General features: G+C 42.0%; 3 protein-coding genes across 4 annotated transcripts in view; all 3 read left to right on the top strand.

The window, feature by feature from the left end:
• LOC109997490 (adhesion G protein-coupled receptor A3) overlaps window positions 1–38,457 on the top strand; it is a 197,850-nt gene extending 159,393 nt beyond the window's left edge. The window contains exons 15-19 of the mRNA XM_065959473.1: window positions 1,362–1,489; window positions 10,934–11,057; window positions 20,394–20,539; window positions 32,165–32,260; window positions 32,460–38,457. Of these exons, the coding sequence (XP_065815545.1) occupies window positions 1,362–1,489; window positions 10,934–11,057; window positions 20,394–20,539; window positions 32,165–32,260; window positions 32,460–33,885 (1,920 nt within the window). The 3' untranslated portion in view covers window positions 33,886–38,457. The remainder of the gene's footprint in view (window positions 1–1,361; window positions 1,490–10,933; window positions 11,058–20,393; window positions 20,540–32,164; window positions 32,261–32,459) is intronic.
• Window positions 38,458–61,005: 22,548 nt separating this feature from the next.
• Window positions 61,006–110,453, top strand: LOC109997487 (kinase non-catalytic C-lobe domain-containing protein 1). 2 transcript variants are annotated; one of them, XM_020651983.3, is made up of 31 exons: window positions 61,006–61,408; window positions 69,923–70,121; window positions 73,050–73,108; window positions 76,048–76,194; window positions 77,976–78,093; window positions 78,187–78,326; window positions 79,861–80,493; window positions 81,536–81,650; window positions 82,718–82,789; window positions 82,947–83,008; window positions 83,118–83,276; window positions 83,976–84,053; window positions 84,228–84,315; window positions 84,591–84,786; window positions 86,308–87,002; window positions 89,390–89,528; window positions 93,437–93,690; window positions 95,659–96,014; window positions 97,838–97,931; window positions 98,019–98,116; window positions 98,211–98,392; window positions 101,191–101,301; window positions 101,444–101,591; window positions 102,016–102,171; window positions 102,559–102,765; window positions 103,531–103,613; window positions 104,146–104,299; window positions 106,162–106,284; window positions 106,643–106,702; window positions 107,113–107,270; window positions 109,578–110,453. In XM_020651983.3, exons 1-31 carry the CDS (start codon window positions 61,304–61,306, stop codon window positions 109,804–109,806), a joined length of 5,418 nt encoding a protein of 1,805 aa, XP_020507639.2. In that variant the 5' UTR covers window positions 61,006–61,303; the 3' UTR covers window positions 109,807–110,453. The 2 variants fall into 2 exon arrangements, with proteins under 2 accessions (XP_020507639.2, XP_020507638.2); XM_020651982.3 differs by having other exon boundaries at window positions 82,935–83,008.
• Window positions 110,454–113,684: 3,231 nt separating this feature from the next.
• On the top strand, window positions 113,685–117,823 carry LOC109997488 (homeobox protein pv.1-like). The gene is made up of 3 exons (XM_029280790.2): window positions 113,685–116,961; window positions 117,072–117,304; window positions 117,422–117,823. The coding sequence occupies exons 1-3, from the start codon at window positions 116,697–116,699 to the stop codon at window positions 117,674–117,676; spliced, it is 753 nt and encodes a 250-aa protein (XP_029136623.1). The 5' UTR covers window positions 113,685–116,696; the 3' UTR covers window positions 117,677–117,823.
• The last annotated feature ends 26,356 nt before the right edge of the window (window positions 117,824–144,179 follow it).

The following is a 144,179-nucleotide window of genomic DNA, read 5'->3' as shown; positions in this document are numbered from 1 at the left end:
TTAAGTGATATAAATGCAAAGTTTAAGGATACATCTCGAGACTCAACAGTCCAAAGACTGAGCCAGTGATCTCCTGAGAGTGGCACGATAACATTACAATGATGACATTTAACAACTCCAAAAAAAAAAAAAAAGCCACAGAACATTTGCACCTTTAAAGGTTACATTAAGAAAATGTCTCTGTCTGACCTGAATAGAAAATCCTGACTCCGACTCCTCCACAACCACACAGGGAAAGCTTCATTAGCCTCGGTGATGAGGGTTGGACTGGTGTGCTCTACATCTCCCCAGTGTCACGTCCCGCAAACCTCCCACCACCCCCCCTCCCCCCCCCCCCCCCCCCCACTATCTCTAGCCCATACTTTACAGCTATATGCTTATAAGTGCCCAGCTGAAGGTCACGACCCCTCACAGACACCCTCTGGATACACACACTCACAGAGAATATCGCATATTGGCTACTCAGGGAGACGATGATGGAGTCAGACAGCGTGTATGTGGATCACTCTCGCAGACGAAACTCACAGTGAGCTTTGGGGGGGGGGGGGGGGGGGGGGGGGGCACTATGGAGATAAGGTGCGCTTTATTTAGCAACGTCACAGAGCCTAAGACGGTGACGTCAATCTCAGCTCCACTCAGAGAGCCGCAAGTGCGAGTGAATAGAGCATTCTGATTTTTTTAACAGCTCGTTTTTTTGTCTCTCCACGCAGCAGATCTAAAGCGCACAGATAGCACAATAAATCGAAGTATTAAGCAGCCGTGTTGTACTTTGAGAGTTTTAATCTGACGCTGTCACAATATGAGCTGGAGAAGTTCCTCTTGTAGAATAAATTACCAAGCAAATCGACTGTGATGTTGATAAGGGCTTAATGAGCGTCTGTTAACAATGAGCGTCTTTTGGAGGCACAAAAAGGGACTTAACTTTTTTCATTTTCATGCCTGGCTGCCATCCATTTTTGTTTTGCTTTTATGTCGGCAGACGAGGAAGCTTATGCTATTGTTGCAGTCAGTCGCTCCGGCTAAGAGTGTCAGCTAAAAGCCTGAAATGCAAAAATGTAAATGCGGAGGGAATAATATTCTCTCGACAGGGCTGTTACTCTTTTATGCTGATTCGAGCGGCCTTCTCACTCCAAGACATTTTTCCTTGACATTCATTTGTATGTTGTTTGCATATCTCGTCAGTGCAGTGTACTGGTGCCTATGCATATGGAGAGCTCCTCATCCTCGTCCTTGGGTGGATCTTTTTGAAAGGCTGTCACAGTGCTTGGCCCGGCTCTTGCTCTCTGATTATTTGTTTGATACTGTATTTATGACATCTGATGTGCGTCTCTCTCTCTCTCTCTCTGTCTCTGCCTCCTCAGGATCTGAAGAAGGTGCTGTCTTTCCCCCCGTACCCTGGGGAGTTTTTGCACCCGGTCGTGTATGCCTGCACGGCGGTCATGTTGCTCTGCCTCTTCGCCTCCATCATCACGTACATAGTGCACCACAGGTAAGCATGCAGCTCCACCATGTTGACTCTTGAAGTATACATTTTAACCTTAAGCCATTGTAACTTGTCACACCTTTGCAGGACTTCTGGTACTTTTGAATCTGAGCCTAAGTTACATATTTAAATGAGGAAAAGTACCAATGGCTCTGAAATTGCTTCATTTAGAGCCTATACAAAAAGCTGTAATAGCTGCAAGATAATCCTAAGTATCTAATACTCCTGATCTGATTGTGGTTTTTAAGTGTTTGCCAAAATGAAGGACATAAAGGGAACTTTATACTGAAGAGTAAGATGTTTCTTTAACTAATAAAAGTCACATTGCTCGATTTAAAGCGTCCAGACTCCATCCACAAATACAGTCTTTTGACCATGAAGAGTAGAGGAGTTGTTTCTAGTCTACTGCCAGGTCTTAGTTTGTTTTAAGCTATTTAGTTCCACATTTACATTGTACATTAGTAGATTGACCCAGCGTATAACTTGCATGATAAACAGGTCACATAAACTAGCTTGTTGAAGCAGCGGTAAACAAGCAACTTCTGTGTCTGCAGGGTAAAATGTCTAATTTTGTCAATGGAAACTGTTACCTTTTGAAAAGAGCAATGCAACAGCTGGTTCTTGTTAAAATAAAAAACATTTTTGTTGTTAAAAACAGGTATCTGTAAGGATCCTTTCTAGTGTTTTTTCGGGCCTTTAGACCATGGCTATTCAACTATATTGCTCAGGGGGCCAAGTTTACTGAAAGCTAAGGAACCAGGGGCCAGACAAGCAAGCCCACCACAGCAGTACACTGCATCGAAGCTGTTTTTTTCCATCAACAACACAAGCTTGTGATAGGCTGCCAGCACAGGACCAAAGATGTTCTATTAAACGGGAGCGCTCTGCTGTTTTTAACACTTTACTGTGGCAACAATGACAGTCATTCACAAGTTCCCCCCCCCCCCTGTTTGTTACTGATTTATTATTTTAACTGTAAATAGAACTGATCTGCAGGCCAGTCTAATGTCATCAACGGTCGCCATTTGAGTAGGCCTGCTTTAGCCTAATGAACTGAGCCTGCAGGTGCATTAAAATGACAATTTCTAGTGGATGTAGTGTGATCACAACTGCTTCACAAAAACGATTTATTTCTGAAGTTAATAGATGCTGATTGGGGTCTTCAGTCTGTAACTCTACAGTTGTGTCATTGGTCAGAAGACGGTGCCCTGTGGGCTGAATGAATCAAACCCAAATTATCAGCAAGCCAAGGGGGCCATGACTCCATTTTACACTATGGAAGTGATTGGAAGAGGATGCTGCAGTGCCTATATAGAGATATCACATATTTCTATTGGGTTTGGTTGCTACTCAATGGTCCAACAAAATTTAAAGCAACTTCTTGAAGAATGATTCTCTCATCTGTATTGTATAATATAGAGGGCGCTTAGCCCATTTATACCGGCCGTCCTTGCTAGTTCCTTCCATCATGTGTAGAAACAATCAACTGGAGCGATTTCAAAACCGACCAATTTGTCATTTTGATCCCCAAAAATATAAAAAAAATGTTCATGATTTGAAAATACTGAGATTCAACACATCTATTTACTTCTTCTCTCCATGTGGACACTGGGAAAGACGCGTATGCAATCTTTCCTTCGTGGTTAAGTTTGTTTTCAAGACCTCTGTCACAGATCCAACACTGACTGAGCTGTGAGTCAGAAGCTTTGGGCCACCGTAAAGCACTGCAGCCTGTGTGACTAAGAGGATGTAAAACACACACACACACACACACATGCACGTACACAGGTGTGTATGTAGACGTGTGCTTCAAGCAGTCTGAGCAGAAATATATGCTTCTAATGGATTTCTAAGGGCTTCTCAGGCCACCTTTGTTCCTTTTATTACATACTGAGATGAGGACAGAGGAGGTTCCGTGCGGCTCTTTGACACTGTGGCATCTGTCTCCTCCATTCAGCTTCAAACACACTGGATGCTGTTATTACAGCAAGAGGGAGCCTGACTGGCAGATTATTTCAGCACGCCAATTCATCATCTGTTGTTCCTGTAGATCATCAGTCACTTTATCATGTCGCTGACGTTAATGCGCCATTATTGTAATAGCTCTCCATCCATTTTAACAGAAAAGAAAAACGTCTCACATGTCCCATTTTCAGAATCAATTGTTCTACTGTAAGAATGAAACTGATGTTTGTCTGAGAGAAATCTTGGGTTGTATTAATGGTTTCCTGTCCTGACTGGGACTCAAATGTAAAACGTGTGAGCCTGTGTGAACGTGCTGCAGCCTCCACTGTTTGCATCCATCTGTGTCACCTGGGCAGAGACAGGGCGCGTCCTTCTGCAGTCAGACACTGATGACAGCATCTGAGCCTCCAAACAGCAGCATCACTTATGTCGTCTGGCACTGCAGTATCGACCGCAGAAAAAACTGAAAACTGCAATTTACACAGGAGCAATTCCACAACTGCAGAGGACTTTTAATAATAATAATAAGTTTTATTTATAAGCGCCTTTCAAGACACACAAGGACACTGTACAACAATCAACATTTTAAAAACAGCAATGGATAAAAAACAGCATACAATAAATAAATGAAATGTAGGACAGTGTAATTGCAGTTAATATGTTAGAGTGAGTAGGAGATCTTGAACAGATGGGTTTTGAGTCTGGATTTGAAGATGGGGAGAGAGTCAATGTTGCGAATGTCAGGTGGTAGAGAGTTCGGTTCAGCGCGGAGACGGTTGCTGTTTCGTAAGTGGAAGTATGCAGACCGGGTAATGTTATTGATATGGGATTTGAATGATAGTGTGCTGTCGAGGATGACACCCAGACTCTTAAACTGAGGGTAAAGGGAAACTGATGAGCTGTCAATAGTGAGGGAGAAACTGCCAACTTTGGATAATGTGGATTTAGTGCCGACGAGAAGGATCTCGGTTTTATCACTGTTTAATTTAAAGAAGTTTGAGGAGAACCAGGATAAGTGAGGGAGGAGGGTGGAAGGGTGTACTTTTGATTCATGTGCTGTAAAAACAAACACAGCTGGATGCTCTGCTTCTTTTGTGCAGAATAGTTGGCCTAAAATCTAGAAGTAGGTCATTTTTTTCTTTCTAACATTATTAAAACAAGACAATGAAAAAAAGAGAACATCTATGATTAACTGGTTTGGAAATGACAGTCATACAAATGGTGTGAATAATTGTGAGAAAAATAAAGGAGAAGTCATGCAAAAAACAAAAATGATAACAAATGCAAAATAACTAGACAAAGTATAAAACTCCTACAGTCTGTATAAAACATGGACATAGTCCCAGTGATGTCACTCTGGTTACTGAAGAGGACTTTTGAAGCCCAACGATGGCGGTCGCCATTAAAATTTATCGCATCCTTACTTTCTGTCAACCTAGAAACAAGCAAAGAGGTGGAGCTGAGGCGGGATTTAAGCCTCCAAGAGAAAATCGACAATGTACCTGCTTGCAGTGGAATCAGTCACATCCCTAATTATGCATAACACTTAATGAAATCAAAACAGATTAGTTTGAAAAAAATTCAACTCTGTTATATTGGGTGCCTATATAGACTTCAGCTATTCAGAATAAAATAAGTATTTGTTGCAGGCTATACACGTATTTATTCCATCTGTTGATATTTTAATATGGAGTGTGTATGGGACTTCTGGGGCTTTTGTGCCGGCCTCAAGTGGACACTTGAGGAACTGCAGTTTTTCGCAGGAGGTTGCCACTTGGTGCAGAGCTTTGCCAGGAATCTAGTATTGATACATTAGCAACTTCAAGTTAAACTCTCAAATAAGTCAAGTTAGTGATAATAAATAGGCTACCTTTCAATATTAAATATATTTTGGACTTTCAACAATGAGAACCTTAGGATCGATGTTGCAAATAGTTTGTCTTTGTGTAGATACCTAAGTGGATAGTTTAAGAAAAGTATCATGTTTTGTGTTTAAATTAGTATTAACCTCATTATAAAGGTTACGTAACCTATGTACACAATCAACACAACTAACTTCCAGAAATAAAAAACCTACATTACACTTGTGCATAAGACCTGACCTTTCTGGTTAAATGGCTACAGCATAACTGGGATACTCTAAAAACCCTGATCTAACCTGGCTACTTGTTCACATAGGAACGCACTCATTCATCATGGAGTGCTCTTCAGAACAAAAAGACATTAATTCCAGCCCAGATTAGAGTGAGAACAAGCTCATATTTAAGATATGAAGCCAGAGCTTTTGTGCTGCATGTGTCAGACTCAGGGGAGGGTTTTAGGCTTTTTTACTTTCACCGCCGCTCACATTAACAAACTCCAACACCCCCTCGCCCTCCACAAAGACACTCCCCAGCACTAAAACACATCTGTGTTTAGTAACACTCGAGTTGTGTAGTATCACTCCAGTGGACTGACAGTATCCGAGCTGTGAAGCCGTGGGACTGCGTGTTAAACGGGCAGGATGTGAGGGAGGCTGTTTGAGGATTGCAACAGTAGATTGTTTGAATCTGTCACTTGTTCACGCTAGTTCACTAACACACACATGCACACACACACACACACACACACACACACATGCACAGATATATCTGCATGCAGTGCGTGCTGTTGGTTCTTTTCAAGCCAAGATAGCATCTGTTAGTCTGACAGAATCAGGCAGACGGAATCGGACAGATCTGGTTACACTCAGTCAGTCTGATGGAGTTGGTGGATTCAAAGGTCTGGACCCAAACAGAGAATCTGTGTTTGTGGGTGAAATGGTGTTGCATGATGTATGAGCCTTGAAAAGTAAAGTAGTGGTGGGTTTCATGTCTTTGAAACTGAAATCCTTTGAACCCAATTGGTGCCTTTTTATTCTTAAAATATTCCCATGTTAAAACTCAAATACACTGATGTTCTCTACATATTGTTGGAATAAAAGGAATTCTTCACTGGTCATGGGAGGGGGAAGAAGACAGAAAGTCTACTTAAAATTCATATTAAAAATGTTTCTGTTTTTTCTGTTTAAGTTACTAATTTAAAGGAGGGAATTCTGCGGTATCATATTGGTGCATTAATATAAATGGGCTTGCTGGCCGCAACAAAGCTGTGTCTCAGTTGGTAGAGTCGGTCGTCTATCAACTAGAAGGTCGGGGGTTTGATCCACAGCTCACACTTAACTCTGAATTGCTCCCGCATTTTGTCTCTGGCGTATAAATGTGTATGAATTGGATTAGTAACTTCTGATGCTCTCTTTACACAGCAGCCTCTACCATCAGTGTGTGAACCGAATACTTTGAGTAGTCAGAAGACTGGAAAAGCACTATACAAGCACAAGTCCATTTACAACATTAACGGGGCCTTAAAAGGCTTTTAAAATACTAGTGATAGTTGTCATATTGAAATACTTCGTTTTTCTGTGTAGTGAAATGAACTTTCTATGGGACCATAACAGTCAAGGAACATAATAGCAAGAAATACAGGACAACTTTTCTTGTTACTTATTAAACTCTTAGGGCATACTGTATCGGCTTATAATTACAGGATTAGAGTTAGCCCACTGCTGACTGACTGGCTTCTGTTTACACCAAGGCATGCTGGGAATCTTGTAAATTCACAATTGTCTTCTCATTGATCCCATACAAATGGGGGAAACTATCCCCACATGTCGTGCATAAACCTGTACAAAGAGGGAAGGAAACAGAACCTAGTCTATGTGTTGCATTATCAGCATGTATGTATCATTTAGGTGAAAAATTTTGGAGATAAGCCCCCCCCCCCTTGAAAAACAAGACAGTGATAACTTGTAGAGCTGAGCATTAATCTCAGTTTTAATTGAATCACAACAATACTATGCTGCTGCCTCATGTTGTTTTACAAAATCATATATTTCAGCAATAAAACAAGATACTTAAAGGGGCTCTGAAGGCACTCGTAGGGAAAATATAAGAGACGATTATCACCACACTGAGTTTGCCTCAGCTGAGCTCTAGCTCAGTATCTTACATCTTACTACTTTTCTGTTTTGGATCAGACTCACAGCTCAGTGTCACTATCAGCTGGAGCAGACACAAAGCAAACAAGTAAACATTACCCTCTGTTTACCACTTCACACCATAGACTGTAAGAAATATGGACGTAGCTGCAGTGACGTCACCCTTTGGTTTCTGAACAGCCGGTATAAGACCAATGACAGTCACCATGTTGGAAATGCTTTCTCCACATATCTTCCAATCAGTCTGGAAACAGGCTAACAGGTGGAGCTTGGGCGGGCATTGAGCCTCCTGGAAAACAGCTGCGAAGCAGTCAAATTCACAATGACCTCAATTATCCATATTTACATTTAACTCTAAACAAAATCAAACCAGAGGAGTTATGAAAAAAATAACCCCATACAGAGTGAACTGATAAAGACATGTTTGTTTCTACTTTAAAAATTGACATTACAGATATTTCCAAATAGACATTCAAGGAACTGTAGTTTTTTATGCACATTGGCATTGGCTTCATTTTCAACACCTGAGGTTGCTGCTTGCGTCAGACTGAAAAAATTCTTTTTTTTTGCTAGCTTGCGAAAATGGCGCAGAAACTAGCAGCTTAAGCGACAGATATGTCCCTTTAGAGTGGAGACCTTTATAATCTAGTATGTAAATTCCCCTATGGTTAAAGGGTTGCTAGGTGTTATTGAACACAAGTTATATGTCTGTCTATGTCAAATGTGCAGTATACAGGTTTATTTGAACATTATTACAAAACTCCAGCCATGATCATGCCAGAGATAGCAGTGATGCTACATTTAAAGTCAAAAACAGACAGATTAGAATAATGTTCTCATCTTTATGCATTAGAAAGAGAGGGCTTAGTCCAACTAGCCCATTTATACCAGATCTGTACATTTGTATTCAAATGTGCAAAACACAAACAAACAAATCAAACATTATTTCACACATCAATATATGACTTTGGCTTATTTTTTGGATATTTAATAATACAGCATAGTATTGTTGCTTCATTTCCTCCGTCATAATAAGCATGAAACCTCTTCTATATTTCTCTGTAACAGCTCTGCTTCCTGTGGTTTATGAGACCCACTGAGGTGTTTGGAATGTGTCCTCCACCTATGAAACTAGCCATTGTATAATGTGTCATATTATACTGTCCATGGCTTTATTGTCCCATAGGCTCAGAGGTGGGTGCAGTGTGGAGAGAGCAGATGAGGGGACAGTTGTTTCCCCCTCCCACCCTCAGGGAGGTGGGGATGTGGGGGGGTGGTTGCCAGGTTAATGTACTTGACCCAATGAAAGCCCAAAGCTGAGCCTATGAAAACCCCCTTCCAGGGAGGCCAGGAGCCGGCCTGATTTATGGCCTCTTTGCTGGATGGAGTTCAGCACTCAGGCTGCAATGGAGGTATCCACAGCAGCAGCTTTAACTCCCCCCTCACACACACACACACACACACACACACACACACACACACACACACACACACACACACACACACACACACACACACACACACACACACACACACACACACACACACACACACACACACACACACACACACACACACACACACACACACACACACAGAGCGGTGGAGCCCGGCCCCAGACACGCCTCACAGCTCACTGCTGAGCCACCGCTTCATCTACAGTTGGCTCACGTGCAGCTGGGGCTCCGCTCCTCCATTTTGGGGAGTGGAGATTTCCAGCTCTGGGTTATATAATTCCAAATGGTGACAGTGACTGTATCGATGAAAAGCAGCAAGCTGACGCTGGAAAGCAGTTGAACAAGGTCTGTTAATATGTTAGTATTGTCTGACCTATTTAGCCGAGATTCTAACAGCTGGATGAAGACAGTGATGTGGGTTAAGTGCCCTGCCCACGGCTGTGAACTCCCCCCCCCCTCCCCGCTCATCATATACACTCCATAATGGAGATGAGTGCATAGTTTTTACATTGTGAGAACTTCAATTGGTGCAGCCAACTGAAAACAATCTCTTTTTATTTCATCATCAAACCAGCAGAGCGATCCCTATTTTGGTTCATATAGCCCTGCATGTACTGTACGGGTGAGTGAGAGTGTGTGAAAGAGTGTGTGTAGGGATGTGTAGGACACACTGAGTGCTCTCCAAGAATCAGTAGTAACTCTGAGCCTGCAGGTCCATCAATCTAAATTACATTTTTACAGTTTGTTGGAAGTGTTACACTTCAGTCGACTGAGGGTTTCAATTATTCTTAGCCTCTTTAGCAAAAATATTTTTCCCTGTTAACAGTCTTTGACCTTTTCCGTGTCTTTAAACCCTATACTTAAGAATGAATTCTATCACTTTCTCTAATTTCTGAAGATTTTAAAGATAATATCTGTAAACAATATCTTCTGAAAGTTCAATGTAGTTAATTAAGCCAGGTAACCAAAAGACACCCAGGGTATGTTGAACTCTCTTCATAGTACAGGCGTTCATTGTAACGGGACGTGTCTTGTCGAGGCGGCCGCCATGATAGTCCGCCATTCAAGACAAAATGTTTATTGTTGTCGTGGAAACATAGTATGTTGCATCAATTTCCACTACATAAGGAAGCATGAGCTGCTTCTGAAAGCTGCCATACTGTTGATGTATGTGCTGCTGTTTAAGAATGTCAAGTAAATTATACTCGGATACATCGTCTGTAAACATATTTCTCTTCCCCAGGTCGGTTTCACCTGTTCGTCTTGACTGCGGTCAACACAGTTGACGGGGGGGGGAGGGGGAGTAGCTGAGAAAACTCCCATGATTCCTTGCTAGCCTCTACTTCATCTTTTATTCTTCTAGTATTGATGGAGAGACCTCCTGGTAGTGTCTGTGTAGCTTTCCTAAGCTATAAAGAGGTACTATTGTTCTAATATAGTAAGTTAGTTAAAGTGAGTAATGTTTGGTGTTTGCGGACGCTGTACGTTTTTTTTTGGCTGTTTCTCTTGTAATGATCAAGTTTCTGTCAGACAAAGACAAAAGAACAAACGTTCTCTTTAACAAAGCTTGGTGAAACTGGTTTTATACAATTCAATGTATTTACAACACAAACACATTTATGGTATTTCACAGGATTGAAATGTAGCTTTAAAAATATGCCCTAAATATTATTTTTTTAATCTTTTTTTATTTGATTGATAGGATCATGTTGACTCAGCTTTCAAACATTTAAAAGAGTGGGCCATGGGTAAAATGTTTTGTGGACTTTAAAATGTTCCGTTCAGCACATGTTAAGGCTTGTTGGCTCTACTCAAACTCTACGAGCCGCAGTCCCCTGGTTGTTAATCTATATGGCACAAAAGGGCAATCCCTACAGGCCGTGTAAAAGTCCTGTTTATATAAAAAATTATGTGAGTGATGGGCGATGTACCTTGATCTTGACATTTTCATACATCACTGTTTGGTTTGTCCCTGCTAATTCTTTAAATCTTGTTGTTGTTTTTTTTCCGCAGTGCGATCCGGATCAGTCGGAAAGGATGGCATATGCTCCTCAACTTCTGCTTCCACACGGCTCTGACCTTTGCTGTGTTTGCCGGCGGCATCAATCGAATCAAATACCCCATCATCTGTCAGGCAGTAAGTGCATTCCCTTCTCATTCATCCCTACTCTCCAAGCTTTTCACAAAATTGATTATGAATGTCCACTCAGGTGTTGGAGACGAGGCTCCCTGAGTGCAGTATATGGTTGTAAAGTAATGTAGCTTTTAGTATTTTTCATGCTTCAGCTGCATGTATGACCTTCTCGCTCTGTTAGTTATAGGGTTTGCTCTATGAGAAACAATGATTCAGGCTCCTGGCATGCACTTTCCGTGTGTGTGTCTAATATGTTCTTTACTTTAAGAAGGGTTAGATCTTGTGATCCAAGAAGAATGAAGCAGTCATTGTATGGTCTCTAAATGCTATAAATTGGGTGCCTTGATCAGCCGAAATGGGCCGAACACAGATTTATCGTACCACTATTTGCACCAACATGGAACCTTTTTTCTTCTTAACATGCTGTATAATGCAGAGGCTGCATGTAGGTTCAGTGGTCAGTGCTGTCGCCTCAAAGCAAAGAGGTTACTGGTTCGAATCCCCCCATTGGACGAGGTCTTTCTGTGTGGAGTTTGCATGTTGTCCCTGTTCATGCGCAGGTTCCCTTAGGGTACTCCAGCCTTTTCCCACAGTCCAAAGACTTACTCATTAGGTAAACAAGTTGTAAGGAGCGGATGTGAGTATGAATGATTGTTTGTGTCTGTACATCGTCACTGTGTTTGACTGGAGACCAGTCCAGAGTGACAGCTAGTTTCATGTGTAGCAGAATCTGTCAGCTGGACTGAGCTGAACAGCTGGTGGACTGATCAAGAATTCAACTTGACAATGGTTAACCTTCTTGAATATTTATTTGTTAGAGTCATATCAGTGCAAAATCCACATATTTCAGACACAGGTTTGCCACAAAATGAGAAATACTCGACCTTTAGTCTGCAAAATATAAATAGACAAAGATTAAAACATGGCAGTTGAAAATCTCTGTGGATCGTCTCAGAATTTCATTACACAAAAAAAACTGTCTACTTCTGTGCACGGTGATGGATGAAGGAGAGCCAGTCTCCATTTTGTGATGCGGCAGTGTGTCCCTGCAGTTGGACTTTCCGACCCCTCTGCAATCAGTGTGTGGTCACATGGGTGGTGCCTCCATCTCTGCAGCCCACAGTAACGAATGACTTAGTGAGACTTGAGGAGGGACGTGGAGATTTGGGATGTCAGAGCAGATTTAGAAACGGGTCAGAGAAAGGCTTTCTTGCCCGCTGGTACCTCACTATTTTTAGGCTGCTGAACAGCGAGAATGGAGTTGAAACAAGGAGGGCTTTGCATTTTAACCTATAAAACTAGAAATCCCGAAGGCTCAAATCATTATTTTAGATCTATGACAACATTTCAGGATCTGAGGTTGACTATTTCTGACAAGCAAGATGCGTCCTTTACATGCATGGCTTTCTTTAAGCCACCAAACTCCACTGAAAAAGATCTTGCAGGACACAGGATCTGCTAGACTAAACATGTCTTAATCAGTTTGTTTGTTTGCCTGTTTGTGTTTCCCAAAGGTGTTGTGATGGATCTGATGTTACCATTCACAATGTTACACAATAAAACAAACTAACTGACCAACCAAGGCAGCAGCAGACCAACAAATCGAGGATTATGCTAGTAAAATGACTATTTTTTTATCAAAGGAGCCTTGTGGCTTTAAAAGGGTAATGTAATGGCTGTTTTAAATCAAAGGTCCATCTCTGCAGAAAACATTTCTGTAATGTTGCCAGACACTAAGAATAACAATCCAAGCCGGTCAGTGTCAAAAACAAGAACGTTTCATGGACATATACTCTGATCTGATCAGGCTCATTTGCTGACAAGGGCTTGCAGTCATTGTGAGCTGTTTTACCAGCTGCAGGCTGAAGCAATCCACCGGAGCAGTTCAGAAAAGGTGTTTAGGCAAACTAGTCATTTACACAACAACACTGTAAAAATAGGATCTAGGTTAAAAATACCCAGTTTCCCCTTTTACTGGAGTGTTCTGTTTGTGGAAAGTGACAGATGAGCAATCTTAAAAATGTTTTAGGTCAGAGGTTGTCAATCGAGGCGCGACTCCCCTCGGGGGTGCTGGCGGACTTCAAGGGAGGTGAAGCATGAGAAAATATAAAAACCAAAAAGAGAACAAGATGAATAATCTGGTTAGCTAACTTCTTAGATGTGTGAGGGTTGATTTAGAGAGAGAGAGAGAGAGAGAGAGAGAGAGAGGAGACAGATACTGGAGACAGCACAAAGGAAGGACAGTACGACCATGACTATTTAAAGTTTGTAACAATGGAGCAACATCAGTACCAATACATCAGAATCCAGTGGGTCCTTTGCAAAGAGGGGCTTGCTAATGACAGTATGAGATGATGTAAACTCTGGTGTCTGGAGGCCAAGCAACCACATTTGGTTTCAAAGTTACAAAAGTTTTGTTGCTAGAAAGCTGAAGACATTGCGGTCACAGATCTGTAGTTGTAGAGGTGTAATACGGACTTGAATGGAAAGATGTGATCAACTGTCTCTTGGGTACTTTTACCTTTTGTTGAGTCTGAACTCACATCTCTTTAAAAAGGCTATAAAAGTGTTCATCCCTTTCACCTCATCTTACCTGTGTGAGTGTGTTTTTCTAGGTCAAAAGCAAGTTCTAGTCAAGGCTGCAGGGGGAGGATGATCTGCGTAATCTATGTCTACAGTCCATTGCCCCTTTTATGACATACAGTATGCTCATGAAAGACACCGACTCATTGTTTCCACTAAATTGGAGTTGAGCATAAGGCGATATTGGCAATAATGTTTTTGCCTAAAGAATAAATGAAAGTGATTCATGTTTTAGTGAGACAGTGATATGTGAAGCAGCGGTGTGCATCATGCCCATCATTTCCTGTCTATCTTCAGATGTCCTATCCAATAAAGGAAAACATGCCCCCAAAAAGTAACTTTAATGATGAACTTAAGCTTATATAACGCTGTTCAAGTCCACTCAAAATGCTTATTACGCTGCATGTCACATTCATCCATTCACACCACATTCTCACACTGATAGCAGAGGTTGCTTTGTAAAGTATCCATCAGAATAACTCATCCTATTCATACACATTCACATGCTGCTGACGATTCGGGTTTAAGTGTCTTGCCCAAGGACACTTTGGCAAGTGACTGCAGGAGCTGGAAATCTAACCCCTACTTAGTCAACGGACTCTACCACTCAGTCACAGTGGACTTTTAAAAAATCAAGATAAAGAGATTGGGCAGGACATTTTATGTTGTTTCAGGAGAGGCTAGCTTTCGCACAATATTCAAACCCCTGTTTTAGGTCGTCGACAGGAAGGTCTGTGCCAGAAAGACAGAAAGTAAATATTTAAGATTGAAAAGTTGTATTTTTTTCCACACAGTTGTTAAGGCAGATGTTCCTGTTGGACTCCATCTCTAGTTGATTGATAGCTGAACTTGTTCATGGTGCGAGCATGAAACATCAGCTTGAGGAGAGCATCCTGTCCTGTCAGCTCAGCTCAGCTCAGCTCAGCTCAGCGTGGACTTTGTATGCAGCCAAAAAGAGATTGATGTACACTCCAGTTCTCCAGTTCACTCCGAGTATAACCTGCCGTCACTCCCTCCCTCGTCTCCATCATTGCACCCTTTAAAGTGAACTGCGACACGTGTGGGACTCTGCTGCCTCTTCTGCTGTCACCAGCACTTTGGGAGGCTCCTTATCCAGAAAGACTCCACCCCGATATGCTCAAATTCAGAGCGCCATGTTTCATACCAGACGTCTTTGCATGAGCTGCCTTGAGGAAGCCTCTGTGACAGGAAGGCCTGTAAGAAGTCAACGCTCGAGTCACATCCGTCGAGTCTTCCTCCACTACTGCAAGTGACAGAGAAAGAGTTGATGCTTGACGTAAGATGCAGCTTCCCTCAGTCATCTGCTCCCTGCCTTAAACATCATATTAATAACTTGACCATAAATATTTGACTCTTCACTCAGCTAATCTCATGTTTGGGATCCAGAGCTGTAATACCCTGCTGCATCCCAACTTCAAGGTATACCAGAGTCTTGTAAGACAGCAAAACAACTCTATTGTTTGTGTATATTTTGTCTCCATCACTGATTTGACATTGTTTGTACATTTTGTAGTTTTAGATTTGATCTGATTTTGAAAAACGGTGCCTTCATAAGTTTGTCTCCTTATTGTGATGTCAGTTCTTGAGGCATCTCTAAACTTCTGTCTTTCTGTTCCGGCTCTGTTTAGTGGTGGCGAGCATTTACAAGTTACTGTGGCGGGGCTCATTTGAGCTGAGCTTTCTCTGCCATCCTGTGGTAGACGTGGAATAACCTCCCGAAGCGGTGAAGCGCTTTGAATGCGAGCAAGAGTAGAATACACACAGCGAGGTATTTGATAGCTACTTTTCATCCGGACCACATTGCAGTGTTAGGTCAGTTTTGACAGGATCACAGCAGTTAGAGATGACGGCTCCTTTTCTGTCTTTTTTTTCCAGAGATGATTTATTGACTGATGTCTTGGTGTAAAGATCATTTTAATGAACATTAGAAATAGTGTATGCTGGATGACATTACCAACCCTACCCTGAGATGTGAGTAAGTGTGCTCTGTTTGTAGAGTTTGTTCTTAGCTTTTAACAAACCGCAGATAAGAAAAAACTTTGGCGAATGTCAGAATTTTCTTTTCAAACAACAATTCAAATTCAATGTCCCTCAGGGCGGCTGTGGCTCAATTTGTAGTTGAGCAAGGAGTCAGCATATGAATGTGTATGCATGGGATTAGCTAATGCTAATGGTCACTTTACATACTCTTGCAGCCTCTACCATCAGTGTGAGAATGTGTAGGTGTGACTTGTGGTGTAAAAGCACTTTGAGTAGTCTAAAGGTTAGAAAAGTGTTTTACAAGCTCAAGTACATTTACCATTCACCTTAAATAGCCAGTGTTAGTTTTCCAGCTGTTAACTCTAGCAGTTAAAAGCACTAATATTTATTTTTGAACAATCTCTGTGTTGTCATTATGTTGATAATACAACTGGAGTTTTTAGTTGATCATAAAGCAAGGAGGTAAGGGATTCAAATGATCATTAAAATTCTGATGAATTTCAAATGTAGTTAAAAGGACAGTCCAGATGGACATGGCACCCAAAATATTGTCCTTTGTAGTTTCTTAAAAGTCTGATGTATAAAGCATTAAAAACACAGCATAAATAAACCTTGTTGTTGCACCATAAGTTGAGAAAGTGGTCCTTTAAAAACCCCATGAAGGCTTTGTGTCCTGCAGTGTCAGTTTCGGGTGCTGCAGGCTTGTATTGCTCTCCTCTCGCTCTTTAACTTATTTAGCATTTATTAATTTATCTAATTTTATCCCTGCGGCCAATGAATGTTTCTTGCTGCTCCTCCTTTAACCGATCACTGCTAACAGGGCGACTCTCTGCAGATTTGGGCCGGAGCCCAGATGGTGCCGCGCTGCTCCTGTGGGATGGAGTCCAGCCCCAACACACACCATTTGGGATAATTACAGCGCTGCTCGAGGAGCTGCACACACACGTTCAAATGTACACACACACTGTGCCTGCTAAGCTCTGCTGTACTCCCCCCAATCATCCCACCTCCGCTCTATACACACACACACACACACACACACACACACACACACACACACACACACACACACACACACACACACACACACACACACTCCTCCCAGGGGGACACATAAGTACATGCTCTCCCTCCGACAGAAGGAACTTCAAGGAGCTTTGAAACTAGCTCTGGCAGCTCTCGCAACACTTCAAGCACACAGTCCCCACCCCCTCCTCCTTTACCATCCCCACCTGCGTCCTATACTCATCTTCCTCCTTTCTATCTGTGTGTGCCACTCTTCAGTCTTACACCGACACCACCACCACCACCACCACCACCACCACCACCCACTGTGGCTCTGCCTCTTCCGATGTCTTTACGGCCTCAAAGTCAGCTCTGATCTCTATTTCTATCTCTCTCCAACAACGTCGTTTTGTCATTGATTTGAGCAACCCCTCAGCTGTCACTCTCTGCTCGCACATATTGCAGCACAACGTACAGCGTGTCCTCATTTCACCTCGTCTCACCTCAGTCCACCCAAATCTGGCTTAGACATCTCAGCTGATTGTTCAGTGAGTGTGACCGGCATTAAATAACCTATTAATTTAGCACAGAACTTTGTTAAATGTGACCTAGATCTGAGGTCACATCCACCTGTCAGCTTATAGATGCTTCACAGAGGCTTTTCTCATTAGTGGGCCACTGTGAAATTAGTGGTGATGGCAAAGGCTGGCTCGAGACGTTACAGTATCTGCAGTGATTTGCTTTGTGCTTCCACTGGATCCAATTTGAGTGTTCCTGAGCTCTTCTTTTTTTTCCCTCCCACATGTAAAAAGCTTCCGGTAGACTGGTTACTTATGCATCAAAAACAGTAGGGAGCCAATATAATGAATATGCGTACAGAAGTGAGCTCTGAGGGACTTTTGATTTTAGAATTGTTAGTATATGCTAAAATTGTTTAACAATTCTTCTGACGGGGAAAGTGCTATACTTCGCTCAAGCTGCATTGAACCTTTGTGAAAAGTCTTCTTGCTTTTTAAATGAAGTCACGTGCACACATTCTTCTCATTACCAAAAGAAGTTTGATTGCTTCTAAATTTCTCATGAACGAGTGAAGTGCTCACTGTAAAAATAGCAACACATAAATAAGAGCACAGACAAACACTCAGGGACAGTTCTTTCCTCCACATCTTCACAAACTTTAATCTTCTGTTTTCTCCCTTTAAAGTGGCAGGTACTGTTGAGCTGTTTTGGTGCTATATGATATGATTGTTGGTGTTTTTTTGCACTGGGGAACACCGTCACTCACAGCTTATGCATTGCTGCAGTGACACATCAAAAGAATCTCCTCTTTTTTTCTGCATGCTAAACACTGTTGTCTGCAAATAGACTCTGAAAATGATCTGTGGTTAGTCATAATGACATCGTTAGGTTTCAATTTCTATATTACTGGGAAATGTGTCACATGCATGAAAAAGTGTCCATTTATTTGTGCTTTCCCACGTGTATAAAAACTCCTGAAAACATGTGTAAACGCAAAGAGCCAAGTTGTTCACTCTGATGTTACCTGGAGTTATTCCTGTCAGCCCCGCAGTCACTTTTCCGCATGAAGTCGGGGTGAGCTAATGTGAGAACACATCAAAAAAACAGAAGGACAGACGGATAAATTGGCCAAGATGATTTCTTCTGCACGGCTGCGTTGCTCACCCATAGAGGAAGAGTAAGGAGATCAGACATCTGGATGGAGCTGGGAGCAGCGGCCTGGCTCCTTCACATCTAAAGGAGCCGGTCGAGGTGGTTTGGCCGTCTGATTGGGATGCCTCCTGGCCATGTCCCTGTGGAGCTTTTCTGGTAATTCCGACTGGGAGGAGACACCAGGCTAGATGCAGAGCATGCTGCAGGGATTATATATCTCATCTAACCTGGGAACACCTTGGGATCCCCCAAGTTGATGGAGCGATGGACATCTGGGCTTACCTGCTGTCATGCACGGATAAATGGGAGAAAATTGATTGAATGGATGGATCGGTGAATATTGCTTGCTGCAACTTTGTCCTGGATTACTAGTCTCCATGGTTTGTCAGTCACAGGGTAGTCATGCATTATATTCCCAGATTGATTGTATCATACACAGCTGTCTTACTCTAAATAGAACCACAATTTACACAACAACATCATGCTATGTGAAAGACGACATGTAACAAGCAATAAAGCCCATCAACTCATGACGAGAATGTTTCCCTCTGTACTAAATCTCATCTCCTCCAGGGCTTTCAAGGGCTTGACACCTGCGCAGGTGTGGAGCCATTATGAACAACAAGGATGCAAGTGTTGTTTTTTCTGTTCAGTTCTTTCTTTCTCCATTCAGGGAGGAAGCTTTGTTATAAACTATGAAACTCACTTCACATTTTTCTCAGCTGGTCTCACAATAAACACAATAAAAGTTTCCCCTCCTAGCTCATCATCTTAATGCTAACCAAATTAAGCTCCGTCAACATGAGAGTGAAGCTCTGCGCAGAGTAAAGGTGCGAAAAGCTTCTCTTCAAATTCAGACATGAAACAAGCAGATGGAGCCGATAGTCGGAGCAAATGTTGCACAAACTTTGGGGCTCATAGCGATCCCAGTCTATTCTTAGTGAGTCAGGCTGTTGGGCATTTATGTAACCAGTGTAATTTATGTAACCCCCCCCCCCTGCTGGCCGTTATAAATAATGCAGGTATAAGGACCTTCTGAATGAGCTTCACTGTCGATATCCATAAATTGTTTGTGGTTGAAACGGAAAAATTGTGTTTAATGGATTTTAATCAGCCAGCTGTTATCACTGCCCCCCTCTTACACAAATACACACAAACCTACACATTTAAAAGCCAAGCCCCTCACTTATTTACATATTACAAACACACTTCCTTCCTGTCACTTTTTTCACACTAATGAAGCCCTGAAGTGTGTTCTCTCTGCAGCGTGATTGACTTAGCGCCCGCTCTCCGCTCCCTATAACCAGCTCAAGGACACTTCCAATTAGCATCTGGACTGTGGTGTGCTAACTTCACGTCCCTGGGCCTCTCAGACTGGAGAGAAGCCGGTTGATTGGATGTGTCCGGTTGTGAGTTCATCCTGAAGAGACTGACCTGGTGGAGGAAAGTCTCTGAGTCCATTTTGATCATCCAAACTACTTAACCTTCTCTTTTCAGCCCTCTCATCTCGACACGAGTTAGCAGACAGCCTTGAAACAAAGTTAGCTGAGTTCCCCTATCCTAAGATAATTCATGAATATTAAAATGAGGCAGAGCGGAGACATGTATACAGTGTGTTTTGGAAAAACAATCACGCTCTCATAGTTGTCAACGTGACAGTCATTTATATTCAAATTTGTTATTCACCGTGCACACCTCATGTCCTCTACCTCAACTGATAAGGAGCTGCTCGCTATCCGCCAGTCTAACGCGTCATAATGCTCTTATCCCAAACAACCTTGATGATTCAATAGCACTTTTTGAACCTGTCATCTTATTCCTGTATTATTGTCTTTTAGCGAAGGATCAGACGAAGCAGCCCTTCAAGGGGAAACGTGTGTGGAGACACCCTTGGAGTGTCATTGATGATGTTTTTGAGAGAGGAGTGGCAGCTCTTCCTTGAACGTCTATTCTCTGACTTACAGGAATATAATCAAGTGTGACATTTTCCCGAGCAGACACCCTGTACACACTGTATAGAGCAAAAGTTCAGCAAAGTCAAACAAATAACTCAATGTTCCCTCTTTCCCCTCGCACCAGGTCGGGGTCGTGCTGCACTACTCGTCCCTGTCGACCATGCTGTGGCTCGGGGTGACGGCCAGGAACATTTATAAGCAGGTGACCAAGAAGCCACCGCAGAGCCAAGATGGTGACCCACCTCCGACACCAACGCAGCCCCTGTTGAGGTAAGCACAAATGTCACTGCATCCCGGAACCTGCATCCCCCTCCTTTATTTCATCCAGCACATAAATAGCTGTGTGTGTGTGTGTGTGTGTGTGTGTGTGTGTGTGTGTGTGTGTGTGTGTGTGTGTGTGTGTGTGTGTGTGTGTGTGTGTGTGTGTGTGTGTGTGTGTGTGTGTGTGTGTGTGTGTGTGTGTGTGTGTGTGTTATTGTGCGTTTGTGAACCAGAATTATTTAACACAGCTGCCTGCTTGCTGTGTGTATCTTTAGCGGCCAAGGACTGGTTCACTGCACTTTTATTTACTTCCTTATTTCATTTCTGTGTCGATACCTGACCCGACCCAGACTCTGAGATGTAACCGGAAATCTTTTTCATTTACAGTCTACCCAGTTTGTATTTGTTATCATCAGGTTAAAATAATAATAAGTATTCTTTTCTTAAAGCAAAAGCTTGATTTATACTGTAGGCGCTTTTTGTCTGTAAATGTGGCTCAGTGGTAGAGTCGGTCGTCTCTCAACTGGAAGGTCAGGGGTTTGATCCCCAGCTCCTGCAGCAACATGTCCTATGTGTCCTTGGGCAAGGACCTTAACCTTGGGGCGCTGGTGGCGCAGTGGTTAGTGCGCGCGCCCCATGTATGGAGGCCCAGGTTCGAATCACACTTGTGGCTCCCTTCCCTCATGTCATTCCCCACTCTCTCTCTCTCCCTGATTTCTGACTCTATCCACTGTCCTATCTCTACATTAAAGGCACAAAAAGCCCAAAAATATATCTTAAAAAAAAAAAAGAACCTTAAGTTACTCACGGTGGTGTATGAATGTGTATGAATGGGATTAGTTACTTCTGATTGTCACTTTACTCAGCATCCTCTACCATCAGGGTGTGAATGTGTAGGTGTGACCTGCAGTGTAAAAACACTTTGAGTTGTCAGAAAACAAGAAAAGTGAAGTACATTTACCTTTTTTTTTTTTATGAGCATTGAACTCCGGTGTCGCCGTGTAGAGAGCTTTAGGTGGTGGACAATGGTGATGGATAGGTCTTACTTTAGGTACATATTTTACTTACATGATATCTACATGTGAACTTGAGTACTTAAACTCAAACCATATTTATCATAATAAATCTTTGTTTGTGACTTTTGACTAATTGCCTGTTACGTATTTGAAAACTTGACCTCAGCAGTCATCGTCTATCATGGTGTGATAGACAGTATCTGCAGACTCATGGAACTGATACTTTTCTTTCAGCAATTCCGGTGAAGCCAGCATTAGCATTAAACAACGTCCGGTCAAGGCTTTCTTACTGTACGTGCAGCGTTTAAGTCTGCACCATCATTTCTTAGGTCCGTTCTTTGCACTCAAGGGGTTGAGTCTCATAAATCTAGTTTGCAAATCAGAATAAATGAGGGAGTTTTTGGAGAGTTTTTTAGGGTTGCACACAGGTTTTCATATCCGGTAACCTAGACAAATGATAAAGACTCTATTTTACAAGATTCTAGCTGACATAGAAATATATTTGATTTGCATGAACAGGCATTAACTCGGCTAGTGAAGTACAAGAAACTCAAAACGAAACCGAAGATCAGTCCTTGAAGGAATGTACTGTGTGCACATGAGATACTGTACTTGTGTCTCTGTTGATTCGTGCTGGATTGTGTATTTTCTCAGGTGTTTGCTGGCTCATGTTTCCTTTTGAGGGCAACAAAAGCTTCTCACAGATGAGTTATTGCACCGTCTATCTGCAGAGACATGCAGAGCTCGTTTGCATTCTTCCGAGCCTCTGGCTTTGTTCACTCTGCGGTGTCATTGCTGTCAGCTCTTTAAACTTGTGGATTTCTCATCTTTTACAAATTACATTTTTAATCTGAGTCTGTCTGCAGCGCAGGGAGACGTTTTGGTAATAAAAAGTCGTATTTTCCTTGGTGTGGAAATAAGGCTGATAGCTCCCAGAGATCAGATGAGCGAGTGGATTCCTTTTAATCAGAAGAATCTCATCAGCTCAGACTCGCCTTTTAGAGGTGACGTTACATGTGCACACTGCTGCTGGTGACAACATCTGGCACAGGAGTAGTTAAAGCATCTGTTTGGGTCTCTATATAGATGTAATTTGAATAATAACTATAGTATTAATATGTTCATTACTGGCACTAATTTAGCTTTTCCTGTATTTCTAGCAGCGGTCAGTTTGAGGACCAACAGTGAACTGACCAGCTGCTGTTCAACCTCATTATCACCTGACATCAGCATTACCCGTCGTTTTTATTGTTCCCTGTAAATCTCAACCAGGTGTACTCAAATTACGTTATTTATAATAAAAGAAGGGAGCAGGGAGACAGGGAGGCTGTGATTGGTTCATCAGATTGTTTCCTCGTGGCAGACATTGGTCAAAGTTTTTACAGGCTGATACAGATGACAGATTTTAAGGTGAATTTATAGTTACTTTAATTGAACTGCCACCTGTGGTGCTCGGCTACTCACTTACAAAGGTCAGCTGTAACTCCTAAAAAGGTTAGAACAGAAAACACATTCTGGAGAGGTGCCAGTTCACTTCCTGAGCACTGCTTAGGTGTCCTTGAGCAAGGCTCCGAACCCCCACCTGCTCAGGACTATTGCTGTGAGCCGCCCCCTCACTCTGACATCTCTCCATTAGTCCATAGGATTGTGTGTGTGTGTGTGTGTGTGTGTGTGTGTGTGTGTGTGTGTGTGTGTGTGTGTGTGTGTGTGTGTGTGTGTGTGTGTGTGTGTGTGTGTGTGTGTGTGTGTGTGTGTGTGTGTGTGTGTGTGTGTGTGTGTGTGATTGTATTTCAGCCTATGTGTGTGTACTGTAATATGTACTGTCTTCTTTAAAACATTTAAGGTGCAAACGTTATATAATGTTGCTTTAATATATAAACATAAGGTAAAAAGCTAATTGGTAAAAGAAGCTACCCCCGATGCAAGTGACATACATAGAAAAAAACAGTCAGTTGCAATGTGTTAAATAACAAAGCACAATATCCTCTTAAAGGCTACATTCATTCGTAAATTGATCTGTGGATTTCATGAAGAAAAACTCATTAGATTAAAATGTTGGAGGATATCAAACAGAAAAGGTTTGGAACCACACTGCTGTGGCCTGAAAATGATTTTTTGTAGTTTTAAAATACAGTTGAAAGCTCAGACTCGGAGGTTTTCCCACAGGTACACACACACACACACACACACACACACACACACACACACACACACACACACACACACACACACACACACACACACACACACACACACACACACACACACACACACACACACACACACACACACAATCATCATCTTGTTGGCTTTTGTTGGAGGAAAGTGTTTGGAATAGCTGAACTGGGTGTGTAGTTAATATTTGGCTCAGTTATTCTGTTTGAGGATTCCCACTACCCTGTAAGGTAAAAGGAGGAGGAGGAAGAGGGAGAGGGAGAGGAGGAGGAGGAGGAGGAGGAGGAGGAAGGAATGACTTAAAACAACATGTCAGTGTGGTTTCACCTCAATGTTGTTCCTATTTATGTCAGTTTCCCAGGAGGCTGCTGAAGCAGAAGCATAATCACAAATCTAGATGTGTTTGACCTTTTGACCCTTTGAATTCTTATTTCACTTTGATGCACACATCAGATTGAATTTCTGCTTTTTTGATGTGATTTAATATCCCCCCACACTCACACACTCACACACACACACACACACACACACACACACACACACACACACACACACACACACACACACACACACACACACACACACACACACACACACACACACACACACACACACACATTCCATACATTGTCTGCTCACTACCAACATTCAGCACCTTTAAGAAGATCAGCTTTTGGACACTAGCGGTGCTCCTCCTCCTCTGTGAGTGCTTCTGCACACTGACACCAAACCGCTGCAGAGCTGAACTCTTCAGAAGCTGCAGAGGAAGAGTTCCTCTACAGGGAACGGTTTGAGAGCAGAGACACAGAGGGCGCAGCTTAACAAATGTCTTTCACTTCATCGTGTATTCGGTTTTAGAAAGCCAGTTTAAAACATCATTTCAGTTTCAGTTTAAAGAACATTTTGAAGAAGATGTTGGGGATGACCCCTGACAAGTTTCTGTAAATGTTCAGCTGTATATTCACTCTACTGGAAAATGTGATTTCTCTGGGGTGTTGCAGAGGATTATTATTTCACATGAAGCATTCACATTGACATTTATCATCCACACACCTGAAACTAATATCTATAAACTTCCATAAATGAGCAGAATCATGCGTCTGACATTATAAAAAAAACTGCTCAATAATGTGTCCCTGTGGAGCAACAGAGGATAAGGACGCCACCTGATAAGGATCCCCTCCACCTATAAGCAGCTCTGTCCTTGCAAAGGAAATCCTCAGACACATGCGTGACTGGCTGGTTTTAATATTGAACATTCTCAAGGTTCTCCCATCATGCATCACTTGTGAATGAGACAATTTGTCTGGGGGCAGGCAAGGGGATCGTGTGGCGCGGCAGTCGAGTTGATCCACAGTGATTGACTGTAATGCTCCCTGTCAGACAGCCTCATGCAATGAGACTTAGCAGCTGGAGACAAATCAATTTCTCCCCCCCCACTCCCAGCAGCCTCCCCATTGCTCCTCATCTACCTCTCTGCCTGTCCCTCCTCTCCTGACAGCCTCCTGATCACACATCCAGCAGACCATCACACTGACCTTTGTCAGGAATCTGCTACGCTGTGTTGCACCACACACCTTAAACGCCTCGGTTCATATTTTGTCCCTGACAGTCATCTGGTGTGATGGGTGCAGGGCTGTAATCACATATTTAACATGAATCCTCCTCGGGAGAAGTTTTTGGAGCAGAAAAGTGAGACATGCACAAGACTTAATGCAAAGGAAACTTTTGGTATATCAAGAATACATACAAAGGCATTGCAAAGATGTGCACAGACGTTAATCCATTTCTTCACCCAAATTAAACTTTCTAACTCCGGCACTAAATGAATGACACCTTGTGTAGGTAATGTCTATCAGCACTGAGGTTCTCCTGACATCCTAATCAGGATTTTCAATCGGAACTCCATGGAAATACACATTTCCAAAGATGTTTGCACGACTTGTCCTGCAGACAAAGAAAAGCATGATGTTGGACTTTAAACACTGATTTGTGATTAATCACTGCAATGAATAGATAAATATTTAAAATACAAATCAGCTTGAAGCTGGGGCATGTCCAGGGATGCTATGGCCCCCTCTTGAAATACAATTGTCCAACCACAAAATCCTGAAATCTGCCTTCCCAGAGGCATTCAAATTGTTCAAAATGTTCAACATGTTCAAAGTATTTGAGTTATGCTGTAACAGGCTGGTAGAAGGTCTCTCTACATGTCATTGTTTTCATTTGTTAGTAGTTTACATAATAATTGAATGCCTTGTATATTTGTTTCATAAGACGGGGGTGTAGGAAAAGAATGAGTCCTTGAAAGAAAATGCTTTCAAATTCTAGCACAATATCAAACCTGCGATAGACTAGCTAGAAATGTTTCAGTACTAAAACATCTCTGATAAATGTATGTTTCTCTTCGACAGGAGTTTGGATGTTTCAAAGTACTTGCATATGTGATTTAGACTTCAGTCTTGTTTTTGAGTCCTCAAAGAAAAAAGTAAGAAGTAAGATATGCTGTTATTGGTTTGTGTTACTCAAGACATGGTCAGTGAAAAAGAAAGAGTAAAAAATGAATTCTCAAGTAAAGAAAGCATTTCAAGGTTTGTAAAGAAGATGGTGAATCTCAGTAATCTCATTTGAGATAGTATTAATAGTAAATAAATAGTACATACTCCAGAGTTAAAGGAAAATGTTCAGATGTTCTTCCATATTAATGTCAGGGCATGGGGCCTGAAAAAATCCTATGAGATGCGGAGAGTGATTACAAAAATAAAATGATCAAGTGAAGTAGATCATCTCCCTGAAATCACAAAGTCACACATTTAATGAATTTAAATCTGATAAACCAAACTGTTCAATGTTGCAGATTACATTTTCCAAAATATTCTATTTCACTTCCTTACCAAATCAGACGTTAACATGACACTCTCAGAGTTAGCTAGCAGTGGGTTTACTTTGCTTTGCTCAATGACTGGGTGAAACAGCTAGCCTAGCTTTGACCATAGGAGAAAGATCTGCCAGGCTGAGAATTGCACTCAGCCCCTCTTTCACAACCTGACTTACCCACAGACTCTAAATATGAATGGATGAAGCCTGAGTGACGTCAGCCATCTGTTCCTGCAGGGGGCTCTGGAGGCTCATCAGCAGCAGCCGCCATGCTGGAAATCCTGTCTCAGCCTAACTTTCAGTCAACCTAACGACAGGCTGAGAGCTGGAGCTGAGGCGGGTTTTAAGCCTCTTGATGAACCGTTACATCGTGCCCACCTGTCCATCACTATGGATAACACGTATCATTCTCAAAAATCAAAACTGAGCCGTTAAAAAAATTCACCCCCCTGTACAGTGTGTGCCAGTGATGAAAATAACTAATCAGACCGATTTCGTTTTTTGTACCAGGCTGTAAACATGTTTATTTATGCTGTAAAAATGGCATTTTTGCCTGTGGTGTGTATGTGACTTCCTGTGTTCCTGGAGCCAGCCTCTAGTGGACACTCGACAAACTGCAGGATTTTGCACTTCTGCATTTGCTTAATTTTTCAAGTCCGGTGGTTGCCGCTTGGACATACTTTCATTTATATATATTTAACAGGACATAATGAGTCATTCAGTACATGTAGAAGTGCTGGTACTTTAAGACAGAGCCCCTCTTTTGGTTTCCTCTGTTTTTCAGTTCTTCTGCTCAGCCTAAGTAACCCGATGATAGCGGTAGCTTCATATAGCGATGGTATTCATCTACTGATTTCACTATCAGTTTGCCAATTTCCAAAATGTTATAAATAAGATGTCTTTGTTCACTAAAGGTCATTCGGACGCAAAGGATTTTTGCACACATAGCTGCTATATAGTCTAGCTTTACCCATAAACCTCTGCACTGTGCTGGATCTATACGACCATCAGCTGTCCCATGCTGTACGTGTTTATACATCCTGGAGTGGGTCCAGACAGAGGACACATTATAGTCACAAAATAGAGGACAGAAGAGGAACATGGAGGGGACGAGGGAGGGAGGGGTCACTGCTGCTGGCTAAAAGGCACTTCAGGGTCTATTTATATCAGATGATTGCTGTTCCTAAACTCACTCAAAAGAACAACTCTGCATGCACAGCCATTTTGTTACAGTTTGAAGGCTTTCTTTAATAGAATGGCCCCAAAAAAACTTAGTGTGTGTGTGTGTTGTCAAAGTGTGTAAAACTGTGTGTGTATTCACACAGGGACGAGTGCATTGAATCTTAATATGAGCGTGCATGTTTTTGCATAAAGAACAGGGCAGCATGCAGACAGTGATTTGTTCACACATGCTCTACATTTTTTTGCATGGACACGACATGTGTTTTTGAAGCACAGGCCAGCAGGAAACACATGCTGGCTTTCCTAGAGGGGACAAAGGGTACAAGGGTTATAAAGCACAGGGTGCTTTAACATCCACTAGTTCTTCTCATTTAATGCTTATCTGGCTGACGGGTGTGTAAATGGCTTTCTGTTGAAGGAGAGTCCCCCAGGGGAACCGTTCCACTCAGAGACAGTGACAGGCCGGTAATGCCCCCACCCCATTCCCTCTCTCTCTGCCCACCCTCCCCTCCTCGCCGACCAGCCCAGACAAACATCTTGATTGTAATTGAATTTTTGGGACGGGCGCTGTGTGACGGGGGGGGGACAGATTGGGAGACGGAGAATGGATTGAAGGAAAGAAACGGAGGATAGAGATGGAGTGGTGTAAAGGTTAGAGCAGTGACAGAGGTTGAGATTGAACAGGAAGGAAGAGGAAATAGCACAGTGTTATAGAGGAAACAGTATGACAGTGCATAGACAGAGGACAAGGACAGTGCAGAGGGGAGGACGGGGCTGCGGGTTAGCTCTGTTTCTGCAGTGAATTTACAACTCTCATGATACAAATTCTGTACTAAAATGCATCATTTAGATATTGGCCTTGCCAGAAACAATGTACACGCTGACAGAAAATGGCTGACTCATCCCAAGCTGAAATGACTGTTCAGTTTTGGACTATGTCAGAATAACTTAACATGTCGACACCCGGGCTGGTTACAGCATTGTTCATGTTGAAGAAGCAGCGTAAGTCTTCTGCCTTTGTTATTGCCATTTGCTCAGAAACAGCTGATGACATTCCTCCACATGCTGATGCCCTGACTGGTCATCTGTTTAATTGCATCTTGAAGATGTGCATGGTGACATTCTGAGGACAATCATAGTTATAGTTCTGAAGAAACATATAACGTGATGAGTAGTGATGGCTAAACTACACAAACATTCAACTCAAAAGGAAAGAGGCCGGTAACCCACTGGGTCTGCATTTCATATCTTCTAGATGTCAGAACAGATAATACAACTTTAATCAAATCGAAAAAATACAGAAAAATGTGCAAGAAATGTAATATGACACTTATGTGAGTTTAGTGTCTGAATCAGATTAAAGCTGCGAGTGTTATTTTACTTTGTAATATTTCAGTGGAAGCAAGGCTCATATGAAAATAGGCATGTTTTAAACAATATAATCATCACTACTTATATCGTCCCAAACGTCCTTTACGTTGGCACAGACAGTAAAATATGCATCCTCTAGAAAAGATGTTGCAGTCTATCCCAGACCTCCACTACTCCTTTGTTTCTGTCCAGCTGACACTCAGTTCCCTTCCAGTCTCTGCCCATCTTTTCTGCTGTAGTTGTCTGCCCCTATGGCAGGGCGAGTACACATCACGTGCACAATCTTCCTCACAGAGTTCCGCCATTTTCCAAAGTCTTCTTGTCCTCTTGTCTTCTTGTTGTGTTTCTACTGGTCTAGTATGATGTGTGGGCAACACTGCTTGATACTGCCCCCAAGATTGTTTGGGTAGAGTTACAACGTTTGGTCCGTATCCATAAGTTTCCACAAGATGTGCAAAAATATGGACGGCTCCGTCTGTATCTGTAGCCATGTCCATATCTGTATCTGTATCAGACAACATTGCCTCACTCTTTGGTCTTGTTTGGATTGTCTGTATCAAGTGGGGAGATTTTCCAAATTACCTTAACGGTACACCCTGCGATTGAGGGTTTCTTCTACAATGGGTTTTATCATAATGACATGCCTATTAGAAATGATTATTCATGGAAAGCTCAGCTGAATTTTTTCTTGCAGTGTCACCTCTCCTCAGAGGCAGGTTTCTCTTCTCGTCTGTGGAGCTATTATAAACAACAGATGCTGTAAATTGCAGCGATTAGCGCTGACAAGTTCATCGTGCTTAAATCGACAGGAAACAGATTTGTTTTCCAAGTAAAATTTACACTTTGGTTTGTAGCAGAGAAAACAAACTGTAGGTGTGATCGCACCCGCAGAGTGTGATCCCAAACACATTGACAAGCTTCGACGCTACACATCAGTCTTCGGATGTTTTTGGTTGGAAATATTTGAGGAAAGAGGCGAAGAGCTAACTGACAGATATGTTCTCATGCCTGTCCCCTCGTGTCTGCTTGTTTGTCTGTCAACTTGGTCTGTTTGGATCTTTTGGTTGTAATTCTCCTCTTGTATAGGTTTCATATTTTGACAGGTTTTGGTTGCAGCCTGTCTTCACTACCTTGTTTTCAAAAACAGACACTTGGTCGGTAGCATGAATCTTTAAAATACAGTCAGACACAACAGATTCCTTTTTTAGCATGGTTTCTGGACCCTGTACTCCAGCTGATTGTTTGTTTGTGCTGTTGAAGGCAGGTGATTTCTTTTATAGACCATTTAAGTGTCATCTTTGGGCAGCAATGGATAGTTCCACAAACCAGGCACTTTAGTGACGATAACCAGGTCTTTAATCCTAAATGATTGATTATTCAATCAATTGAAATTTTACAATCAGAGCCCATTTAGGCCGTGCTTTTTTTTTTTTTTTTCTAAATCTTTTTATTACATTTTTGCAGACGGAACAACATGATGTCACATGTAGTAAGAAGTAAGGGCGCGGTCACACTGGCGAGTCCGCGATCGCACATCAGAGAACAACACAGAGAACATGACAGCTACTTTGTGGCTTATATTGTGTCATGTTAGTCAGATACAGCCATGAAACTCTGGATTTCTCCTTAATGAAGGCTGTCAGCGTTGTTTACCCGCATGCTCGTGCATGAAGTGTACCGTGCCGAAGCATACCTGTCCGAAGTGTGCCAAAGCCAAGGAAGTGTACTCAGCGGTCACACTGGCCAAACAAACTGGACTTTTGGGTTGAAGCATGCTTGGGCACGGTACGGATGGTGGCCGCGCCCTTAATCAGAGCATCTGCATAGGCCGGGCTGTTTCTAAACAAATATGTTGATTTATTTTAAGTCCTCTTTTTATGTTGCATAAAGCAGAATACAATACATTTTTAGTTAAATTAGTAACATCTTAGTAAATAATGTTTATAACATAGCATAGATTGGTTACATATCTAATATATGGATATGATTCATACAGCTGAGGCTCAGCGGTAGAGTCGTTTGTCTCTCAATAGGAAGGTCGGGGGGTTTGGTTCCCCAGCTCTTGCAGTCATTCATCGTAGTGTTCTTGGACAATACACTGAATCCTGAATTGATCCAGAGTGGGATAGCCAGTGGTGTGTGAAAGCACATGGGATGAGATCATACTGGTGGGCACTTCCTGTGGCAGCCTCTGCCACCGATGTGTGAATGTGGTGTGAATGGGTGAATGTGACGTATACAGTAAGAGCAGCTTTGAGTGGTTCCCAAAGTGCTGGTCGGGACCCCTTGGGGGTTCACGAGATGCTTTTCAAAAACAAATACAAATTTGAAAAGACTTAAAATTGCATATTTTACCCATTATTGTGAAGTAGTCCTTACGTAAGATTTGTGCTGAAATGAAAGTTTAAAAAAAGTGGACTGTAACAATACAGGTATCTGTTCTGCTCTTTTTAATTTGTTGAATGATTTGAAGGCTCTGCTGTGTTATTTAGTGTTATTTTAATGTCAGTGTTTGGATAGTCCTATTAGCACGTGCTGCTGTGCACAGCGTTAAATGCATTAAGGGACAGAAATGGCCCCCTTTCAACATTACTTAGAAATGTTCAGGACATGAATCAGTAAGGAGATCAGAGGCCCTTCTTGTTCACAGGGGGTGTCACACATTGACGAAACACAAATGTTACTCACAGGAGCTTTAACAAAATGCTAATTATTGTTGTACATCACTACACTCGTAAATTTGAAAAGTTGTCAGCAAGCTTCATTTTCAAAGCTTGACCAGATGTTGCATATTCATCATTGCTATTTGCAGGTGAAATGTGACGATATTGTGTTCCCTATAGTAAAAGGCCACTGACCAAGCTGTCAAATTTGATGAGTTGGAAGTGTGAATATGTTAAATACTGTGATCCAGATGTCATATAGAGGATTTATACATTGTTTTTGTCCTGCCAAACATTCTTATGCTTTCTTCTTTTTCTCTGCCTCTCTTTGTCCTTGGATCACCTCTCAGATTTTATTTAGTCAGTGGTGGAGTGCCCCTCATCATCTGCGGGGTCACAGCAGCCGTCAATATAGACAACTATGGCAGCAAGGAGCAAGCACCATAGTAAGTCTATTATTTTTCCTGCTCACAAGGTTAAATTCCAACCTCTGCTGATGTTTCTTGCCATCTCATACACCTAAAAAAAATGCTTTCTGAAGCTGTAAAAGTGCTGTCCATTGCTTTTTTTAATGCTTTTTTCTTTTTTTTAAGAAAAAAAGTATCACACCTTTAACGTGGTGGTGTCCATGTGTGTGTCTTGCAGCTGCTGGATGGCCTGGGAGCCGAGCCTGGGGGCCTTCTTTGGCCCTGTCGCATTCATCTTCCTGGTTACCTGCATCTACTTCTTCTGCACCTTCCTCCAGCTGCGGAAACACCCAGAGAAGAAGTACGAGCTGAAGCAGCTGACCGAGGAGCAGCAGAGGCTGGCTGCCATCGATGTGCCGACCCACTGCCACCAGAGCGCGGAGCCGGGGGCTCTGGCGGCCCCGTCTACGGGGAGTCACTGTCCCGCTGGCTGCCCAGGTGTACCCATCAACCCCGCACTGCTGGCTAATGAGCACTCCTTCAAGGCTCAGCTACGGACGGCAGCCTTCACCCTCTTCCTGTTCCTGGCCACCTGGGCGTTCGGGGCGCTTGCTGTGTCTCAGGGCCACTTCCTGGATATGATCTTCAGCTGCCTTTATGGTGCCTTCTCTGTCACCCTTGGCCTCTTTGTTCTCATTCATCACTGTGCCAAGCGTGATGATGTCTGGCATTGTTGGTGTTCCTGTTGCCCTGGACGACAGGACAATGCCTGCTCGGGAGCCCATGGTCCTGCTCAGGCGCGGCCTAAGGTCAATGTGAATGGAGATACCCCCGGGCACGGCCACAGTCACAGCCACTGCCACCATGACTCCCCGTGTCCGGGTAAAGCCCTGATCAGCTGCAGTCATGGCAGTGTAGGTCACTGCAAACATGCACTACCATCTTCTCAAAACCATGTGACGTGTCTCGCACCTGTGACGCCCTGCTGTGCCGCCCTGCACAGCCAGCAGCTGATGGAGGAGGAGCCTGCAGCCACACATGTGCTGCTACATCCTGACCCAGAGGGTTACCGGCCCGGGATCCAGCTGCACCCCTGCCTAAAGAGCAGCACCAGGACTAAGAGCCGGAGTTTGGGTCGCCGGGCCGGAGCCGCTGCTTGCGGGGCTGGGAGCGAGAGGGAGTATGCCTATCACATCCCATCCAGTGGGGATGGAGGCAGCGTGCACAGCTCACACACTGACAGCCCACACAGCACACATGAGCGCCATGCCCATATCTGTCCACATGTGGCCCATGAAGGCCACCATGACGGTCATCACACATGCCATGCTGCTACAGCCACCACACATGAGGCCCTGGCATGCCATCACCCCTGCCATCGGCACATCTGCTGTTCCAAGGCAGACCTTTTCCCCTCCCTGTGCCCAGCAGAGGCAGGTGACACGGGCGTCTTCCTGTGCGGCTGCGGCAAAGTGGCCGAGCCGGACCCGGTGGCGACACATTGCCATTTGGAGATGCACGCACCGCGCAGACAATCCTACCCTCAGAACCCCCCCAATCAGAACGGGATTCTAAAAGGGGGCATACACGAAGGACTCCTGTACGCCTCGGACAGCACGGGGAATATACGCACTGGACCCTGGAAGAATGAAACTACTGTGTAGTGTGGAATGGAAGCCCTCCCCTCTCGTCCTTGTCCCGCCAAAAATAAACCCTGTCCTCCCTTTCTAGAAGTAAAAAAAATGAATTGAACTACATTTTAACTATCACAATCAGCGTGGGATATTTTTATTTCAATGTCCTCATGTTTTTATGTGTGCTGTTTCACTGTACAGAAATCTGATATCATGTAAATCCATACACAGAACAAAATCTCTTTGACCAAGAAGAATATGTGAAACGTTTGTTACATCATACCGTCAGACGTTATTGAAGGTATTTCCACTGTTCCATATAACTACAGATCTCTCTCTCTCTCTCTCTCTCTATATATATATATATACAAGAAAATGAATGGTTGTATGTTTGAATCTGTGTGTTAGTGCTCAAAGGCAACGCGCTGCAAGATATTTTTACACTTTAAATCCTTCCATCAAATAGTCTCAGATGACAGAGACCTCCTCTACTATCAAGAACTCTTGGCATCCATGTTTTTAGATGACTAAACCAGCAATTTTAGACTTCATGGGTATTTTTGCCATTCAGTCTCAGTAAAGAAACTGTGAATATCTACTAGAGATTTTCTGAATTATATACAAAGAAACGGTTGCCGGCCAGGGATGTATGGATGCCAGTTAACTTTTGGGAATTCATAGAAAACAGAAAAGAAAAGGGAAATCAACATCCTCCTCTAAGTGGATATTGACCTTGTTGTCTGTATGATACTTTCACTGTTGTGTTCTTTGTTTTGTTTTTTTCTGGAGAAAAGTAAAGTAAAAAAAAAAGAAAAAACAGCACCATCAACAGAAACAAAGTGACCATTGTAAGTGCAGAATTGGTGTCATTGAACCATTGGACCCAGTGCGGTATTTATTGAAGATTAATTCCAGTATTTTTCAACCTTTGGCCCTATTTTCTTTTATTTCTGGGTCTACATGAAAATGTTTTCAGAATTGCTCAGTAGATCAGTTGAGCCGGAAGCTGTGACACACTCTCTAGTGGCTGCAAATCATCTTTGGGAGTTAACATGGCCAATCAAAGAACTCCTACTAAAAAGTTCTTGTGTTTGTCACCGACAGGCTCAAATTTCTATTCTCATTGTCTGAATACACAATAGAATGGATCATTGCAAAAATGGACCTTATTGATGAGGTTAAGGGAGAGAAAAAGCATTTTCTTGCTCTCTGTTTAAAGCCACCAGACTCCATTGGAAAAACACAAATTTTAAGGAGTTTCTTGTCGGTCACACAACTACATACACACAAAATAAATATCAAACGAGGCTGTGTTGGACTAGAAACTCCTGTTTTCTGTGAGCCACATAAGTGTTTTTGTCATTGGAGTCTGGTGGCTTTAAACAGTCAACGTAACAGCTGTTTCTGGTTTCAAAATGATGTATCTTATTCTTTAACAGATGTATCACTGTCCTTTGAGTAATGTCAAAAACTAAGATAGAACATCGGAGCCCAGCAGAAACCATACAATGGAAACATGGACGTCGTCTCAGTCAGAACGTTAACATGCACAGCTAAGTTGAGCTACAGTTAAAGCTTAATTAGGCCAGTATACAAGCACCAGGAGAGAATCAATTAATTGTCACAAATATGACCGACTCCACTACTGTAGGTGGTGATATGCCCCCTTTTAACAAGGTACTAGTATTTCTTCTTCCTGTTGACCTTGTTTACAAGTTAGCAAGCGCCAAATGATTGTCAAATGATGGAAACATGGACAACCTGACAGCTCTGTACCTTTTGTACCTTTTGTACCTTTTGTACCGAGAATGTGGCAATATCCAAAGGCAGGCAACAACACAAGCCCAGTGAGGGAACTGTGGACTTTTTCTAACTGCACGTAAAAGTACTGAGTAATGTCAGCCCAACGATGGCGGTCGCCATTTTGGAATTGCTGACTCTTGGTAGCTTTTGAACAGTAGACACAGGCAAAGAGTTGATGCTGAGGTGGGCCATAAGCCTCCAGACTAACAGCTACAACCTGTCTGTCTGTCAGTCAACACAACCTCTCCCCTAATTATGCAAATGTATGCATAACTCTTAGCCTTGATTAAATCAAAACAGAGGGGCGCAAGAGGTCAGTTTGTGTGCCCCATGTACAGAGGCTGCAGACCTTGAAGCAATTGTCTAGCGTTCGAATCTGACCTGTGGCTCCTTCCCGGCATATACTGTACTTCCCCACTCTCTCTCGCCCCAATTTCCGACAGGATTCATGATCTCTCCAATGAAACTAAATTAATTAATCTTAAAATAAAAGTCTAAATGGATGAGAAATTTTAAAAACCAACCCCACTGTACAGTGTGTAGTACTAATGAATAAATTATCTATAGTGACCAAAACAGAACAAAAACTTAGCTGTAACCCTTTTTTTTGCTCTAAGAATGAGGGTTTTGATATGGGACATAATGGGGAGTTCTTGGCTTTTTGTGCCAGCCTCAAGTGGAAACTTGAGGAACTGGAGTTTTTTGACCTTTTGCATTAGCTTTTCAACATCAGAGGTTGTGGCTTTAAAAAAATGACCTTTAGGAGACAAACTTTGAGCTGTTTTAACCCCCAAGAATGATGTTGCAGCCTTTAAAGCCTGTTCCATAGCTGCTGGCTGATTACTCTGCTCGAGCAATTCGAACATACCTTCAAAAACTGTCACATAGAACCAGGCTTTTACAGAAAGTTCATTTTATTCAACCCAGCTGATTAAATGAGCTGTCAGACATGATGAAGTACTGTGTGATTCTGTGTTAAGTTGAACACATCAGGAAAAACCAGAGTGGTTGTCCCAAAAGAAGAATTAACAAGCTGCTTCCTGAAACCTGCCTGTCACCAATGTTGTATGATTTTAGTAAAAAACTTTTCCCAGAACTCATCCACTCTTAGCTTAATGCTACATGGCAGAATTAGAGCAAATTCAATCCTGTTATATTTGATTTGATTTTAATTTGTCTTAAAAATTCCCTGCAGCATGCATGCCTTGATGTATGCTGTAATCAAAGATTTTAATGAATGCCCATCCATGAGCATATTATTTGCCTCAACCCCAGGCGACCACTCTGCAGCCTGCCATGTATCGCTTTTGTCACACTCTTGGATTAAGCCTAGTCCCCAACAAATACTGCATTATTTACCACTGCTTATCTCCATTTGACAAGACTTTCATCTAAGGTTTATCCCGGAATCCAGTCCAGATAATCGTACTGCTAATAGCTCTGCTTTTGTAGATAACTTTCTCTGGGAGAGGCCAAGGTTGAAGTGTGGATTTGTTTTGATTTTTTTGACCATGAAGGTCAAATTCTCTTTGAAGAGTTGCCCCTCAAAAGAGAAAGCTCTGTATTGATTTTGAGGCACTTGTGTGTTTTAAGAATGATGATATTGAGTCTGATACTCGAGACAAACCAGTCATGTATTTCATCAGAAAAGCCGAACTTCAGGCAGAGCGTATAATCTCACTGCAAACCACCTTGGCATGCACACCTACTCTTTCTCCATCCTGTGCACTCTTGTCTGTGTATATAGGATCTGTTTCTGATGAATTATTTTATATGAGATTTAAGATATTTAAGAATAAAAAGAAGTCTATATGTAAAGAAAGTTGTATTGGAGAAAATACTGACCTCTCAATGTTAATGCTCAGTATCTGAGTTTAGAAATGTCCTTTTTGTTTTCAAAGGCCTGTTTTCTTTTCAGTTTTAGTTGAAGTCTGCAGACTTGCTGTGTGTTGTGAGACTTATCCTGTCATATCAGAAATAGAAATGCACTACCTGTTATAATGTGTGGCCTGCCAGAGTAGAATATGACACTAACAGTACCTTTATTAAAGAAATGTTTGTTCAGACAGAAATATTTAGATTGAAAAGTGACTTCTGCACAAGAAGAGAAATATTAAATTGATACTCCCTTGATCTGGATGGCAGGTCTGGCCCTGGTACACTGATGCATGAAGCTCAAGGCTTTGCACAGGGCCACTGGAGTTATTCCCAAGTCTGGAAAAAATGGCAGATTATTTGTTATAACCTTTTAGTTATAAAACAGTGGCAGACAATTGATTACACAAAGCGGGCTCCTTTGAGCCACTGAAGATGCTGGCAGTCAATGGTCCTGGCTTTTGAGTTATTGGAAAGGGATTTGTAACAGTATCACAACAAAAATATTTAAAAAACAAGCCTCCCCTGCTAAACCCACAAAAGCTCGAGAGAACATCTGTGGTGATTAATTGCTGTACAACATGTGTTTTTGGTGGTGGTGTGTTTTAGGAGCAACCTGAGCTTCTCAGTGATGTTTGGTTCTCACAGGCCACCGTAGGCCCCCCCCCCTCCCCCCTTCTCTGTTGTCATCGGTAGCAGATGTACTGCCTCTCTAAACAAGCTTGCTGACAAGAAGGCTGCTGAAATATTCACCTGTGGTACTGTGACAAAACCTAAAGCCAGTTTTCACTTTTTTCTACATTGACACAGATTCCAATAAATGTATTTTTTCACCATGCAACGGATGAGAGCGTCTTTGGCTGTTTGTGTTTGTGTGTACGCCAATGTGCAGAGTAAATATAACTTACATGAGGATGAACTTGAGTGCAAAAAATAACCTTTTTTTTTTTTTTACTCACTTGCTGCTCATGCTGTAATGTGTTTATTTCTTCTGACAGCGTGATGGAGATTGAGATGCCTTGCAGAGCCACCACAGGGGAGGGATTCAGATGATAGCAGGCTTGACTGCTGCTGTGTGTTGGTTGTGTGTGCATGTAGGTGTCGTGCATGCCCAGTCCTTGTACGCATCCATGCACAGGCGTCCACATGTGCACACATGGGCCAGGAAATGAGACAGTGTGTCTTCTGTGCATCGCAAATCACACCTCGGTTTGACAGGCCATGAAACGCCTGAGCACATTTAATATGCAGCAGGAGTTTTTTTCTTTTTCTTTTCCAAGGCCACACGCCCCCACCTTCCCAACAATCAGATTATTCGTCTGACTGAAAGTGATGTGAAATGTCAGAGCCTATCTCTCTTTCTCTTTCTGCTGTGAAGACTCAGACTGAACATGGGTACTGCAGGGTGTCAGTAAAAGGTGAGTCATGGACATCTGAAGCTAGCATTTTACCAAACAACAAGAGTCATCTGTGTGATGCTGCACCAATTGAGCCGCAGTGGTGATTACATGGATAACTTCTTTAAGGCTGATGATGACTTTAATTATCAAGGGTGTCTTTAAACCAATAGGTGTGTCTTTCCAGAATGTCCTGCTGCCTTGAGCGCACCGCAGAGAGGTGTTCAAACTCAAGGATGCTTCATCGCGCGGTGTAGGACTGCAGACCGCCGGAGGTTTGCGAAGGGAGGAATTGGCCCAGGACAGCATCTGTTTCATTAAATATTCATCTGGTTTTAGTAACACAGATGCGTCTTTATGTTACAATTAACAGTTTTAATTTCCTGTTGTAATAAATAGGTTTACAAATGGAGAGTATGCACAGAGAGCAAGGGAGATCAAGTGGGGCTGTGCCTGTTTCAATGAGAGGACTAAAGGCACGATCTGAGTAATGCTCGGCCAATTTGCAAAAATATAACCATAATATTGTGTCTGTATTAATAAAGTGGTCTATTTTCTGCCAGTTTGAGAAGTTACTATGGAAGCCTAAAGAAACAAGACGGCTCAATAGTTAAACTGATTGTTTAACATTTGGTATAAAATTATATCGTAAGTATTTAGAGGAGCAATCTGTAAGATGTACTGAATGAAATGACAAAGTGACCTTACTATATGATCAGACATTAAAGGCTTTATATGTGATTTTTCACTCTTAAATGTAATAGAAATCAAGTATATCCTCTGAAAATAACTCTGTGAGTCATGACTGTCTACAATGGGTGTAACACCCGAGTCCCACTGTCTGTGATTTTTTCCGAGTCCTATCTTCAGTTTGTTTACATCGCCAGGACGGCCAGCTGACTCCTCCCCTCGCGTATAAAAGTTGTTTAATTGAGGGACTAGAGAAAAGAAGAATAACATACTGTACTCACTGCTTAACTGTGTTTCTAGATCACGCTCATTTCAGGTCAATTTACATGCAGTGTGAAGATACGAGCATGATAAAGATCACTAGCATTAGCATGCTAACACAACAATGCACCGCAAGTTGTTTTGGTTTCATGCTGGTGCTCAAGGGCGACATATGCTGGATCAAAAAAATCGCATATAAAGCCTTTAAGGAAACATGCTATGTTGAAGTGCTGGCTTCTCTGACAACAATGCAGCAGCCAGTATGTCCTCCTTCTAACTTTAGATTCTGCTCCTGAATGCTCTGGATTTGTTTGGACCACAGAAGGTAGGCGCATTTAAGGGCCGGCTAAACACTGAAGCTTCAGTGTCCGTGAAATGGCCACCCACATGCACATCAACTCTAGAGACAAGTGGACGGGGGGAGACACCTCTCGACAATGTTTTGAATTTGAATCGCTCCTTGCTCTTTTAAGGTTGGCAATTTTTTTTTGTGAAATTTGATTAGAAAATAAAAGCATTTTGAAGTCGAACATCTGCCCTGTTAGCTCTTTAGCGAACAGGACATCTGGATAATTTTGTTTAGCAGAGCTACCTCTTACTTTAGCTCATCTAGAATTTTAGGTAGTGATTCCTTTAGTGTTCATTAGTCAGGAGGTGTTTACTAGAACTTTAAATGTCACCAAAGGCCTCTTCCTCTCGTGAAAACAAACAGACTGAATGATTAGGATTGAATTAAAACACTTCATAAAGCAGTTTCACCTGAAATATATAGATTTCCCTCAGGCACCCTGTGGTGGGGGTTCATGAGGTTTTTGCATGCTACGAAGCCTGGGTCCTTCAGAGGACGCTATCTGCCAAGCGATAGAAAGCTAAAGACTTTATACACCGGGCGTCAATCAGGGGGGGCAGGGTAAGACTAATCAGACACAGGTGAGAACGGGGCGGAACACACAATTACAAAGGCGGGAAAAGAAACAGGAAATAAGTACCTCTACACACGAGGGAAAGAAAGGTGACGGTAACAGAAAATGATTAACAAAAAATAAATGAAACACTAATCCAGACAGGGATCACACATAGGCTGCTGTACAAAGTTTATATGGGTTATTGAAATTAATTGAATCACACTTTTAGATTGCTATACGACCCAGTCCTACATGTGAGTAATCATATCTTGACTAGCAGGACTCATACACACAGTGTGATCTAAGTTTGCTGAGGGCTTCATATAACGATGAAGGAGTGGTACATAGGCTGATTTCTGAGTCTCTTTGTAGGTCTATCTCTTGACAGTCATGTACAATTCTTTTGTCTTTCATCGACAGAACACAGGGCCAATCCCACAACGTATGGCACACAAATGGATTATGTGTTTCTTTAATGTAGACACATGTATCCTTTGTCTCATGCAATCACAAATCATCTTTAGTCTTTTACAGGCCGTGTTATCCTCTCTCTACATGCCTGCAGCTCCTCTCTCTCTCTCTCTCTCTCTCTCTCTCTCTCTCTCTCTCTCTCTCTCTCTCTCTCTCCTTTTACTCCTCGCGTTTCTCTCCGCACACTAATAACAAAGCCCGCTCCTCCAGCTCCAGCCTTGGCAGACAAGACGTGTGATAGAAGGCTGTGATCGTCATGCTAATGCCGTCCTTGACTTAAATAACATGCCGGAGCCTAGCAAGGCGGGTGAGCAAGGCAGAGCAGCAGAGTGAAAGGAAGAGAGAGACAGGAAGAGGGATTTGGATGGATAGTTGGAAGCTTACAGGAAGAAAGAAACGGAGGGAGGGAAGAGGGGAGATCAAAGGAGGAGGGGAGATGGAGAGAGGTGGGCAACACTTCTTATTAGATATCATCACCGGGGTTCTTGGAAGCTAAATTTCTAACAGGGTTTTTATGGGTCAGCGAAACTTCTCCATGTGAGCATGACTCAATGTATGGAAGAGTAGGAGGGAATAAGAGGAAATGACAGAAGCAGGGTTTATTTTTTATTATTTCTCCCCCAAGAAATAATTTGAAAAGAAAGTTACAAAACCATCACAGGAAGAAGTGGCAGTGTGGAAATGTCACTCTATACCGATGTATTTTCTGATCTACCTGACACTAACAACTCAAAGTTCAACTCTAGCCGTGACGTTATCCAGTGTATTATTTTCATTAACAGGGTTTTTTTTCCCCCTTTGAGACACAAGGGCAGTTTGGCGAATACAGCAGTATAAAAAAAGCTGCGAAACACAGAGGCATCAATCAGATCGACGCTCAAATAATCCTTAATACTGTTATTATAATCTTCCTTTCTTTTAAATGTATCTATTGTAAAGTGACTCTGCATCTCATTCCAATAAAAGAGGGAGAAAAAAAATTGTCTTCAACCAGAGAACGGTCGTGTTTACGATGAGTGGACTGGAGGTTGAAGCTTCTGAATTTAAACATGACGGCAGTTAATGTAATATAATCTGTTGAAGAGGCAGTTACCAGAGTTGAATTGCATCGTGTTATAAGGAGAATAAAGCAACTTTCTCATGACTGCAATGACCTGACCAGAAACTCAAACTAAAGACAAAATGCAAATCAGCCTGGCTGAATCTGAACTCAACATCTTCAGTGAAGAATAGTCTGTGAGTATCAGTATGGTCAATCACAAGGAAGTCCTAAGCAGACATGTATTTTACAGTCATTTTACTCCATTTTCCCATGATAACAACAACATTTCGGTTGTTTTTCTTCATGATCTCAACTTATTTATCTCTGTGTGTAGGGATAACAATGCTGGTTTCCCCATGATAATGAGTTAAATTTAGTGACTTTCTAAAGATCAAAAGAAAATGACTTATTACAGTTAAACAAGCTTCTTTATCTCAAGAACACAACCAGAATTCACTTGAAATAACGGTAAAATTGAGTAAAATTAAATGCAAGATGTATTGTCACTTGAGGCTTCTGTTAAATTAACAACTTATACACAAAAAGAAAGACAACATTTCTTTCTGTAGATAAGTTTTTGCAGGACAATGTGATGCTACAGACTGTTTGTTTTACCAGAAGAAACAGGCATCACTACATTGTATATAACTATTTAATACACATGTACTGTTCGAGAAGAACATAATTTTCAACTGCCAGCATTTAGTCTCACCGTGCAAACAGAGGCGCTGCTTGTCAACAGGCAAGGCTGCTTGGGGCCCCAGACCAGTAAGGGGCCCCCTGAGGGCTGACAAACTTAAATCAAAGCAATGTACAAATTTTGAAACGACAGTAGGAAACCTCCCTAAGGGGACACCATTTGACAACACTCACTCTTGTTGCTCTGCTGAGTGTGGCATGCATTTTTGCTGTGAAAACAAAAATTTGAAATTCAACAAAGAAAAATAAAGAGGAATTATTGTACAGGAGAGAAAAAGAAACAGAAAGGGAGTATGCGTCGGGACACTGGCAGACATGAACATTGAATAACATTAACAATTATTTGGAGTCTTGCTTTCAAACACCCGTGGAATACAAGAAAATAATATTTTTTATCTATGTTTTTGGTCTCCACTAGCTCTTAAAATTTGGTAAACTTTTCAGTGTGTTTGTTACCATGTGTTCCCCTTTCAGCATCACTGTCACTGACTCCACTTATAGTTTAATTGGATAGTGGAGCTATACATCAAGATCTGCACACTTACACCACTCCACTGTAAGCTAGCATTAGTAATGGTGCGATCATAGTGAAGTGGTAATTGATAGTGATGTTAACGCCTATGAAGCATGTTGCTCTGTCATCCCTGCATTATTCATGGGGGGGAAGAATCATCCCGCCTTTCCTTACACACACTGGAGCTGGAGCTGTTTGCCTGGCGGCAGAGGATAGGATGTATGCTAATGCTGCACACAAGGGCTGCAGACATGGGAGAACAAAAACAGCTCAGTGTTTATGTGCTTGTCTTTGCTGTGATTTTGCCTCAGTGAATGTCTCCCTCTGCAGAGGATGCCTTCCAGCCAATCACTATCTCTGCGCTCCCTCCGAGAGGACCTCTGAGGATCAGCTGTCAAACCTCATGAAAGTAATGAACAAAAATCCAAACCTGTTTAACAATGCTCAACCCCATTCTGCTATTTCACAGCAGCTTACTGTCAACACAGCCTCACCTGATATTCAGTGTATGAAGTGACAATGTGAGGATGCTTCTGATGGCGCCTTGAGTGACATTTCCGAATATTTTCTGTAACTCGTTTTCCTGTCACAGCTATTGGCTCCCGCTGCGCCGCTGAATTTCTTCATGCATCAAATCCTCTGTGAGTATTGTGATGCATGCCAAACACTAAGTCGAGTGAATGTGAATGGTATTGCACTCTCTTAACTCAAAGCCAGTAGCTGCCAATCTGTGTTGTTCTGCATGATAGTCCTGTGTCTCCCCTCCCTCCTCCTCCGCAGCCCCTCTTTGTTATTTATAGCTTCCTCCAATGGTGACGCAACGCAGTACAACTGGAAGGGAGCAAAGAATCATGTGATGGTTTTAATGCAACAATCCAATGGATTATGAGGGCCTAAGAGGCTGCTGCTGCTGCTGCTGCTGCTGCAGCGTGGAACATCATGGCTTCTAACATGACAGCCATGCTCAAACCGGCCAGTCCATCCCCCCAGCCCCTTTTTTCCTCCCTCCTCCAATGGAGAGAGAGCAGAACGGCATGGTGGGCGCAGGACCAGGGAGGAGACATGAGAAGATGGAGAGGGAGGAGTGAAGCTGAGATTACACTACATTAGCTGTTTGTGATGGGAGTGTTAAATCCTACAAAGCTGCTAGTAACTTGTGTCTACCTCCTCTATAATCAGAGGCTTTATTCTCCACACAGCAGAATGCAAAGGTTTTGGGGAAAATATATTTAGCAGCTGTGCAATAGGTCTGCTGCTTCAATGTGTACCTTAATTAAAGTTTTTATTTTTGCAAATTTGGGCAAAATGCGACTTCCTTACAGTTACAGAAATACAAGTAAGTGTTTGAAAAGCTGAAATAAACATTTTGAGACACACTGCATTCAATAAAAACTACTTTTAGACCCGCAAAAAAGATTAAAACATACGTGGAAATATGAGATTAAAACGACTAAAATTAAAAGGAAACGAACTAAAACAGTAAACAGAAAATATAATGAGGCCAGTAGTATCTGCTGGGATTGAATGAGTATCCATTCTTGTGTCTGCATGTGTGAATGTACCTCGTACAATTTTGAAATATGTAGAGAACTCAAAGCAGTGAGAGGTCATCAAACATGTCAACAGATAACTGCATATATAACTGTTTTGCTTCTGCCCTCAGTAGGTTAGAGAGGAAACACGTCCTGATGCTGGAATAAACTTTATTCTAATAAATACTACGTGTAAGAGAACCTCCATGTCATTTATCAAAGATAAATATACAAAACAAAGATGTCTCTATGGCTGAATCCCAAACTCCACACTCATGGACTTCTCAGACTTTGAGGCCCGTTTCCAGTAAGTGTGTGAATGTTAAGTGCGCCCTCACTGTGAAATCGTCATGGATACAGACTTCTCCACAAATTACGTACTTTTCGTGAGTCTGCATTATCTGCAGGAATCCTATGGGACTTACCCAGAGTTCATTGCAAGCTTGGCGAGGAAGGACGTTATCGTCTTTGCTTGTATGAATTATTTATATTTGACAATACAACATGCAATACACACCACACACTCACCCAACAGCGGACACAATGACTAACTGACAAACACAGCTCGATGCTAATTGTTAGTATTTTTCGTAATAAACTTTTGCACGGTTTAGTTTACCAGGATGTTTCCACTGTTTTTGTCACGTCTTAAGAGTTTGCTAATTCTGATTTTTAAGGAACACCGTGAGGCTCAGGTGGGAAAACATAAAAAAGCTGTTTGTCAATCCATTCCCAACATTCAATACACCTTGCACATGTTTTACAAATCCTTGCGCACAGTTTAAAATCAGATCTGTGAACTGTGCAAACAGATCTGCAGTTTGTGTACAGTTTATGAAACTGTGTTCACAGTTTACAGATCTTTGCATGTATCAAACAGCTTCTTACTTATATCTTACCTGAACCCTGGGCGGGCTCTGTACATTAATTGCCAAACGTTTTTGCCTGTCTAGTACAAAAATGTTTCCGATAAATGTTTGTTTGCAAGTTAGACAGTGTGCGGGAGTTTACCTTTAAGTTTTTGATGGACACATTGGAGCGGCTGTGGCTCAGTTGGTAGAGTCAGTCGTCTCTCCACTGGAACGTTGCCGGTTCGATCCCCAGCAACATGTCCGATGTGTCCTTGGGTAAGACATTTTACCCCGAATTGCTCCTTCTGCTTCGTTGGCGGTGTATGAATGTGTATGAATGGGATTAGTTACTTCTGATGGTTACTTTACACAGCAGCCTCTACCATCAGTGTGTGAATGTGTAGGTGTGACCTGTGGTGTAAAAGCTCTTTGAGGAGTCAGAAGACTAGAAAAGAACTATACAAGCTCAAGTTCATTTATCATTGTACCATTGCTCTCCTGTGCACCTGTCTTATTAAAATGGATGTGCAAAGGTTTTGTTCTTTTTTGAAGTATTATTTTCTAAACAATTATTTTGAGCACATTTTTCATCATGGTCTTCAACCAACATCTCCCATTTCCTCAACCATTTCTCCAACTCCCACTATACTTGCATGATAACGGGATGGGTGTGGTTGGTCTGAGTGTTCAACATGTAACATCGCTCCCTCTGCTTCATCTCAAGTATAAATCCTTTGACTCCCTTTATTGGTTTCAGGATTGAACAAAAAGACCCTCACTTTGGGAAATCAAAGTTATAGAAAGTGTAACTGAACACTTCAGTGAATAAATATAATTAAAATGGTTCTAGCTTGTTTCATATCTCCCCTCTGAATTCCTAGCCTTCATTTACAGTTGCTGAGTGATAAAGAAATAAAATGCCCCAAAAAAACGCAGAAAAAAAAGATGGTTTATAGTCTTAATTTTCTGTGTGTGTTCGGGAAATCATTGCCTCAATCCGAGTTAAGGCCCAGGAGAAATCTTTCAGACTCTCTTTTTTGTGTACAAACTGTGTGCTTGTTATCAGTGTCATCTGTTGTCAGGAGATGAGATGTGTAAATCTTGGATTGCAGATGTTCGCTCTGCACTCTTCTAAAACTGCTCCTGCCATTTAGTGACGTTATAAACACAGATGGGGACATGAATGCATGATGTAATGTAGCTGGTAGTGGCGTCGGCTCTCGACAGCACAGATATGTTAACATTGGAGATGTAGTCCTGCACTTGGTTTCAGATTTCTGCTCTCTATACCTGACCGCCATCTAGTGGTTAAAACTGGTAACTTGATGTGTTTAAGGACTCAAGTGGATGTCAGTGATGAACCATGAATAACAGAATCTGTGAGGGTCAAACAGAGGTCAAGTATAACATTATTTTATACTATTTTTACTGACAACGTTTTTGATGATGCAAAAAACACATAACATAAATCAGTACCAAATAATTTTAACACACACTCACACAGAGCCTCACGCCCCCCCTTAAGATCTGTGGTGCCCTCCTGGATAGGGGTGAGACCCAGGTCAGGTATCACTGCCCTAAGCCAACATGCACATTTATGCACGGGGGGGGGGGGGTTCTTCTCTACGGAGACAGAAAGAGAAAGTCATCATAAAGCATGAGCGACGCTCTGTGCTACTGCAACTGCCAGAGGCAAACAATGATTATGCAAATGTTGGAGGTCAAGGCCATCAGTCAATTTGAAATGTTCACATGTATGGGGGTATAATTGCAAGACTGATCTGCTAGGCGCATGATATTGTCTTTGTCAAGTGAAACAGAAACACGGGGGCATCGATCCAGCTTCTCTAAATCGCACTCTGCTCACTCCCAGACAGGCCGGTTCTATGGATTTATATTAGGTGAAAGATTAGCCTGCAGAAGTAATTAAGTGTTCAGAAGGAGGTGAAAAATGGAGGACCTGCTGAACTCACATGCAAATGTGTGCAGGTGTACACTCTTCCTGTGAATCATTATCATAACTGTTGGTCCTGCTGTAACATATCAAGTCTTACTGCAGTGATGTAACCTGCACTGCTGCAGAGATTCTGCCAGGACTTTGTTTTGTCTGCAAGGCCTGATGAATATGCATTTTTACACTCCCCGACTTCATGCCCGAGTGCTTCTTCACCCTCAAACAAGGAGGCTACACACACACACACACGCACACAAACACACACACACACACACAAACACACACACACACACACACACACGCACACAAACACACGCACACACACACACACACACACACACACACACATGCACACGCACACAAACACACATGCACACAAACACACACACACACACACACGCACACAAACACACACGGACACAAACACACACACACACACACACACACACACACACGTACAGCTCTTCTTCAGGTCTCCCCTGCTCTCTCTTCCTCTGCAAAGACCAGATATATTTGTAAAACATCCACATATTTAAGGGTTAAAACTTTACCTTTGGTTATCTGATCAACAGAGTTAATATTTCATATTCCTTCACTAGCGGTCCAAGAGGCGACATACATATAGAGACCTGCAGCCTCTCCTCCTCAGGTTTTAGTCTGCTCCTTGCGAATATCTTTCAACCCGATGTTGTAACTACACCAATCAACACTGTTTCCATTTGTTTTCTTCTGCCAGATTTTCATTCTGTACTCCCACAGATATTACTGTAGCTCTACCCACAGCTTGTCACGCTAAATGAAATTGGAAGCCTTACAAGGAGAGCATAGTTGCCTTGTAGCAAGTGTTTTACTCTGTGCCTTTGTGTGTATGTCTGTATTTGTGCGCTGTTTCTGTTCCAAAAGCTTTATGAAGTCCTACTTCTGGCGAAAGAAGCTAAATATATATTTTTTAAGCAGGTTCCGAGGCAAACAGATGTCAGTTTAGCTTTTGTCAGATGTGTCTCTTTTTTGTGGACGTCCGAACCCTGAACACATACTTTGAAGGAGAGAGGATGAAAGTAAAGGTTAGACCTTTCAGAGTCAAGGTACAACTTCAAGACACATGCTTGCTACGACAAATCCTGCCAGGAAAGTTCTGTTCAACGTGTTTTAAATGCTGATGTATGAGTCTTCTCTGAAGCTATAAAGGGAACTCATGGAAGAGAGAATATGTGATAAGTGGAGAAGAGTTTCAGATATTCACATATATCTGAACTAGAAAGCAGCTCAGCAAAAAACATCTTACACTCAGGGCTACTTAAAGCAACAATATGTAACTTTTCCACCTTAAAATAGTAGTTTCAGAATCAAGCTAATAGTACAATAGCTCTCAACATGGAGATTAGCATCTCTCCCGTGACCAGAGAGCGCCCCAATCTGTTTTCAGACTATGTAACTTTGGCAGCGTGCCACAAATATCTTGTGAGATTTCATACGTCTTAACAGCACTAGTTCACACAGCAGTCTACAGCTTCAAAGAAGCCAGTTAGCCATCTCTGTGCTGTTTGTTACAATAGCTGAGGCTAAGAGAAAGACGACGATGAAGGATGAAACAAAAAAGAGAGCGGCCGAGCAAGAGGCCAGACTATATAGCGTAAATATTGGACAGGCTTTTACACGTTGATATCCAGAGCTGAGCGAAAGAGTAGGCTGCACGTCCAACACCGAGCTGGATATGTTAAAACTCTATGGGTCTGATACACAGAAGGATTGTGTTGCTAATGCAGCCGCTAAATCTGTGCAAATGAGAGATAAAGATAGTGTGCAATCCACAAAGCATGTGCAGAGGGTGAAATGCAGCCTTCCTGCTATGTTGACTCCGCCCAGCAAAATGCACAGTCCTACAAGCCCACTGGTGACAACAACATAGCACATGTACATGTTTGCTGTAAACACAGAATAGCCTATAACTGAATGGAACAGATCTGCCTGGATCAGATCTAGCTCTTTCAGTCAGTATCGGATATTCAATACCAGGATAAGATTGGTATATCCTCATGTTCAAACCTGTAGTGAAGCTTTGCATGATCTTTAGCTAAAAAAAAACAAAAAACCTATTTATCTCATACTGGCATCAGTAAAAACCCTGATTTCAGCCTCTGCCTGAAACTTTTTTTTTTCTGCCTGAAAAAAGCAAGAAACTTTCTTCTGATTGGCCAGCTCTCTGCAAGCCTTCCTGGGAGCAGAATACTGCAGGGCTGCCAGGGGAGGGCCTATGTTAGAGGCTTGAGGCCGTCTTGTGAAATCATAGTGTCTGGTTTCATATCAGGGAACTGTCCCATGATTTGCAGAATAAGCTTTTTTGGCGCCCTCTGCAGATTTATACTGGGATTACTTCAACATACGTTTACCTCATGATCTAAAACTTTGCCCATGTTATGTATGGTCATCCAACATTGTAACACTATATGAGATTTAAGAGGTGGGGTCAACATGATAGATAAAGTTAAATGGACCCATGTATATAGTATTAGCAGTAGTATAAAGCAGTAAGCTAGCAGACATATTGCTGTAGTTTTGAATGTGTTTTCTCCTGTGTTGATCTAGTTGGTCATGATAGGTAAACGTAAGATCAATCTTTGATATTCTATAACATAACCATGTTTGGCTGCTCACAAATATTTCCAAGTCCAATATTTCCAAGGTTTCTTTATTTGTCTCCCTAAGGAGAAATTTGTCTAGGATGCTGGGAAATTGCTGCATGGACAATACATCGAAAACAACATAAAAACAGTAATTACAAATGTGCAAAAAACATTTAGCTTATCTGTGCTACAGTTCACCCAAGCGTCTGCTTACATATCCATACACATACACACACACACTCACTCCTACAGGCGCATGCACATGCACACTGTGCACACTGTGCGCATGTACACATGTACACATGTACACATGCCACTCCAGACAGTTTCATACATACATACATGTCTACAGTTATCGGTACATTGGGGGCCTCCTGGTTTTCCGTTCCTCCTCTATTTTTTGCTCATTAATGAGCTTAACTAGAAAAGGGACTAGTGAGTTTTTGAAGCGGTTGTGTTTGCACAGATTTCTAATATGCAAACATTAGGAGTTATTGTAGATATGTTGAGATAGACAGCAGATGGCACTGATTCCTCATAAAACCAGTGTTAAAGAGGAGGACACAAACATTGTATTATAATTGAGGTGTTCTTGCAAATCTTAATCATTGAGAATTATTTTTATCTGTGATGGAAATTATATATTTTTTAGTTTTCATTCAGCGGTCCCTGAAAAATGTCATATTTTGTAACTTTTAGTCAAAGTTGCTGAATTTTGTGTCAATCAAACTTTTAATGATCGGCATTAAACCTGCAAAATTTCCTGTAGTTATGCTCTTTTTAAAAAAAAAGATGTGTTGTTTTTATTCAGTCTCCACACACAGGTTGTATTTCATCTAAATTGAAAATCTGCATTAAAACAGGTGGTTAGATAATAACTTGTGTCAAACAAGGCCCTGATTCTCAGCATTGCCAGCCTTGCTTCAAGATATTTGTGAGATTGTTTTTATAATTCTGGTGAACAGATATTTAAAGTGACTCTAGTGCACCAGTAGATATCCCTGATTTATCTCACCTCAATTTCTCAGCTGTTTGGATTTGACTAAGTCGTGTGCAGAGACAATCGGGCTCTTTAATTTTGTATGATTTTCTGAAACTAACACGTTAGACAACAGAGAATTAACATTTGCATATTTCCAGAATTAAATCAATATCGACGACCCTCTGAAAACGACTCTGCAACCCACTTTTGGGTCCAGACCAGACCCACCGGTTGAAAATCACTGCACTACACACACACCCTCAGTCACACTCTTTGTTAACACGTTCCTATTTTTAAAAATGTATCTGAAACATTGGCTGCAAAAAAATGAACATAATATGAGCTACTAACAAGCCACATCCAAATCTGTGAAGTATACTTATGATGTAGATTCATTTTCAGTCTGTAGAACCTCTCACACAATTTAATGTGCTTTGCTTGCTGTGAAAAAAGGTGTAAATAGTTTTTGTTAAGCCTCCCCCCAACCCCCCCCCATCCACTGTCATAACTCCCCCGTCAGTCCAAACAGTCCACAGGCTGAACAGTTTGCACATCTCTCTGCAGAGGAATTGAATCATGACAACGAGTGCAACAGTGTGATCATATAACATTGAAGGCAGGGTGTTTCAACCAGTCAAAAAAGACCACTGGCTTAGGGTCAAAACTGTACAGAGGGATGTTTTTTGGAATATGGAGACAGGTGAGTAAACGTTCGTGTTAAACTTTCACTATTCTTGTGACCGAATGTGAAATGTGGAAGTTGGGACACAGTTAGCCTCACAGTTAGTGATTCATGTGGACAGGAAGGGATGGAGTCAAACTCCTGGCCTACTTATTATCCCAGTCCGCCCCTGCACAGGAGTGTCCCAGCTGAGACCAAACCTGAGCTTCACTCCGTTTCTGTGGTTTTCTAGAAACCTTTGACACCTTACAGGTCTTTATTTTTTGGGGCACATCTGCTACTGTTCATTCCCCACAGGCAGACAAGTGTCCACACGCTCGACCTTCCATCTCACCATGGTTCTGCTCTGTTAAAAAAGAACTGTCTAGACTGCACAGGTCAGACAGCCTGGGACAAACAGAACTCTAATTATGGGTCACAGCCATCTTCAATTTTTGATTTGTGCAGGCTTTTGTGTCTGTGATTGTTTTCTGTCTTAAATGTTGTTGTGAGTATTTAAAGGAAGAATGTGCAACATTTTACACATAAATATATCAGCGATCAAGTCTATCCTGTGTAAATGTGTCTCTGAGTCATGACTGTCTACAGTGAGTGAGAAGCTTGAGTCCTGCTGGCTGTGTTGTTGTTGGCGCCTATTTACATGGATGGTCTCATCTTTGTTTTCATGCCGGTTCATTCTTCCTATAAATTGACTGGTATGCAGTGACTTTAACAAGGTCAAACTATTTCTATTTTAGTACTTTTTGCTGTACTGAACAACATATATATTGTCAGTAACATTGTAAGAAGTTGTTTAGGTGTGACTGCTTTGTTGACACAGGAAGAGGAGTAAGCGTCGAGACACTGGCAGATCTGATGGTAAATAATGCTGGATTTTTGCTATAGGAACCCAGGAGACTCTAGAACCGCCACTATTTCAGGTAAAAATGTTTTAGACAATTATTCTAAATAACTAATGATTTCTTTCACATCTGAAACATGCCACATGTTGTTGGATCATCAACAAAGAAACTTAAGTTTATACGTCACCAGAAATCGTTTCTAAAATACCTCTCAGGGCTTCTGTGGCACAGGATCCATTATAAAACAAGGATAATTATCTTGAGCCATTCAAACCAGTTAGTTTTAGACTCTGAATGTGTTTAAGCCCTCAGTATGTGTCCATTATGTATCTCAGCATCGACCCAATCACTTGTTGTCCTTAAACATAAACCTAAATGATCCTGTTGTCATATCTGGGAGATGCAGGTGAAGTTCAGGCTTTCAGCTGCAGAATCAGCTGCAGTCAGCACTTCTGACACTTTTTGTTTTTTTACAGCTCACAGTACTTGAGCTTGTCCTTGGATCTGTTTCATTGCAAGCCTTACCTCCTGCTGCCTTTGTTTTACTTTCTCCATTATCATAACTTACATTCTGAACTTTAGAGGGTAGGTTTGAAAAACCAAAAAATCCTCAACATGGTTACAATGACATAATTTTACTGTAAACTCAGTCAGGGCAGCAGCATCAAAAATGTGCAAACTGTTTATTTCATCAACTTTTTTGTCTATTTTGACGGGGACAGTGTACAGCCTGTTAGCTGAACCAGAGTTAGCTATGAGCTAGTTTACATCTGTAATCCCTGGGCATGATACAAAAGATGCACTTACACAGCCATTTTTTAATTTGCAAAAACGAACTACCAAAAAGTGCCACAGTCATCATGCATTCAGCAATCTTCCTTCTGATACCAGAGAAGTGTTTCCTGGAAATGTATCACGTAGCTCTGTTCCAAAGCTCTGTTAAGTTAACCTACTATACTTTCACTTTGCACGATGGATACTAGAGTCCAAACATCCTTAAATTACTTTTTCCGAAATTCCTAGTCATCGTGGTCAGAGTGTAGTCAAAGTGATCCCCATACAGCAGCATATATGAACAAGTTTCAACCACATGTTGAGTGTGCCCCGTTTAACCTAAATGGGGCCCACTGCTGTAGATCAACTTGGTAAAGCATCTTCTTTTTGTCCACCCACTCCTCACAAGGAGAATGACAGACCTTTACTGAATCAATTTAATTTGATTTAAATGGCTACACATACATGTCCAATTTTAAAAGAGCAAAGCAAATATCAAGCAGTTATTAAGTAAAATGTTTAATCTTCAATAAAAATGAAGATTTAGAAAGTTCTACTTGTCTGAAGTTACTTATTGGTGCTAAAATTAGCACTCCTGGCCTCCATTGGCCCGCGTAATAAGTTGGACATGCACATTTTTTCTCCTCTTTAATACAAGAGATAAGAGCTTCTCTGTGGGCTAGAAAATGCACACATGAACGCATTACACACCACCACCCAAAAGTAGACAGCAGAGGGACACGTTCCAAGAAGTGAGACATAAAGAGTGAGTCATGCTGTGTCACTGGATCAGAGCAGTGACTGGTTATAAAGATGGATCAGAGCAGCAGAACAGACTAGCCTGAGTCAGCGTTTTTTTTTTTTATTTGTCTCCACAGAGGTTCGGAAACATGCCTGTAGGTACGAGTGTATGTGTTGTTTGTTAAGAATATAAAGTAAAATAGATCATTTCCTTAAGTTAAAATTACCTCAATGCTAATTCTGTTAACCAGTCAATGGAATTTTTCCAGCGTGTGTTAGCATGCTAACAAACTGAGATAGGCCGATACATTCAGGTACATCCGTGAGAAATTGTGCCCCTCCTGGTGAACAATGCACCCAGCTGCTACTGGTTGGGCTTCTTAACCAACTACATGGCACAACAAGTCTCTGCAAAGGAGGACAACAGGTTTAAACTAAGCAGAATAAGTGTAGGGTGCAACGAAACTTCATGTCATGACCTCAAGCCTGACCTCAGTTATTGAAGTAATTCAGTTAGTTAAGATACCCTCTTGAAAACTCAAGTAAAGCTGAGAGCTTGCACAGTAAATGTCTGAAACTGTAATGTTGCACTTATTTAAGTCACAATGAGTAAGCCACTGTTTTCACAAAACGTGTTAAATATCCTATTTATAGAGAGGAGCATCCACTGTATCTTATACGTGACTCAGAGATGATATGCAGAGATAAAGAGCTTCATTGTCAAACAGAAAAGACAAAAACAACAACAGCAGCTCTGTCATTATCACAGTCACAGATTACTGTCACATATTTATGATTGTGCCGGTTAAACACGGTTGGAATGACTCAGATAGGCGGACGGAGATGGAAGAGGTGTTGTTACTTGATGCAGCTGGCGTCGAATTAGCTGACATTTGCGACTTGTACGCGTTCAAAACAGGAAGTAAGGTCTGAAAGGTCACAAGCAGGCAGTTTGTGCATTAAAGAAAGGAATGATTGGGTTAGGAGAATGTATAGGGGAAAATTGGCAGGTGCTGGAAAGCTGTAAAGAGGCAACCCATGCACAGGATTTGAGGAGCAGGTGATTGCACCTGTGAGAGAACAGTTAGTAGGCTACAATTGTGAGTTTGAATGACAAGTGAGAAGCTGACAGCCAGGCACAGACAGAAGGAAAGAGACAGCACAGCTCTACTGGTGCTTCCACATTTGCACAAAACTCACAAAGTTTTGTGGGGTGAATGCAAACAGCCTAATTATTACATTTTGCTTTACCCAGATTTTTTCCTGTCAAACCCCAAGAAACTTTCCTGCATGAAGTCAGGGTGAGCTAATGTTGGAACGCAGCACAAGATATTTGGGAAAATTCACTGCAAGCCAGAGTGGTTGGGAAGGTGATGTTTATATTTTGCAAGCGGTGCATGAGCATGGACGATTCCTGCAACTGTTGTGATCTCTGTACATGTAATGAAACTGCTTTGTCCATCCATAAGATATCCCCCCCCCCCACACACACACACACACACACACACACACACACACACACACACACACACACACACACTTCTCGCCCAAGAGGGGTAGTCTCCCGCTGAGAGGGACCAACCAACTTATGAAGATTTCACGGGTAGTGTGACTGAAATTTTGGATATATTTTTTAGGAGAGCCAGATTGAAAACAGCTTTAAGAAGGACATGATGAAAACAAATCAGTGAACAGAATCTAACCCAACAGGATGTTATGCTGCAATACAACCTATATTATAAACAGTTAGAATTTGGCATTAAAGACAAGTATTTACTCACCATCAAGTTGTTTGTTGAAGTGGTTCTCATCTGGTGGGTCGGACCCAAAAATGGGTCAGAGAGCTGTTTTCAGCGGGTCATGAGGGTGTGCATTAAAACCAAAAAAGTGTCAAAAAAGTCTGAAAGAGCTTTTTAAACATGTTTGTTTTGTTCTGTTTCTCTTTTCTGTCACAAGATTTTTACTGTGTGAGGTCCAAACTTTTAACAATTATTAACAATTTAATTCATCGTATTGTTTGAAACATATCAAGAATTTCTGTTGCAATTTTTCATGATGGAGTTGGTGGTCGGACCCGAGGCTATACCAGTTGAGAATCACTGGTTTAACGGATGGCGAGACCATATCAACAGTTTTCATGAGCAGAGGCTACAGTCCTCTAAGCGGGCAGCCTGGGTTCAAATCTGACCTGTGTCTCCTTTGCAACATGTCATCCCCCCCCCCCCGATTTCTGACTCAATCTACTGTCTTACTGTCTATCTTACAAAAATAGCTTGCTGACACTGAAATGTTATGCATCCTTTGTATGAGGTCCATGATAAAATATGTTACTTGACGATTTGAAGTGTAGGCTGGGAGGGGGGCAAAGAGGACACCCAGGGCGGCCTCCTAATATCCTCACATGGTGTGGCATACAGTGCAAGATTTCATCAAAGTTTTCATGGAAAAAAATGCAAATGTTATTTTCTCATCATTTAAAAAGTGTCTGGTGTTTTGATTTAACAAATGAAAAGAGCAAAGGGATCCCTGACTTCTTTCATTCTATCAATCATGCTAAAAAGTGATGCTAAATTCAGGGACGGTTTAAAAAGCATGTTTGAATCTTAATATTAGGATAAACCAAACTGCTTAGTCGTATCACCGTCTGACTACTTTAGATTCTAATGTGAAGCTTCACCGCCTGCGGGTGCTGCCTCGTTGTAAATGATTCAGCTGTGCAGTATTCAGCATTCGGAGCTAATCCTTCTGAAGATGAAATTCCTCTGAATGTATCTCTCAGTTGGCCACTTTACAATGCCAACAAGGATCAAACAGACCGCCTTGTTCTCCACTAATAAGTCATTGAGGGGATATGCCAGAGTGTGTGTGATCACATTAATTGCCCGGCTGCTGCAGTAAAAGTATCCCTCCCTCCCCCCATTATCTCTGCATGCCAGAAAGCTAAGCAGTCAACAAATCTAACAGACGTTCTCCTCTGTCTGGTCGGAGACGCCTCTCTATCAGCGCTCAGCAGCCACAGGGCAGCGTCGGCAGAATAACAATCTCATCCCATGACAACCCGGCCTCAGCGGGCACCCAGACAGTCTTTGAATCACTAAGGCAACAGCAGAAGAAGATTTTCAAATAAACTGGGCAGTTCACAAGTATTCAAGATTTTACAAGAGGTTGGAAAGGGTATCCAAAGAAACTCTCTGACTCCTGTGTTGATAATGAACGTAATAATAATGATAATATGGGGCTGTGTGCAGGGGTTAGCCTAACAGCTGGGAGGTTCCTAGTTGGAATCCCTGTTGGACAGGTCCTCTCTGTGTGGTGTTTGCATGTTCTCCCCATACATGTGTGGGTTCCCTCCGGCTTCCTCCCACAGTCCAAAGTGTGTCTGGTTGTCTGTCTCTATATGTCAGCCCTGTGATTGACTGGGGAGCTGTCCATGATGTACCCCACCTCTCGCCCAATGACAGCTGGGATCAGCTCCAGGCCACCCGCTACCTGCAAACCCAAACGGGTAAAGCAGTAAAGATAATGGATGGATGATAACTGCATGGAACTGGCACCTTGAGCTCCTCTCTCTCTCTCTGTGCATATACAGTACATCATATTACTGCATGTATCTATCTGTAAATCTCAGTCACTAACCACCTACTTTCCTGGGAGCTCTTGAGCTCTCTTAGGCTCCTCTAGCTCATTGGTTGGCGGCCTGACAGAACAAGGTATATTACCTGCTTTTTGTGAAGTGTCTCGAGATAACACTTGTTATGAGTTGACGCTATACAAATAAAAATGTATTGATTGATTGAATTGATTAAAAACAGACATGTAGTGGACTGCACTTCCAAAATCCATCATCGGCTGTAAACACAGTGCATCCACAAATGCAAGTAGGAACTTCACCAGGCAAAGAGGGAACGGTATATATACCAGATCCAGGATTGCAGCCTTCCTCCTGGGTCTGGTTCTGAGCTAATTTACGATGTACTGAAGCGAAGTGGAAAATGCCCTGCGGCTTGACGAGTCAAAATTTTAAATTCTGTTTGGAAATCTTGGCGGCAACCTCAAGAGGAGAGGGACCAACCTCTCAGCTCAAAAGACAGCATCGGTGATGGTATGGAGGTTCATTAGTGCACATGGCGTAGGTAACCTGAACATTTGTGAAGGCTCCATTAATGATGAGCCACATGCAGGTTTTGGAGCATCACAAGCTGTCAAATAAACAACATCTTCTCCAGGCAAAGCCTTAGTTATTTCAGCAAGATAATTCCAAATCATATTACAACAGCATGGCTCCAAAGTAAAAGAGTCTAGGAGATTAGCTCGCCTGCCTGCAGATCCATTTGTTTAGGATTTCTTTCAAAAACCAACAGCTGTGAAAATCAAGAGAGAATGTCAAATGAATATTAGACGCAGTTTGAAGTCAGTGAAGTGATTAAAGAGAAAGCTTAGATATCTTACCTGGATATACACTTAAGGCAATAATAGGTGACTGAGAATAAAGAGAATAGTTAATAAGGGGTTTCTCCAGAAACACAAATGTGAGAGGATGTACAAGACACAAAAAGCACATGTTTGGAGTCAATATATTCATGAATGAGCAAGCTAGTGGAATCAGTTTGGAAATACGCATATTTAAAGGAAGAATGTGCAACATTTTACTCATAAATATAGCAGAAATCAAATGGGCTATATCCTGTGTAAATGCCTCTCATGAATGTCTACAATGAGAGAGAAGCTTGAGTCCCGCTGGCAGTGTTGTTGTCAGAGCCGTGTTTACATCATGTTTACATGGACGGGACGACCTTGGTTATAAAGCTGTTTTAGTCAAGGACTAGAGAAAAAAATAATCACATACTGTACTCGCTGATTATTTGAATGTCATGTAAATGTGTTTAGATCACGCTCATTCTGTGTCAATTTATGTGCAATATGAAGCTACGAGCTAACTAAAGAGCGCTAACATTAGCCTGCTAACACAACAATGCAGGACACAGGCAGCTCAGCTCGAGCAAAGGACAATTTTGTACGCCTCTAATGGTGCTTAATTATGGTGCGTTCTAATTGAAAACTCCTTTGTGTTAACGCGAGTGGAGAGGGGGTGGAGGTGTGTCTCTGGAGGAGAGCGGAGGCTTCAGTATGGAGGTGTGGCCAAACAGCAGTTTGTTTTGGTTTCATGCTGGAGCTCAAGGGCGACATCTACTGGATCAAAAATCACACATTCTTCCTTTAAGGCAAAAGGTCACTGATATTTCAGTTCAGGGGTTTTCTCAGAAACTACCAGCTGTGTGTCAAAGACGTCAGAAGCAGTTTGGAGTCAATCTTCTCATTCATCATCGAGCTTTTGAAATCACAGTTAGGAAATATTCATGGCCTACTTAATGTATGATGTCCCTGATGAGTGGAGTTCAGGGGTTTTAAAGGGACTTTCTAGAAACAAACAGCTGGTTGTTGATGATGTAATGAGCGGTGATTATCTAATCACTTAGCAATTCATCACTTTTATTTCCAATTCAAACACATTTTCACTGCTTCATTTTGTCAATTCACATCCTTCTCTTTTCACCTCCATGTTTTATCACAAGTTTCTGTTACATCCACCCTCGAGGTCTCTTTCCTAACATGATGAATAAACTGTTTTTTGTTTTGAATTATAACTGATGAATGGAAGACAATTTAAATGAGTCTCCGTTTTTATCAAATCATATGCATTTTTTATCAAACTGACCTAAAAAAATCTGTTTATAATTCATAATTTTTCAGAGCAAAACAGTTTTCATTGCTTCTGCTGTTATCATTTAAATGTGTGTTACTTTCATCCCTCATAATTGATAACCATTTACTTATGACATTTTGTTTTAACTTACAGTTGCAAAATGTGTCTTGAGTAAGATTCACTCTGGTGAAAGCTAACCCTAACCCCTAACCCTAGTCTAACCCTAAAAGGCTGTGTTGCACTTTAGAGACGGTCCCTAACTGTGCATATGGCGACACTAACACTGGACAAGCTCAGTACATTTCATGACCTGCTCATCTTTGACAATTTAATGTTGATCAGAACTGTAGAAATGTCTCACTTAATATGATTTCTATCTTACATATCCCCAAGACTCTGAACTATTTAAGTTAATAGCGAATATCAAACTGACTTCAATCAAAAAGTTTACAGATTCTGCAAATGTATAGTGAATAGAGAGTATCAAGGTAGCCTACCTGAGTGATTATAATTAGAAACATGCCACCACTGGTTCAAAATAGTTGATGATGTGAATAATCACACAGTCAATTATAGCCTAACGAGCCAGTGGACGGCGGCTCACACAAATAGCCTTCATAGAGAGATCATCATAATCAGGAGGAGTAGACCTAAGTGATGAATAATGAGTCACACTGTGGACGGAGGCGTGGAGCCAACTGTAGCATGCAGGCAGCATCATTGTGCTCCTCTCTGCCAACACCGGCTCCTCCGCGGGGGGGGGGGAGGAGGAGGAGCAGGAAGTGGAGGAGGAGGCGGAGGATAGCTTCGGCTCGTGATCGCCTTCAGGGTGTCGCCTGTTTCTGTGGAGGTGTATGATCATGACAGACTCATCATACACCGGCCAGCATCCACCTCCTCCCCGATCCAGGCGCGTCGCTGTGCTTCTCCTTCCCCTGATTTTGGGGTTGATTTTCTGCATCGATTTACAGCCGGACTGCAGCAAGTCTGCACCGGGGGGGGGGGAAACCCACACAGCTCGGGCATGCCATCTATATGGACTGGAACCATAACAATTTGGGCTGAATTTCGCTCCTTAGCTACTTGAGGAGTGAAAGTTGGTGCAATGGAGACTCCGGGGAGTGAAGCTGCGTTCACTATGTTTGGGAGAGCTGAGGAGAGGGATGGCTTCTTTGATCTGGAGCATCTTCCCCCACTGCTGGAGGACGAGGTGAGACATGAAGTTACATTCATCGTTTGTTATTGTTAGCGTGTATTAAAATAAACATGTCTGATCAGGAATAAGGACAACACCGTGAAGCCTATGTTTGCAATGTTCTTCTTGCATGTCTCCTCAGAGTTCAGGATTTTGAGATCACATTGTTTTCATAAATAGAGCACTGAGGAAAACTGCACCATATTTCTGCAGACTGCACAGATTTGAAGTCAGATGAGGATTTCTTCTGAACTTCGACTGTAAGACTGTTTGACTTGTACTAGAGCTACAACTATGAAGTACTCCCTTATTTGATCAACAGTGAAACAAGCCATAACTTTATCGATGATTGCATGATATAAAAAGTAAATTATCAGCATCTGAATAGATCTTTTTAGTATTTTTATCACCATCAAAAAGCTTCACTCCTCCTCAGATTAACATGTTTTTTGTTTGACCCTTAGGTACCCACATGTGACAAATTACTTCTTGCTTTAATTATGATTGGATACTATTCTTGAGTGTATGGAACATATTTTAAATATATCTTAATAATCCCCTCAGCAGTTAGAAAGCTGCTTTTAAAATAGTTGTGCAGTTTAGTTGTGAAGACCAGTTAGGTGTCAAACCATTGAATTTGGATATGTTGGTGTAGAATTGGTTAGTTTGACTTTTATCCACGCCCTAAGTAAAAGAGCAAAAGGTTCAAATGCAAAAAGCTGAGAGACGACTGAGATGCAACATAAACTGAAAAGATGACTGATCAGCCAGCATTAACTCTGTCTTCTCTGAAGTGTGTCATGTCACTCAGGGTGATTGTGGAATGGTTTCTGAGGTTGATTAACCGCTGACTCTCTCACCGTGTCTCCCTCTCACATAGTGCCGGGACACCAACAGTCTCATCACAAACTTAGAGCTCAAACTTATGTAGGACACCACATTTCACTTGAGGGAGGGGGGGGGGGGGGGTGAGAGATACTTCCAGCTTCCCTCTGCACTGTTCTCAGGGGAAACTCTCTATTTATGGGGACGCTGCTGCTGTTGCTGTTGCTGTTGCTGTTTGAAGTGGCACTTCCCTGCCCTGTAATTGTGCTCCACTCCACTATACATCCAATAGATCTGCATTGTTCACAATCTCCTGCACCTACAGGAGAGTCATGAAGAGACACAGACAGTCACGTCTCCTGCAGTCACTCAGGGATAATGAGACGATTGAAAAGTTACTGAGAGATGTCATTCATTCAAATTTATAAAAGAGTAAAAAAAAGTCAGCTCCCATGAGACTGAGAGGCAACCCTCTGGGGTATTAATAATGTAACGAAGGGGGGAAAAATCTGATGGTAATGGAAGTACTGGACAGTTGCTGCTTTGTTAATCTCCTCTCCTCCTTCTACCATCCCTCTCTCTGCGTGAAGGACAGCTTTTGTGTTCACTTTCTCGCCAACGGAAGCTCCTGTAACAATCTGACTGCAGCTTTATGCTCCATGCTGCGTGGAAACTGTGAGATCACTGCCAGGAGAAATGGGGCCATTTGGTTATTGTGGATCACAGATGACGTGTGTTCATGTGGGTGTAAAAGAGTTAGTCTTTGGCATGAAAAGCCAGTGTGTGTGTGTGTGTGTGTGTGTGTGTGTGTGTGCCAAACGCCCTTGTAACTGAAGAAAAGATTCAGGGTCTTCTGCTGTTATAGTTTGAAAAATTAGGACGCAGTTTTAGGTGTTATGTAATCACATGAATTTCTAATTAATGTAACAGTTTCTGAGAAGGAACATCACACTTTTATATAACAGGAAACTTTGCTATCAGTGATACAAGCTGTCATCTGTGAATGGAGAAACATTACCACAGCTATTTGCTTTTGGCTCGATTATATGATGTTAGCGCTACATCAGTTGTTCTCGGAAGGCTAGGAGGACATTTGGTTAACGTGCATTTTTGTTATCAGTGCTTTCCTGCAATCAGTAGATAAAATGTTCTCACAAAAAAAGAGAGAAAAATCTGGAAGCTGTGTTCAGTTTTGGACTCGTAATCTGGCATTTCCTGTTAATGCCAGATGGAGTCTGTCCACCTACAAGGGGGGGTAAGGCCTCTATATGCAATGTTGGAAAAAGAAAACGATAACCTCATGGTCATGGCACACTTGATTTTGGAATGGCCATATTTGATTAGAGGCATCATGGTACCCAAATTGCCAATAAGCTTGTGTAGTTTACCAAATGATTAAATGTTGTCCCTTTCTGGTCGACAGAATGACTTGTGGGTTCAACGCTTTTTATGTTGGGCCTCAATGCTGGCAAATGGCTGCAGCTCCGGCTAATGGGCCTCATTTTCTGGCTCTACTATCGAGATGTAAACAAGCAAAGTGAACAGAGAGCATCTCCTAGGAGCAGCGTGGTTAACCAGTATTTTGATCTAGAAAATTGAGATAAAAATATATGTAGACTGTGGCAGGTTAAACTGGCATATCAACCAGAGCAATGTGTAACCACATTTAGCACAGGCATGTGGTGCTAGCAATGCTAACATTAGCTGGAGTAGACAAACAACCCAAACACATTGTGAAAAGTGTACAGTGGGGCACGAGTGCAGATCACAGCCCGATCAGCTAAATGAATGGCAGATAAACCCAGAGGTTAATGAGGCTATTCTGTTGAGAAATATTAAGTTGTAGACTGTTTTAAGTACCATAAAATCCGGTGTATAAGACGCACTTTTAATACCTATTTTTTCGTCTTAAAGTTGGCTGTGTCTTAAACACCGGTGCGACCAATACACCAGTATAAAAAGCTGACACATGCACGTTCATTACCGCGGCTGCAGAAGCATGTGCATGACCAGATGCGATTAAATAATTCCTCCCCATTCATTGTGTATTGAAAGCGTATTGCAAGCTGTGCTGGGAAAGACGGCGACACAGACCAGTCTGTGCAACTTTTTCACACCTTTTCTTCCTCATGAGGTCATAATCCTGCATTTACACAAAACGTAAATAAACCTTGTGGAGTGCTCTTTTGATTGAAAGAGTCCAATATTAAAGTTAAAGAGTGACCAGCGGAGTCGGGCAGCGAGCTTGTAAGCTAGAGGTCTCTGCTTCACAACAACTTTCAGGCTGAGAGCTCAACTACCGTACTGTAACTATAGGAGCGCAAACTCCCGAACGTGAAAACAGACGGAACTAAAAGAGCGACAGAGCTGCACAGAAACTGCTCCTTGTTGACGTGACTGAACACAATATATGAATCGTCACGCAGGACGACAGTTTAAACTTTTTTTTCTCTTTGAGATACTTTCAAAACATGGTGCGTCTTATACACCGGTGTGATTTATATCCGGATGATTTACTTTAGTTAGAGTAGTGATTATATGCAGTGTTGAGATTCATGTTACCTGTAAAAGTCCTGCAATGAAAACATGGCTCAACAATGAGTAGAATTACCTGTTATGCTGAATTGCTTACAAAATAATGTACAGATAAGGGAGGGCATTTCCCTGGAGGTGTTTTTTTTTTGGAAGGACCCATAAGTCTTGCAGGACTTTAGGAACCAAATGCATCACCACCTGTTGTGGGCCCAACTGTTTGGAAAAGGGAACCTCATGTTGCTGTTCTGCCAGGATCCTTCAATACTCATGCAACTGGCTGATGATCCTAGGATGTGAAAACAAGGATGGCATCTTCTCTGGTGAGGCGAGGAATCTTCTCGCTTCAAACTCAACATCTCTCATCTAAAAGCTGGTGTCCAACTCCCACACCAGCTTGAGAAGAGACGTGATGTCCACATCATCAAACTCCTCCAACTCAAACTCCCAGAGCTGCAGTTCTAGAGACGTCTCACTCTCCCTCACCAGCAGGTCAAGTCAGGTCTTCAATGGTAACCTCGGCTGGGTGCTTTTTCTTCTGCTGAAGATGTAAAGATTCAGCCACCATTGCGATCTTGATTTTATTGGACTGGATGTCCCAGCAGATCTGCAATGGGAGTGTCGAACAACACCTGGGTTGGTCTGTAGACGCCTCTACTTCCTTCAATGAACTCCATGGATATTCAACTGAAGTCAATCAAAAACAGAATAAGATAATCTGGAAATGCTCTGAAAACCTTATGAAAATGGTTTAACACGAACAACAGACTCAAAAGTACTCCCAACACCTTCAATCTATAAGCTTAAATGAGCAGGCTGGCTGAAGTCAGAGAGAGTGTGAAGATTCTCCTTTATGTTGTCACAATGAGGACAAGGTTAGGACTTTTCTTTTCAAACTCTTGTTGCTATGGCGCCAGAATTAAGAAGACAAACAGCAGCTGGACATGTTGTCTGGTATGTAAAATGTTGAAATCCTCATTTATTGACTCTTAAAATGGAAATGTGTTACAACTAAACATGGCCACACAATAAAAAGGACCTTTTTATTTTTACAGTCTATGTATTGGACACTGTCCTCCACAGAAAGAAAAATGCCTTTAGTTATTTCAGATTTTAGCGCAAACAATATGTTTACCCATAAAACCCCTCAAGGTTTACAATAGAAGCTATAAATAAAGAAAGTCAGAAAACATTTTTATGCAATATATCATACGTCAACAAGGAAACCCCCTCTGTCTATGGAGTTGGTTTAATCCAAAAGTCTTGAACCAGCAGGTATGCACTGACACTGACACAGCCACAAGGTGCTGTGAATTTCTGAAGTATACTAATCCAGTAGGGCATCAAGCCATTTAAATGTGTAAATTATTATCAAGGAAAAGGAAATATTCAAAGTTACAAATACTTAAGCACCAGCTAAAGATATTAGCCTGATTCAGCCCTCTGGGATATATTTTTTTCTCCATCCTGATTTAACACTAACAGTGTTAGCACTCAGGTGGTGCCCGGCAATAGGACTGTACAGTATGAGCACAAAGTTAAAGTTGTGCATTGTAAACATTCCCCTTGAACAGTGTGAGATGACATTATAAACCAGAATATTTACAACATCAATTGTATTCCCAACTCACTTTATCCCTAACAAGCTCGAGTTGGTGACCTCTCTCAAAGAACTTGTCCAGCACCATTCAGTTCGTGTGTTTTGGGGAAGGGATTACCTGAACTCTAAAGGAACTACATTATGCAGATGAACTCCAGGGAGGAGATCTGCATTACATAACACGCTGTGATTCAGTGTAGCAGCAGCAGCAAACGCAACGGAGCATGTCATTGTTCACAAACTGTAAAAGTAGCTGAATGGCTCCTTTTTAAGAGAGGTTAAAATGAACTGTGGAGTTTTCCCATGATCAAAACTAAATTGTTTTTACCTTAAATGTACGTTATAATATCTATGACAAGCGTCTATAATGGGTAAACGTTTTCATAAGTCACTCGTAAAGAGTGTACATCCACATTTTCTTGTGACCAGTGTCCTTCTACTCTGACTTAGCCGGAGCATTTTATTGCTTTTATTGACACAATACTGCCTCCTCTAGAGTCAAGGCAAGTCATGATTTGCTCAGCTCAAAATCACTATTTGCCTCAGGGAGATTCACAATCTGAGCAGTGGAAGAGTGCGTCACCGCTTGCAGAACTGTGTACTATGTGTGTGCCTCATGCACAAATGTTTCAGACTGTAATCTAAGCACACTCACTCACTGTGCCTTTTACAAAAGATTGCTCACACGAACAAAAAACAAAATGTATTTTACAGAACAAGAAGATTCAAACAAGCAGGCCGTACAAAATACAAAGAGACCAGTGGAGGGAAGCATCACCAGAAAGCATTTTGTAAAGTGATTTGAAGGATGAGGAGGAGTTTTCAGCTTGAGTAGCCCGTTGTCTCAGGCAGGTCATTCCCCAAGTATAATAGTCCTGTCTTTAATGGCTCTATCACATTTAAACACACAGAATGTAAACTCAGCAGCCAGGAGGCTCAATCAAGACAACAACAGAAGATGACGTCGAGGCTGGCGGGTTGACCGTAGTCAAAACAAAAAAAAGAAACAGACCTGACGAAGAGAATATGTCTACCAACAAGCTGATGTATCCACGTTTTTATCACAGCAGCCAATGCAGCATACTGCAGCTTTCTTTATGTCGCGCTCTTTGAGGTCACACTCGGCAGGGAAAAAAAGGGTAACGACAAAAGGGATGCTAAAAGTGTACACACGTTTACTCATGATCTTCCACAGAGATTACAGTAAACGGTGGGTCTACACAGATGGACTGGGCGTATGGTCATGTGGCTTTAGACCTTGGCAGAAGGTGAAGTCGTGCCAGAAACCCACTTTGTGCTTCCACAAGACAAAAAAAATATTAATAGAAAATCTTCTCAAAAGCAGAACAAAAGCTCAAAAAGTGCACACGTTGCCTTTTAATAACTAACTACTGATCTCAGTTTGTGACACATGAGTGCAGAAACAGCATAGAGCACTAAGAGCAGTACAGCAGAGTGATTAACAGGACTGTGTGGAGAGCTGGAATACAGGGCTCTCAAACGCCAATCAGCTGACAGCTGTTGGACAGATGTATCCCTTATACGGGCGTTCTTAAACACTCGGCTAAAATAATGAATAAATCCGAAATAAACATTCATCTTTCTCTCTTCACTGTTTCTGTCGTGCTGCTCTGAATTTGACAGATGATGTTACTGTTAGATCCAAACAGAGACAGGGTGACGTCCACAAGTTGTACTGCGTTAAATCAGAGTGTTGGTGCTAGTTGTGCAGTTTTGGCTCAGCTAGCTGCATAAAGGATGTGAAAAGAGGGTGTTTGTTGTGTTGTGATTTTGCAGCCTTGAAAGAAACTTAAATGTTTTCATATAAAAGAATAGGAAACCAATTCCAACTGGGTAGAATATCTGAGCATGTATCCAGTATTAAGCAGTAAATGTTGTTGGGAGTAGCTACTACAGTGAAGGTCTTAAATCATCTGAGTTTAAATTTCATGAGGAAACAAATGGTTGGAGTTGTAAGGAAACATTTACAAGTCCAGAAGTGAAGTCTGTGTTGAAAATATTCTGGATCTTTTGTTGAAATATGGGTATTAGCAAATTCAGGGGAAATAAAGAGCAAGAGCAAGCCGTGTTTTGAAGGCTTTCAAACTAAAGAATGCCAAATAATCTTCCCCTCTGTTAGAGACCAAGCAGTCAGGCATGAGACACAGGAGAAACTTTACAGAAAACGTTTTTGTTTTTTCTCCCGAACAAAGAAAACCAAATGAACAAACCATATTCCAAGAACTAGACCCTATAAGAAAAGTGAATGTAATCTTCTTCTTCTTCTGTGGTGTTTGATGGCTTTTGGCATCCATGTGTGTTGCATTACTGCCACCTTCTGAGTTGCTTCACAGTGCACCCAGTTCCCTGGGTCTGAACAAGTCCTCTCTGTGTTGCCAAGTCCCTCTCTGGTAATGTCCATTGTGTCCAAAAACCTTCTGGCTGAATCCAGCACCATTTTTATCCTCTCTTTTCACATCCCTGTGATGTGAAAAGCACACCAATGTTGTGCCCTCCTGCTCCCCTTCCCATAATCTCATCTTCTCCTTAAATGTTGAGGATTGACTCTGCCTTTGTAGACAGTGACACTCACCACCCCTCTTCCTTACCTCTGATTGAAGTGGGAAACAGGATACAACGCTATAACCATCTCCAAAGCTACAAACTCTCTGGTGTTTAGACATCCAACAATGACCATTCCACCTCTGGTTATCCAGATGGACCACACTTTCTTGTGTTTGTCCCAACGAGACAAAAGGGAATTTATGCAGCATTCAGGTGCTGCTCGGGTGGTCCAAGTTATCGAGTTGGGAAGTTGTTCTTCTGACTTAAGTGATTTCAGTTTTGGAAAGCGTAATGTTGTAACAAAAGAACAAAAAAAAGTTTGATGCATCGAAGAGGATAAGTGAAATGTAACTGTTCAAAGTTATATTTGAGCGAAACGTTGATGTGCTATACGTGATTTAATAACAAAAACAAAACATATTTTGCCCCCCATTTGATGACGATCCTGACGTCAAGTCGGGCACCTAATTCTTTCCAAGTTTCCGATTTGTTGTTCCGACTTGAGCATGTGTTCATGTGCATTTAACAACTCGGAAACTTGTTTTTCCGATGTGTCCGACATCACATGAATGCAACATTATATAGTGGTTCGGCCAAAGCAAATTAAACACAAAGGTTTAACAAAATGGACTCCAAGTTAAACTAAATACAAACCAAAACAACAAAGAATCCAAATCCCCCCATGACAATGGAGCACTTGGTCTGCTCCAATGATCTGCCTGCAGCACAAGAGTGTCCTCAGCCTTTGGCCACACCTTTGTTCAAACCAGAAAGTCCCCTCCCCCAAAAGCCAAATAACTCAGAAATTATGATTAGCTCATCAGAAAGTAATGCTTCATCTTACACTGGAATACTCTAACTTTTGTTCTTTGTTGCCTGAAATTAAATACATGTTATTCTCTACGCAGTGAGTCTTCAGTACAGCGGCCACCCCAGCCTGCAAAGATAAATGTGTGTATGTGCTTACCTGGACTTACGTGTGTGCTTATCTTTTTGCGTGTCTGCAGGAGAACGTGTCCCTGGCAGACATCCTCTCTCTGCGGGACAGCTGTCTGTCTGAGGACGAGGTGTGGGCGGTGTGTGCAGAGTGTGTTGTAGCACTGCAGAGCATCAGACCGTCCCACCTCTTTCACACCCTGTGCATCACACCCGACACTCTGGCCTTCAACGCCCATGGGAACGTTTGCTTCATGGAGCAGCTCAGTGGTGAGTCTTCTGCAAAGACACATTCATGTTTTATATTTGTTCAATAATTAAACCACTTCATGAACATTTTAAACTCCTTGATTTGCACTTTTGGCACAATATTTACCTTTTTTACTTTTATGAAGACAGTTCAGAACTGCATTGCAGAGTTTTGATGTGGTTGTCCCTTTACTGCGGTTTAAGCTGTTTGACTCGGAAAGAAGGCACATTTTCCATTTTGTTGCCCTGATTTGTATCACTTTAATTTGCAAATTCCTGCTTGAAAGGACTCAATTAAACTCTCACTGGATCTGTCAGCCTCTGCTGAGGTCTGCAGGTCGAATCTGAACTGCAAGGTTATCATTTTTCTCCCTCATAAGCCCTCCCTTTGTTGTCCTTTCCTCTGTTTCCCTTTTCTTCCCCTTTATATATCGTACTTTTTCTCATCCTTGTGCATATGTGCGTACACACACAGTGGCGCACACTTTTTTTCCGTGCTCTGATGCCAAGCGTTAGAAATTGATCACTATTGATTAGATCAACAGAGTGAGAGTTGCCAGGGGGCGTTGTTGTCGTACAAAGCCAGCATGTTATCCTTTTAAAGTGTTATATCCATTTATCTCCACACCAATCTTCTGTCGGTTATCGAGACACTTTAAAGAGTTGTTTGATGACTCTGTGAGCTCAAATCCTTTGCAGCCTCATTTGTCGTCATGCTTTATTGGATTGCGTTCACTCCTTCATCTTTGATTCATCCCGTGGAGGGAGTTGGAATCTGCAGTGCCCACATTACCCCTCTTTTGTTTGGTCGTTCCTGCTGAACACAGTGAGACGATCATTAATCATAACAAGCTGTGCACTTTGCCCGCCGTACACTTCCACATTGATTCCTTTTAATTGAGCTTTTGTGTGATTATGATGAAATTTCAAGCTGGTGAATAAAATTGAGCAACCAGCGGCGTGCTCACACACACACGCTAACAGTCCCTCCCGTGAAGGCTGTGTTATTATAGAGTGACCTTGAGGTCTGTGGAGATGACGGTCTGATGTTACAATGACTCATCAATACACTTCATTCCAGATAATTAATGAGTCCAGTAACAGCAGGAGTGCTTTTGTATGTGACTGCGGGTCATGTGGCTGCACTGGCATCAAACATCCGTAGCAGCGAAGTGTCCTGTGTTAGTTTTCACCCAATGATGACCAAAAAAAAGGCAAATGTTTCCCACCTGGTTTAGCGCCGAGAGGTGCTCTGTGGGACGTCTGATCTGCTCGTTTGGGGAGTGTGTTGAATCAGTGAAATATTGCTCAGCTCTTACTACCTGTTGTGCTAAAATGCTGTGGGCATACATGACTCACCAAGCTCTCACCATGACTCCCAGGGCAACTGCGTCATTGACAACGGCTGCTGTCTCTTTTTTATCTTCTTCTCTGCCCATTTCTCTGTCAGTCACCAAAGGGTTCAAATGTCCTGTCCTCCCTCTCTGCTCCGCTCTGTCCTTCTCTCCCTCTTTTTGTTTGAGCTGCCAGTCTCAGTCAAAGGAATGGACTATAGTAAGGAAAGCAAGTGAAAAAATAGAGGAGATGTAAATGCAAAATAGCGGGAAGATCTGAAAAAAGAGAAGAAGAAGAGAAAGCAAGGGAGCAGAAAGAGAGGATACATTAAAGGTCACATATTCTCCTCCTTATCAACCAGTGTTAGTAAGTCTCAGAGCTCCCCAAAAAATGTCTGTGAAGTTTCTTGTTCTAAATCCACTCTGATCCTGTATTTGATCATGCCTATAAACCCCTCTATTTCAGCCCTGCTCAGAACAGGCTGTTTCTGTGTCTATACCTTTAAATATGTAAATTAGCTGTGTCTGACCACGCCCCCTCTCTGGAAGGGCTTGGGTGTCTCGGGCTTTCTCGCTCCATGTCCTATTGTTTACGATGAGAAGGCAGACTCAGAGGGCAGAACAAACACCTAGCTGTGGGAGTGTCACCCACCTGGGGGAGGTGTTACTGCACTTTGTGATGTCATGAAGGGAAAACCTCCAAACGGCCTGTTTGAGCTCACATTTTCTGAAAAGTGGAGCAGGGAAAAGATGGAGAGGATGGACTTTTCTCATCATTGGGGGATTTGTAGACGGAGTAGGGACACATATTAGTGTTAGAGAAAACATGGTTTAAGTGTATTTTCCATAATGTGTCACAAAGTGTTGAGAAAGGCAAAAACATAAAGAACAGTGGATTTGACTAATAAGGCCAATTTGATTAATTTCATGGTGAGGAGATAGAAGAAAATGTAGGGAACAGAAATGAAGGTAGAAAAAGGTATAGAGAAAGATAAAATGAAGAGGAGAGGAGATGGAGATTGGCCTCACTCCACCTGGGAGGGGACATCATACAACTGAGCAGCCAGACAAACCCAGATCTGTCATGACCCACTTTCCTCCCTTTCTTCTCTCCTGTTTCTCCTCCAACTTTGGCTCCAACTTCTCTCTCTCTCTCTCTCTCTCTCTCTCTCTCTCTCTCGCTCAGTCCCTCTCTCTTCCTCCTGTATCCACAGTCCAGCAGGTTGGTGGTGTTTTCATGTTTCTGTGGGTCTTGCCTTGCAGTCTAATCAGTAGCGTATTTCATGGTGAGGAGGATGAGGGTGCAGCACTGCTCCTTCTTCAGATAGCTCCTGTCCTGTTTATCGGGGACTATCTCACTCTGACACATGAATAATGAAGATGAAAGGAAACAGGAAGTGCTGGATACACTAGACTGTTGTGTTTTAGTATGCTGGATACACATCGCTCCGCTTTGCATCTCATTATGTGTATGTTATGGTACAAATCTGACATGGCTATACATCAGAGGGTTCACATCGAACAGGAAATGCATCGTTTGTCTCCTTTTGATGACTGTGTGTGTGTTTCAGACGAGCCTAATGGTGCAGGTAATTGTTGTGTTTCCCTCCTGCAGATGATCCAGAAGGCTCCTTTGTACCGCCGGAGTTCGACAGCACAGGCAGCACGTTCGAGGTGAGGCGGCCTTCTTATAGGTTTAGATCCGGTCAAGGTTACACACACAGAGTTGTCACCCCCTGGGGAGTTTTCCTGCTACACCACACAGTCACAGGGGTATCTTGCTGGTGTTTGATGAGGGAGAAGAAGGTGCTGCTGCTCCTCCGTCCTCACCTTAAAGTCATCAATCATTCAGCTGTGGTTCTCACCTCGGTCACCTCCAGCTGGTTCTGAGGAATATAGAAGAGACATTACAAAGAAGTAAGGTAGTGACTTAACGGTGAATTATGGGTCATGCTAGTATTTTATCCCAACCTTGAGCCACATAGTTAAACAGTATACCCACAATTAAATAAACATGATCAACCACAGATGAAAACTCTGCACAGGCTTCAGCTTCTTGCACCCTCCATCTGCAGCACATTTTAAAAAAAAGATGGTTCCTGGTTCCAATCCCCGTCAGAAAATAGCCTCTCTGTGTGGAGTTTGCATGTTACCCTGTGGGTACTCCGGTCTCCTCCCACAATCCAAACACATGCTTGTTAGGCCAATTGATGACTCTTAATTGCCCGTAGGTGTGAATGTGAGTGTGGCTGGTTGTCTGCCTCTCTATGTGTCAGCCCTGTGATTGGCTGGTGAACAGTCCAGGGTGTACCCTGCCTCTCGCTTAATGACAGCTTGGAAGGGCTCCATCACCCCCCAATCATGAACCCTGAATGGGAAAATAGGTAAAAGATAATGGATGGATGGATTTTGTAGAACAACTAATCTTCAAATCAAATAATCTACAAAAAGTCCACAAATACTGCGCTGCATGCAATGAGCAATACAACTCGCTTATTCCGCCTCTTTAAAAAAACACCACAATCTGCAGTGCAATGACTGCACAGGGGACAAGAAGCCTAACTGTCAGACCACTCTGACACTGAATTCCCATCACTGTAATGCAACAACTGAGATATAAAAAACAGGTACACTGTGCAGCATCGCTGGAAGAGGAATAAAGAGAAAGGCAGAAGTGATAGCAGTGTTTCTTTTAACGTTAAGATTTAGGGGAAAAATGTTGGTACAATTTTATTTAAATGTATTGTCTTGGTGAGGCTCTGTGAATAAAGACTATTCTCAGAACAGCATAGATGGATGGATGGATGGATGGGGATCCGAAATAAGTTTGGTAAGAAAGACTTCCTCTGTCTTGTCCTTGGGAAAATCTGACTTTGTATTAATCTGCAGGCTGATGTAGCCCTTCAACCGGTTTATTGCAATCTTAATCATAGCAAAGTTTGAGTAAATCATATCACTGCAGCAGGACAGATTTCAGCCCACGTGTGACTTGCTGATACAGTAAATCTGTCACTCAGTGGAGAATGACTGACAGGCGCTCCACAGCTGAAACAGTACTCTGGTAGTTAACGTCCATCAGTCTGGCGCCACACTGAAGCCTCCGCTCTCCTCCAGCAACACACCTCCAACCAATCTCCACTCCTGCTTTAAAAGAGTTATTGAATTGGAACACACCATAATTAAGCACTAAGCACTAAGCACAAGCGGCGGACAAAACTGTTCTTGTCTTGAGCTGCATTGTGGTGTTAGCATGCTAATGTTAGCGCTCTTTGGTTAGCTCGTAGCTTCACATGTAAATTTACGCGGAATGACCGTGATCTAAAAAGACGTGACATTCAAATAAGCAGTGAGTTCTTCTTTTTTACAGCTTTTATACCCAAAGGGGAGGAGCCGGCCGTTCCGTCCATGTAAACTTGATTCAAAAACGGCTCTGACAACAACACAGCCAGTGGGACTCAAGCTTTTCACTCATTGTAGACAGACATGACTCAGAGACACATTTACACAGGATAGACTTGATCTCTGATGTATTTATGTGTAAAATGTCACACATTCTTCTTTTAATGGATGTTTGCAAAAATTAAAACATCAACAAAATTAAATCATTGACAAATCACTGCTCTGTCATCTGAGCTAAGTAGTGTTCAGGGATGATGACCACACCTATATGATCCTTAATGGTCACCTGTTAGCACATTATGACATACAGGTTAACATCTAGTTGTAAACATAGTGAGGCAAAATAATAGTGTAGCTGTGCAGAATGATCCCTGCTGCTTCATGTGTGATGGGAGCGTTATTCCTGGTGGGTTTAATAACTGAGTGGAGCTCCTTAACCTTTCGATAATTCACCTCATAACGGTGTCTTCTGTGCTATAGGGGCAGTCTGAAGTCTTGCTGTAAAACAGAACAAAGCGACGCAGCAGATGCATGAAAACAACTTTTGGCTTCTTCTGCAGAAACACAAACTGAAATGTGAAGCTCACTCTGCTCTCACCACAACATGAATAAATTTGCAGTACACTTATGTAACTGAAGTTTAAAAATAAACCATGCATTTTGATTTTGCTTTGTGTCAAAATACATAAATCACAGAAAAGGGAACCAAAACTCTTCCCTTTTACTTCTCTGGTGCTTTTTCTCAGCTGTTTTTTTTTTCTCTGGGGAGATTTCACACACGGCCAGCGCAACAGCAAGAACAAAACAGGATTTTAGGCCTTCAGCTGCATGTTTGCTTGTCTATTTTGGTGACCCACACTGGGATCCGCCTTGCACATGTGTTCACCACATAAGTATGGGTACCGTCCACTTCAGTTGTTGGGAGTGATGGTTAGGTCTGAGATGTGAGCTCAGAGGCACCTGATTTAAATCCACAGCGGCCTTAAGGCTGACCATAATATCCACTGTCAGGGCAGCAACAAAAAACAAAAGCTTTGTCATAAAAATGTTCAGTAAGTGACAATTACTGCCCCACATGGTCATGGGATTCTGTGTCCTGTTAGCCTTTTCTGTCATCATTCCCTGATTTAGATCTCTGAACGTTCTATAAACTCACATCTGCAGCTTGCTCCTGATGATGCTTATGATTTCTCTTCTTTATCCTCTCGTTGCAGGGCCATGTTTACTCTCTGGGCTCTACGCTCTCTGCAGCACTGAACTTTGTCATCGAGCCAGAGCTGGAGGCAGATCTGGGGGAAGAAATCCAGAAGCTGCTGGAGCAGATGCAGGAGGAGACACCTGAGGACAGGCCTCTCCTGCAGGTATAGAATGAACCCTGGTTACCGCTGAAATGATTTAGAGAAGTAAACACGATGAGGCAGGTGTGGAATAATTAGAGATCTCACTTCAGCATTGTGTTGTCAGTCTGTCATCACAGGTGTTAAATCAGGTTTTTTTCATTTCAAATGCTGATTAGTGATTAAATGCAAAACAACAGAAGAAAGAAGGAAACTCAAAAAGACTGGCACCTTAGACGATAGCCTAGTTGTTATGTTGCAGGCCTCATGTACAGTGGCTGTAGTTCTCGTCTCAGCAGCCGTGGGTTCGAATTCAACCTTTGCCCTTTGCTGCATATTGTCCTCAACTCTGTCCTCCAAACATTTACCGTCCTATTCATTAAAGACAAAAAGGCCCAAAATAACTTTAAAAAAAGACTGGCACCCATGAAGAAAATCTGTTACACCTATAAGACATTCTGGTAAAGTGTTGACATATGGTCACAGATAAATTAGTAAATGCACTTTTTTTAGTAATCATGACCCAGGGAGCCAGATGGTTTTTCTTCTGCAGTATGTGAGTAGTCAACCCAGATAACGTCCTTTAACGATGATGAAACAAACCCTGGGACAGCTCGGAGTAAAGTACCTTAAAACCCACAGAGCCTTTTGCTTGTGTTTTTAGTTTCCTGAGCTGCCTTCCTGTTTTTAGTCCCATGCTTTTTTATTCATGTAACCGGTTTTATTTTTAACTTTGTAGCACTTTGAGATTTTTGAAAAATGTTCAAATAAAATGTATTATTATTATTATTATTTTAAATGAAGAGCCACACGGTTCCTTCAAGACGAGTTCAAGTGTTTATTGTAATGTTTATTCAAATCTATTTCACTCTCATGCGATGAGCTGCATGGCCCTGCATGTTGTGAGTCTATGCTCTTTATTACCACCAAGTGGTGATTCTTTGTCAGTGCAGGGAGTGCCATTCACTGTCAAACAGGGCAAAATAAAAACAATAAAATCTTATAATGAATGTAATTATTATAAAAATCAAAATGATTATAAAAAGAAGAACAAAAAATTCTACAATTGTAGAAAGAAAGAAAGAAAGAAATTCTACAACCCAGCATTTTCACCACATTTAAGGTTGAAAGGTTTTTGTAAAAGCTAGAAACCAGAAAAGTTAAAAAATTGTTGGAGGTTTCTATTTTACATTTTACGTTATATTGTATGGTTGTTTTTTAAAAACGATGGAGTTCATTTCTTTGGGTGAGTTCCACACGATACCTGTTAAAACTTAAAGAGGTCAAAAGGCTCCAGCAACACTTGTAGTATGAAGATCAACTTTATTAACTTTGAGTCTTCCATGACCCTGATGAAGGCCCCAGGCTGAAACGTGTCTGTCTGATTTGTTAATAAAGTTGATCTTCAGACTTGAAGTGTTGCTGGAGCTTTCTGACCTCTTCCAGTCTTTCTCTCTTCATGCACCTTGTTTGTTGGTGAAGTTGTGCCATGTGGTGTAGAATGTAACTTCTCAGTAGTGCAAAAGCATGGGGAGGACTACATGTGAGGTAGTGGTAGTGGTGGTTAAAGGGAGGGGGTGTGTGTGTGTGTGTGGGGGGGGGGGGGGGGGTCATGTTTTTATTGTAATAATGAAACATTTACAATTCCAATGCTATGCCAACTGACTTTAACAGAAATAAACTGTGCTTAGCATCTTCTGTCTCTTCCCTCGAGTGGTGTCCTCTTCTTAAAACCAGACAGATTTGGTCATAATTGTTTAATTTATTCTGAATTTGACACACCTGACAGTGTAACTCTCCCACAGCACATCCTCTCTCTGGCTGAAGCCCGGCTGTCTCCTGCCTCCTCTGCAGCCGTGTGCAGAAAGCTGTCTTCTGTCGGTCGACGGGTGCTCTCCATCGAATCAGTTTCCACCTTTCAAGGTCCTTTCATCAACTCAATTCACACTCCCTGTCACTGTCTGGTGTCTGCTGTGATTTCCACTGGTGCTAATCGTTCTCTTTGTACGTCCACAGATGGACAGGAAGGCTCCTGGGAGGCCCGATGGCAGCATCCCAAACCCAGATGTCTGCTTAAAAGACTGAGCTCCGATGAGAACAGCAAAGAGCTGTGTGTGGATTCTTCTGCTAAAGCTAACGGGCTGTCCAGGAAGCAGGTATGTGACAGTAGCTGAAAAAACAATCCTTTTTGGAAGCTCTACATGAGGAATACATTTAAGTTTACTAAAAGTATTTTTCTTTGTTAAAATGGAGCTGTTGTAGCTCAGCTATTAGCCCTGGGTGCTCTGTCAACTATTATCTTCTTTAGAGGTCATTAGTCCAGTTATATACAGATGGATTTTACCGTGATGGGTAAATACTTTTCTACAATGTCATGATTACTTGAAGAGAGTATATAGAAACCAGTAAGAAAAACTGTATACAGGTAGGGTAGTGTTTTTGTGGCACTTGTCCTCATGGTTAAAAACGATTGCATTTAGACCTGGCGGGCGTGTTTTTGCTGACATGGCATAGATAACTTCAGCAGACCCATGACCTTCACAAAGAAGGTCTTTTTGCACATCATGTTGACCTATCCCTAAACCTAACTCAGTTCTGGAAAGAAGGCGGTTACGAATGAAGAAGATACAAGAGTGACAGGTTGCTTGATAACAGGTGGTTACTCTTTGCTTTGTCTCTGCGCTGTCCGACAGGTCGCTGTAGAATCAATGTTTCAATCCTAAAAGCCAAATGATCATACGGCCTATTTTCACATATTTTCTCCTTAATCACTCTCTCCGCCACCAGGGGGCTCTCAATCAATATAATAACAAAAGACGACTGCGAGGCTGGGAGTCATGGGAGTGATTCTCGCCTTTACCGGTGTTCTGTCCAGATGTGCTGCCTTTTTCAAAAAAGGCTACCATAGTGCGAAACTATAGCAGAGGCCATTTGTAACCCGGATCAAATAACTTTACCAATTCAATTCAATTCAATTTATTTTGTATAGCGTCAACTCATAACAAGTGTTATCTCGAGACACTTTACAAAAAGCAGGTAAAATACCTTACTCTTTGTCTGTTAACATTACAAAAGAGCAGGTAAAAAGACCTTACTCATTGTTATGTTACAAAGAGCAGGTTAAAGGGGGGGATTTTCTACCAGAACAAAATAACTTTATAGTAATTCATTACCCACTCCATTTGAATTAGAAGAGTTAGGAGGAGTGAATTTTGGTGATCTATATTGTAAGACACACTAAAACTATCTGCATTTCCACATTAAGGAAACAGGAAGCATGTTTGGATACTCTGTAATAAAACCTTTTTTTCAGAGTTTAACAGAAGAATTTCTCATAGTGTCTGTAGAGGCCTCTCCTCGCCGCCCTCTGCTTCTCTACAAATGCCCATTCTCTATGAGTGGGAGGCGTAATTGCACTTTGTGTTTTTTGACACTCTGAGACCTTAAGCTGGCACACCTAACCTCCATATTGTTTTTAAAGTTCTGATACCAGTTCAATAAAAGGCACAGAAACCCAAAAAAGACACTCACATTCTGAATTTTAGTTTCATTAGCATGTAGCAAATGTTCCTCAATGTCCCCTTCAGTTTGACCTCACAGGCCTCAGTTTTTACTCTAATCAATGTATGATTAAGAATATTTCTGCACTGAGAACAGCTCAAACTGTGACTCTGATTTAAAAACCTTCAGGTGTGTGGGGGCTGGGATTCCTCTCTCTGGGCCGAGGACATGGACGGCAGTGAAGGAGACGGTTTGATCACGGCGGACGAGTTGGACTGCAGGTCCTACAACAGCTCCCCAGTGAGGAGGAGAGCCCAGCAGAGGCTGGCCCGAGGGAGGGGGGCTCTGAACCGCTCCTGCTCAGTCCCAGACTCCAACAACCCCCCAAGTCTGTCCCCGACCGCACACGGAGATATCAGCGTACCTGTGTCCGACCTCTCTGAGATAGGAGCGGAGGAACACCCGAGCTGCAGGTCTGTGTGGAGTGACAGACTTCAGAAACTGGAGCGGGGACAGTCCTGCGAGGCGTACTCACACAGCAGCTACGAGGACTGTGGGAACTCGATTGTTGACAGAATATTTTCACAAGGAAATGAGGACACTGCAGAGACATTCTGCAGTAAAGACACAACAATCCAAGAGAACCACAGATGTGAATGTAATAACTGCCTCCGGCACACAGAGTCTCCCTGTACCTCCTGTCAGGACCTCGAGCAGGAGCAGGACTCTAAAGGGGAGAGCTCCCTGAACCACAGCCTCTACATTTCCAACAACCACATGACGAAAAGCATGCTGTGCCTAAATGAAGAAACTCAGGACGAGGTTAGTTTATGTCTCTGACTCTGCAGTTCTTTCATCAGTTGTTTGAGGCTGTCATGTCCGGTGCTTTCACCGGCGTACTAGGGCTGGGTCGCAATTTAATAAAAATACTTTTATAGCGCTTGAGACCTGAGGATACTGAGATACTGAGGACTTAATGACGGGGTGAGTTTTTTAGGGATTTCTTGAAGGTTGAGAGTGAGGGGGGAGTCTCTGATGTTTTATGGGAGTGAGTTCCAGAGGGTGGGAGCCACAATGGAGAAGGCCCTGTCCCCCCCAGGACTGATGGCTAGCCCTGCAGGGTGGTGCGGGTGGGAGTGTGCCAGTGGTGGAGCTCAAACAGGTAGGGGGGAACCAGGTTATGCAGGGCTTTGTATATGAATTATTGTTATCACAATATGAGCCTTCTCAATAAATATAAAAACAGATTTTTAATGAAGACAAACAGTGTTTTCTCACTCAGCATGTGCACTTTTTTACCTGTTGGATGGAGGCCTGGGGATATTTTGATATTGTGTAAAACATGAAGAATAGCAGATAAACATTGTGCTTGACAGCTCATATGCACTCTTTATTTTTTTTCTATTTATCCCAATTCATACCGTTAATATTGAACTATGTTAGCTTACATTGTATATTTTGCCTCATATTGTGCAGGACTAGTTTGTACCAAATTCAAATAGAAATATTGTGTTCACGAGAATGGGAACAGACAATCATACAGTAAATGCCTGTAGCCATAGCTGCTGCCAACGGCGAAAACTGCTCCCTGCTTATTGAAATGTTTTAGCATATCTCATCATGAAACTTCAAAAGAGTAGTATGATGATGAGTTATGTAACATGAGCACTTAGTCTCAACGAGGTAGAGTGTAAAGGTGGATGAAAGGACACTCCCTCAAGACAAATCATCGTTGGCAGTGGAAAATACAAAAATGAAGTGAAGGTAGAGTGAGGTGTTTCTTCAGTTTGAGTAAAGGAGGCAAGCAGAGAAATCAGCTGAAGCTCCTTCTTATAAACTGTATTTGTTTTCATTCCATGTCCAGTGGATCTCTCTCAGAGAGTTACTGACTCGGTGTGGACGGAGGCTGACCGTCAATGAGCTCTGGGCTCTGTGTTACACCTGCCTGTCCTCACTGCAGACCTACATCGACTTTCCAGGTACATTTTACGTTTACGTTAAAACTTTGTTGTTGCTCTGTTTGTCTCACTCCTTCTCCTTCTTCCTGCATCACCCTCTTTCCTTTTGTCCAAGCCCACCAGTCTCAGCAGACGGCTGTTCATCATGAGTCTGGTGCTGCTCGAGGTTTCTTCCTCTTAAAGACAGTTTTTTCTTGCCACTGTAACTTTGCTTAATGTTGCTTAGTGCTCATGATGGATTCATGTTGCGTCTGTGTAGATAATATAACAAAGAGTTGGTATTTTACCTCTTCTTTTGTAAAGTGTCTTGAGATAAAAATTTGTTATGAATTGGCGCTATAAAAAAAAGATTGATTGATTGAAAACCATTGCTTGAGTACCTAATATCAAAAACTTTATATCTTACTTGATATCCAAAAAGTAGGGCCCGACCGATATTGAATTTTTTAGGGCCATAAAATACGATACAGATATCGATATTACGGAGAGAAAAAAATCTGATACCGTTATATTGGTCGATATATCGGTATGAGATCTCTTTCTTAAATCTATGTTCCATCTGTAGAGATAAATATATAGATATACACATTTATTGTGTTGATCCCTCAAATGCAGTTATCAAACACTTAATCAAAACGATAATGAAGACAAGATGATCTCTCAACTGGAAAGTAACGGGGCATGTATGTGCATCACCGCTCGACACTCTGGAGAGTGATAATGTTTGTTGTAATCCATATAGCGCCCTCTGCTGGTGAAAGACAACTGCTATTGTAATACAATGAAAGTCAAATTAAAGGCTATTTGAATGGTGAATACATGTAGTAATATCGGCAGATTACTGCGATTAAAGGAGCTGATACCAGTGGTCACTGGATACGCTGCTATCAGCTGGTCGATGAATAGGTCAGGCTCGACTAAAAAAGTGGGGGTTTATCAAAGTTGATTTAATTTGTGGTCATTTGAGAACCAGCTCTTTTTATCTGGAAAATTATGAAAAAAGATATTGCAAATAAGTAAATATTATTTTACTTGCAGTTTTTTAACCATCATTGTTCAAAGCAGTTATCTTTTCTCTTCCCCGTCAGCTTATTTATGCCTGGACACGGTGCATGTTGGCAGCGAGGGAGAAGTACTCTTCTTGAAAACTAAAAACGTTGGTAAGTTAACCTGAGTCTTGTTTAGTCTCTGTGCTGCTGAAGCCTCGACGTTTACTTTACTTTTAAAAAAATGTCAATGTATACGGACAGAATAAATGTGAGAAACGCTGAGGCAACAGTTCTAAGATGCTTTCGTTGACTTCAGTGTTCCCTGCAGGATCCAGAGATGAGTTTTATCTCGCTCCTGAATATCAAGAGCACGGGATAGTGACTGAGAAGGTCAGCCCGTCTTTACTGCTTGAATTCACTTTTACAAATCTTACTTTCCCCTTCATTTTGCCCTGGTTGTAGCCTCTGCTCTCTTCTCTTCCTCCCTGTCTCGTCTCAGGTGTGTGTGTATGGAGTCGCTGCTATCCTCTGGACGACAGCCAAGTTCAGTTTGTCTCCCAATCAAAAGCTGGCAATGCCTCGCAAACTGAAGAGACTGCTGCTGGAGATGGCCAAGAGGACGCCCATTGAGAGACCCTCCATCGTCATGGCTCAAAAAGTATTTATATGATCTTAAATCTGTCTTTACAACATGGATTAAAGGTGGATTTAGGATATTTTGCAGAAAACATTCTCACATCAGAAATGACAAAAAAAAGGAGGAACATTTCCACATGAGGCACCAAAGTGTAGATTTATATGTATGCTCCAAGTTTATTCAAATCTCCAGTTCACACTGGAACGAGCTCAGTGTGAAGTGTGTTCTTTGAACTCACTGATGTGTGCCCATGTTTCTAGCACGCCCTCTTCCCTATAAAGGTTTTAGGTGGTTTCGTTTTTTTCATGTTACGATATTTATTTAGTCCATCGGTCTTGTATTCCTTGTAAAGCTCTCTAAAAAGCTCTCCTTTGTCTGTGTCTCTTTAAAGAGATATTTGCATATCAATGTGCAGATTTTACAATGTCAGAGAGGAGCTTTTATAAATAGACTTTCTTTTTTTAGTGAAAGAGAAGCACTCGTAAGGTAAATATGGTGACTCCAGTGTTGTCGTTTTGTCAGTGAAGCCCTCTCCATAAGAATACCAAACTTCTTCTCTTCGGCTGTCAGTCATTTTTAAAAGCAGCTCTTAGCTCTCTAATGGAACACTTCGGTTATTTCAGGCCAGCGTTTATTGGATCATTATTGTCGATTGTGTGTTATTAATCGTCCTGTATTGTTGTTAGTAATGACGTTCGTTCTCATGTGGGTCCGTTCCAGAGCTGTCGTGACTACTTATCACATCAAGGGACAAATGCTGAGACCGTGTGGAACAACCTCATCAGAAGAGTCCACCCGGTACACGTTGATTACATTTTTATAACACTGAAACATTTTTCTTAACCTGTTTGATTATGGATTGCACATAATATAATCCTCTATGTCACTGTTGTTTGTCTTCTGTTATGCTCTTCATGTGCGTCCTGTTTCTCCCCTCAGTCATTGTAATGATTTAAATGTATTTCCCTTCAGCCAGCCTCGAAACCCGCTGACGCAGATGGTCTGAATGAAAATGAAACTCATCAAAGCTCATGTGAAGAGTGTGTACAAAACCACAGCGGTAGGACAGCTCGATGTTTTTTTTATGAAAGACCCTCATGCAAAGCTGTTTACTGTAAACATGTACAGTTATGTCATACATGCCCTAAACAAAAGAGGAGCATTAGTAGTTGTGACATCAAAAAACTGTGACAGTCGCCTTATTGAAATGTAACATTCAGAGTCTGAACCTGCAGATTTTTCTAATATTCAACACATTCTGTGCAAGGTGCTGATGATCACTGCATGAGACAATATCACTGATATTGTAACTGGCGTTGTTGTAACCGTGTGTAGGCTTTGTGCCCATGGCCACTGAGAGCCGACTGGCTCCTGTGCCTGGCCCTGTTCCCCACAGCTATCAAGTCCACAAGGAACTCCAACTCCCAGAGGCCTTCACTTCCACTGCCACACACTTCTCCCCCATCATCCTGACCAACGAAGGGGACTCTGAGGCTGATGAGGACCCGGACCCTGGAGCTGCCATTAAGCGGTATGGTGTTCTAGGATGTCAAACAGGATAATCATAATGTGTTTTTATTATTAAGCAGCAGCACGTATGATGGGATGGTTCAACATTTTGGGAAATGTGCTCCGGCTTTCTTGCTAATATTTGCCAAGAATATAGTGGGAAAAAAAAGGAAATAAACATCAACACCTCTAAAGCTCATAAATTAACGATGGCTTCAGTCACTTTTTAGTACCTCTTCTTACATGGCATACTTTAGATTCCAGCCAGGACTGTTCAAATAGGGCAATGCTTCAAAATACTTTACATTCAGTGCAGTAATTTTCTCAACAAGTCTGGCTGTCTCTGTGTTCTTGATACCAGTCTTATATAGACTGTATTTAAGCAGAGGATAGCCTTCAGGTCTCGATGGGGCTCCACGCTCCAAATTGAAATCAGCAAAAAAAGCAAGATGCAGCAAAAATGTCCAAAGACATAAAACTACTGATGATCTATAGTCTTTATAAGCAGTGTATGAGCTTAAGTTAGGTCAAGTTACACAGCATAGAGACACGTCTTGATTTGGCTTGTTTGTATTATCTTTAACTTTGACATTTAAGCTTTTCAATCAGCTGCATATCACTTTTATGTTTCACTCCCTTCAGGGAAAGCTCCGTGCTCAAGAACCAGCAAAAGTCCACCTAGCACAGCTTTCAGATGCCTACAACCTGTGCTTCCACATTTTGATTCTCTCCCTGCCTACGGAGAGTCGCCTCTGAAGAGGTGCAGCGCCATAATAATAAAAAAAATCATGTCCAAGATTAGCTGGTGAGAACTTGTTGGAAGAACATGGCAGAAACTTAAGATATGGAGGAAAACAATTTGAATACTCAAATATTGGAGTCAGACATTTAGTGGAGGAATAACCGCGTGGTGATGAGCAAGAGGCCGCTGCTGCAGAGGGTGAAGCAACAGGAGAGAGGGGAAGAGCCGGGTCCAGCTGGGGACAGTCGTTATGCTGCAGAGGCTTCATAGTGTCACTGTTTCAATGCTCTAAATTGTTGACAGCGCAGTTTCATGACAAATCTATCCTCCGAGCTGCAAAAAATCCCCTTTTAATTTCCAAACTAAACAAGAACAAAAATTCTCAAAAAACTTCTCACATATCCAGAAAGTGTCAGCAAACACATGCACCTCACTTTTTTAGATGCTGAGTTGTAAAAAATCACGAGATATGATGCACAAAGACACGCAAAGCTATGGCTCCAAAATAAGTATATCTTTGTCTTTGTGCGTCATGTTGAGCACATAACCATCCATAGAAGTGCATGGTTGTTGTTCTCAGACCTAGTTTATTGTGCTGATTGAACAAACAAGTTTTAATGTGTTAGAAATCGAGAGCGTGAAGGGCGGGCGGTCACATTTTGATGTCTTTGGGCAGCTACCTCAGTGGCTGTTGGCCCCACTTCCTGATTGTAACTCTGTGATTTACACTGAGGGTTAAGATGTAGAAATGTCAGGCCCAGTATGAAGTGGAATGTGAAACTATTTCATTTAATTTTGCAGGACTGTAGATGGATTCACACAAAGCAGTGAAGTGGATGAGGAAAGGGGTCTTGATTTCACCACACACCCTGACGACCTGTATTCTGCTCAGACTGAACCCAAACTACAAATACAGGACTTAACTCTCAACCAGACAGGACTAACTCCAACTTATTACAACGAGACGAACTCTACGTCGTCTCTACCTGATGTTTCCCGTATGGAAGTCTCTCTCCCTCAGCAGTTATCCTCTAACCTGAATGGTTGCGGTGTTTTCAACAATTACCTCTTCCATCAGGATCCCAGGACAGGTCATCTCTCCTTGGTGCCTGTTCACGTTCGGGCTCCAGAGTCTCTGCTCGGGTTGGAAATAGATCTCTCCCTGGTGCCGCAGCCTCTGCAGGGGCTAATCACAGCTCCAGGGAGCCCTGTTGGTGCTTTTATGAACTGTCTGACTGAGCCTGAACACCAGGATTACTGCACACCTTCACCTCTTTTCAAAGGCAGCTCCACTTTTTCTGACAGTCCACTGGAGCACAGAGTACATCGATATTACAACAGACACACAGATCAAGGAACACGCAATGAGGACAGAGCTCCATCTGAGTCCGTCTCCCCTAAAGTCCACCCGGCCCTGCAGGAAGTGATTGACCTGCTCAAAGGAGAGTTCTCACTTAACGGGTGCCTGGACAATGGACATGAGGACATAGCAATGGGTATGTGTTTTTAGTTGCATTTAAAACCAATGTACTATTTGTTCATTTGCTTTTAATAAGGGGTGGTGCAGTGGTTAGCGCTGTTGCCTCTCAGCGAGGAGGTTCCTGGTTCTAATCCTCGTCAGGAGCCTTTCTGTGTGGGGTTTGTGTATGTTCTCCTTGTGCATGCGTGGGTTCTCTCTGGGTGACTTTAAATCACCTGTAGGTGTGAATGTGAGTGTGTCTGGTTGTCTGTCTCTATCAGCTCTGTGATTGACTGGAGAACAGTCCAGGGTGTAACCCTGCCTCTCTCCCAATATCAGCTGGGATCAGATCCAGCCCCCTTCGATCTCGATGGGGAAAAGCAGATTAGATAATAGATACTGGATGGATGGATTCTTTGAACAAAGCATTGGTGAAAAATCCTTTCACTCCTTTATCTGCTCTTTATGTCTTTATTTTTGACCAGGGTGTCATCTCCACCAGGGTGTACTTCAAGGGTGTGAATGAAAGATTATTGGTTGGCAAAATCAGTATCGCCAGTCAGTTTTATTTAACACGCAGAAACTGGAGTTGGATGCTGGGGTGGTGTTTGGGTCTACAGGTGGATGCTGGGGTGGTGGTGGGGTCTACAGGTGGATTCTGGAGTGGTGGTGGGGTCTACAGGTGGATTCTGGGGTGGTGGTGGGGTCTACAGGTGGATGCTGGGGTGGTGGTGGGGTGGTGGTGGGGTCTACAGGTGGATGCTGGGGTGGTGTTGGGGTCTACAGGTGGATTCTGGGGTGGTGGTGGGGTCTACAGGTGGATTCTGGAGTGGTGGTGGGGTCTACAGGTGGATTCTGGAGTGGTGATGAGGTCTACAGGTGGATTCTGGAGTGGTGATGAGGTCTACAGGTGGATTCTGGAGTGGTGGTGGGGTCTACAGGTGGATTCTGGAGTGGTGATGGGGTCTACAGGTGGATTCTGGAGTGGTGATGAGGTCTACAGGTGGATTCTGGAGTGGTGGTGGGGTCTACAGGTTGATGCGAGGGTGGTGGTGGGGTCTACAGGTGGATTCTGGAGTGGTGGTGGGGTCTACAGGTGGATTCTGGAGTGGTGATGGGGTCTACAGGTGGATTCTGGAGTGGTGATGGGGTCTACAGGTGGATTCTGGAGTGGTGGTGGGGTCTACAGGTGGATGCGGGGGTGGTGGTGGGGTCTACAGGTGGATTCTGGAGTGGTGGTGGGGTCTACAGGTGGATGCGGGGGTGGTGGTGGGGTCTACAGGTGGATGCGGGGGTGGTGGTGGGGTCTACAGGTGGATTCTGGAGTGGTGGTGGGGTCTACAGGTGGATTCTGGAGTGGTGATGGGGTCTACAGGTGGATTCTGGAGTCATGATGGGGTCTACAGGTGGATTCTGGAGTGGTGGTGGGGTCTACAGGTGGATGCGGGGGTGGTGGTGGTGGGGTCTACAGGTGGATGCGGGGGTGGTGGTGGGGTCTACAGGTGGATTCTGGAGTGGTGGTGGGGTCTACAGGTTGATGCAAGGGTGGTGGTGGGGTCTACAGGTGGATGCTGGGGTGGTGTTGGCTGAGCAGGATTACAGTACTGCTGCAGGTCAGAGCTGAAGAGCTATACTGAAGCTGAGGAAATGAAAATAAAAATAAAGTGTTTACTTTTATTTATTTTTAAATAAATAAAAGTATTTATTTTTACACTGGTCCATTTAACACAATAAAATTCAAACAATCAAAACAGTCGACTTAAAGTTATGCAAAATAACTAAAATGTAAATCAAATATTGATGAATTCAAGTTTAAAAGTGTCTTTAAAAAAGTAATTGATGAGACATTATTATTGATATCTCTAAGTAATGAAGGGTTATAGGTAAATGTTTTTTTCAGACGGTACGATCAAAAATGTCAACTTAACCTGAACATGTATAAAAAAGACTGACTTATATATCATTTTACATAATGACTTAGTTTGGAAATGGGATACTAATGAAGGGCCGCTTGAGTTCTTACTGATGGGGGGACAAGTCCTGTTTGGTAATATTTCTCATAAACTAAAGATGTGATTTTCTTGGAAGGGTTAGATGTGGTTTTGAGAGTATCGTCACACAGACACAAAGCTTTCTAATTGGATTCTACATGGACACACTGGCTCTCCAGTGCCCAGCTTTCCACTGTGGGGGATGCCCCCAGGTGGAACAAAACTAGATAACGCGTACTCACATTTCACTCACTCTTGCTGTTTCCATTGACGTCAGGATGGAAGAAGATGAAAGAGCGCCCTTTGTGTCGGACAGAAAACAAATCTACTGGATGTTTCTACAGCAAGACATAACCCTCCTTACGCTTTTGATTCTGTGCTGAGTTTTATCTGACACATTCACACAGATATCTGCTTCTTTTCTCTTTCCGAGGGGAGTACATCTTCTCTCTGAAGGACCTCCAGTACCACACGTTTGCCAGTGTTGTGAAGGAGAGGTTCAGTCATCTGTACTGGGAGGAGGACTTACTGGGTGTGTTGCACTGCCTGGTGAACTACAGCCTGTCCACACTGTGAGTACAACTTTAACACGGCTGTCTGGTTTTCTGTTCGCTCAACAAACAAACCTCCCCTCCTAAACTGTGGGCTAGACAAAGGTGCATTTATGCCATGTAGTGATTGGTATGCTTCGGTGATCTCTCCAGTTGATGTTTAGTTGTTGTTAGAGAAATGACTACAGAATAGTCAGGAGATCGAGTTCAGAGTCCGATGTTTCTTTATGAAGGTAGAAATCTCACAGAGTAGAGTAGTCTGTGAGAGGAGCTCCCCGGACTAAAGAACACACAGTTTCCCCCACACACACTTCATGAGATAAGAAGTTTCTCTTCCATAATTGGAGGTCGTTTTTCATCATGGTATCCAAAAAGGTCATTCGTGGGAGGCTTTGCACATCATGGTTACATACAAGGAATGTGCTCATTAAGGTTCCATATCAGGCTGTTTTCATCAAGGGGACATATTGGTATTTTTCCATTATTTGTATTGAATAAAAGGTTACAACACGATGTATTGTACTATCTCTGTTGTGTTTAGTACAATAAAAACTGCAATAAAAAACCATAATGGTGAAGAAACAAAACATCCTCAGGGTTTCTCTCAGCGCCTCCGCAAGGAAATCTTTGAGACAAGGAGACAGATGTGCCTAATAGGATTACAAACATGTGAGAAAGAGGACATTTATAATGTATTCATTAAAGATGGAGTCAGAAGCTTTTGCCTGAAAAAATGGAAAAGTAATGTCGCTGAATCGCCACTTCTGGGCCTCCATACATGTGATGTTGTGACTGTGTCTGCAGAGACTCTGTCCTCTGATTGGATTTTATTGTTTTGGTTTGCTCTGGTTGACTCGGGATGTTTCTGGGCAGGGAGCTGGTGTGTTTCTCTCAGCCAATGACAGTGTGCAGATGTGTTCAGGAGTGGATACAATTCAACTCAACAACTTCAACTGGTCGCCATTCAAACCGGCCAATATGATGGACGTGGACATAGGGGCAAAGAGTGGCAGTGTAGATACAAGCAGTAAACGCACACACTTCGTCCTGCAGAGAGTGTGTGTCCCTAGAGGAGGTGAGCCCAGGAGTAGGAGGGGCCCCGTTTGAGCGTTGTGTTTACAAGGGGTCAGGACCCCAGGGTTATGAAAGCTGGCCTAAAGGCAGCATTGGTTGAAGAAAATAAATTGTGCGCACACCAGAAACTATCCTGTGAGCAGGAGATGGTACACATTCTCATGTCTATGGTTAAAGTTTCTCGTGATCACTAGAACTGTATTCTTTTATTTGTTTGAGCGATGTTGTCTTAAGGGCTCCGTAAATATGAACGATGTGGTTGGGTAATAATGGATAAGACATATTTCAGGTTCAGACATGTTCTGTTGTTGAAAGAAGTTAAGTGTATATTGCAAACAGGTGTGTTTAAAGGGACAGACATGTTTAAGTTGAGTGTTTGGTCATGAGGCAGAATGAAGATTGTTTGCATCTTAATATAATTTCATGCATGAAATCATCACAAAGTCATGCATGGTGCATCATGAATCTTCATTTCCATTAAGAGACAGTTGGTCGATACAACCCTAATTCAGATGTTGATATGAGTCTATCTGGAGGATCTCAGACTGCACAAATGTGACACCTGATTTTAAACTTTGTTTCAAACATAACTCACTGACCACGTTTTAGATCTCTCAGATTTATAACAGTATGAAGCACAAATCAAAATGACAAATCACTCTAATGACAGGCTGCCTATACGTGATGCAGTGAATACAATCCTTTATGGACTGAGACAGTGCCGCCTTTATACAGCAGGAGCAGCTTGTGGTGCTTTATTTCAAATTCAGAAATCAAATCAAACTGACAAGGAAAAAATAAATAATATAATTGATGTTGAAACCAAGAAATCAAATTGAAAAAAAGGCATGAATAAAAAACATTAAGAGCCTTGGAGACAAGCTGAAGAACTTAAGAAAATGTGGGTTTTTTAAATGCTAGGTGTCGATGCGTGTCAGCAAACACTGAACTGTGAAGCTCTATGCTTCCTGTTCTGGTTCAAAGTCCATCAGCAGAGTTTTGATGAACTGTAGTTTATCATTAAATTGTTCTGGAAGAAAGGTCAAGAAAACATTTCTCTAATACCGAAACGGTCCGGTCCGAGTACGTGTACCTTTACACCCCTATTGTCTACCTTTAGCCATACTATAGAGCTGTTTGAACAACAATAATAACAACAACATCATTAAAGTCTTTGCATGTAAATCCAGTCTTATGGGATAAAAAGCTTTTTTAAGTTTGAATGGCTGAACATCATCAACCGTGCTTTTCACTTCCGTATGTGTGCTTAAATGAGATGCTTAATGAACCCTCTGGATTGTGGGAATAATAATGATTTAAAAAAGCACACTGAAAGATGTGCAGATGAAAAAAATAATAATAATAAACGAGGAAAGAAAAAAAAGGCAACATTGAATCTATGATGCTAAATCCAGTTTAAAGATGAGATTAAGTGTCCACCACATGGCAACCTGCGTGAGCATCGACTCTAGAGAGGAGGGGGCGGGGGGAGACAGCGCTCTCTAATGATTTGAATTTGAACTGCAGTACCCATTTTAAACATTAGGTGTCAGAGTTACATATTGCTCCTTTAAGAAATTGGAGAAAGCAAATAAATACAAAATACTTTAATGAGCAGATAGATATAATAATAACTGAGCATTCACTTTTCCAGTTTACCAACATGCTCCTCCCTGTCAGTCACATATCAGGTTTGTAACTCTTGACAGCATCTCAGGGAGTGTGTTGTCTAATGAATCGAATCAGCACAATTAACCCACATTCTGAGTTGAAGAGAGCATCACTGCTGTCTGAGTAATTAACCTTAATTAAAAAAAAAATTTAAAAAAAGGGATTCAGGATAGCAGGATAGATTTTAATTTATTCGTAAATTGGATCTGAATAGGAGGCACACTGAAGATGACCTTTTTCTCCTCAGCACGCTTACATATCACTTATCATCTACAGAATTCAAATGAGCATTTACACAACACCCACTTCTTACACAAACTGCAGCCGGCAGCGTGAATGGTCGCTATGGAAACAGCTCTACATTGTATTGTGCTTTAGAGAGTGTTTGGCAACAGTAGTGAATATACAGTTCAAGCCTTTTTCTGTGCTCTTATTGATATGCTGACCAGTAGCCTAAAGGTGTGTGTGTGTGTGTGTGTGTGTGTGTGGGGGGGGGTTGTATGACAGAGGCGAGCTGAAACAGACCAGACCGTCAGAGGTGTAGTTTGATCCAGGCGTTGCCATGCTCTTATGCTAAGGGCGGGCTAATATGTGGAGACACCCCTTTAATGTGCTGTTTGTGGGAGACATCACAGCTTCACAGAGAGAGAGAGAGACAGTCTTCATCTGACAGACAGGTGGGAGGATGGAGGGAGGATTTTAGTCTCTACATCAACAGGTGGTGCGTTTAAACTCTGACACGCATCATTTACAGTACAGATTGTAGCGTGTTGTGACGTTTAGCACCGTGTTGTATCACGATGTGTAGTATTATTGTTGTGTTCTGTTTCGCAGAGTATTGCATGATGTTTTATTGTGCCATATATGTTGTATTATGTTGTATTGGAACGTGTCATGTTATAGTATTGTGACTTGTCATGTAATATCCCACTGTACCGTTTAATGCTGTATTGTATCATATCAGGATGTATTGCATTGAATTGTATCATATCGCGTTGTATCCTGAATCCTTCTTTATTTGTGAAGTTTGTCGAAGGTTTTGTTTTGGCCTTTCCTTCCCATTTTCTCTTTCATTACACACTCAAATGCAAATGATTGACATCATCCTTTACATAAGTTCCAATTATCACGAGCCTTGAACACTCACACTATGTGTTTGCTGTTTCCTAATGCGCCTCCTGCAGCGGCTCTAATGAGCAGCCTCCATCAAAGACTGTGAAAAGGGCAGCCGTGACACCCCCCTCCATCGCCACGGTCCGCGCAGAGAAGAGGGAAGTTTTCTCGCACGGCTGCTTCGACTTGAATGGAAACATTCACACGTCCGGTCCAGCTGAAGTGGATCCTTGGGAAGGAGCCGAAGCCCGGTCCCGTCGCAGAGAACATGAAGCTTCACTTGAAGATTTGAAATCAGAGGAGAGTCAAGACGTCATCAGTAGAGGTAGGAGAGACTCACTGGCATACTCAATGTCTTATTTGTTCTTCATGAGAAAGATAAAACAAATTAAGATAACAGGGCGCACAACAGAAAAGAATCTCATTCAAATATTTGAAAGCTGGTTCAACTCTGGATTTAGTTATAGAAATATAGACGGGACATGAACCTGAGTGCCTTGTGGCCAAAATTAGAGGTTCAAGAGATCCAAAAAAATATTACAGTTTATCACATTGTGAAAGAAAATGATCGCTGGCTCAAGTAACATAAAAACATCCACACCCATTAGCCTCACTAAAATCATACCAAAAGTTCCATAGATAGGTAAAAGCAAATGTGCAGAGCATGTTAAAAAGAAGTGTTTATCTAGACTTGTTTAAAATGTGTATCGCAGTGTGGACAAAAGAGTTTCTGTAGATTTTCTTTTGAGCCAGTCTTCCTCTGAATCAGCTGTGTGATGAGAGCCGTTGAGTAATGAAGGGGGTGTGAAGGGTCCTTTCTGCTGCACGCATGCAGAGTTCTGACATTTGGATTTAGATGGTGCAGGTGATTTTGGCTGCATGTTTGATGCTTCCAGTGAGCTTTTTTTTGTTGCATTTTCAGGGGAGAAAGTTGTTCCAGGATTTGATGTTAAATGTTAGGATTGATTCAATGAGTGGCCGGTATACTGTTGTTAAAATGTCCTGTCTGACTTCTCAAACTTTTTAATCAATCTTTCTTTGTACAGCGCCTCAAAAAAGCCTCCTCAGGAGAAACATGCTCTCCTGGGCTTTCTTGTAGTATTACAATTTAAAAAAAAAAAGAAATTAGCCAAATAAATCTTGCATTTTTTCCAATTTAACCACAGAACAAAGATGTTATTCAAGAATTTTCTTTTATCTGCATCAAAAATAAAAACAAGCAAAACATACATAAGCCGTTTTCACATATGAGCCGCTCCGGAGATTCTCCCGACCTGGCTGTTCACACATGCTCCTCACAGCGGGAGACTATCCCTGTCAGACAGAAGGGGGAGGGGGGTGTCTCCTGAGGTAAGACGTAATGTAAAATCAACGGTGCATAAGTAGCGGTCGAAGCGGCAGAGTCCGCCATACAACGCTACAATGAGAATATTTGCCTTTATATCGATGCGATAAAGAGAGAAGAACAACATACTGACGAACAGAAAACTAATACCGGTAATGCATGCTTACACTCTATGCACTGTGCAGCAGTCACAGGATATAAATGTCAATCCCCCTCCTGTTGGCTCGAGGTGAAAACACTCAGGGGTCTGGCAGTACTCAGCTGTTTGCGTTCACACATGCAGCTCCTCCGGTAAATATCAGGAGTTTTTCAGGAGATTTAAGCAAATGTAAAAGCACTAATAGATAATGCTCTACTTTCTTGTCTTGCTGTTATTATGTCATAAACACACAAAGAAACAAAACATTATGATCAGACTTTAAAATGCATACCAGATTATTTTTCCTCACATTCCTCGAAGGGCTTCTGAACCTCTGAGATTTTTAAAATATTTTTGTAAAATTTCAGTGAAAAACGTTGTGATTGATGGTTTGGATGCTGCTGTTAAGATTGAAGCGTGTTCATGTTCAAGGTGTGCTGCAAGCTAACTCTTCACTTGCTTCTCTTCTGTTATCGTTTTCTGGCCAGTGACATTTAAAAAGAGACATGAACCCTGGTTTCTGCATTAGCTGTGCCATGAAAACACTCATATTGGATTGTGCTTACGAACAGGTTCTCACAAGGTACTGGAGATCAAATAAAAGATAGCAATAAATGAGGTGAATTTTGAACTTTCATCTGTCAAACAGTGGATGCATTGTGCAGCCGTAACAAATACCCACCAAAGACTCTTCTGTTTTTATTACAAATCCAGTTCATTTTTTTTTTCTCTGCATGTGATTCAGTCCCTCTCTCTGTTTTTTTTTCCCCCCTCTTCCCCCTCTCACTACTGTTTGTTTGCTGGTGGAGGCATGAGCACTGACGGCTCCGAGGCAGGGGTCATGGAGGGAGGAGAATATTCAGTGGGGGGCAGCGATGAAAGCCCCTCTGAAGCCGAGTTTCTGTCAGGGAGAGATGAAGGCCCGACTGGAGCCCACGACGAGCAGATGAGCCCGGACTGCTCGGAGGACATGGAGGATAGCGACTCTCTGGTGTCAGAGCGGCTCGTCTCGCCTGGATCCAGAGCAGAGGGGCCGGGTCTCAGCTTCAGCCCAGCCTGGGCCCTGGCCTACTATGGAGAGGATTGTTTCGGTCCAGAAGTGATCCAGTACGCTGGGAATCTTGGGCAGCACACAGGATCTCCACGCCTGGATGTGAAAACACAGGTGGGTAGACCTGAGACACTCACTGTCTGTGCGTCATATCTGACCTTAACCCGGTGTGTTTGAACAAAGAGCAGCCTGTGCATCAGATCCTCTCAGACTACACACTGAACCCTATGTCACAAGGTCTGCTTTTATTTCATGCATGTTGATAACAGGATAGATGTGCATAATAATCAGCAGGTCTGTCAATAAGTAGATACGTTTAGAACAGATTTCTTCGGCAAAAGAAAAAAAAAAGTAATCCTGAAAATGTCAGGCAGACTGCACCTGAACTCTTCCTGAGTTACTTGTTCACACATAAACCTCACTGTCCCTGACAGACCAGCGGACCAGGAGGGCGAACGGGGGCAGGGTGGGACCTGACTTGGTTAAAATTACAGAAGTGGCGGACCAAGTAAGAGAGGCCGAAGCTTTAATGAGACTTTTGCTTTTATACTAATGCTACGTGTAGTTCAACACATTCGCAATGCCCACAGACGAGCGGGGAAGAACATGCTGGCTAACTGAAAACCCAATGAAGCAGTCACTGATAAGAAACGATGCTGGATAAATACCTCTCCTCCACCTCCCACTCGATTGTGTTTCATTTTCCTGAATATTTCCTGCCACATTGTCACACCAGTTCACCCTGACTTTAGTGCAACATTTACTGGCAGGGAAATTTTGAGTAAGACCCCGTGTCCACCTCGTGTTTTTTTTCTGTTGTTTTTCGATGGGTAGAGAGAGATCAGAGCAGAAAACGGTCGTCTGGAGAAAAAGTGCAGCACCCAGCGTCTTTTTTCTGAGTGCTCCACCATTTTTGTGCGGCCGCTCCGAGCGCTCAAGTTGAAAATCATTCAACTTTTCAGAAAGGCGCTGTTTGACATCACCAGCACTTTTTTCCAATTGGTGAAGATATTCCCTGCATTTTAACCGCCTACAGGTCGTGTCTTGTACTCACATCCTCTTTGCTCCGTGTCTGATCGGAAAAAAAACGATCTTAAATATTAAACTATTAAACCGAGCAGTGTCGGTCATACAGCAGCCGTCATCAACAGACGGTTGTCATAGAGACAGGACGGACGTGCTCGCTCAATGCAAGCACTCCTGAGTGCACAGCCAGCCAGCCCGGAAAAACACAAGGTGGACACCGGGAGAATAAAGAATCACCTGTTGGCGTTGACACATTTAGCTCACCCCAAACATTTCAGGAAGATTTCTGGAGTTTTGTGCAAGTGTGGAAGCACCTTTAGTGTTTCATAACCTGCAGACAGTATATGCTATAAATAAATAAGATTTCCTTTTTTTTCAAATCCAGTTTTTATATATATTTGTATAATGTTGCGCCTGAGTGCCTGCTGGCCACATTGTCCCTCTCCTGGTCAGGCTATTTGAATAAGAGCTGGAATCACTTTCCTATCAGTAATGAAGTGTAGCACAGTCAGGCTCTTGGGTAAACAGGAAAAGAAAATGTGTGGGGACTTTCAGATAATTGCTGTATTATTCTCTCCAAACTGGATCTGAATATTAATGCGTTGAACTTCGCCCCTGGCAGAGGAAGTTATTATCATTTGTAAACGAATATTAATGAAAAGCTTTTGTGTTCACACACTTTGAAGGCACAGGCCGTTTGTACCACAGCTAATAACACACCTTAAGCGCCGCGCTGCTGCAACTTCTCACTTCAAAAGAGCTGTTGCATTCTGTTGCCGTGGTGAAGAGAGGAAAAAAAGAAACACAGCTCCACACACACAATGGAAAGACCCGAAGGCTTCTCTCAGTGAAAGGCATGTGGTGTTATTTTAAGGCCGTTTTTATGGGTTGGTGTGATTTTCTTTATCCAGGAACTGCAGCAGCAGCTGATGATTGAAACAAGGAATCTGAAGAAAACCAGAAAATTCTACCTGAAGCTGATTCAGCAAGAGAGAAAGAACAAAGGTTGCATGACTGTAATTCTTATATAATACTGGAGAACAGCCTCAGTGTCCAGTATGGTCTATGATAAACTGTGTATGTGTCCCAAAGGTTCAGAGAGCAAACTGATGCCATCCAAAATCAAGACCCAGTTTGAAGAACTCCGATCCAAAGTGCTCTTCTTGGACAGCGTGAAGAAATACCTCGAGGTACTGAGTCAGCACTCCAGCTCCAACACTAGTGTTTTTTCAGTCATTTCCTCACAGCGTTTTAACCCTGAAATGATTTCTTGTAATGATTCAGGTTCTGAGTGTGGACCAGTGGGGCCTGGAGGTTTCATTACTGCCCTCCTTAGCCGTATGTGGACCCTCCGTGGACGTCCAGTCCTCTGAGGATCCATCAGTTCTGAGTTATGGTACAAGCAAAGGGAAGAGAACTCTGCAGGCGGGGTCTCCTGAGGGCCTCATGGCTTACCTCTACGCCAGGTAATATTCATAAAGGTTCAAAGTAGATCAGAGAAACAGATTAATCAACATTTGATTATTTATTTTACGACTAAATGCCTGCAAAACTAACGGCATCCCCATCAGCCTTAGCTCTGATGTCTTATTATCATTGATAAGTACAGATGGTTTATATTATTCCTTCTCACCACCAGGGTCACATTGTTAAAAAGTTTTTATTTCCAAATGAAAATGATCCAGATTTGGTAATCTGCTTTTTGTCTACCAAGGACCACATAATCCAGTTCACTTTTCTCCTGGGTTTTCAACGGAGAAAAGTGAGAGAATGAACTTTTTTTGATTACTAAAACTGGATTAACAGTTCTTAAAGGTCACATATTATCCCACTTTTCAACCAATTTGAATAAGTCTCTGAGGTCCCCGAAACATGTCTGTGAAGTGTTTTGTTCTAAATCCACTCTGATCCTGTATTTGCTCATGTCTATAAACCCCTCTATTTCAGCCCTGCTCAGAACAGGCTGTTTCTGTGTCTGTACCTTTAAATATGTAAATGAGCTGTGTTTGATCACACCCCCTCTCTGGAAGGGCTCGGGTAGCTCGGTCTTTCTCGCTCCATGTCCTATTGTTTACAGTGAGAAGGCAGACTCAGAGGGCAGAACAAACACCTAGCTGTGTGAGTGTCACCCACCTGGGGGAGGGGTTACTGCCCTTTGTGATGTCATGAAGCTGCTTTAAATTAGATTACTTGATGCTAGATGCTTTTTGGTGAAAGATTTAAAATGATAAAAATCCTTCCTTCATTTATTCACAACATTAATGCTGTTTTGAGTAGGTTTTTATAAAACCCAGACTAAACAGATATGATGCAGTTTACGATCTGTGTCATGACTTTCCTCCCTGATGGAGCCACCAAGAGCAACTCATCCCGAAAAAATAACACTCTTGTTCTTGGTTATAAATTCATTCATTCATTAATGTAGAACTATAATGCATTAGGCCTAATGGAATAATGTAAAACTAATTATTCTCACTTCAAACAGGATTTCTTTGGTCAAACAAAGATGGACTTGTTGTCAAAACCACTGGAGACTCTGACATCACTTATAAAAGTGCTTCAGTTACAAGGACATTCAAAATTCTCTTGAACTGTGTGGGGCTGTTACCTTGTCAACAATGCTCATCTGAACAGAAAGATGACAGTTTTTCAAGATATGTTTTTGTATTAAATTGTAGAACTTTGAGGAGTCCTTAAAAACAGACCCTGGACCTGTTTGCTCATGATGAAACATGGAGTCCATCCCATACAGGGCCCTGACCAGATCTCTGGTTCCTGTAGACCTGTGAAGACCTCCATCTGAGACAGTTTATGTTTCCGTTGACATAATTGTGATTTCGTTGACATTCAAAAATGCCAGCTGTAGTTCTAAAATCTTTAAACAACCTGGTTTGATTCTTCAGCAGCTTGTTTGTATCGGTTGCCATGGGAAACAGCATCAACAATCAGAGCAGCAGGAACACAGCCCATGACTTAGTTGTCACTGCCTGAAGGAGAAGCTGTTGTGTTTTTTTTGTTTTTTTGATAAGGCTGGTTCTCATTCTGTCCTCAGAAGGTGTCTGATTTATCAGCTTAGAAAATGGAGGAACATTTTAATAAAACACTAGAACAAAATACAAAGCTGCACATAAGCAAGGTTTAATATCCTCAAATATTGCCTCGCTGAGCGTTATTATTTTCTCTACTTTGCTGCTATACGTCCACATCTCTCATACTGGCTGGTTTGAATGGCGTCCAATTCCTGAGTTTTATTCACTCCTACACTCACCTGCACACTGTCATTGGCTGGAGGAAACACACCAGCTCCCCCGCCCACAAACATCCAGTGTCAACCAAAACCAAACAAATCATGGAAATCCAGGCAGAGGACAGGTTCTCTGCAGACACAGTCACCACCACACACTGTGACTCTATCTTTTAAGCCTTACATTAGTGAGAGATTTGAGTACTTCTCCAGCCTTCAACCCTCTCCTGCTTGCATGTGTTGCCCATAGACTGTAAAACTAAATGAACAGCATAGGTTTCTGAACAGGCATGTTGAAGCTGAACAGTGGCATCAACTTTTTAGAAATTCTGTCCCCACCTAAGTTTTGATCACTCTAGAAATGGTCAAAGTGGTGGAGTTGAGGCGGGCTTCGAGCCTTCTGGCTACATCACGCCCACCTTTCATGCAAATCAGAAACACCCCTAATCATGCAAATGTCTTCATAACTCTTAGCCTTAATATATAAAAAAGCAGACTTCCTGGGCTAGCAGTCAGCCTCTAGTGGACACTAGAGGAACTACAGTTTGTTCACCTATGCATTGGCTTCACTTTTCCACCCTGGAGGTTGCCGCTTGGTGTTGCCTCTGGCTTTTTAACATACAGCTGTTACATTATTGGTTGCGCTTTAAAAAGTCAGCAGTGACTGAGGTCAAAGTTGTAGAGTTTAAACTTATAGCCCAGTGCTCAATGGTAAGTTTAAGTGGTATGCCATGCCAAGGCTCTGCTGCCAATGTGTCCAGCAATGTTCTTTCATCTCAGAACAATTGCACAGCCAGCACAGAGCAGGTTTATGGCCGATCATGTGTGAACAGCACTTACTTAGTGTTTTGTTGATTTCAAAGAACTTTGCGTGATTACTCCCCCTCACACAGCACGCTCCAGGGACATCACACTATTCTCTGTTGATCATGTGTTGCTGCTAGTTTCTATACTGCTGAATTTAAGTTGAATGTTTGATGAAAGAAACCATTGAAGTGAACTTGTTCCTTTTCATCACAGAAATGCTGCCATGGAGGGCTACATCCAGCAGTTCCTGTACACCTACCGCTTCTTGTGCACGCCTGAGCAGCTGCTGCACTTCATTATGGATAAATTCATCTGTGCAGCCAGGTAGTGATCATAGAGAGCAGCAGCTGTGTGTGTGTGTGTGTGTGTGTGTGTGTGTGGAGTATGCCTGCCTCCATGTAAACTACAAAACACAACAGCACAACGTATGAAAGATTTTGCACTGACAGCATGGTTTGTTTTCCAGACAAGGTCCGGACATGTCAGGAGACAGTGAGAAGATCTTTCATCGCAGTCTGGACCTGCTTCAGTTCTGGGTATCAGACTGCAGAGAGGTGGACTTCACAACTAAATCAGGCCTCGTGGAAACATTAGAAAACTTCCTGAACACTGAGGTAACACAGAAGGGCCACTTTGCTCTACTCATGACAGCAATGACTTGTCTTATCATGCAAATTGTTGGAAAGCAATTTCAATATTTGAATTATATTTCATCTTGTTCTTGAGCTCATGAATAAAAACAAGCTGTTTCTACTGACGCTGCTTACAAAAAGATTTATTAAGATGATTAAGAATCTGTCTTTTGATGAACGAACAAGTCTTTCTCTGTGTTAAACATTTATTTCAAATGTAAAGTCAAACAGTTGCAGAGTTTGTTTAAAGGCTAATATATATAAGCACCAATTGAAATCACCTTAGCACAAGGCATCCATTTCAACTTTTTTTTCTTTAAAATGCAGATAACCTGTGATTTCTCTTTCCTGTATTCATGAAATAGACGATGTCTTCCAATCTGTAGTTGCCTCTTTATCCCCCCAGGTGATTCCTGTGGACAGTCGAGGGGAGGCCATCCTTGCTGCCCTCCACAGCCCTGCATGTAAGACTTGGAGCCGATGTAGAGGAAGCCTGAGCAGCATTGAAGAAGATGATGATTCTTCGTGTGTGCACTCGTCCACTGAGGACCTCGGTAGAAAGGTCAGTACCATTCCTCCACTATGACAACTTTCATAAGCATAAACTGATTCCTTTGATCCTACAGTCGTAATCAGCAGCAGGTTCAGTCCTGTATGATTAGAGCTTACAGCTCTTGTGCACAAAAAGGGGAAACACAAAAATGCCGTCAAAGTCCAAACCTGTCAGTTACATGAATTTATTCTAGAAGAAAATAAAGTAATTTATGAGGTTTTAATTTAGGGACGATGTGTTTCAGCCTGACGAGTTTGATGCCAAATGAACCGTTTTAAAAATATAAATCTTCTGTATTGATTTTACTGTGCAGAGCGTCCTGCATGAAATACTAAAGCAGCCAGTTCAGAGCTTGTTTCCTCTTCTGTCACATATCTTGTTCTGAACTTGATTCAGTGGAGATTCTCCAGAGTGGTTGAACACTCCTCCTCCGTGCCCAAAGAGAAGGCCTTCTCCATCGCCGCCGCCCTGCCCATGCCATGCTACAGCTCCATGCTGGACGACCTCTCTAATGTGTGCCTTCACGGCGAGGAGCGGCTCCCCTTCAGCCAGAGTGACTACAGCGCTCAGCATATCGCCCAGCAGCTCACCCTGCTGCAGCAGGTACACATTACACACACACACACACACACACACACACACACACACACACACACACACACACACACACACACACACACACACACACACACACACACACACACACACACACACACACACACACACATACACATACACATACACATACACATGCTTCACAGCTTCTCTTAATTGGTTGATGTCTATTTCTACCACTAGAGGGGGACTTTAATGCATAAATAGAAAATAGATAGATGTCTTTATTGAACCAAAAGTGGAACAAATGTGTTGTTGCTGGGCAGGTTATCAGAGCAAATAATAAAATAAACACACAGTAACCATAAACACTTATAAAGAAGAAAAAATATACATCCAGGAATTCTATTAAACTCTTGAAAATAAAGTCTCAAATATATGTGGTATACATACACAAATATAAAACTGAAGTCTAATGAGAAGGAAATGTACTTTACAGGGAGGTAGAGGTCTGAATGTGCTGCATAGTGATCACTGTTGTAGATGTTCAGTTACAGAATAGAGAACTGTTAGTGTGCAATCACCGTACACCGTTGTTCATGTGCAAAGACAGAGATCAGATATGTTAAAGTGTAAAAACACTGTGCAGAAATGTTATCTACAAAGACAACAAAGTTAGTGATAATATTTGGTAGATAGAGAACTGATTGTTTTTTAATGTCCCGGGATGAATCGTGCACATTTGAACCGAAGCAGAATCCACGCCTCACTGAGTACAGTAATCAGTTCTGATAATAAAGTTTTATACCACAGGAAGTGTTCCAAGGATGTCATCCATTTCACTTCCTCAACTCGAGAACTCAAGGAGTCATGGACAAAGGGACGACCCCTAACATGTGAGTATAATGCACCAGCTGTATTCACTTTGAATGATGTCATTTTTATTGATTTCAACTCAGAGAAATTAGTTTGATGAAATGTAATAGTTTGAGTGATTTTCCAACTTTGTTGACAACTTGACAACTTCTGCAGGGATTAAAGACCCTTCTGTAATGTCCATTAAATCATGCATTAATAAAACTCATTTTGGTGAATCATTCATTGATAAATAAGTAAATAAGATCTACACAGTGGTGCAGTGCAGGGTAAACACAGGTATACAGAGTATATCCACTTATTACAGCTGTAATTAACAAAGCTCCGTTTCCACCAAGCGGTCCTGTTTGGTTCTGTACAGTTTTGTAGACTGTGCCTCACCTATATTATCAGGAAATATGTGTCATGTTCATTTACTTGAAACCAAATCAGTCAATAAATCCTCAACTTCTCAGGCAGATGATTTCATGGTTATCCACTTTATAATGAATTACTGCCTCAGTCATTCTTCCTTGGTATAATTTCCCCCCCACTTCTGTGTTTCCTCACCAGGAATGTGTCTCAGCATGTCCCACCAGCAGAGGGCAGCAGTGTGTTTGAATCTGAGGGGACGTCCTCAGACAGCTTCCTCCTGCGGCTGCTCACATTCGCTGACAGTGTCTCCAACTGGATCTCAGCTGAAATAGTCATCTGTGACTCTGTCAAGGTGAGAGGAGACACAACTCATCAAGGTAACACAGTCAGATGGGGGGAGGGGGGGGGGAGTCATTGCTGTCACAGCTGGTTTGTTGATTTCTCATCGGACATGGACCCACGTGTCAGTCACAGACTTCCCCAGATGTGAACTCTGTCGCTTCTGTCGCCTCACACTCGAATGTTTACAGAGCTTTAGGAACATGTACTCAAAGGCCTGAATCCTGAAACAGTCCTTTTTTAATCTTCTTTTTAAATGCTGCATGTGCTGTGATTTCATTTGTTAAGTTGTGTTTTGGGGCCTTTTTGGCTAATTTCATTGGATAAGACAGCTGTAGAGAGACAGGAAGTGTTGGGAGGAGAGAGTGGCCGATGGCATGCAGCAAAGGGCAGAGGTCAGATTTGAACCCACAGCTGCTGCGATGAGGACTGTAGCCTCTGCCTCATGGGGCGCGCGACATGACTACTTGGCTATCCGGAGCCCCATTTGTGCTGTGATTTGTGACCTATGAACAGCTGTGAAATAATACTCGAGGAGTAGCCTCAGCTACTTCCTCATCCCTTCTGATAGACATTTCATTAGAATATGAAAGTGTTTGTCTGGTTTAGGAGGTGTGGGTTTAATCAGAATTATTTGATTACTTTAATTAAGTAGCTGTATATATGACAGCTCAAGTACTCCGCCTGTCACTTCATCTACTTGTGGTGTGCTTTAATCATGTCTGTCGAGCCGTCTGGTTTCCGTTTTAAATCGATGTAGAATTTACTGATCATATCTGAGCAAGCTTTCATCGAATGCAGCCAAATAATCCATGTAGAGAGCAAAAGAAGGAGAAAATATTGGAAAAAAGGAAATCCTGAAATCCATAATAAAAAAGCATTACCTGTTCATTCACATGATTTTCCATATTTTTGCTTTACATGTATTTATTTGATTTTGTATATGATTTAGCACTATATAACTCTGACACCTAGTGTTTCAAATGGGTACTGCAGTCCAAATTCAAAACATTGTAGAGAGCGGTCTCCCCCGTCCACTTGTCTGTAGAGTTGATGTGCATGTGGGTTACCATTTCGCGGACACTGAAGCGTCAGTGTTTATCCAGCTCTGCATCGGTCTGTAAACCTTTCTGTGTTCTAACCTCTCTCCATTTTTCAAAAGCATCTCCAATATTGATCCTAGTTTGAGCACGTTTCTGCTCGTGGAGCTTATTAGAAACATGCAGAGGCTTTTTAGGTCGGGTACAATCACTTCTATCTGAACCACTTCTCTTACCCGCTTCCATCACTGCAACACCTGTTGGTTTGACCTGATAACTGCTCTCATATCAGGCAAACCAAGGGGTGTCCAAAACAGCTGTGTAGGGGTGTCTTAAAAGCGCCTACCTTCTCTGGTCCACACAAATCCAGAGCATTCAGGAGCAGAATCTAAAGTTAGAAGGAGGACATACTGGCTGCTGCATTGTTGTCAGAGAAGCCAGCACTTCAACATAGCATGTTTCCTTAATGTCTGATCATATAGTAAGATACCTTTATGAGTTAATTCAGTAGATATCTTACAGATTGGACCTTTAAAACCCTTATCTTTTAATTTGAATATACATTTTAAAAGGGCAGTTTGTAAGATATTATCTTTCTTAGTTTTTAAACAGAAAATATAGATTATTTTACTTGTATCAGTTTTTGTAAAAATTCAAAAATTGAACAATATTATTTGGTAAAACCAGTATTGAAGGTAGGTATCATATATTGAGTTTAGTGTATTTTTTTTTTACAGCCCTAGTTCGAATCTTATTGGCAGCATTACTGGGTTTCTGCATTTCCCATTTTTTGCATTTTCCTCTTGTATTCATTGCAAGCTGTCTCCTGCTGCAGACTCAAGCTGCTGTGCTGACCAAGTATCTGTGGATCGGGAAACACTGCTACGAAGCGAGAAACTTTGCCACTGCCATGCAGGTCCTTGGAGGTCTGGAGAACGTGATTGTGAGGCAATTACCCGTAAGGCTGCATCTCATAAATTCCCCCTCACACTCACTCTGAGTTTCTGTAATAAGTCGGATGCCCCGAGCTAAATGTTTTTGGTACGGCTGTGTGAGAATCGCTCGGTGTTTAATTAGTTTAGAAAATTAGAAATAAGCATAAATGCATTCAGATAAGATGGAGAGAGAGTGGGAATGTGTTCTGAGTATGAGTCATTGAAGACTCACAGTTATAAGACACCTTTGCACATATGAGACATATTATAAGACATTTCGTTTTTTTTTTTTGTGACTGCGATTATCTCTATTCAAGCCAGCATATAATTAGCTTTAATTTTAGAGTTACTAACTAAAACTTTCTGGTCCTTTGTCAACAGGCTTGGAAACATCTGTCTACCAAGGTGTGTGAGATCCTGGAGGAGCTACGAGCTGTGCAGGTGTGTCTCTGCGTCAGTGTGTGTCTGTGTGTAGGTGTGTTTGAGAAAGCATGTTGTTTGTTACCAAAGGCTCTGCTAGTCACATATTGTGGATTTGGGCTGCAGGGCAAACAAATCGATAGAAAAACAGCTTCGAGCAAACCCCGCCTGTGTTCTGAAGGCTTACAGCTGGCTCTGCTCCTCAAAGTTTCCCTCAAAAGAACCTGATGCTTCAAACAGCAGGCTGCAATATCATGCAAACTTTTCTTTTTTCACTGTAATCATGAGAAAAGTGTGTACACTTCTTGGCTTTGGCTGATTTTATTGGACGTCTGCTTCATTGCTGCATTGTATTTCAAATCCTCTATCCCAGTCCAGAGCTGATGTAGCTGGGTCTGCTATACTCATTTGTATACCACGCTCTCTCTCAGGTGTTTCTGAAGAGTGATGACCTGTGTCTGATGGGAGGAGAACACACGATGAGGAGGCCCACCCTGCCGTCTGCACACATCCTGGCCATGCACGTCCAGCAGTGTGAGATCGGAGCGTTCACATTAACCACGGGGACGTACAAGTGGACCAAGCTGAGGTAAGAGGCAGCTGGATCAGATGTCTAATAAGCATCTGTTGACCTTCTGTTGGTCAGCCAGTGTTTGTCTGTTCTATTTCTGGGTCTGATTTCAGGCTCTGGTGAAAGCTGGGGCCGGAGGCATGATATTTTTGGTTGGGGAGTCCATCGTGTCTGTTTCAATCTTGTGAGAGCGATAAATCGGGGATACTTAGAGGGAAGAGCTTCAGATGTTGTAGAAACATCCATATAGACTCAGTAAGGATCATGAGGTCTGTGTGGTCAAGGTCGCTGTGACCTCTTTTTGGGCTTTCTGGCAAAAACTCAAAAATTGGAACACTTACAAGGACAGAACTTCCCCAAAATGTCTTATAGGATCAAATGAATGATGACAAGTGGCATCAATTTCACCGACAAAAGCCTTTTGCACACATGAAATTGTAATTCAAAGGACTCGTCATCTCAGGCAGAATCCAAAGAAAGTTCAGGAGCACAGGAAAGACTAAAGGCAAATTCATTTTGGTGTAAAGGACTAATGTTTCAACGCACTGCGATGCAGAGGTGATTTGTGTGCTCCAGTACTTCCTTTGGATTTGGACTCTCTTTGGAGAGAAGGAGTCCGTTGAATTATAATTTGAACATCTAAGGTTGTTCTCTGAGAGCACTGGCCTCCATTAGCGGGGCGGCTGAAGTGAAAAACTTTCCCTTCTACCCTTTTCACGCGTCTCGTAAAAATGTCTTGAAAATGTCAGGAGTGTCTGCCCCTGATATGTTCCCGAGTTCCTCGTTCACACATGTTCCTCAAAGTGTGAAGGTTTTCCTGTGGGATGGGGGAGTAAGACATGATGTAAAGAAAAAAAAGATGCTGTGGACCACAAATACAACAAGTGACAAAGTCTGGAACTACAATGACAGTTTTTTTTACCTTCAAATCAATGCTACGTGAAATTAGCATATTTACAGAATCCAAACATACTGCTGAGCAGAAAAGGTCATGCACCGGTCGCCCTCTCACAGTACATTTTCTTGAATATTTCCCGCTCTGTTCACAAATCTGACTCTACATGGACATTTTACTAGGAGGCTTAACAAAGACGAGCTGAAAAATGAGTGTACAGCTCAGTTTGAGAAAATCTGGAAATGTTCAGGAGTGTGAAAACACCTGTCACTTCCTGGTTAAAGAACAATCACTGCAATGCCAGTGATTGTTCTTTAATTGAATTGTTAATATCTGCTTCATTAAACTTCATGTCGACTTAAGTGAAAATCTTTCACTTATCAGGTGTGGAAAAAGTTAGGCTGGAAAAATGTCTCCTCCAGGGTAAAATTATGGAAGTGCATAAAAATACAGAGAAACAGTGTAACTACATTAACTTGTTAAATGAGTCTCTACTGTGTCATCTGGGAGATATTGTAGAGACTCACAGCTTTATGATGTGTCATATTTTCATACAGAAAAACACAAATCACGTCTCTAAGGTGAAGTTTGTCATTGTATCCTTGAGATGTGACAGTCCAATCTGCTGCATGTTGTGTTGTGAAACTTGTCAAATCTTTGTCAGATTTTGGAGCATTGTAACACACTATGCTGGTCTGTATCTGATGTAAAAAGAAATATTTAAAGACAAAATAATCTGCAGAGTAATGCCTTTATTTCTGAGGACCTTAATTAAACCCCTCCCTTCATTTTCAAACACAGCCATGATTTCTCTGCATGCTTTAATTTGCACTTATCCTTTTTCAGGTGATATTGGGGAAATGTGCATACAGGATGTTAAATTAGCCTGATAGCTCTCACAATATAATAACACAGTCATTTACTAATAATTAGCTCTCTGCCCACATCCCAAATATCCATTTATGACAAAGTCGGCCAACTCTCCTCGAGGACGCTTTTTTCCTGTGTCCTTTTCCTCCTCTCCAATATGGCTGACCAGATGCTGAGGTCACAGAGAGAGGTGGAGGGACGGTAATGGCACAGCTGTTGGATTTGGGCTGTTGGTAGGGGTGCCAGTGTTGCACCAGATGGCGCCCGTGGGATGGGGTTTGATTGGAAAAGAGGTTTTGGGCCAGATGCTGAGAGGAGCCGGGCTGCAGCCAGATGCTGAGGTCAGGAGATGTAGCAGAGGGAGGCAGAAACACAGCTGGTTACTGTGGACCTGGGGTTACCCCCGCTCTCTCCAAATCAGGTCAAAGCTGGTGAGGCTGCTAGGAGGAACGCTCAGGCCTGATATGCATGAGGAAAAAGGTATATGTTCACTCTTCTTTTTGTTCTCTTGTTTCCTTTACATGTCCTCCATCTTCTCTGTTATCCATCTTGGGCTAAAGGAGCATAGCAAAGGTTGTGAGTCAGGTCCATGCCTTCCAGGAGGGTGTGTGCCCCTACAACCCGGACCGGGAACTGCAGGTTTACCTCCGCAGCCGCATCACCCGGCTCGCCACCTCCAACATCCACCTTTTGGCCGCAGACAACGATGCCAACTTCCAGCAGAGCAGTGAGCGACAAACACGGAGGATCCAGGACACACTGAGGAGGGTTAAGGCCACTTTCCAATGACCTGGTCAAACCTCGCAGCCCAGTGCCAGACACCAACACCGGGTCAACGCCCCCATGACCAAGCCCAGACTGATATTACTCAGACGCTTCTGTTGCCTGGCAACCAACTTTTTCAGCTGTCAAAGATTCTCTTTTTGCCAAAGACCCCTTCATACATCATTTCATTATAAGTTCAGACCCCCCCCCCCCCCCCCCCCCCGGCAAACTTTCTTCACAACTCCCACTCTGTAAGATTACACCAACAGGTTCCCCAACAGATCTGTTGGCTTTTGATAACAGTTTTCTTCCACAATCACAGGAAATAACGATGTTTCATGCACTGACTTTTTTTTTATCAGTATTTGTGAGTGATTTGAAATGTAGCTGTTTAAGCCTTTAGTAAGAAACACAATGCACGTCCAACATCAAGGCTGGATTACCAACACGGATACCCAGCGGTGGACGAACCCCGCTGAGTCACTGTGGAGCGGTGTGAGAATGTAATCAGTTGTGATTGGGTATTTCAACCACTAAAGCACAAAACAAGATGGCCACCCTCCTGTAGAGCTCTGCTTTCTAATGCCAGACTGTGGGTCCTTGAATTTGATCCTGGCTGAATTATCTCAACAATGATCACATTTATTGATTAAAAAAAGTTGTTTACGGTCCCTGCAGTATGAATTCTTAGAACGTTGATGCTCGGCTTTTCCTCCTGCTTTACTCTACTCATTTTAAAACTCCTCACATTCATTTTGCTGCTTTTATTAGCTCCAAATTTGAACTTTTCTAAAACATTTAATTATGACACAATGTGCGAGAAACTGATGACATTCCCATCAGCCTCAGCTTTGCTATGTGATTAGTGCTGAATAGCAAATGTTAGCATGCTTAGATGATAAACTGAGATTGTGAGTGAACATGGAAAGATTGTCTAAAACGTCTTTAACTAACTGGACACACATGAAGCATGTTAAATGATGCAACACATCCTCACAGCATAGGTTCATTTGCAGAAGGCCTTCTTTGAATACATGACACTCAGAAAGCAGCCCAGAGGTCAAGAAGGAAGTACAGGTGGAAATAAAAACACCAAAAGATTCATGATGTACAGAGTACTTGAGGGGACATAGGCAGAAATGTTTTTAAATAATCAGTTTCCCGTGCTCCTGAGAAGTCAAGTCAAGTTTATTTATAGAGCACATTTCATACGACAGACGTTGACTCAATGTGTAGCAGCACAGCCACAAAGAGCCCAGCAAATGAGCGAACCAACAGGATTGATTGTTAGAGTTAAATCTGAATGTTTTCTGTAGTTTCATAAGCAAAGATAAATCAGTATTTTGCACATTTTTTACTTTTTCATCAATATTAATTCAATTACCGGTAAACTTTTTCATCCTCTTGCTCTCTGGAGTCTCTGGAGCTCATGAGAAAGTGTTGCATGTGCACATAAAACTTTCTCTTGCACACAAGAAACTTTTCTCAAGCTCACACAGGATTGCTTGTGGTGCACTCCTTCATTTTCTTTTTCTTCTTTTTTTCTGCCCATGTCCCCTTAGGAGCTCCGTAATGACTCCACAAGTAAGCCCGTTTCAAACTGTTTTAAGTTTGAGTTCAAAAGGATCTCTGTAAGGATCCAGTGTTATGTTCCACAGGTTATATTCCAGGCTTTTTTAAAATGATGATAAATTTAAGTGCACCTTAGAGTTCCCATGAGATGCTCCAAGAGTTTAGAGCTCTGCATCTGGAGATCAGTTGAGACCAGTTTGAGATTCAGTGAAACTTTAAATACTAAACACACTGTACTGAACCTCAGCATGTCTGCATCATTATTGAGTGCATGCTACAGAGCATGCTGATTTGAACCTCTACCTGAACAGACATCAGTATACAGCCTCATAAAATACCACTGTGGCTGCAGCAGAATGATGTTTGCATAATTAGCATCTGATTTTTTAATTTCTGTATCCCACCCCATCATGCTCAGTAACTATGATCTGGCTAACAGGTAAGATAGGAATAACACTCTCTGAGATATTTCATGTGTAATTGACTTCCATCTTTAAGATCACATAAGACCTTCAATGTCATGTTACTAAATGGGATTATATTTAGTTTTACACTCAAACAGTCAATCTGGTGTAATATCGACTAATCAACAGTGTTCACTTCTTAAAGAAAGACAGAATGGAGGCTAATGCAGCAACAGGTTCATCTAACCAAACATATAGATATATTTTAAGACAGAGAAAAACACAAAGTGTATTAAATTCACAGAACCTTTGTTTATGTTGTACTTTTATTAACCTACAATAAAACACATTTTTGGTATTTAAAGGGGACATATTATGAAAAATCCACTTTGACAGTGTTGTTGAACATATATTTGGGTAACCTGAGTGTCTTCTGACCCACAAAATGTGAAATAAACCCATCCAGTCCTTTCTTTGTGGTCAGCATAAGTCTTACAACACATAGACAAATGTTCTGTTTCATATTTGCTCTCATTGTGATGTCACAGTGGGATTCTGGTAAAATAATCCCCTCCCCTCCCCTGATATCTCCAACCATGGACTCCACCCCCAGCCTAGAACAAAACTTTTACGCAGGTCCGCCATTTTTATTCTCGCTAGCGAAGTAGTGATATCTACGGGGAGAACTCGGGGGGGGGGGGGGGGGGGGGTCATTGTATTTAAAGAGACACACACACCAAAACGGAGCGTTCTGAGAGAGCTGGTTTATACAGGGTCACAAACCTCCTCTGGTGCTTGATTCATGTTATATGTTTCATTTAGACCACAGGGGACTGTTTGAAAAGGATAATATGTCCTCTTTAAATGAGCTTGATACGATCGGATAGATAAACTCATTTAAATGTTCCCTACATTACACAGTGAAATAACTAAACTTGCTATCACAAGCGTGCCATGTAATCTTCATGTGATGACAATAGATGACAGGAACAGAGAAGCCGATGGAGCATACTGAGAGGTCAGAGTGAAAAATATTTTGTGAGGAATGATCAGTGTCTGTGTTCCCGCCCGCGATGCTCTGTCTTTCATGCTCTCATTGAAACACAGTGTGGATTTTGAATGTGAAATGTTAGAAGATTTGCTTAATTTAGACAAATAAAAGAGGTTTTATAGAAGCCCTGCCTCGCCCGATTGTATTCTTGTCAGAACATATCTGTGATGGAGGGGCTGTATGACAGCTCAAGAGTCTGTTGGGTGATGTGCAATGCTGTGTGGACGGAGGAGCTGAAACTCCCCCTTTCCTCCATGACTGCAAAATGACTTTAAATGCAGCTTTCTGGCATTTTGATAATTATCGCTGGAGGATTGACTTTGATGTAACAACTATATCATATTTTGAAGACAGCAAAAAAGAGACATTTCATCAATTTAAGATGTTTGCATCATCTCTGTGTTACGTTGACATCATCTTTGACTCCGGATACTGTCACAAAGCACATCAGTGGTGTGTGATTGTGGAGTTTGTGAATCAGCCGCTCAGCTTTGTTTTGTGATACATTTGGATTTTAGTTGTGAAATCTGACGATTTAACTCATGTTCTACTTTAGTACAAATATGAACTAATTGAAGTGTATGTCTCAGTATTTCTGTCACTCAGCTTTTAAGATTGATAAAATCCAGTGTTACAAACTTCCACATCCAGCTGTACAAAAGTGACTGAACCTGTAACCTAATGTAACATCAACATGCTGCACATTCATACATCGGTAATTATGATCCCATACTTCGTTCTTTCTTCTTTCCTTCTTATTACACATTAACAAACCTTTCTGTAAATACCACTCTAGCCACCTTCGGCCTATATTACACTGCAGAGTGCTGACATAGACTTACTGTGGTGTTATTTTGCAAACTATAGGTACAATATGCTGATAAATGGATGCAGGACTTAAACTTATATCTACCAAAGAAATTGTAATGAAGGTTGAATCTTTACTCTTATGACTGTCTTTTCTTCAAGACTGACTTTGCTCCACTAACGGCCCTGGGGGTAGCCTTTAAAAGAGGTAGGTGTAAGTATGTTTTATGACTTACCTAAGACATAAAGGAAGACCATCCACACTTAAAAATTCTTGATTTTATTTGCTTTGTTGTTTATAAAAGTAACAACAGGATTACTAAACAAATTCTAAACAGTATTTTAAAAAAGGAAGTCTTATATTTCCAAGCCACCATGTTTCACTACAAATTATAATACAGTCACTTCTCACGGTTCTTCCTGCGAGGCTGACAGACAAACACACACACACACACACACACACACACACACACACACACACACACACACACACACACACACACACACACACACACACACACACACACAGACAGAGCCCATACATTCAGGCTGAGGTGAGGTGAGGAAATCGGCGCAGTGTGACGTCGACGTCCCGCGCGCTCTTCATTGTTTTCTAACGGGATCAGGGAGCATCTTCAAAGGTGCTCAGATAAAGAGCCCCAGCAGACTGAAGGGACTCCAGCCTCCACAGATCACCGATAAACGAGACAAGCAGGCTCAGTCTCTTATCTGCTCTGTCATATAACTAAACGATCAGTTTAGCGCCTTTTGTCCCTGAGCTGCTGCACGCGGAGATCCCACGGCTCGCGAGGAGAAAGGTCTCAGTTTGTGTGGCCGAAATGACCTGATGTGACGCTGTCAGTCGGCTTGTTCCAGAAGAAAAGGGTCTCATTAAATCCCAAACCTTGTAAATAGTTGTTATAATATTGCTCAGTGCGGTTGCAGTGATTTGACCAGTAATTGATCCTGACCTAATTGGAGATGTATGGGCTGATATTGGAGCCTTTGGTATGTGAAGAGGCCCATTGAAGGATTAGCTTATGTTTCTATGGGCGGCCTGTTTGGCTTCCTCACAGCTTGTTTTAACATATTAACATGTGAACGCGCAACAATCAGCCCAAATTGTGTTGCTACTGTAAAACCTTTGATCTGGGATGTTTGAAGCGCCTGCGCCAAACGCTGGCGCCAGCGCCCACCAGGGGGTCAAACACGTTTCAACACCAAGCCATCCAGGTCTGATCACATTCTACGTTTCACTCAAAAAGTGAAGGGGTTCGTGGGTTTGAGGACACAAGTCTGCAGAGGGGTAGATGGGATTGAATTCAGCTATTGAACTCGTTGTTACACAGATGAAATACGTCATCAGAGTATAAAGTCATAAAGCTTAAAGTTTTCCCCTGGGGGGGACCTGAGATTAAAAAAAAAAAAGATTAAGGTCAGAGATTTTCTCATTTTCTTAGCTGAAAGTTCAAGTTTTAAGGAGGGAAATCTTAACTTTTAATTCATTAACAGCTACAAAACTACAAGCTAATTAAATATAATAAGAAAAAAAGATTCTTACAAGTCTGAGAATAAAGTCTGCATTTACAGAATGGGAAGAAAAGTTGTACAAGTTATATCAAGGTTTTTTTTTATGAAAACATTGGATTTAATTAAAAAATATTTTTATGTTAAAAATCAAAAGTTACAACATCTAAGGGAAAATAAATACATTTCAAATCTATTTTTAAAACAAAGTCATCATTTAATGATGATAAAAACGACATGTAATTTAGAACAACCAGTATTCCTGCGGTGCTGCAAACAGGGACATCTAGGCTTCATAAATAGATTTAAAGTCCAGTTTCTTAAGCTTACAGTCATTTCTTTCACTTTTTCTACGTGGTCACCTTCAATAGAGAACTACTGTTTCTTTCAATTTTGACTGACAGAAAGTCTAGTCCAGCCTTTAATTAGGATCTAACTGAATCAGAAGCCAATCGACTCATTTGTGATTGGAAACTATAAAGCGTGTGAATATATAAATAAATACTTCCAGAAATATTTAAACAACTTTCGCATTTCCTTGGCTTGTTATTGATGAGTCAGCACTGAACTAGAAAATATCCACTATTCTACAGGAATAGGTCATAGGTACTAAAGTGTACTTCAGTGTAGCTCACAGACATCATGTTTGAAAGTAGGTGATGAAAAGATTATAAGGGTTTCTCCAGTGGAGGAAGAGGAATTCACATCAGTGGGATTTGCAGCTGCAACTGTAAAAGTGCAATAAAGTCCTTGCAGCATGTTTTTTATTTGTTATCTAATAGATTCTGTAAAAGATACCCCTCTGTAGTGAAGTATAACTTGGAATAAATACACAATACAATTACATTGTAGTCTACTTTGACTCTAAAGCTAGAAGATTGTATTTTTACTTGAACTGCTGCTGAAAACCTGCTGTTTTGGAATATATCATTGTGTCCTGAAGTAGAATTAAATTTTGCAGGGGAAAGTAAGTTAAATAAAAAAAAAAAAAGTTTGAGTTTCCCCACCTCGTCTTTATTTTGTGCCTGTTCTCTCCACCTAATGAAATATTTGACAATAAATTCCCTATGTGGTCCCCAGATGAGTTTGTTCCCAGCCAGACTAACTTGGAGACATAAATGCATCAGGTCAGACATGACCAAATTAAGATGCATTGTTTAAAATAGAAAACCTGAGACAGGACTAATAAGATCTGTTATCGCCTTTCCTCTGAGCTACTGTATGCAGCAGCAGTGACATGAAAGTCTGCAGGAGCTGCAGCTGTGTCTGCTGGCCCACAGTTTCTGTCGGGGCGGACAAATGTATGAGCTCAGGAGGTTTCTCACAGACTCGGCGGCGCCAGGTTTTCACACACTCACAGGATATGTAAAGACTTCAATAACGAGCCATTAAGCCCTAATCATCGGGATCGATGAGGCGTTAACAAGAACCTCTACATATGCAAAACACCTCCAGGGACGGGGCCTTATAAGCCCCGACCCTGCAGCAAGGAGGACACACATTCTCCCTCTAACACCTCGTGGATTTACAGTTCACTGAGCAGCACTGCCAACATGGTCATGTACTTTTCTGTGGACTGGCTGGCCCAGAGCCATCACAACACCGCGCCGAGCGAGGAGCACGGAGCTGGCACGGAACCTTCGCCGACCTGCAGACCTCACATCCCCTGCATGGTGCAGCCACGACCGCCGACCCTTGGCAAGAGTCACCTGCAGCCCAAACCTAAAGCCTTAAAGCCTGTTGTCATGCAGAGCAGCAGACAGCAGGATTCTAGCCTGATGAGCTCACCTCTACATCCACGAAACTGCTCCTCACCGAGTAAGTCGACAATCAGTTCTAATAAATTCAATTCAAAGTCTGTTAAATAACAAATCTGTGTTTTTGTACAAACAGTATTCGTAACCAAAGCTCTCTTTCTCTTCCTCCAGTTTCAGAAACGAGCGGGTATTCCTCCGGGTACGAGAGCGAGGCCGCCTCCTCTGAGTATCTCTCCGTTGATGAGGGGTGCGAGGCGGACAGAGACGGACCCCAGCGCCGAGTGCGCACAAAGTTCACCAACGAGCAGATCGGTAAACTGGAGAAGATCTTCAACAAGCACAAATACCTTGACGCAGGAGAGAGAGTGAAGATAGCGCTGAAACTGAACCTCACAGAGACACAGGTAAGAAAAGATTTCAGCTGCCATAAAAAACCCCACACACTTTAAATGACCTAGAATCCTGCAGTGAATCCTTCATTGCGCATGTACTTACTTCTATATCTCTGTTTTCTCTCTCAGGTGAGGACTTGGTTCCAGAACAGAAGGATGAAGCTGAAACGTGAGGTTCAGGACTACCTAGCCCCCCAAGTCCCCCCAGTTATGTTCCGGCCTCTGGCCCCGGGTCAGTACCACAACATAGCCGCTCAGCGACCCCACTACCACGCGACCGGCCCGGCCTTCTACCCTCTCCCCGTCCCGCAGCTGGTCCTCCAGCCTCAGATGTCCCCTCACCATTTTCCTCATGGCGTCATCCACAGCCAACATTTCTACTGAAAGACTTGAAAAAACTAGAGACTTCTTTCTACTTGAAACACTTAGAATCCAAAAAGTGCAATCCAGAGTTTATTTGATGTGTAATATTTTAATTGTATTTGATATAAAAGTTGTAAATACTTTACATAAAAATCTATTTATCTTTGAATAAAGTTTATGGTCTATACTGAAGCTCCTGACTGTGCGTGCGTTTTATTTCCTCTTGCATAACTGACACTTTTAGATAACTTTAGATAACTGGCCTTTAGATGCAGACTGGTCTCTGTGTGTAAACAGTGAACAACTCAAGAGATAAAGGTGATGATATTATCTTTATTGCAGGATTAGTTCAACATGAATACATCATCCTGGCTTTCATCTTAAGGCGGAGGAGGTTGAAAGAAGGAGTGATAAAGATAGGAGTTTTCCATTAAGGGTAAAGGATCATATCTCAGCTCATTGTGTGGATCTCCTGCTTTGATCCTCTTAATATATCAAACTGAGATCAGGCCGAAGGCTGATCAAACCTTTCCATCCAAGCAAATAACACTAAATGTAATCAGGGAGGGTTGTGCTTTCGTTCTGAAAACCCTAAAGAACCCAGAAGAGCTTAAAAGTCCTGATACAGACGTTGTGGTTTGTCCCTCACCTGTCAGCAGCCCAGACTGTACTCACCCAATTCTCTGCTTTCATATGCTGATTCATTTCCACTTCAAACGTCAGCTAACGGGCACATCACGGTCAACAATTAGTCCTCATTAATCCGCCCATTGATGAGTTTACACTTCCAGCAGGAGCCCTCCGGCGCGGCTCCAGAGAGTCTGGAGCTTTGTGTGGGGAACCAAACGTGAGCTCTGAGACCTGCTGCAGAAAACCTGTTTCATGTGATGAGATTAGGAAGATTGTAGACCTGACTCTTATCCACTGTAAAGGTAATTTAAGGGCATAATGTCCTGATTTTGTACTTTATTTTCCGACAATGTCAAAATGCATCAAAGTCAAAAGCTTTGACATATTTTATTTTTTATTTTCGCTTTAGGTTGTGCCTGTTTTATTTGTTGTTTACCCTTCAACAAATGTCTCATTCAAATCGGTCAACACAGATCAAACGAAACTTTCTCAACTTTCTGGATGGGGTCACACCCACCTGAATCCCCCCACCATAACAAAGGCCTCATCAACGCGCAGCCTGATGCTCAGACAGATGGGCGCGTCTGTCTGCAGCTGCAAAACCCAATCAGGGATCTGACAGTCTGCATGGAGACATTTTAATGACTGGGCAATTTTTGAATAAAGCAGTTTTTGGCTTCCTAGAAAATCAAGTTGTGGATATGTCACACCTTGGGTCATTTATTTGGCCAAAGGCCCTGCATAGCTACAGTAAATAGTTCTATAATTGGCCACCATTTCATGCATTCAGCAGCGGATATCACTCTGAATCACTTTATGCAGAGCTCATTTAGCCCGACCTGTCAGGTAACTGATACTCAGACTTACTGGCGCCGGAGCATCTCAGCCATGGACGTGAGAAAACGCACAGCCCAGCCTCTATTAACCCCAATTACAACCGCCATCAAGTTTCTATCGTTCCGCTGACATCTCTTTGCATATGCAAATAAAGAAGTGTGTCCCTCCTATATATCCACCAAGAGTCACCCAGCACAAACCTCGGAGACCTCTGTTTGGAGACAACATGGCAAACTTCTCTGTAGAATGGCTCTCAAGAAGCTTCCACGAAGAGGGGGCCCAGGATGCTTTGCCTCATTCAAAAGTCCGGAGAGATATTGAGGAATTTAAGAAGGAATCGTCTCCAACCTCGCTAAACAGTAAGTTCACGAATCAGCTGTTTATTTCAAATACATGAGGTGGACATGTTATTGGTTGAGACTAAATTCATTAAATGCTCTGTTTTGTTTTTTTCTCAGATAGCTGCGGTTACACTTCAGGCTCTGAGAGCGAGGTGGGAGAGGACAGCGAAGGGGAGGCCGCCGCGCAGAGAAGGATGCGGACTAAGTTCTCCTCCCAGCAGATCGGCAAGTTGGAGAAAAGCTTCAGCAAGAACAAATACCTGGGAGCTGTACAGAGGAGGACTATAGCAGAGAGGCTGAACCTGTCAGAAACACAGGTGAGTTTTACTTAATATCCGCGGATAGTTTTCTATAAGTAATACATATACCCTAACTGAGTATTAAGGGCCCTAGTTAATGACTGTGTTGTTTCCCCTCAGGTGAAAACATGGTTCCAAAACCGGAGGATGAAGCTAAAACGGGAGGTCCAAGATCTGCGCTCAGAGTTCCTCCCGGTCCCGGCGGCTCTGCTGCCTCCTCTGCTGTTTCAGCACCCCGCGCTCCGTGGACAGCTCCCCGCCGGCAGCGGCCTCTACGCGCAGCTCCGGCCGCTCCACAGGGCGATACTGCCGGCTGCGCTGCACCAGCACCGCTCCCCCCATCTCATCATCCCCCCACTCTACTACTAAACTGTCACCATCCAAAAAAAATAAATATATATACATATTGTCTAGAATCTAGATATACATTGTTCTCTCTAAAAGAGGGGATTAAAAGTTCTTTATGTTTATTGTATTTGGGAAGCACTACAGTGTAAGGTATTATATGTAGCCTATGTATATGATTGTAATTTGCTGTTTTAAGTAAAAAATAAAAATAAAACTGAATAACAGACTACTTCTGTCATCTCTATGTCTTTATCTGTCAATCAAACACCCTTTGATTATGTCCCGCCCTTTTACTTTGAGTAATATTTGCAGCAAACTTTATATTTTAAGATTTTCAGACATTATTTATAAAGTATACATGTTTCCTAAAAGGCATTTCATAGTTCTGATGATGACATAATAACTTGCAGAATTAGAAAATACCAAGATTGGATCTCAAACATCATTAAAAGTGTCTCTATTGACTCTTAACACACCATCTCTGGGACATCCAGGTTGTTGCCATATGTTGCTGCACTGACGTTAACTGTAACTGTAACAAAAGGAACAAATGTTGCATTCTATTGTTCCTGTTTCATCATAACGTGAGCATGTTTTATGTTATACTCTCTCTATCTGGCTCTTTTCCCATATTTTCCTCTGATGAGACTCATCGGTGGCCACAGAATACCAGACACAAATCCGTTTTTACGCCCAAAAAACAGCGCATGATCAGTCCGGGGTACGGCAGGCCCTGCATGCCCGGGCCGCCAGAGGCTGGAAGGGTGCTTCTGGTCTCTGTCTGCTGCGGGCAAATATTTTCATTTGGCGTCCGGTGGCAGCGCCCCCAGCTGTGCTCGCTCTCTTCTCTGTTGTAGATTTGCATCTTCAAAAGGAACATCAAAGCGGAGCTAACTGCTGGATCATTGAGATCCATTGAGCTCTATTGTCTCCAGATTGAACTCTTCACACCTACCTGAGAGACGCTGAGGGACGGCGCCCTGAAGTCTGCCTGAGGTGTATATTCCCTCACGTTAGACTCATTTAGTGGCTCCGGCTAAGTGGCTAACTGATTGAGTCACTCTGTCATAAATGCTCCTTGTTCTCTCATGATTTGCAAGTCAGAATCAGAGAGGAAGTCCCCGCTGGCGGAGTGAATGAATAGAATTTCTGCAGGTTATCAGACAGGCAGATACTGTGACAGTCAGACCTGACTTTGTGTTCAGATACCACAGACCTGATTCAAAAGATGTATATATATATATCTTTTAAGAGAAAAGGTAGATTTTTAACTTGAGTTTTTAACACACACAGTTTTTAAGTTTAGACACATTCCTAAACGTATTGTAAACCGATGTTTCCCATGCTAATAAAGCCCCTTTTATTATTTATTTTACAATATACAACAGAAAATATTCAAATATGTGGAAATTACTAAAATAATGAATGCAGATTGAAAATGTATTTATTTATTTTTTGATATCCTTTATTATTATTTATTATCCCCTGAGGGAAATTCGGTTTACACTCTGTTATTTATAGGGACATGCTTCTCACACACAACAGGACCTGTGGACATTCATCAGTGGAGAGATGTCAGAGTCAGAGTGGGGCTGCTACAAGCTGCTAAGCAGAGAGCGCACCAGAGCAGTTGGGGGTTCGGTGCCTTGCTCAAGGACACCTCGGCAGTGCTCGGGTACCTCTCTAGCTACCAGACCAGCTTCCAGATTTGGTCCAGTAACCACAACTGTGAACAACACTTTGTTCATTTAAAGGTGAACTGGAAAATACATCTATTCATGCAGCAGTCTGCTGTACTTACAGACATCGTCATGACTACACGGTCGTCTATGAGCGGGCGGAGGATTGTTGACCTGAATGACAATGAGTGTTTCCCTGATCCTTTTGAGCCAGGTGAGTGTTCAGGTGAAGAGGTGCTAACAGTGTGGTGAAGCTGCAGCAGCTGGACTGGAGCCAGGGCTGGATGATGATGATGATGATGTTCAGTGAGAGAGCTGCTAATGAGACATCAGCTTACCATGACAGTGATGGAATTAAATAAAGCTCCCACAGAGAGGATTTATACTCTCCTAAGCGTAGAATCAGCCTTTAGAGTTGGGGGAAAATAACTCAAATAATGTGTGAATAAATGTTCTTACAGCTCCACCCTGAGACAGCTAACAAATCAAGATGTAGATAACTATTTCAAGCAGCCTGCTGTCAGCGGTGGAAAGGAACGAACTGAGCCAAGGTGCATAAATAAAGACACCTGCTGAGCATTTACATTTGATCTTTCTTCATACTTCACTATATGTTAGGGTAACTGCATTAATTAAGTCATTCATTATAGGGGCTTTAATGCAAAACAATGTGGAGGAATATTTTTCTATCTTCTTGGTGTTCAGAAAATCAGAAATCCTGGTGTTACGTTCTCCAGATTGCTAGGGGATGCAGGGAACAACAATTAATAATGAACCTGGAATTAACTTAGACTTAGACTTTCTTTATTGTCATTCAAACTTATACTTTACAGTGCAGATAAGAACGAAATTTTGTTGCATTTGGCTCGTTGTAGTGCAGGATAAAAAGTTGAGAGCAGAATTTTTAACCAAAAAAAGTGTCAGGATTTAATAACAAAAAGAACAAGTAACAGAGAACAAGCTCCTTTAAATTATGAACCTGAAAACAACAGAGAAGCAGATGGGTACTTGCTAAATAAAGGAACAAAGTGAAGAAAAACACACAGCTAAACTCTCGACATCAATTCACTTCCAACTCTTTCACTAGAGGATCAAATGTCACTCCTGCAGCCTGAAAGTCCTGAACATGAACGGACCCCTCCAGAAGCACTGGCCACACTGCATTTATTTCCTCCTGCTGCATGGAGGACCTGAATGCCAAAGCAGGTAAACCAGGGGAGCCCATTTCAATCAGGAGAGACTGAATGAACAATTACTTATTTTACAATTTAGGAAATAAATGTGCAAATTCTTAGACTCCATCATGACGACTTCATGTACTCAGAGGGGTAATGAGGGCGACAGCAGGATAGGATACCCCCCTATGGAGTCTAGATCCTGGTGGTAGTGGTGATACCCCCTATGGAGTCTAGACCCTGGTGGTAGTGGTGATACCCCCCTATGGAGTCTAGATCCTGGTGGTAGTGGTGATACCCTCCTATGGAGTCTAGACCCTGGTGTTGGTGGTGATACCCTCCTATGGAGTCTAGACCCTGGTGGTAGTGGTGATATCCCCTATGGAGTCTAGACCCTGGTGGTAGTGGTGATACCCCCCTATGGAGTCTAGACCCTGGTGGTAGTGGTGATACCCTCCTATGGAGTCTAGACCCTGGTGGTAGTGGTGATACCCTCCTATGGAGTCTAGACCCTGGTGGTAGTGGTGATACCCCCTATGGAGTCTAGACCCTGGTGGTAGTGGTGATACCCTCCTATGGAGTCTAGACCCTGGTGGTAGTGGTGATACCCTCCTATGGAGTCTAGACCCTGGTGTTGGTGGTGATAGAAGAAAGCAGGATGTGATGAGGAGTGGGTTTCTGAGGCTGGATCTGGACTCTGCTGAGCTGGAATGGAGGTGACCGGTGGGAGGAGGGTCACAGAGATCGAACTGAAATGACAAACTGACTGTGGAAGAGAGGGAACAGGTTTTAAAATCTGACCTCAGCAGGATGATTGTTTGAGAGAGGTTGTGGCAGAGTCAGGCTTGATTATTACTTAAAGAGTCAACGCCCCAAATCAGCTGATCACCAGAGCAGGGAGAGGGAGGAAGAGGTAGAGAGGGAGGGGCTAAGCTGAATGAAGACATTTAATAAATGTGTGAAAGAATATAAGCAGTCTTCCTGCTTGAACTTATGCTGAGCTTCATTTTCTCTTCTAGAGAGATGGCCGGAGCATCGCCCTGTAGGCCACACAAGGGAAAGGGAGGGATAGGAGAGACAACACAGGACAACACCAACACACCACAGCCAATAACACCTCCCCCATAAGACAAAAATTAAGTTTTTTGGATCTAGCATATTAACCCTAGACACCATTCACCCAAATTTACTATAAAACAAAATTAGTCACCAAGCCAGAAAAATACACACTAGGCTTACATAGATTAAAAACAGTGCAAAACATGTTTGTATGAGTCAAAAACATATCTTTTCTCTCCTTCTGTGCCTAATTAATCATCCCCTGCCCCTTTAGATATATCTTCTGGCCCTATGCATCCAAATTAAATACGTGTAAATCAAGAGGTTTGATTAAATAACTCTCCGTGGGAGAAGCTACGATAGTAAATCGTTTTGTGCATCTTAAAACATGACAGTGCACATATTGTGTAAAATCCAAAAACATTTTTTCAGTAATGTTTTCTTGAAGTAATTAAAGTAGGTTTTTCTGGCTGATTTTTGGCTGATTTCTAATTTATACAGTTTGTATATTCAGTTTACAATCCGAACGCCTTTTGTCTTCAGTTGGGGGTTTGACATTTGGAGTGAAATATAAAATGAAATATTCACAGTCCTTGTCTCTAAAAACTTGTAACAGAAGCTTTATTAGACTCCCAGGTTTTTGTGTCATTCATGTATCATGAACACACTCTTTGCAGCAGACTGTGTATTTTTTTTTTTTTAAAGTTTGGATTTTAAAGCAGCGATACTGAGGCAATTTCTTGGGCACTGTTGCCCATCAGAGTTGCCTAGTGTATCACCACTCTAAATCATTGAATCATTGAAATCATGAACGCTGCTATGAACCACTGCCTGATTTAATCTCCTCAACTTAAAGACCTGTTTGCGTGCAATCTTTAAAAAGAATCTGAATGTATAAATGTCAAATACAGTATTTAATGCAAAAGAAGTCTTTATTCAGAAACAGCAGCAAACAAGTGATTCAGAGGCAAACAGATGTTAACAACCAAACAAAAAAGGATTCTACAATAACTTCAGGTCACACACATACAATATCATGAGTGAATCTGATGAAATTTGAGTAATGATGTGATACAACAAAACAAACAACACAGACACAAAGATCACCTGCAGCCTGAGCTTCAGGGTTTCTCTTTGCTGACTGTACAGTGAGTCGATGGCAGGCTGCGTTAGTGTGTGAGTGTGTGTAGTTTGAGGTCAGCTGTCATGCCGAGAGGCGCTGATGAAACGCTTGTCTGCGTGTTGGAATACCTCTGCAGCCCCATTTTCCCATGCCCTATGCCTCTTTAAAGTTACATCTGAAAGAGGTATATGCATAGGAAAAAGGAACAGCGAGTGCAAAGAGCCCTGCTGCTCGCCGCTGCGTGAGGGAGCCTGTAGGGTGAAAAAAAGTGGGTCAGTTACACGTCTGCATGCACAACAGAGGAAATGGCACACACATATTCTCTCACTGGCTGGCATTTAAAGGCATCAGGCTTTGGTTGCTGAATATAAAACAAGATGCATATAATACATCTTTCAAAGAGCAGGTAAATGTTTGGTTCAGTCTTTTTCATATGAAGTCCATAAAACGAGCGAGGCGTGAAGAGAACTTACCCCGCACAGCTCCAGATGAGTCTCTCCTGGGAATGCACCTCCTCTCACACATTTATCTGTCCACAGGGACCTTGAAGATGTTTGAGAAAGACAAAGTAGCTGTTGTGTGTGTGTGAGTGTGTGTGTGCTCACTCAGCACTTCTCCTCCCTCCTTGGTTTCCAGCCATGGCGACACACCTGTGGACGCCACAGATGCCTCCGGAGTGAGAAAAACAAAAAAACAGAAAAAATAAACCTCTGCTGCAGTACACAGACTCACATAGCTGGGATGCCTGTGCAGAGTTCATTGTGTGTTAACAGCGAACTTGTTGCAGTTATTATCTCCATCTGGCCCCTCGCTGCAGACGTCAGAGCGTGAAGTAAGGGAAACGTTCAGGACGGATCGTTCCTGCTGCTGGAGAAGTTTCTTATCTGTTCAGGGTTTTTTTTTTTTTTTTGCTCTTTCTCTCTCCCAGAAGAGAGAGGCCCCCCTTGTGCTTTTTTAACACTCAAGGTCTCCTGACAAGGACTCTCAGGGTGTGCTGGAGTGAAACACACACACACACACACACACACACACACACGCACACACACACACACACACACACACACACACACACACACACACACACACACACACACACACACACACACACACACGCTGTGCTGGAAGTGTTGTGGCATGTCAAGGCCCAAGCAGACAGCCGAAGAAGAAACTTTTCTCTTTGAACTCTTGAATAGCAGCAGTCATAGATCACAATATTTATTAAAGGAAGATCTATATCAGATGATCGTTTTGGTCCAGTAGTTATCTCACATCACTCTGCTGCTGCAGGAGTCAGGAGGGGGTGGGTGGGGGAGGGGGGGGGGGGGGGGGTGGATTTTCTATGTCTAAGAGTCAAGTATGGAAAAACACACCATCAGTCAACCTATTCTGTTATTTTGTAAAAACAGAAGAGATATTTCAAAAAGTGGGAAAAGTGGCCATCTTTGAAAAAAGCCCAACAGCAAATCAAACACAGTATTTCCTCTTTGAAAAAAAGAGTGGGCTATTTATAGCCACAGAACAGTGTTTCTTTCAGTGTGAAGGAGTGTGAGTTGTGTTCTGTGAGTTGTAATGACTGGGAACAGCTTTGGATACAATGGGGGGGGAAAGACTTTGGTTTTAGACTTGATCAAAAAAAAAAAGGCATAGGGGGAGGATTGTGTACAACAATGTGGAAAACAGAGAAGTTAGAGTGTGGTTTATCTAATGAAGCTGTAGCACCTTGGTTCTCAACCTGGTGGGCTGGGACCTAAAAGTGGGTCAGGGAGCTGTTTTTTAGTGTGTCGTGGAAAAGCGCTGGGTCGAGTGCTGTGATTTAATTTCAATGGACATGTGTTTCCTCTGACGCTGTAGGCATGCAGCAGGGCTTAGGGACGTTTAGTAGGAGCGACAAAGATCTTCTGTCAAGCCCCATCATCATATGACATTATCAGTTAATTTACATTCTCTTTATTCACTTGTCTCTCTTGGTTTAAATAAAGTATTATTACCGGCCAACAAGACGTAATAATAACACGGGGCTGTGAATGTGTCTGAGTTTATGTGTTAATGCTTTTAATCTCTGCTGCCCAGATCATCAGGGTTATGTCTCCAGTGGGACCAGGCTGTTGTGCTGCAGTTCAGTACATTTGCCTTTTAAGTGTTAACAAGTGGCTTAATGTTGTTTGCCTGGTTGCCTATAGATGTTCAAAGGAGTCTTTTAAACCATACAGAGAAAATGTGCAGAGAGCAACTGACGGACATGTGAAAAGATGCTGGAAGACTGCACCTTGAGGATGATATTATGGAGTGAAAATAAAACATTCAGAGGAAGGAATCGAACAGATCATGCACAGATCAAGCTAGCTGCTTCACTGAACCTTTTTATTTCTTTGTATGGCTGTTAGTTCGCTCGCCTGTCTGCCTGCTGTTCGTTTCTCTTTTCACTTACTTCTTGCTGCGTATTCATGTTGTAAAACTTCCAGTGGTAATACATGTGACTCATAACCCAGAAATGTGGCAGACCAACGTGCGCTACATCAATATCTTGGAAAGCTTTCATTCAAGGCTGCGGAGAAATAGTCTGAAGAGATATCTTATCCAAACTAAAGAATGAAGGTCTTCTAGTTTACAGACACAAAGGCTGCCTCTTAATCAGAGGCCACATCTCCTTTTTTATTAAAGTCTAAGATCCTTTTATTCAGGGAGAAATCTCATGATGTCAACTATCACAGAATCACAGTTTTCTGCTCTGGTATTGACACGCGATGATTAAGAAGTGTCCATTTTCTATAAAAGTTCAAAAAAACCTGAGTCATTCTTAAAGATAAAAACAATCAGGTAATGTTTCATGAAATGTGACTAAAGGAGAGGCTATTTGATTTTGATTCTAATGTCTTAGTGTTGCTTATTATAAAGAACATGTGTTGTTTTTGCTTTGTGATCAAGATGAGTATTTAAACTATTTCTGTCCTTTATTTTTGTCCTTCATAAAGAGAGCTTCAAATAGTACATATACAGTCTGCACTCTGTTAATCTGCAGGGCCTCTCAAGATATATCTGTATTGGTGTTTTCCACACATGCAGCTCATATGTGGATGCAAACGGCTGAATTATTCACCCCATTTTTTCCTGGGTAAATTCCCCATGTCTGGGTTAGCTGATGTGTGAACGTACAAAATGAAGAGACATTTACCACCAGCAGGTAGGCAGGGTTGATGATGTTAATATAATGTGACCAGGTGTGATGGACATGCACATAACAAAGCAGCTTCAAACTCCTTTCTGCTCGCCAGTGTGTCCTTTACCACTCGTTTGTAGATACTGTGGCATATGTGAATTATCAGCTCAGAAAGATTTCAGAGGCGGTCTGTTCTAAACTGTTCATGATATGTTCAGGGATGCATGTATGAAAACAGCGTATGTTCCTGAAAATGACTTCAAAGTGCCCTCTTTGATAGCACATTATTCACTTCCAATAGGCGCCATTGCAAACATGAGATCAACAAATAATTATATCTATAAAGAAGACATTCATGCAGATTGGGGATCAGCCCCAGTGCATTTTCATATAGCCTTATTTAAAAAAAAACAGAAAATAATGATGCTGAGTCATTGAAAAACACTGATAGAGAATAGATATTAGAAAGAGATGTGGAGTCTGCAGGGAACCCAGATGTTTTATCAGGGTTAAGGATTATCTGACCACTGGAGCATCATGTGTTTCTGCTCAATGCTGCAAATGTGTTGTCTGGTTCCTGCTCGTAATTATCTGTTGTTTGTTCTGTGTGTGAAACTTTTATGCTGCTGTCTTAGCCAGGACTCCCCTGTAAAATACATTTGATATCTCAATGGGAATTCTTCTGCAAAAAAGGTTAAAGAAAGAAAATGTTTTTTTCTGCCAGCCAGACATACATTTAAGTCTAACAAACGACCACATGGTGGCAGCAGTTTCCAGCACTGACTGAAAGCAGACTGGGGTTAAACACCATCTTTATACAGACAAAATGTAACAGTAGAGATTTACTTTAATGCACACAGAGTAAACCTAAGTCACATTTGCAGAGTGTGACACTACAGTGAGTGATAAACAGCAGTGAATCGAGAGCCCAGGCTGTCAGCGTGTGAGTGATGCTGTGAGCCGTGCCGCTCTGCTGAGAGAAATATTTATCAAGGTCTGATGAACAGAGACATATTTGTGCTCAGATGGACGACGTGTGCAGTTGTAATGGAGAGCTTATGTTGACTGTACTCATACAGAACACACAGGAGACAGCTTCCCTCTCCTCTGTACTGCTTTGGATACAAATCTGCAAAACTAACAGCTAAAAAAAGCAAACAAGTGAGCTCTGCTGTAAAATGTTCCCACCACATCTACATTTTGCACTCATTTCCTCCATGTCTCATGAGGGACTGTTTTTCTTTTTTTTAATTGGGTACACTTTAACATGCAGCTTCTAAAATCCACTGCTGTTTTTTTTTTTTTTTTTGCAGAGTGTATCATTTGAGCGAGGCAGATTTGCAGAGTTAAGCAGAAACGTCTTGGTCGGCTGAAAATAAAAAAAGGCAACAAAAGCTGCTTGTTCATCTAAAAACATCTGCCACAGAGCAGGAGCGAGTTCACTCAGCACCACAATCTCACAGGAGAAATGTGCTTTAACAGTTTGACACTTTGACAGGATGACGACGAGATGTTTCCTTGACTGCAACACTACAAACACCTGTAGTTGTCTTTAGGCTCCACTCTGCAATTTGTGGGATCAGTTATGCTCATTAGCAACAAACGGAGGTTCAGTGCTCTCGGAAAACATTGGCTCTGATACAAAAATACCTTGAAGTGAAACCTTGTAGCTTATATTTGAAGAAAAAGGTTCTAATCACTGGATATATGCTAATGTGTGTCAGAGTGTGGAGATGTGTCAGCTAGTAGCAACTCTTTACTTTGTCCACCACTCTGTGCAAATATGTTTTGTTAAAGTTTTAAGTTTTTATGTTTTGTTGATATATTATTTCTAACAACAACAATATGTCCTGCCATGACATTTTGTATACTGTCCCCGGGGCATAAAGCCTTTGCCGATGACACAGTTATGTTGACAATTTAGATCTGCTTGACTGATTTCTGATTTATTAAGGACAATACCAAAAACATAAATCAGGACATGTTGTCCAATGTATGCAGTTTATGTTGGTTGTTGGAATGAAAGTAGACCTTTGTGTCTGTAAATCAAGCAAAGATTTTGCACTGAATTGTCTAACCTCACTCAAGGGTCTGCTTCATGTGTGCAGACAGTGCTAAGTATTGTAAATGACTGGGTCGGAGCGCCCTCTGTTGGATGAACAAAATCACCCTAGGCATTATTTTCTGCATGTTCTACATTTTGTTTTTATGAAAAAAGACTCCCAAGCTACACATAGTGGAAAAATATAAATGCTGATAATATTGTCCGACAGATACATCAATTTGAACCTTACATTAAGATGAATATTGGAATAAAAAATTGGATATAAGCTGATAATAATGTCAAGTTTTGGCACATTTAGGACCGTCTTGTTTGTATCTGATTGTTTTACTTAATAGTTTATAAAAATAACACTTATATGTTGACAATACCAATCAGCAAATCATAATCCAATAAATGTTCTGAACCTTCTCCACACAGCAGATGCTTTTAAAGCGACAGACATCAGAGAGTAAGAACAACACAAGCAAGGATCTAGAGAGGAGGAAACAACATCAGTAAGTTTGATCCGACACAGGAGCTAACCAGCAGCTCACAGAGGCAGAGCACAGTTTTTATATATAATCATTCCTTCATCATCATCAACACCATCGACAGTTTCTCATGAGAGCTCTAATCAGCATCATCACCATCCCAAATATCATCATTGTCCTCATTGATATCTTCAGCCTCAACATCATGAATCTATCGGTCTAAATATGACCAGAATCTTTGATCAGATATAAAACATGTATAATGATATTTATGTATTTGACAATGTTGTATTTTTTAAATATTGTTTTATGCCTCTAAGTCCTCTATACCGTCACCAGGATGTAAACAAGTTAACCCACCTGCATATAAAAGTAGTTACATGTTTTTTTTTACTGACATTTCTATCTGTTGTAATCTGCTCCACATCGATGTCTTGCTATCTTCATTACAGAGGTAAAAAGCACATTGTATAATTTTAGGTGCTCAGCACTTCCTCTCTTGTTCTTTTTAACAGTGGGGGGTTAAAACTTCCAAACCTTTGATGGTTATCTGAAAACCACACCGAGGAACGTCTTTTTTTCCTAAAGTAAGGCAGAGTATTTACATTTCTTCATAGCAAACCAAAGGCCTGTGTGGTATGAGGACATAAACATGAGATTACAGAGGAGGACTGGCACTGGATCTGTATAAATGCTATAACACGACCCATAAATAACTGTTTGAAATGACTCCAGTATAAAATGATAATGAGATCGTAAATAACACCAACCTTGTTAAATAGATGTCATCCCTCCATCTCTGAGCTGTAAACATGGAGCAAAGTAGACGCTCTCTCATTGTCTATGGGCCTGCTGTCAGCCAAGCTTTTGGGATATTCCTGCTTGTGTTACAAGTTTCTCTAAACCAGTGGTTCCCAGACTTTCTCTGCCGAGCTCAGATGAACACCTTTTCAAAGCACCATACACATTTAGATATATCGACCTAAACACAATCAGTCATGCTCTTTGCCAAAAAATTCCCCTATATACAGTATATTTAATTGATCTCAAACATTGGCTGCAAAAAGGACAAACCAATGTTAAATATGAAGCCATTAAAAAGTGATAGTGTAACATGAAACTTCCAAATTTGAGACGTCTGCTGTAGATTAATTTTCAGCCTTATGTCTACCTGGAAGTCTGAACACAAAATTTACAATGCTTTACTAGCAGTAAAAAAACGTGACCATTGTGTTTTGTAAGCCATGCTGGGATTAATAGTATGTAAAAATTCTAAAATAAGATAAAAATAAAAAATAAAATTTCAAGCAGAATATCCTACAACAATGTTAATGAAATGAGCTAATAGAACAAACTTTCTCGCTCTCAAAGAGGACATAGTGTCCCCCTTCTCCACCTTTTCAAACAGTCTCCTGTGGTCTAAATGAAACATCTGTGCTGTGCTTTGGTCAAAATATAACATGAATCAAGCACCAGAGGAGGTTTGTGACCCTGTATAAACCAGCTCTCTCAGAACGCTCCGTTTTGGTGTGTGTGTCTCTTTAAATGTAATGAGCCCCCCCTGAGTTTTCCTGGCAGACATTACTCCTCTGCAGCGACAATAAAAATGGCGGACCTGCACAAAAGTTTAGGCTTGGGGTGGAGTCCATGGGTGGAGATACCAGGGGAGGGGAGGGGATTATTTTACCAGAATCCCACTGTGACATCACAAGGAGAGCAAATTTTAGACAAAGCATTTTCTCTGTGTTGTAAGACTTGTGCAGACCACAAACAAAGGACTGGATGGGTTTATTTAAGGGCACGGTCACACTGGCCATCCGTACCGTGCCCGAGCATGCTTCAACGCTAAAGTCCAGTTCGTTTGGCCTGGGTGACCGCTCTGTGCCGTGCTCAGGCACAGTACACTTCCTTGGACAGCCCTCTCTCTCTCTCTCGAATCCGCCAATCGTGCTTGAGTACGGCACGGTACAGATGGCCAGTGTGACCATGCCCTGACTGTGGGTCGGTAGACACTCAGGTTACCCAAATATATGTTCAAAAACACTGTCAAAGTTTTAATATAATGGCCCCTTTAAAAGATGCTCACTAATGATAAAAGTAACATTTAGTTAAGAAGATAAGGAGAACTTAGTGAGAGTTTATACATGGAACAATCTATGGATTCTTGCACTAATATTAATTGATTTGTTGATATTAAAGCTGAGTCTAATCAGACGACTTCTTGATGAAAACTTTCTTTAGTGAAACTTTTTGTCTGCATGTTTCTTTATTCAAAATAAATATGGAAAACTTAAACACATTGTTACCATCATTATCACTAAAAGTCAGTCACACATCAGATACACATGCAGATGAATCCATGCACAAGGCTTTTTTAGTTGTCGACTATCTCAAGTGAGACTCGTTTGCTATGAATTCTGGGTAAATTTAGCCTCTTACTTTACAACTGAGAAACATGGCTGACCGAGCAACCTCATTAGATCACTCCAGCAGAAAATGTTCTCTTCCCTTCTGGAGGAATTCATCAGTTTCAACAATTTAGAGGGGAAATTCAGCAAAGAGTTTAATAATTCAAAAACCTTCCAGCAGCATGAAGTCTGAGCACAGAGCAGAACTGTGAAGCTCTGTGACTTCATAATGTGGCTTCATTATGTGGCAGGGCTCAACTCATGCTGAGGATGGTCAAATGGGACTGACTGATGATGTCCTCTCTGCTGTTTATCTCCAGCTGTTACTGATCTCTTTAAAAATGACTTTTACGAACTGTACAATATTGTACAAGGAAATAGAGACATGTCTCCTCTTTTAGTTGTACTTTCTGTTCTTTGGTTAATTAGATATCAGTCAGTGAAGTCAAGCTACAAATATCTCTTGATTAGGCAATTTAAATGAGCAATGTGAAACTCTAACACCTAGTGTTTAGAATGGGTACTGTAGTCCTAACTTAAAACATTGTGGATAGCTGTCTCCCCCCGCCCCCTCCTCTCTGCAGAGAGGTCGGGTACAATCACTTATTTGTATAGTCTGTATCTGAACCAGTTCTCTTGAACGCTTCCATCACTGCAACACCTGTTGGGTTTGGATTTCAAGTACATGACAGAGCCGGTAGAAGTACACCATGTGAGTCTGTGTGAAAAGGCTCAGAGTGTAGGTCACTTGTGCAGGCTACTACTACAGGCTTTGCTTTGGATTCAATGTAAACGTTAAAACCGTAAAAACAAATCTGTGTTGTCAACCAATCTTAATAAATATAGACACATTTAAGAACAAAATCAAAAGTAGTTAGGCATTGCCGACCAAGATTTGACAAATACCTGCAGAAAATGTCATCCTCCTTCAGCCTCAGAACACTTTATGATAAGATATAAGATAATGCTGATGCATGAAACTGAAATACATGCGCTGGATAGCCTCTTAAGAGCCATATTTTGTCCTTTTTTATAAAGCTTCCTTTAAAACACATTTTTAAAATGTAACTATATAATTATTCAAATTTCAATAAATTCACTACAGAGTAACCTGCCGAACAATAGAAGATAACTGCTGATATCTCCTGTGTGAACCACTCTGGTCCAAGGTCATTTAGACACAAAGAAAGCTTTCAGTAGCTAAGCTGATGTAAGCACCTGCTGTTATTATGAGATTCTTTTCAGGGTGAAAAAGCTGCTTTGTTGCACACCTCTGGGAGGCTGAGAGTCTGGATCGCTGTGTCTCCCTCTTCCTTTAGTGAATTTCAACTTCCCCTCCCTCTGTTGTGCTTCTGTTCAGGAAGCTGGAGATGCAGTTTAACAGATGGAAACGGGAGAGGAGGAGGTATGGTGGGGGGGGGGGGGGGGGACTCCCTGGGCCCCTCATGTAGGGGCCAATCTGCACCAGGCAGGGGGACTGACAGAATAAGGCCATGGGGAGGTGAGACAAGCACCTCGATCAGGTCCTCTGGGGAGTCGGGGCCTCCATGATGCCACCTGGATTCCAACAGGAGGCTCAACAGTTCAAGCATGCAGAGGCTAAAAGTTCTGCTCAGCTCTCAGCCGTTATGAGTCTTTTCATCTGTTCTGTAAAGTCGTGTGTATGTCTGAGAGAGGAGGAAGAGAGACAGAGCAACCTGAGACGATAAAACAATAATTACAGATCAGGATGGATCTGTATTCTAAGCGTCAGTCTCTGCCTCAGAAACACGTCTTAGCTTCATGACCCTCCGCAGATGAAAACCTCTAGCAGCGTATACTGCCTCAGCATTTTAGTGTGTGGTGAACATTTTGAGTGCATAACCTCATTTTACATTTAAATGAAATTCTCTGGCTTAATTTTCTGCGTGTATGTTTGTAAATTGTCTTTTTCTGCTCCGAGCTATGCGTAGGAATCTATCTGTAGTTCAGAGCCATGTCTGTAATGGAAACCAGGCGGTGTTTGACCTCCAGCGTTCTGGTGACTCTATTTCATGCGCTCATTTTGTCCGGCGCTGTGGACCCCACTGCCTGCAATCGTCTCCCTGTGACTCTAGGCGATTTCTGTATTACTGACAGAGAGAGCAGCAGCAGCAGGAGCTTTTGGGCACATGATTGCAGGAGAAATATGGTATGTTCCTACATGTTTCTTTTCCCAAATGGCCCTGAATTTATCTCAAAGACATCACTATTCAAAGCTGGACACTTTTCTATGTCACTTTTCTAAGTAGCTTCTAGAACTTGACACTTTTCCCCCTTTTGTGTCAGCCAGAACAAATTTCAAACCATGTGTTTTAGTTGGAAGTATATTTTCTTTGTCTTACCTCAAGAGACCCCCCCCCCCCCCCCCCCCCGCCCCCCCCTCCTGTCTGACAGGGATAGTCTCCCGCTGTGAGGAGCATATGTGAACAGCCAGGTCAGGAGAATACCTGGAGCGGTCCTCCTGAAATGATCTAGATATTCTCAGGAGTGCAGATGTGTCTGAAACCTCACAGCAGGAGACTATTCCTGTTGAGGGGGGAGGGGGGGGGATGTCGTAACATATGGCGTTACAAGAAGGATGCGAAAGCGGTGGAGGAAGCAACAGGGTCTGTGTGTAGTACATTTCTATGTTTAGAATGACAAAGTAACGAAATGTTAAATGATTGAATTTGTCTCTATTTCAAAATTGCAATTTTTTTTTTTTTCAAATTTATCTGAAATTAATCAAATCAGTTAATAATTTATCACTTAATTTTTCATTACAAATGCATCTTTATTACCCCATTTTTAAAATGTACATGTTTTCTTCACCCCCTCTTTTATGAATACATTTGTGTTATTTCCACCACTGATAACAGAATAATGAAGCAGCTTCATCACGTGCACAGAGATCAGACTGGTTGTGTGCCGGTCATAGGATATTAACATCATCACCTCCTCCCGCTTCCTGGCGGTGAACTTTCCTGAATTTTTCCTGCTGGGTTCAAACATCAGCTCACCCTGACTTCAAATTGAAAATTTTCAAGGCGGCTGGCAGGGAGGAATATTTCTGGTAAAGTCGGAATGAAAAAATGTTGCTGTTTGTGTTCACACATGCAGCTCAGCCTGAAAATGTCAGGATGTTTTCAGGAGTGAAGTGTGAAAGCACCATCTTAAAACGTTGTGTTGCAAAAGACCTAATCTCTGCTCCCATAAGGTGACCCATTCATGCACTGAAGTACATCCCAGTAAAACATTGTGCCTCTATGTGCTCTGTAACCTGACCTTCTAAAGGCTTTGTCACACAGTCATGAATTATGCTTTGATTTGAAATACTCTAGATGTATTGATGATGATTCTATCAGCTTTATTTTTGTGCTCAATCCAAGAACTGCTGTGAGAGCAGGTTGCACCACCATGACAGAATGCAGCTCGTTGTGACTCTTTTAATAGCAGCAGTGAGATCAAATAAAACATTCAGCTTTGTTTCCTCTCCTTCTTCCTCTCTGTCTCTTTCCCTGAAGATGGCTCAATCAGACGTCTACGGTGTGCTGGCTGTCGTTGTCACAAGACATTTCAATTTGGCGATTCTCCCCTCGGGTTCGGGCAAATTACCACTTCAAAAGGCTGCAAGTCCCCAGGTCGCTCCCAGTGGGGTCGGCCGTGTACGCTCCCTCCCTCTTTATCTCTCTCTCACACTGCTCAGCAATGCTGATGAGGGCCTATGTGCCCCACCCCCCCGAGCAGGTTTGTCCCACCGTACTAAACAAAACTCTCTCCAGGAGACTATGCTTCATTGCTTTCATGAAGATGTCTTTATTATTTACCAAGTGGAATGGTAAATAAGCTTTTTCAGCACTGGAAATAGAGATTGCTAAAATGATTTAATGGAAGTCTCTTGTTGTTCCAGTTTATGGTGTTGGCCTTTCTCTCTCTGGCAGTGCAGGTGGTGTCATCCGTTTCCTAAGCCTTGTTCATACTTGCACAAAACTAACGTTTTCAGGGTGAGCTGCTTGTGTAAACGCAAAAATATCTTCTGTATTAAACAATATTTACTCCTCCTGGAGTTTCTCCTGCCAGCCCCCTAGTCTTTGCAGGATCAGGAGAATTCTGCTCCCTTGCTCAGTCTGTCACACCTCTGTTTCAGTTCCAGTTTATGTTATGTATCTTTGTCTCTCTGTCCCTGAAGGTTGTATCATCTGTTTCCCTGACTGCTCATCAGGTCACATCGATCGCTTTAACTTTTTATTTAATATTACCTGTGCCCTGGACGCTGAAGAATCTGTCTCCTCTGAGCTCTCTCAGCTGGTGCTACCTTGAAACCCACATACCAAACAAGCTTCTCTCATATAGCTGAAAAATGCTTTTAACTGGCATTCAGTGAAGTAACACCCACAAAGGATCTTTAGTTCATGTTGTTAAAGCAGTTGATTTTTATCATTTACAGCGAACCATTCACACTGTGATGTTAATGCCTTTTTTCCATGAAGTGTTTGCTCTTTGAAGCCCTATTTAGAGGCAAAAGGACATCTGACACTCTCCAAACATGTGTCAGTTATGTAATGTTCTTGTTTTTATGAGATGACAGATCAGAGTTGACGGTGCAACACAAGTCTATTTCACAATCGTTCTTTCCGTCGATGCCATCATACTGTCTTCTGTCATCATTCTGAGTCACTTGAATCACACTCCGGTGAGACATTTGTGTGTGTATAAGACTTGGTTTTGAGTTGTCTCCCTCAAAGATGAACCCTGAGGCTGTAATATTCCCTGGCTGCATGTGAGAGAGAGAGAGAAGTATAAGACACAAAAATCATACCTGATTACTTACTGTAAAAATCTCCGCGAAAAATAATGACTGCAGAGGCAAAATGTAACAGAGCATAGGAAAAAGTTTGGCAATTAAATACCTGACAAAAGAAGTGTTTCCACTGCAGGAACTTTCCACAGGGACAAGGGACCTTTAAAGGTACTGAGTGTGTTTTCAGCATAGGGTATAGGGTGTAAAAAAAGGCAAAGGGACATTTTATTTTAATTCACAAAAATGTGGGTGAAAGCCTTGCAGCTCTGAACATTTTTGAATTGTGTAGAAAACTTGTATATTAATGGGTCATGATGGGTCCTTTGCATAATGGGGGTGTGATCATAATTCATGTCTGAGACAATGGTTAAACAGCCAATGTGAAATATTTTCATGGGAACCAGAAATCCTCGCAAAGCCACTTATTGTAGGTGTTGTTTTAGTAATTAAAATGGCATAGGTCAGTGTAACCTATGCAAACATGTACAACAAATAAAAAAGAATCTCCTTGGACTTCCTGTTCCTGTTCTTTAAAACTCAGCTTTAGTTGGAAGACCCAGATGGACTTGTGTTAACAGAGAGTTATTATAAAGGTAAATATGTTGCAAAACTGGAGAGCTTGCATAATGCGATGTGAGAACTTGAAAAAAAATCAGAATTTGTATGTAAAAGTGTCTTTTTCACACATTTTTCACATGAGAGCTGAAATTAAAGTCGCAAATTGAGTGCACATGAGTCCATTTTGCTTGATAACCATTATTAAGTGATTATCCAGCTGCACAAGTTTTTGCTCAGCTGGATAATGATGGTCGGTCTTTCAGCCTGTGTGCTGCTCCTCTCAGGATGTATGTGTTAGCAGCCACGTCGTGACTAAAGCAGACATTAACGTGACTGGCGGGGAGCTGACAGAGAGTGAAGTCGTACGATTGTCTGAGTTGACTGACACTCACAGACTCACCATGCATCACCAGCGCTTTAATGTGGTGTGCTGCTGTTGAATGTCTCTGAGTGGTATGATCACAGTGCACTAACACGGCAATTAAAGATCAAGTGCTGTTGGATGAAATATTAAGTTTGTACTTCACTTAACCCGGCCTCACCGTGTGGCATCTCTGGGCCTTTGACTCGGCCGCTGCACAGAGATTTAAACCACCTCAAAGTGACACGAACAACAACGCCCACAGGAGAGTGAGATATCAGGGGAATCAATCCCTTTCATAACTGATAACTCAGTCGGTTCTGACCCACACTACAGTATGTAACCCAAGTCGTAGAAAGCAAGTCTTTAATCCATTCAAAAACACATATTTATTTAAGCTGCATTAATGCAATTTTGACCTTTAAGCATCCACATGTGGCCACTTATCATCCCTGAGATATCTCAACAACTGTTGTCTATTCTACAGGGAAATGTTGCTCGAGTAATTGTTATGCACTCATTAAAAAGGACATATTATCCCCCTTTCCCACCTTTTCAAACAGTCCCCTGTGGTCTAAATGAAACATCTGTGCTGTGCTTTGGTCAAAATATAACATGAAGCACCAGAGGAGGTTTGTGACCCTGTATAAATCAGCTCTCTCAGAACGCTCCGTTTTGGTGTGTATGTCTCTTTAAATGCAATGAGCCCCCCCTGAGTTTTCCTCAGTAGATATCACTCCTCTGTAGAGAGAATAAAAATGGCAGACCTGCACAAAAGTTTTGTTCTAGGCTGGGGGTGGAGTCCATGGGTGGAGATACCAGGGGAGGGGAGGGGATTTTATTTTACCAGAATCCCACTGTGACATCACAAGGAGAGCACATTTGAAACAAAACATTTTCCTCTGTGTTGTAAGACTTATGCAAACCACAAACAAAGGAGTGGATGGATATATTTACCCTTTAAACAAAAACGAAGATCCAGATATTCTTTACAGATATAAGTGTGTGTATAAATTAGAGCTAAAATGTGTCCACATGTATCCTTCATAATTGCAAATTTGTTTAAAGCATGGGGACAACTAACAGCTCAGTTGTGCCACATCATAATATATTTAGAGCTTCTGTAAGGAACACTCAGTTTGTATTGATTTCGGCGCCCCCTGTGGACAAACATTGATCCTCTCATCTTTTTTTGGGTCATTTTGTTTGGTACAGTTTCAAGTTATGTTTCCTTTTAATCTTTTTCAAGTCTGTTTCTGCATTGAGCTGTTGATCCCCTCCTCTGAAAGCAAATGTACTGTGTGTGTGTGTGTGTGTGTGTGTGTGTGTGTGTGTGTGTGTGTGTGTGTGTGTGTGTGCGTGCGTGCGTGCGTTGTATTTTACTCTTGCCATCACCAGCCCAGGGACAACAGATGGAAATTAGCTAGTTAGCTAAATCTGGCACAAAGCATCGCTTCTCATCTGAGACTAATGTTTAGTTTGTACACTGTCCCTGATTCAAAAAAATGAATAAACTAAACTAAATATGTACAGTCAGCTATGGACCGCAGGTTTGCACACTTCTGCGTGTTTCAACTTTTCCTTTTTAAACACTATGAAAAGTAGGACAAGAGGTCAAAGTTGTGTCAAGTTTAGAACACATTTTAATTCAGTCTTATACCACTTCAGTTCATCTGCAGTTCTCGTCTTTATTTTTGGATGGATATCTAACTCTCCTGAAGGATCCAGTTCTCTCCCAGCCTCCCTCAATTCAAACACACTTCTTCCTACCTGCTCACACTTACTGTACGCACATGTACTCGTACAGAAATGTGGCACTGCCAAATGAAAAGCACCTGAATGTGCTCACTGTGTCTGTGAGTGAAGGAACGAGTCGACCCAGACACAAATAGCAGAAGCACATCAGAGCTGCTGATGGGAAAGGAGATGTGGAGTTCTTGCTCTTGCTCTCTTCTCTCTCTTTACTTCATGTGGGGCCCATGCTGTGCTGTTGTGAGGGTGGGTGGGTGGGGGGGGGGGGGGGGGGGGGGTGTATGTGAGGGGTCGTCAACCTGTTTCTACTTTTTCACATTTCTCCTGTTTGGTCTTTTCCTCTTTGTAAATGAGTTGAGGTCTCTCTGCGCCCTGGTGAGGCCGATGATCATACGTGGGCATGGGAAAGCAGGGCAGTGGCCTTGGCTCTCATCTACACTCCTCCCCCCTCCTCCCTTCTAGTCTGGTGATAAGACTCGTATGAAAGACCTTCTTTTATGCCGGTGGTGGGAACATGGAGATAAGGTGGGTGGTGGGGTGGCTGCTGGGCCTTCTCCAGGGAACAGGGAGTTCCAAGACTCCTCTGATACTGTTGCACGGAGAGGATGAAGGTTGGATGTGTGTGCATGTGCACGTGAGTTAGTTAGTTTGTGTGTGTTTTGGTGTGTGTGTGGTAAGTTTTTATTGAACAAATGTTCCTTCCCAAAATAAACACTGCACATGCTCTCTCTTCCTGCACATCCTTGAGAATCTGTTGGTAGCACAAAAACATCCAATATGTGTTTTAGGTTCACCCAAACACCGGTCAGGCTGACCTTGCACAGGGTAAACTGTCTCGGCTTTTCTGAGAAATGTATCTTGGAAAAGGCAGATATGTTTTTCTAAAATCAAAGTAATTACTCAAATGAGATTGAATGATAAATCATCCAGATTTATCCCTCAAAGATTTGCCCTTGAATAGCAGCGTAACAGTTGGCAGCTGAAACGCTAGCAGGGTCTCCTTTTCTGTGCGTCTTATTAACAGAAATATAAAAACTGTCAGCGGAGGCCGCTCATTAATCTTATCCCTTATCTTGAGGAAATTAAAGTTACAGAACATGAAAGTCGGCTTAATTAGCAGAGAAGTTGGAGAATGCAGATATTTTCCAACCCCCTCACAAAAACCTTACCTCACAGTATTCAAAGGTCATTAGAAATAGGAAAGAGGCAGGAACAATTTAGAACAAAAAGAGATTAATGTTTAAAAATATATGTGTGTATCTGTCAAAGGGACAATCTCAAGAAACAGCTGAGATGAGAAATTAAGAATGTGTATTTCAACTTTTGTTTAGTTTAGTACGGAAGCCCTAAGTGGACATACAAGCATACATTTACATTTACACGGTTTTTAGATATCTGGACTTATTTGTCTTAATATTTATTTATTTGTCTAATTCCACCACCAGGGGGCTCTCAATCAAAAAAAATACAGAAGATGACGTCTAGGCTAGCGGGAAATCATAGAAGTTCTCTCTGCTACTCCCTCCCTCCGCCCCCCGTTGAAAATTTTGTGTTTTCCGTAGTCAGTGGGAACGAGCAAAACTGACCCGAAGAAGAGAATATGTTTACAGATGAGTTAATGTATCGGAGTTTAATTTACATGATGTTTTTATCACAGCAGCACATACAGCAACAGTACAGCAGCTTTCAGCATCAGCTCACGCTTCTTTATGCAGCGGTCTTTGATGTAACATCCGGTGTTTCCATGGTAACGATAAACATGTCCGGTCATGGCGGCCGCTGTGACAAGACTCGTCCCGTTACAACTATGAAATTAAGGATTTCTCTGTCTTTGGTAATTGTTGAAAATATTTCAGGTAATGTAAGTTATCAACGACAACAAAATATAACATAGGTTTAGTAAATTACAAATTAATTAAGATATTGTAACGTTAAATTCTTACAACATTCTACATTATAACTTGAATTACTCAACAAAAAAAACAGTTGTAATTGACTCATCATGGGCAAACCACCCTTGTAATCCTGAGATATGTAAGCTGAGATCTTGAGAAAACACACATTTGTTCATCATCACGGGAAATCTTGAGTTGAATAAAATGAATGGATGCAAGTCTGCTTAAGGCTTCTGTTGTTTTTTTATGACATTTTTAAAAGTTGTATTTTGTTTTTGTGCTTTGTTTTTGTAGCTTTAACCAAATAGTGTAGGGTTGTTGAATAGTAAATGTTATCTAAAGAGAAATATGACGAGCTATATCCCCAGCCAGCACCTTTTCAGCCAGTCTTCTTGTTTACCTCCTTGATAAATGTCTTATTTTGATTTATTTGTAAATCATATGTAATTTCTATGTTTGTATTTTTTCCTAGTCCAAGCCCAGCTAGATTACAAACCTCAATCTGTTTCCTCTGGCTGTACTTTCATTTTCCGTGGTTGTTGTATGTGTTAAGGGGTAATGAGCTGTCAATCATTTTAGCAGAGTTTGAATCATGGACAGCTTCCATGGAGGATGGAGCTCCATGCTCCAGGGAAACCTCAGCTCTGATGACAGCTGATTCTTGCAGAAAAAGAAACAAACAGGCACATTTGCATGGCTGTACCTTTTTTTTTTCTCTCCTCCGAGCTGCCATCACCTGTTCAGTTTGACAGAAAATGTGATTACGCCCCCCCCCCCCACCATCCTTACTGTGTTGTTTTTCTGTCGGAGAAGAGAGAGAAAATGGGTGTGTGTGGTGCGGTAGCGGCTTCAGGAAGGAGCTGTGTCTCTCTCTGTGTGTGCGCCTCCTTGTGTGTCCCTGACACTTTCTCTCATTATTGGAAACACGGCCTCCTGCTGGGGACGCCAGGTGTTCCTGCTTCTGTCTTACACACACCCACCATCAAGATGCTTTCTACACACACACAACCGTGAATTCACACACACCTGATTCTAGGAGAGGACAGATGTGATATATTTATCAGTTCATCACCACCATCCAGAGGAGGTGTGTGTGGTGGTGGTGTGGAGAGGGGAGACGTAAACCTCAGGACTCACTTTTCTGCTAATGGTTGTTTGTGTCGTGTGAAAACTCTCAATTATTAAGACAGGTGTGTGGAGGGTATGAGAGTGTGAAGCTGAGAAAATCTCAGCAAACCAATCGAACGTGACTGTCATTAAAAGTAACAGAAATCAGTAGAAGAAGAATTCGATCCATGATGACACAAAAAACACAAATTATAAAATGTCAAACTCTGCACCCTCATGTCAGCGGTCTCTGGGTTAGCTTTACCTTTTTCATGTTCTCTTCATCTTAGACCTTTTAGTTCACTTTATAGACAACTTTTTGTGCCATCAAGTGGTAGGAAAAGCAAAATACACAAAAGGAGATGGCAGCTAAGGTACAAAACCTTGTTATATTTTGTGGTTAATACTCCGTTAAAGCAGTGGTTCACACACTTTTTGCAGGTGAAATTTTTCAAGCCC

This window comes from Labrus bergylta, chromosome 10 (assembly GCF_963930695.1).
Source record: "Labrus bergylta chromosome 10, fLabBer1.1, whole genome shotgun sequence".
In the NCBI taxonomy this organism is placed as follows: Eukaryota; Metazoa; Chordata; class Actinopteri; order Labriformes; family Labridae; genus Labrus; species Labrus bergylta.
This window is presented reverse-complemented; position numbering and strand designations above follow the sequence as displayed.

Bases quoted from the DNA above. Each gene is read 5' to 3' on its own strand.
- LOC109997487 (XM_020651982.3), top strand. From the start codon at position 61,304: ATGGAGACTCCGGGGAGTGAAGCTGCGTTCACTATGTTTGGGAGAGCT. The intron at 96,015-97,837 runs GTGGGTAGACCT...TTCTTTATCCAG, and splicing joins GCCTGGATGTGAAAACACAG to GAACTGCAGCAGCAGCTGAT. The intron at 106,703-107,112 runs GTGTGTCTCTGC...GCTCTCTCTCAG, and splicing joins AGGAGCTACGAGCTGTGCAG to GTGTTTCTGAAGAGTGATGA.
- LOC109997488 (XM_029280790.2), top strand. From the start codon at position 116,697: ATGGTCATGTACTTTTCTGTGGACTGGCTGGCCCAGAGCCATCACAAC. The intron at 116,962-117,071 runs GTAAGTCGACAA...CTCTTCCTCCAG, and splicing joins ACGAAACTGCTCCTCACCGA to TTTCAGAAACGAGCGGGTAT. The intron at 117,305-117,421 runs GTAAGAAAAGAT...TTTCTCTCTCAG, and splicing joins TGAACCTCACAGAGACACAG to GTGAGGACTTGGTTCCAGAA.